The 144,179-nt window shown below is 44.5% G+C and overlaps 3 protein-coding genes and 2 pseudogenes across 3 annotated transcripts; 3 read left to right on the top strand and 2 right to left on the bottom strand.

The window, feature by feature from the left end:
- The first annotated feature begins 42,711 nt into the window (after positions 1 to 42,711).
- On the top strand, positions 42,712 to 128,358 carry LOC147855355 (uncharacterized). Its single transcript, XM_087330453.1, has 6 exons — positions 42,712 to 42,721; positions 118,982 to 119,143; positions 119,385 to 119,619; positions 126,782 to 126,853; positions 126,939 to 126,989; positions 128,148 to 128,358. The coding sequence occupies exons 2-6, from the start codon at positions 119,019 to 119,021 to the stop codon at positions 128,208 to 128,210; spliced, it is 546 nt and encodes a 181-aa protein (XP_087186579.1). The 5' UTR covers positions 42,712 to 42,721; positions 118,982 to 119,018; the 3' UTR covers positions 128,211 to 128,358.
- Positions 54,104 to 56,189, top strand: LOC147855358 (xanthine dehydrogenase 2-like). Its single transcript, XM_087330002.1, has 4 exons — positions 54,104 to 54,611; positions 54,760 to 54,845; positions 54,929 to 55,388; positions 55,466 to 56,189. Exons 1-3 carry the CDS (start codon positions 54,489 to 54,491, stop codon positions 55,185 to 55,187), a joined length of 468 nt encoding a protein of 155 aa, XP_087186128.1. The 5' UTR covers positions 54,104 to 54,488; the 3' UTR covers positions 55,188 to 55,388; positions 55,466 to 56,189.
- Positions 58,100 to 62,327, bottom strand: LOC147855357 (uncharacterized; annotated as a pseudogene).
- LOC147855356 (xanthine dehydrogenase 1-like) lies at positions 70,190 to 74,801 on the top strand. The gene is made up of 10 exons (XM_087329969.1): positions 70,190 to 70,382; positions 70,694 to 70,912; positions 70,992 to 71,138; positions 72,535 to 72,704; positions 72,926 to 72,978; positions 73,074 to 73,150; positions 73,722 to 73,796; positions 73,932 to 74,048; positions 74,284 to 74,318; positions 74,510 to 74,801. The coding sequence occupies exons 2-10, from the start codon at positions 70,775 to 70,777 to the stop codon at positions 74,688 to 74,690; spliced, it is 993 nt and encodes a 330-aa protein (XP_087186095.1). The 5' UTR covers positions 70,190 to 70,382; positions 70,694 to 70,774; the 3' UTR covers positions 74,691 to 74,801.
- A 9,047-nt stretch (positions 128,359 to 137,405) lies between the features above and the next one.
- LOC147855354 (uncharacterized) lies at positions 137,406 to 138,301 on the bottom strand (annotated as a pseudogene).
- Between the last annotated feature and the right edge of the window lie 5,878 nt (positions 138,302 to 144,179).

The following is a 144,179-nucleotide window of genomic DNA, read 5'->3' as shown; positions in this document are numbered from 1 at the left end:
CTCCTCATCCGAACATCCTTTTATCGGAATATCATCCAAGAATGGCATCGTGATACCCGGGATGCAATCCATCAAGACCTTGTTCATAGCATTCACCATATGAGCCACCGAGTTCGTTGCACCTTGAGGTAAGGTACACATCCACACAAGCCTGATCGGAGTCCTCATAGTTGTTATATCACGATTGTCGACTGCCAACTGGAATTGATCGTATCCAAAGTAGAGATCGCCAGTGGAGTAGATAGACCGGCCTGCAAACGCTTCAGCAAATTCATCCACACTCGGACCGATTCCAGCATTCCGAATTGTCACCTTGTTGACGGGTTGAAGATCTTGGATGAATCGCAATGATCCATTCTTCTTCGGCACTGTGAACCACCTATTAGAATAGCGAGCATTCGACGATTCCAAAATTCCCATATCCACTTTCTCCTTTAAGAGCTCGATTTGCTTTGGTAGGTGTGCTCTCGGAACCGGTATCGGTTTCAAATTCCAAGGCACGTACGGCACCGTGAAGATCACCATCGGTTCTATCATCCTTGATCAGCACATCTGATTTCTTGTGGGAAAAATGCGAAAGCCTTCCCATGTCTTTCAAGCATTCCGCGGAACATTCACTCCTCTTCAGGGAGGAGGAAATCCTCCTTCTCAACTCGTAGCTTTCTTTTCGTCTCTTCGGTGAAGACATGACCTATTGCCTTTGGATCCCTTAGGCTTGGATCATTAGCGACTTCCTTCATCTTTTGCTAGCTATCTTTTGGTAGTGGAACCGCAACTGGCTTCATCTTTCTATCCACCGTTTTATATTTTGTGTTGACTCCAGCTTCCTCCATCAAGATGCCTCGATGATATTCATCAATGATAGCGTACATGGTGACGGAGTTAACCGAAATCACGTGTTGATCATGAAGATAGCTCAAGTCCATGACTTCCTCGATTTCGCCAATGGTGTCGTTAAATGAGGCCTCTTCCATAATATGAGTCACAAATTCTTCTTCTTCGATTATGTTTTCTTCTTTCAAAATATTCTCGAAGTCTTGTATCCGACGCTTGTCCTTGTTGGGTAGTACTAGTTTACATGCGCAACTAGGTGTGACACATGTTGCTTCTCCTTGCAATCCACACGCTCTACTTTCTTGTGGCGACTTGTGATTGCTCAGACTATTTGTGTCCCATGCTTCAATAGTCCACTCTAAAAATCCGAGGAGTCGCCTCCAAGGTTATCTCAATTTCTTTTATGATTAGCCCGAACCGTTAGGAATTGAACAGATCTTTGGTTGTCAAGACTCTTGATCCACGCGAAGGCTGCTCCATTATCGAACACCTTGGTCTCCATTCGGGATGATGTGATATACAATTGTTCTAGGATGACAAGATGCGAGGCCGATTCTTGCACGAAGAAGTGTTGATCCATCTCCACATCCCCAATCGTGACTTTAACATTTGGACAAGCTCCGTACAAGTCCTCTATGGTCTTTGTTGCCGCTCGAATCTTCCATCTGTGGTTTGTGTTAATTGGCCATCTTCCTTTTTTGTAGAACTCAGTCGACATCAGGTTGATCTCCGAGCCATGGTCGATCAAGGTTACCACGGTCTCTTTCTTCTCCCCGATCTTCACCGGTGTCTCCGTTGTCACTCATGCCCAATGAGGTCGAGTATAGTGGCTGTCCACCAAATCTTCATCGACCTCGTCCCTTGCCATCGTTATGGCATTTGTTTTTGCTTTTAACGGCTTCTCTTCTTCCTCGTCCGACTGTTGCCTTTTTCTCTTCACAAGGTCCATGATCGTATCATGGAACTCCTTCGTAATGTCGAGCAATTGCCTCAAGGACAAGGTTATGTGGCTATCGAGAACACATTCCTCGAGAATCTTCTTCAAATCTATCGTTTGCTCTATGTCCGACCTTAGCTTATAGGTAGGCATAATTCTTGTCTTCCGAGTGGGGTCTTCGACACCAACCTTCACGAGCCGAACCATTTCTTCAACTTGTTTGCTCGACTCCCTTTTCCAGCTTGAGTCTCCCTCCGTTTGTAAAGCTCGACTCGTTTCTGCATCTTCTTTCTTTTTCGCGCTCCTTGTTTCATGTCTTTTTGATGGGTTATCTTGCCCTTCCATTCTTTTTCTCTTTTCATCCACGAACACATTCTGGTTGTCACACATCACTTCCGCGAGTATGGTGTTGTCATCCACAAGATCCGACCATCCGGTTATCCTTTGCACACTTCGGTCCGCAAGCTTGACCTCGTTTGAAGTGACCTTTCCCTTGTTCTCATACTCAAGAACAGTAGACCAAAACTTTGCTCCTGAAAAGCAGCTTTGTCTTTCCTGACTCTTATTCCGGCCAATGCAACATATTGCATCACATCCACATGAGTCGCCTCGGCATCTTCCATGGTTTTCTTCATTCCCCCTCTCCCGAAATTCACCCGTAGGGGTCTTCTAGTCTCACTTCAGCAGATCATGTTTTCATCCATGTATACAATATTTTGTCGAATGGCATCTCGAAGGCTCGCGCAATCCCTTCTCATGTGGTCCATGCTATCGCACCACACGCATCTAAAGGGTTCTTTTCCTTTGGGGCCCCGACGATTCATGTTGGCTAGCGTGACCATCTCGAACTTCTTCGCCAGTTCTTCGATGATGTCATCATCAATCTTCTTTTCTTCCGGGTTGCTTTGTTTGAGTGGCTCAGCTACTTTCAATTGTCTCATTTTCTCCCCAGTCGATGTTACCAAGTGGGTGTCATCAACCCACTAACGACGCTTGTCAAGCTTGTTGCACGCTCGCTTCACCACAATCCAGTCTGCCACAAACCCGTTTGCTTGGGTATCATCTTCAAGAAGAGTCGCCAATTCTCGTCTATCCTTCATATCCACAACTTTTAAGAACGACAAAGTCTTTTCCTCCTCAAGCAGCACTTGGTCCATGTTGGGGAGACGACTAAACATCTAGTTGAATTCGTCGTACACCCTCGAGGGGCTCATCTTCTTATTTTTCTTTTCTATCCACTTCATCAAGGCATGTCGAGTCATCCTCGACAAATCTTCTGTCGCGAACTCCGCTAATATTGCTCTCTCAAACTCGAACCATGTTGTCTTGCCTTCTTGAAGCTCGATGACGCGTCTTTGGATGTTGTTGGAAACCACTCTCTTGAAACTTGTAATTTGACACGCTTCAAACACGTCCCTTTGATTCATCTCCCTTTTGTATGCATCAAGGAACTTCGTAATGTTCCTTCCATCAAATTGACCCTCGAGCTCTACGACACAGTCGACGGCCTTCTCCACGCTCGCATTGTTGTCCCGAGATCTCATCATTTGTTCGACGATTAGCATCATCCTTTCGAACTCTCCCGCTTGATTGCTTGAGGATGCCATCTCCAAGTATCGGTCAATCCTTGACTTGATCCTTCCTACCGCCTCTTCACGTCGGGTTCACCACTTAATTATGTCGTGAAAATCCGTCACTATGTGCGGATCGTGAGGCGGAACCGTCGGGGTTCTGGACCAGAAGGATTTGAAGTTTGTACTAGCTTTAGTGAGAAAGTATTTAAGATAGATTGAGAGAGACTGATATGGAGAAAGAGCGAGATTGAGATAAAGATTTAAACGCTTAACTTTAGATTTGAGAGACAAGATACATCAACAATCGGATAACAAGTTTCTTATTTTTCCCAAATTTTTCATTAGTTTTTTCTTGCTTGATTCCTCCACTCTTTTATAGATGCCCCCATGCATATGGTGCATGTGAGGGTGTGAGACATGCACGTAATGCATGAAATGCATGCAATGCATGTTTGCCATGTCATCATCTAAGCTCTCATGTATGAGAATTTACATGTAAAATGATCAAAGCAAAACTTTTAAAGATATGACTTGGCTTAGTGGTAAGCCTATTCACTTTTAACTTGGAGGTGCAAGGTTCAAATTCTTACTTGCACCTCTTTGTATACAAATTTTCTTTTTACTAGGCTTTTTAGTCTTGTTTTTACAAATGTGTAAGTGCATATTACACCTTCACTTGACCTCCAAAGAACTAGAAGATTTTGTTCGTTTCACACTGGAAAACTTTAAGACATCGTGTGTCGTGATAAATCCACCCGTCCGGTCCATCCGATTCGCATCCGTCCGGCCCGGTCCGCATGTCATCCAGTTCCGTAGCTATCCGATCGCCATTCGGTTCCGGTTCCGGTTCCGGTTTCATCGTCGTCCGGTCACCATTCGGTTCCAGTCATCGGTTTCGTTGTCGTCCGGTCACCAGTGTCGTCGGGTGTCGTTCGTCGGTCCGGTTCCATCCGGATTTGTCCAAAACTAATGAACTTGGTTGCATCCAATCATCAAGTCATACAACTCAATCTTTCTATGCTCCAAACACATAAATATATTATGAAGAGCTATTGGTTTGCTTATATACTCTAGGATCCTTATTTATCCTATCTATGTGGGATATCTCTTAGTTTTGTTTTTCTCTTCTTCTTCGCAATCTTCATACCCACATAACTTGACACTTAGTTGTCTATTTCTTATGTAGTAAAGTGCATTTGAAAGCTCTTGAAGACCTCCATCTTTTCGTACCAAGATATTAAACTTATTTAGAATAGTGTCTTCACTAATATTGTTTCATATCTTGTGAGAAGAACCACACTCGATTTTGTGTGTTCCTCACAATTTACACATTATCGCCGAAAATCTTCACGACAACATGCACACGACAAAAGCAAGAAAGAACAACACGTTGACGCCTGCAGACAAGGAAAGACTCAACAAAATACTAACGATTATCAGAGAAGAAGAGATTAAAACCGAAGTTGGACGGCAATTGTGCTTCAAATTACGACCACCACAAACACACACAGAATAATGAACCTCTGGTCGGGAGCTCACGGGCATCCTACGCGAGTAGAGGCTTCACTTCCTTCCTCGGATCAGCACAGAACACAAAACAGAGAGAGAGAGAGAGAGAGAGAGAGAGCTCGGCACTCAAACTGACAACACTCCATCCTCCCAATCTTGGATCCCAAAAATCGGCTCAAGCCTTCCCTTTTATAGCACAAATGGAGACCGTTACATCGTGATCAGTGACAGAGACTCGATTTCACTACATCAAATTCCTATATCCTCTCTATGCGTGTGGGACTTAAAGTACCCATTAATTCCTACTACCTAATACTTACTAGCCCTATGTTATCCACATGGTTTTGTACATTTCTGTGTACATCCTTGCACACCCCCGTTCACGTGCATCCGGCCCTTTTTCTCCTTGTAGCCGAAATCCCCCATGACACTGTAAATCATCGATTTGAGTAAGGAGCATTTGATTGCTCTAAAATCCCCAAAGCCAGTTTCTCTTTGAGCAAGTCAATGATTTTCGGGATATGCACCCGTGACACTAGAATTGGCTTCAAGTTCCATGGCACATGTTCAATCGTGAAGATCACCATCGGCTCCACTATCTTCGGATCAATGCACCCTATCTCTCTTGATGTGAATCTGAATGATTTTCTATGCTGCTCCAACATCTCATGAAATCGTTCTTTTTCATTTGATAAGAGGAACCAATCTCCATCGATCCAGAGTTTCTTTCGGGTCTCATCAGTTACAAATGTGTGTCCAATATCCATGGACTTCTGAAGTGTCAGATCTCCCGAGACTTCTATCCTCTTCTATTCACTATTGACGGGTAACAACCCCATAGAAGGTTTCACCTTCTTTTCCAAGGACTTATATTTCGTACATACCATTGCTTCTTTTTTGTGGAGCGCATCCGGCTCCATTTCCGCAATGATCTCGTACATCTCGACCGATTCCATCGAAACTACCCAATCTCCTTGACTATTCTCTTCCGTAAGCTCTTCAAGTCGTTGAAGTGTGCTCCCATAGAACACTTCTTCGACTACTCCCACGATCTCTTCGTCTTCTTTTATGATTGATGCAAGCCGTAGGTAATCCTGCATCTTCCAGAACTCTTTCCTCATTACTCCGGTCACTGCCATTTATATGTAGATGCCGCATCTGAACTAATTCACACTTGTTTCACTCCGACAGTTTTCTTCCTGTGCGGGGTTTCAGGGCTTCTCGGACTATCACTTCCCCACTCCGCAACAGTCTACTTTAAAATTCCATTTTTGTTTGCTCTTGTTCCTTTCATGATTCGATGGAGCAGTCAGGAATTGAACAGTTTTCCCACCGCTTTGGCTCCAAATCCTTGCAAACGCCGGTCTACTATCGAGCACTATTGTTTCCATCCGCGAATCCGTGATGAAGGGTTGCTTGAGGATCTCAAAATGTGAGATCTCATCTTGCACAAACAAACTCACCGATCTTCACCAACACATCCGAAAAAGCTGCAAATAGATCTTTCGTTGCTTTTGTGGCTGCCCGAATCTTTCATCCACGACTAGTGTTTAGAAGCCACTTCCCCTTTCGGTAGAACTCCTTGGACATTGTCATGATGACACTCACATCATGCCTCAAAAGGGTTTGAACCCACGACCTTGTTATACACATGTCAAATCCTTAACCATTGTATTAATATTCTTATATGTATAGTTTTTAGAATATATAATCTAATATCATAAGAGTATTCTATATTACTCTACATTCTAGAATGACCTAGAATATTCTAGAGTGTTCCATACACTAGAACCTTCTAGATCACTTTACATTCTAGGATGACCTAGAATATTGTAGAGTGTTCTCTATTACTTATAAATAGGGATCTATGAATCATCCCAAACCTAAATCGGTTCAACGTCATTTTGTAACACTCTGTTGCCTACTCCTTGTAATCCATTTTACTCTACAATACAATATTTCCCTTTCAATTCTCTCTCTTTCTTACGACATTCATCCTCTTGACTTATGAAGGTGATCCTGAGTGTTATGATGAAGCCATTGTCGACGAGCACAAGGAGAAATGGTAGAGTGTGATGCAAGATGAGATGGACTCCTTGTAGGAAAACTATACTTACGACTTGGTGGAGCTACCAAAAGGTAAGATAGCACTTAGAAACAAATGGATCTACAAGGTGAAGACTGGAGAAGTTGACAGCACACCTAGATATAAAACCCGCATTGTGGTAAAGGGGTTTCAACAGAAAAAGGGTGTTAACTTTGACAAAATATTCGCACCAGTCATAAAGATGACATCCATCTGAACCGTTCTAAGCATTGTTGCGAGCATGGATCTGGAGATCGAACAATTGGATGTCAAAACAACATTCTTGCATGGGGAGCTAGAGGAGGATATTTATATGCAACAACCCAAAGGCTTTGAGGAGAAAGGAAAAGAAAACATGATGTGTCGACTAAAGAAAAGCTTATATGGTTTGAAACAAGCTCCACTCCAATGGTACAAGAAGCTCAAGTCCTTCACGTTGGAACATAGGTTCCAGAAAACACAGGTAGATCACTATGTGTTCGTCAAAAGGTACGATGAAGTGTTAAACACAGTGCTCAGCCACAACCGAGGAATAGGATCAACTCACAGAAAACATGAAATACAAAAAATGCACGAAGACAATAGAGAGAAGAGTACACAGGATATTTTACGTGGAAAACCCTATGTGGGAAAAACCACGGGAGTCCTCAAACTCCAACTATCACTACACACAGAGATGTACAATGGTGAAGCTACAAGGCAACAACCTTGAGCTCACTGTCTTCGCCACAGGCGGCGGTAATACACAGAGGCAACAACCTCTTCGTCTCTCTCTCTCTCTCTCTCTCTCTCTCTCTCTCTCTCTCTCTCGGCTGCTCACTTAGCTCCCTCTAAGTGGAAAACAGAAAAATGAGCAACAACAACAAAACTGTTTGCCCTAAGTCATATTTATACACATATGACTTTCGGGCTATTTACAAGTATAACCTCAAGGGCCCTTGGCAAACATATTCACAAATATGTCCCCGCATCCGGATCTCTCTCCGGGTACATTCGTCATCCGGCTCCGTAACCGGGGTCTTCATCATCCGGCTCCGTAGCCGGGGTCTTCATCATCCGGATCCGGAACCGGGTCTTCATCATCCGGCTCCGATACCGGGTACTCCTCATTCGGGTCTTCATTCCCGATTCCCGGATATCCGACCATCCCATCCGGAGGGACCGTAATCCCAACAAACTCCCCCTTCACTTCGGCATGGGATGTCTTTCCAGTCCGACCCTCTTCCGGCACGCTTCCAGCTTGTCGGGTGTGAGCACTTTGGTCAGCATATCTGACCCGTTCTCGTCTGTGTGGATCTTCGTCAGCACGAACTCCTGGTCTTCTATCCTTTCCCGGATCCAGTGATATCTTCGCTGGATGTGCTTCGTCCGGGAGTGATAGGCCGCGTTCTTCGCAAGGTGGATGGCACTCTGACTGTCGCAGTAGAGTCGGTACTCCTCCTGCCGGATACCGAGCTCTCTAATGAAGTCCTTCATCCATATTATTTCCTTGCCGGCTTCAACAGCCGCCATGTACTCCGCCTCCGTGGTTGACAACGCAACCGTCTTCTGCAGCCTCGACTACCACGAAACAGCTCCCCCTGCATACGTCATCACATACCCTGATGTGGACCGGCTGGTATCTGCATCAGCCGACATATCCGAATCGGTAAAGCCGTCGAGTTCGGGCTTACCGGAGCCGAATCGGAGGCACACGTTTGCCGTGCCCTTCAGGTATCGGAGTATCCACTTGGCCGCGTTCCAGTGCTCTTTGCCGGGATTGCTCATGTACCGGCTCACCACTCCGACTGCATATCCTATGTCCGGTCTTGTACACACCATTGCGTACATCAAGCTTCCGACGGCAGAGGCATATGGTACTTTCATCATGTCCTCCTTCTCAGCCTTTGTCTTGGGGCTTTGCTTGCTGGACAACTTGCAGTTTGCCGGGAGGGTTGACCCAACCGGTCTTGCTTCCGACATGTTGAACCGGTGAAGTACCTTTGTCACGTACTTCTCCTGTGACAGCCACAACTGCTTCTTCTTCCGGTCCCGGATGATGTGCATCCCTAGTATTTGCCTCGCCGGACCCAGGTCCTTCATTGAGAAGGTTCGATGAAACGCTTTCTTCAGCATCCGTATCTTGACCTGGTCCCGTCCGACGATCAACATGTCGTCCACGTACAGGAGGAGTATTAGAAAGTCTCCTCCTTCGAACTTCTTCACAAACACGCAGTGATCAGACTGCGTTTTGTGGTACCCTTCGTCGGTCATGAAAGAGTCGAACTTCCGGTACCATTGCCGGGGAGCCTACTTCAGTCCGTAAAGGCTCTTCTTCAACCGGCATACCAGGTGCTCCTTCCCTTTCTTCTCGAATCCTTCCGGTTGCTGCATGTAGATCTCTTCTTCGAGGTCACCGTGAAGGAATGCCGTCTTCACATCCATCTGTTCTACCTCGAGGTCCATGCTTGCCGCTATGCTCAGCACCGTCCGGATGGAGGTCATCTTCACTACCGGGGCAAATATCTCGTCGAAGTCGACGCCCTTCTTCTGCTGGTACCCCTTCACCACAATCCTGGCTTTGTATCTCGGGGGGTTTCCGGCATCTCCCGGTTTCAGCTTGAACACCCACTTGTTTCGAAGTGCCCGCTTTCCTTTCGGCAACTCCACAAGTTCATATGTGTGGTTCTCATGCAGGGAATCCATCTCCTCCTGCATGGCACTTAACCACCTGCGGCTATGGGTGTCAAGCTTTGCTTCTTCAAAACTCTCCGGCTCCCCCTCGTCGGTTAGCAGCACGTGCTCAGGTTCCGGAAATCTCCGGGGGGCCCTTCTCTCTCTTAGAGGATATCTCCATTCCGGAGCTTCGGTAACCGGCTCCTCCGTTTCCTCTTCATCCGAATCCATTTCGGGATCGGGGCCAGTTCCGGTATCAGTTTCATCTTCCTCGGCCGGTTCTGTTTCTTCACCGTCTTCGGCCGGATCCTCGAGTGCTAACCGGTCCCTTGCCGGTCGGGACTGCTCCTCGTAGAGTTGATCCTCACCGGTCGACTTGGAGCTCTTCATCTTCTTCTCCGACTCCCAGTCGGCGAGTGTCTTGTCCTCCATGAAGATGATATCACGACTCCGGAATATCTTTTTGTCGACCGGGTCCCATACTCGGTAGCCGAACTCGTCATCGCCGTAACCGAGGAATATGCATGGCCGGGTCTTTGGATCTAACTTTCCTCTCCGGTCCTTTGCCACATGCACGTATGCGAGACACCCGAACACCTTCAGATGCCGGTAGGACACTTCCTTACCGGTCCACACTTTCTGTGGCGTGTCTCCGTCCAAAGGTACTGAGGGTGATCTGTTTATCACGTATGTCGCCGTCGACATTGCCTCAGCCCAAAACCCCTTGGGTAATTTCGCATGCGCCAGCATACTCCGGACCCTCTCCATTATGGTCCGGTTCATCCTCTCGGCCAGCCCGTTCAGTTCCGGCGTCTTCGGCACAGTAAACTCGAGCCGGATTCCCATCGAACGGCAATACTCCTCAAATTGCCCTCGGTATTCTCCTCCGTTATCCGCTCGTAGTGCTTTCAGCTTCTTGCCGGATTCTCTTTCCACTCTCGCGTGGAGTTCTTTGAAGACGGACAATACTTGGTCCTTTGTCTTCAACGGTGCCGTCCACAGCTTCCGGCTATGGTCATCTATGAATGTTACGAAGTACTGGGCTCCGCCATGTGACTTCGTTTCTACCTGACACACATCAGTGTGTACCAACTCCAATGGTACACTACGTCTCATCGGTGGTCTTGAGCGGAAGGAGGTCCGGTTTTGCTTACCGGCCAGACAGTCGGCACACTTCCCCAGGTGTACGTGCTTTACCGGTATCAGGTTGTCTTCGGCAAGCCTCTTCATCCCCTTCTCGCTCATGTGGCACAGTCTCTTGTGCCACAGCTCACCGGCAGTGTCAGCTGCCACGTTCAGCTCCTCCGGACATAGCCGGGAATTCATCAGGTACAATGTGTTGACCTTCCGGGCCCGAGCCACTATCAGGCTCCCTCTGCTGAACTTCATGATACCGTTCCGGATGCTACCCGTGTAGCCTTCATCGTCTAGCCTCCCGGCCGAAATCAGGTTCAATCGAACCTCCGGAACGTGTCGGACATCCTTCGGCAGCATCTTGCATCCGGTTGATGTCATCAGCCACACGTCTCCTATGCCGGCAATCCGGCATGTACCTTCATTTCCCATCCGGACACAGCCGTGCTCACCGGCTGTGTAGGATGAGAAGTATTTCTTCTCCGGGGTCAGGTGGAACGACGCTCCGGAATCGACCACCCAGGTCATCTCTTCACCGGCAAGGTTCAGCTCCCTCTCTTCGGTAATGAGCATTATCTCTTCTTCACTTGCCGCGAGTGCCGTCGTTCCTTTCCGGTCCTGCCCTCGCCGATCCGGACCTCTCCGGTCCGTGGCTCCCCGGTATGCACCGTTTCGCTCCGGTGACTTCTTCGAATCGGTACCGTCGGTTCCGTTGTCTTTCCGGAAATGCCGACAGTTCTTCTGGAAGTGCCCCGGCTTCCCACAGTAGAAGCATGTAGGTCTTCCCCTCGACTGCGACCGTGTCCCCGACTTCTCCCGTCTTTGCGGACTCCGGTTCCGTTGTCTTCCCCGTTCCGATTCGGTAAGCAGCGCCTTCGAGTCAGAGGCCGGTTCTTTATCTCTCCGACGCGCTTCTTCATTTAGAATACTTGTCTTTACCGTTAGTAAAGACAAGTTCTCTTCCTTACAGGAGGTGCTGAGAGTAACTACCAAATTCTCCCAGCTCTCCGGAGGGGTACACATCAGCATGATGGCTTGCATTGCGTCATCCAACGGGAACTTGATCGCCGCAAGCTGGTTCACGAATCCCATCAACGTGCTGACGTGTTCGACCATGCTCTCGCCGTCCCGGTACTTAAGATTCACTATCTTCCTCATCAGGGAGGTCCGGGTCAGAGCATTCTTCCTCTCATACAGTCCGGACAGCTTCTGCCACATCTCATAGGCGTTCGTATCGTTTGCCACATGTTGCAGAACACTTACATCGACATATTGCCGGATCGTCGCTACGGCTTTCCGGTTCAGGAGCTTCCACTCCGACTCTATTACTCCCTTGGGTATCTCGGCATTGTCGATCGGTTCGTACAGGTCTCGGACGATGAGAAGGTCTTCCATCTTTATCTTCCAGTCGGCGTAGTTCTGTGAGTTCAACACCATCATGCCCGGGGGCCCACTACCGCCGCCTTCCATTTTCTGTGTTACCATCGCTCTGATACCAGTTTGTTAAACACAGTGCTCGGCCACAACCGAGGAATAGGATCAACTCACAGAAAACATGAAATACAAAAAATGCACGAAGACAATAGAGAGAAGAGTACACAGGATATTTTACGTGGAAAACCCTAAGTGGGAAAAACCACGGGAGTCCTCAAACTCCAACTATCACTACACACAGAGATGTACAATGGTGAAGCTACAAGGCAACAACCTTGAGCTCACTGTCTTCGCCACAGGCGGCGGTAATACACAGAGGCAACGACCTCTTCGTCTCTCTCTCTCTCTCTCTCTCTCTCTCTCTCTCTCTCTCTCGGCTGCTCACTTAGCTCCCTCTAAGTGGAAAACAGAAAAATGAGCAACAACAACAAAACTGTTTGCCCTAAGTCATATTTATACACATATGACTTTCGGGCTATTTACAAGTATAACCTCAAGGGCCCTTGGCAAACATATTCACAAATATGTCCCCGCATCCGGATCTCTCTCCGGGTACATTCGTCATCCGGCTCCGTAACCGGGGTCTTCATCATCCGGCTCCGTAGCCGGGGTCTTCATCATCCGGATCCGGAACCGGGTCTTCATCATCCGGCTCCGATACCGGGTACTCCTCATTCGGGTCTTCATTCCCGATTCCCGGACATCCGACCATCCCATCCGGAGGGACCGTAATCCCAACATGAAGGTGGCTTCTTAATTCTCTTATTATATGTGGATGACATGTTAAATGGATACTCAAGTACTTGAAAGACACCTCAAAGGTATGGTGTCAGAAAACCCATGCTCGAAAGGTTTACCGACTCGAACATGTCGGGGGATATAGACTCAAGTCGATCCACTTCTAGGTACGTGATGACATATGCAAGGGGAGCGGTGTCGTGGCAGTCACGACTTCAAAAATCTGTGGCCTTGTCGACCACAGAGGCGGAGTATATGGCAGCGGTAGAGGCCGGCAAAGAGCTGATTTGGATGAGAAACTTTCTCAATGAGTTGGGAATGAAGCAAAGGGAGTTCTTGCTTCATTGTGACAGCCAAAACGCCATACATCTAGCCAAGAATGTTGCATACCACTCCCGGACCAAGCACATACAGAGAAGGTATCACTGATTGCGGGAGAAAGTGGAAGAAGGAGAGTTTACCCTTGTGAAGATCCATACTAACGACAATGGATCCGACATGCTGATGAAGAACCTACCGACGGACAGACTCAGAGTCTGTCGACAAAGGACAAGATTAACGACTCCACCCATAGGAGTGAAGAGGGAGTTTGTTTGGAATATGTCCCTCCTATGGGAGCAACCGATAGTCGAAGACAAGGGGGAGTCGACATGGAGAGTCGACAATATACAAAGTAATTCAGGTCGAAGACACGACCGACTAGTTGGGCCGACCGGATGGTCGAAGACAAGGTCAACTAGTCTGGCCGACCGGACAGTCGACACAAGAGTCAGCTAGTCGAATCGACTAGTCTACCAATCAGTTGATTAACTATTACTATTATTAGTATAGTAATAGGAAGATAGTAGTAGAGGCTACATTTGTAAATAGCCCATAGAGTGTACAAGTATAAATACACTTAGGGAAAACATTTATAACCCGTTTGCTCATCTGAGTAGCTGACCAATATACACTTCTCAGCTTTCGCGTCTAGCTTCGTTCGCTTTTCCTTTGGCACATGCACATATGCAATGCTACCGAATACCCTCAAGTATGCCAAGTTCGGCTTCTTCCCGAAATGCAACTCATGTGGTGACACTCCTCCATTTGTAGATGTCAGGAACAATACTAAGACAGAGAAGGAATTAGTACTAAAAGAAGTATTAGTACTAAGAGAGGTGAAGAACTCTCGACAGAAGGAAAGAGTGAGTGAAAGGGAGGGAGAGAGAGAGAGAGTGTGTGTGTGTGTGTGTGTGTGATGATAAGAGAAGATATATATTATGTGAAGAGAATGTACAATAATAGCTAGGAGGCTTAAGACTGGCGTTGAACCGATTTGGTTCGAAATAATGCCTTGTGCCTCCTTTTATAGTGTTCTAAGGAATACTCCTAAAGTTTCTAGAATGTTCCAGAGAAATCTGGAATATACATCAATTTTCTATAATAAAACATAAATGAAAATAATATTCTATGTATTACAATGTATGGTCTAATGGTCAAGAGCTTGACCCATGTAGCATAAGGTCATGGGTTCGAGTCTTGCCATATCATGACACTATCCCCCCTTTAAAACGACGAGTGTAACGAGCCGTTTTGGATTGAGGACCCAGTTTGTCTGGATATTGACGATGGAAGTCTTCAAGAAGAGCACGAGCATTGGTCACATTCTCTATAGGTTCCCAAGTACACTCGCTGGGACTATATCCTAGCCAATCGACTAGATAGTAGAGCTTGTTGCGAACAATCTTGGAATCAAGGATGGCGGCAACCTCATACTCAGGTCCATCTTCAAGCTCGATCGGGGGTGGAGGTTGTGTAATACGTCTTGGGATGGTGCTCTCTTGATAGGGTTCGAGGAGAGAACTCTGAAACACTAGATGTATCCGAAGGTGCGGAGGTAGATCAAGACGAAAAGCGACATCATTAATCTTTCTTATAATATGGAAAGGACCTAATCGCCGATAATCCGACTTCTCGCATGGGCAAGTAGTCTTGATGTGTCGTCATAGTAGCCATACCCGATCTCCAATGTTAAAACTGGATGGGAGTCGATGACGATCCGCATAAACCTTGTATGTTTGTTGAGCTTGTTGGAGATGAGTAGATAAATACGCTTGTATCTTGCGTAACCGCTCCAAACGATCCTCCACGCAAGGATTTGTGGACAGCTCAGGGGTTTCAAGTATACACCACCGGGGGTGACATCCCATTGTCGTGAAGAAAACCGTCCACGAGCGGAATCAGTGCACTGGAGCGTAGAAACCGACTCTTCATGCACGTGTGCCTTAAGTTGTACATAGGAGATCCTAGGTAGATTCGGTAGGTAGGGAGTAAAGGGGAAACGGCTCCTTCCTTCCTATAAAAGGAGGGAGACGAGGAGGGTAGAAGGATCGCGGAGAGTCGAGGACGAAGTGTTGTCGGTTTGCGTGCGAAGGCTTCTCTCTCTCTCTCTCTTTCCGGTTGCAAACGCCATAGCTTCCTTCTGTGCAGGTTTCGGGAGGCTCGCGCTGCTCTGAGGAATGCCCGAGTGCTTCCGGCAGCACCTCCAACCTACTCTTTCCCCTCTGTGCGTTTACGAGCAGGTATCGGCATCTGTTCGCCGGCCTGTTCGGTTGTAACCGACTTCGTGTTTGTTGTCTTCGTGTTCTTGTTGTTTGTCTTGTCAATACATACATACTTTTCGTGTCTTCTGTGTCGCTGTCCCATTCGCGTCTTTGCGTCGAAGGGCCGTGTCCCTGTGAATCTACGCTCGCACGTAGTGGATCTCTCCTCTTTCTCTCTTACTCTTCGGTACAGGACCCCCGAGGTCCCGCCTCATTCCACGCATCCGCGAGGAATACCTCGACATATTTGGTGAACCCGACGTGAAGGAGGCGGCAGAAGAGCAGAAGATGAGGGGGTCGGATCTTGCAGAGGCCATGGCTTCGGCCGTGGATCGGATATTGAGCACACGCGAGGGCACTGGTGCCCTCGACAGAGCCATTGAGGCGGTCGTCGGTACGATCGGCCGTTTCAGCGGAAAGGATGCTACGAAGTATTTGGCGTCCTACGGGACGGAAATGCTGATGCGGGACATTCCGGAAAAGAGGCGTCTTTCCGAGTTCCCTCGAGTGGCGATGCCGAGCATCCATGCGGAGGTGCTCGAGGTACGGGCGGAGAGCCGTACCTGGGAGGAGTTCGAAGGCCGACTCCTAGAGAAATATGGGCTGGACGACGCGCTCCGGCTTTCGAAACGGGACTTCATGGAATGGGTGAAGTCCCCCGGCAAAGGAAGAAACGCGTCGGCACTCCTCCGGGAGTTCGAAGAACGCTTTGCGCGCCTTTCGGCGCTTGACCGAACCATTCTGGATACGAGCCGGGTCCTACTGTTCGTCAAGTCGGTGGACGAGCGGGACCGGGATCAAGTCGGCTCCTTGCTGGAAACCGAAGACGGGCTGACAACCGACTGGGCTGCGGTTAAGAGAGTCTGTGGCCGTTTCGACAAATGGCGAGAATGGGCTGACAACGGGGCGGCCGGTGCGGGCTCTGTTACAGCAAGGAGGCTTGAACCGGCACCGCAAGTGCGAAGGGAAGAAACTCGGGAATGGCTCGAAACCGGTCCGGCTTCAACCAACATGGCCAATGGCTCGTCCGCAGGAGCAACGCTAGAGGAGTTGACGCGGGCGATAAAGGATCTCCAGATCGCCCAGACTCGAAGGGAAGGCGGCGAACCAGCTCGTGACCGACGGCCGGCAGCGGGGAACAGGTGCATGTGGTGCGACGAGGTCGGCCACATTCGGAAGGACTGCGGCGATTTCGCAGAGGCGTTGAGAAACCGGGTGGTGTACCTGTGGGAAGGCCGGGTGCACGTTGGCGACACCAGGAGGGCCCTGAGCCGAAACGACGGGCGAGGAGGTATGAAGAGACTGATGGAAGAGTCAGCGGCCCGACACGTGGAGGCCATCCACTACTCGGCGTCAGCCGGTATTCAGGTCGGGGGCAGTGAGGCCCGAAAGGAGAGTAAAGACGGTTTCTGGCCGGCGATGCTGGAAGGCCTCGCCGGCGCGCGGCTGAGGAAAGATGAAACGGACCGCGCTGAGAGACGGGTCCGGGAAATAACCGGGTGGAGCGATCCGGTCGAGGAGAAGACGGGCTTCGTAGAAGCCGCTTGCCGGAACTACGAGGCTCTGGTAGAAGAAAAACGAGTGGGGAAAGCCAGAGCGGCCGGGCCCTCACAACGGTACGAGACCCGATTCGGGCAACGACGGAACGATGCCGGTGGGCCCGGCCCGCAAGATAACCCCAGGAAGGGCGGGTACCGACTGGGGACAGAAATAGAAAGGACTACGGACCTACGAAAGGTCCTAGAAGAACGGATCCTCGACAGCAAAGTGGAGCTGTCATTACGGGAGGTGCTAGGGATCGCCAAGAAGGAGTTCCACGACTCCATTGTAGACTTGGTGAAACGGAAGAGACTGTCGACGGAGACGGAACCAGAAAGACCGGTGGAGGTGCGGACGACGCACATCGACGACTCAGCGCTGGAAGATGAGTGGGCGGAGAGCCACTATTCGAGGCCACACTGGGCCCGAGCGACCACGGAGACCCCGGTAAAGATCGGAGATGTTCAGGAACCGGTGGTGGCGTTGGTGGACCACGGTTCGGAAATAAACCTAATGTCCATGGACTTCTATAAGAAGGGAAAGTGGCCGATCAACACCTGGCATGGGTGGAAGATACGGGCGGTGACGCGCGCCACCGAGGAACTGCACGGGGCCTGCCCGAATGTGCGAGTAAAGATCGGCGACGTCGAGATTGACCAACACTTCTTCGTACAGGAGACGTCCTCGCATCCGGTCATATTAGGGGAACCATACATCACGGCGGCGAGAATGGAGACCAAGGTGCTGGACAACGGTTCGGCCTACGCGAGGGTCAAAAGCCAGGACGGGCGCCATTCGGTGCAATTTTTGACGGTGCGGCCGAACCACGAGAGAAACCGCGAATCCCTCGGTGGCGAGAGCCGGGAGGATTTTTAGAGAGGGCTGCCAAGGCGTGGGGCCGAGACAGCCCGGACACTCGGAAAAGACCCCACGACTGTACGATAGGTAGGGGATTTTGCTTCTCCTACAACGGAGGGTGTATGATGGTCGGCATCGTTGGCCAAGAAAAGACAAGGGCGGAAGAGCGACTTCGAGCGTGCGGAGTTCTCGGCCCGGACGAGGAAATCAGCGGAGCCGTGGAGGCGGTCTCCTTCGATGACACCTTAGGGATGCTGAGGAAGGTTGCCGGAGAAGACCTTAACGAGGACCGGACGATACCGGTATGTTCCGAAGAGATGTACGAAGTCATCGCGAACTTCAGTCAGGGGCTCGGGCCGGATCGGACGGCCCGAGTTAGCACAAAGTACAAGACTGTTGACCGGAAGGTAAGGCCAGTCGCGGCACCCTTACCGGAGGGCAGCGAGTCCCGGATCAGAGGGGTTGCGTCGGACCCCAGTTTACGAGATCCGGCCTGCATAGGACACACTTTCACCGACGGAACGCTCCGGGAGCTCAAAATCGGTGGGGGCGGGTTCCTACTGCCGGCAGAGGAAGACCGGTTTCGGAGAATGCTCGGAAGGCACGGGAAAGCCTTTGCATTCTCACCGGAAGAGATCGGGTGCGTAGACCCGACGATCGTGGAACCGATGGTGATATTCACGGTACCGCATGTACCGTGGAATCTCAAGCCGATTCCAGTACCGAGAGCTCACATCCCGAAGTTGATGGAGCTATTGAGGCAGAAAGTCGACATGGGTATTCTCGAACCGTCGAGCGCGCCATACTCGAACCGATGGTTTACCGTACCAAAGAAAAACGGAACGTTGCGCTTCATTCAAGACCATTCGAAACGCAGGAATCGGACCGACCATAGACGAGTTCGCGGAGGCCTTTGCCAGAAGGTCGATTTACTCGGTCGGTGATCTGTACTCAGGGTACGACCAGTTCCAGCTAGCCGTGGAGAGCAGAGACATTACGACGATGCGAACTCCCCTCGGCCTAGTGCGAATGTGTACCCTGCCACAAGGAGGGACTAACTCAGTGGCCCACATGGTGAATGCAATGAAAAAAGTACTGAGGGATTGCATCCCGGACATCACCATGCCGTTTCTAGACGACATCCCCATAAAGGGGTGCCTGCTGGAAGAGAAGGACGAGACACTCGGGCCGGACGGATGCCGGCGATTCGTAGCAACGCACATCGACGACTGCGAGAAGGTGCTACAAAGGCTAGAGGATGCGAGGCTCACCTTCTCCGGGGAGAAATCTGTTGGGATTTCGGTCCCTCCGGATGGGATGTCCGGAGATGAATGACGGCAAGCCCGGTTGCGGTTACGGAACCGGATGATGAAGAGTACCCGGCATGAAGCCGGATAAAGAGTACCCGGATACGGAGCCGGATGATGAAGACCCCGGTTACGGAGCCGGATGATGAAGACCCCGGTTACGGAGCCGGATGCTGAAGACCCCGGTTACGGAGCCGGATGACGAATGTACCCGGATACGGAGCCGGATGATGAAGACCCCGGTTACGGAGCCGGATGATGAAGACCCCGGTTACGGAGCCGGATGCTGAAGACCCCGGTTACGGAGCCGGATGACGAATGTACCCGGAGAGAGATCCGGATGCGGGGACATATTTGTGAATATGTTTGCCAAGAGCCCTTGAGGCTATATTTGTAAATAGCCCAAAAGTCATATGTGTATAAATATGACTTAGGGCAAACAGTTTTATGTTGTTGTTGCTCATTTTCTGTTTTCCACGAAGAGGGAGCGAAGTGAGAGCAGCCGAGAGAGTGTGAGAGACGAAGAGGTCGTTGCCTCAGTGTATTACCGCCGCCTGTGGCGAAGACTGTGAGCTCAAGGTTGTTGCCTTGTAGCTTCATCATTGTACATCTCTGCATATAGTGATAGTTGGAGTTTGAGGACTCCCGTGGTTTTTCCCACTTAGGGTTTTCCACGTAAAATATCCTGTGTACTCTTCTCCCCATTATCTTCGTGTATTTTGTAATTCCTGTTTTCTGAAAGTTAATCCTATTTCTCGGTTGTGGCCGAGCACTGCGTATAACAAATTGGTATCAGAGCGACGGTAACACAGAAAATGGAAGGCGGCGGTAGTGGGCCTCCTGGCATGATGGTGTTGAACTCACAGAACTACGCCGACTGGAAGATAAAGATGGAAGACCTTCTCATCGTCCGAGACCTATACGAACCGATCGACAATGCCGAGATACCCAAGGGGGTAATAGAGTCGGAGTGGAAGCTCCTGAACCGGAAAGCCGTAGCGACGATCCGGCAATATGTCGATGTAAGTGTCCTGCAACATGTGGCGAACGATACGAACGCCTATGAGATGTGGAAGAAGCTGTCGGGCCTCTATGAGAGGAAGAATGCGTTGAACCGGACCTCCCTGATGAGGAAGATAGTGAACCTCAAGTACCGGGACGGCGAGAGTATGGTGGAACACGTAAGCACGTTCATGGGATTCGTGAACCAGCTTGCGGCGATCAAGTTCCCGTTGGAGGATGCAATGCAAGCCATCATCCTGATGTGTACATTGCCGGACAGCTGGGAGAACTTGGTGGTGACTCTCAGCACCTCCTGCACCGAAGATAACTTGTCCCTACAAACGGTAAAGACAAGTATTTTGAACGAAGAAGCGCGTCGGAGAGATAAAGAACCGGTTTCTGATCAGAAGATGCTGCTTACCGAATCGGATCGGGGAAGACAATGGAACCGGAGTCCGCAAAGACGGGAGAAGTCGGGGACCCGGTCGCAGTCAAGAGGAAGGCCAACATGCTTCCACTGTGGGAAGCCGGGGCACTTCCGGAAGAATTGTCGGCACTACCGAAAGGACAACGGAGCCGACGACACCGATTCGAAGAAGTCACCGGAGAGAAACGGTGCATACCGGGGAGCCACGGACCGGAGAGGTCCGGATCGGCGAGGGCAGGACCGGAAAGGAACGACGGCACTTGCGGCAAGTGAAGAAGAGATAATGCTTATTACCGAAGAGAAGGAGCTGAACCTTGCCGGTGTAGAGATGACCTGGGTGGTCGATTCCGGAGCGTCGTTCCACCTGACCCCGGAGAAGAAATACTTCTCATCCTACACAGCCGGTGAGCACGGCTGTGTCCGGATGGGAAATGAAGGCACATGCCGGATTGCCGGCATAGGAGACGTGTGGCTGTTGACATCAACCGGATGCAAGATGCTGTTGAAGGATGTGCGACACGTTCCGGAGGTCCGATTGAACCTGATCTCGGCCGGGAGGCTAGATGATGAAGGCTACACGGGTAGCATCCGGAACGGTGTCATGAAGTTCAGCAAGGGGAGCCTGATAGTGGCTCGGGCCCGGAAGGTCAACACCCTGTACCTGATGAATTCCCGGCTATGTCCGGAGGAGCTGAACGTGGCAGCCGACACTGCCGGTGAGCTGTGGCACAAGAGACTGTGCCACATGAGTGAGAAGGGGATGAAGAGGCATGCAGAAGACAACCTCATTCCAGTGAAGCATGTGCATCTGGAGAAGTGCACCGATTGCCTGGCCGGTAAGCAGAACCGAACCTCCTTCCACTCAAGGCCACCGACGAGACGTAGCGCACCATTGGAGTTGGTGCACACTGATGTGTGTCAGGTAGAAACGAAGTCACATGGCGGAGCCCAGTACTTCGTGACTTTCATTGATGATCACAGCCGGAAGCTGTGGACGGCGCCGTTGAAGACAAAGGACCAAGTGTTGTCCGTCTTCAAAGAACTCCACGCGAGAGTGGAAAGAGAATCCGGCAAGAAGCTGAAAGCGATACGAGCGGATAACGGAGGGGAATACCGGGGGCAGTTCCAGGAGTACTGTCGCTCGAAGGGAATCCGGCTCGAGTTTACTGTGCCGAAGACGCCGGAACTAAACGGGCTGGCCGAGAGGATGAACCGGACCATAATGGAGAGGGTCCGGAGTATGCTGGCACATGCGAAATTACCCAAGGGGTTTTGGGCTGAGGCAATGTCGACGGCGACATACGTGATAAACAGATCACCCTCAGTACCTTTGGATGGAGACACGCCGCAGAAAGTGTGGACCGGTAAGGAAGTGTCCTACCGGCATCTGAAGGTGTTCGGGTGTCTCGCATACGTGCATGTGGCAAAGGACCGGAGAGGAAAGCTAGATCCAAAGACCCGGCCATGCATATTCCTCGGTTACGGCGACGACGAGTTCGGCTACCGAGTATGGGACCCGGTCGACAAGAAGATATTCAGGAGTCGAGACATCATCTTCATGGAGGACAAGACACTCGCCGACTGGGAGTCGGAGAAGAAGATGAAGAGCTCCAAGTCGATCGGTGAGGATCAACTCTACGAGGAGCAGTCCCGACCGGCAAGGGACCGGTTAACACTCGAGGAACCGGCCGAAGAAGATGAAAATGATACCGGAACCGGCCCCGATCCCGAAATGGATTCGGATGAAGAAGAATCGGAAGAACCGGTTACCGAAGCTCCGGAACGGAGATATCCTCTAAGAGAGAGAAGGGCCCCCCGGAGATTTCCGGAACCAGAGCACGTGCTGCTAACCGACGAAGGGGAGCCGGAGAGCTTTGAAGAAGCAAAGCATGACACCCAGAGCCGCAGGTGGTTGAGTGCCATGCAGGACGAGATGGATTCCCTGCATGAGAACCACACATATGAACTTGTGGAGTTGCCGAAAGGAAAGCGGGCACTTCGAAACAAGTGGGTGTTCAAGCTGAAACCGGGAGATGCCGGAAACCCCCCGAGATACAAAGCCAGGATCGTGGTGAAGGGGTTTCAGCAGAAGAAGGGCGTCGACTTCGACGAGATATTCGCCCCGGTAGTGAAGATGACCTCCATCCGGATGGTGCTGAGCATAGCGGCAAGCATGGACCTCGAGGTAGAACAGATGGACGTGAAGACGGCATTCCTTCACGGTGACCTCGAAGAAGAGATCTACATGCAGCAACCGGAAGGATTCGAGAAGAAAGGGAAGGAGCACCTGGTATGCCGATTGAAGAAAAGCCTGTACGGATTGAAGCAGGCTCCCCGGCAATGGTACCGGAAGTTCGACTCCTTCATGACCGACGAAGGGTACCACAAAACGCAGTCCGATCACTGCGTGTTTGTGAAGAAGTTCGAAGGAGGAGACTCTCTAATACTCCTCCTATACGTGGACGACATGTTGATCGTCGGACGGGACCAGGTCAAGATACGGACGCTGAAGAAAGCGCTTCACCGAACCTTCTCAATGAAGGACCTGGGTCCGGCGAGGCAAATATTAGGGATGCACATCATCCGGGACCGGAAGAAGAAGCAGTTGTGGCTGTCACAGGAGAAGTACGTGACAAAGGTGCTTCACCGGTTCAACATGTCGGAAGCAAGACCGGTCGGGTCAACCCTCCCGGGAAACTGCAAGTTGTCCAGCAAGCAAAGCCCCAAGACAAAGGCTGAGAAGGAGGACATGATGAAAGTACCATATGCCTCTGCCGTCGGAAGCTTAATGTACGCAATGGTGTGTACAAGACCGGACATAGCATATGCAGTTGGAGTGGTGAGCCGGTACATGAGCAATCCCGGCAAAGAGCACTGGAACGCGGTCAAGTGGATACTCCGATACCTGAAGGGCACGGCAAACGTGTGCCTCCGATTCGGCTCCGGTAAGCCCGAACTTGAAGGCTTTACTGATTCTGATATGTCGGCTGATGCAGATACCAGCCGGTCCACATCAGGGTATGTGATGACGTATGCAGGGGGAGCTGTTTCGTGGCAGTCGAGGCTGCAGAAGACGGTTGCGTTGTCAACCACGGAGGCGGAGTACATGGCGGCTGTTGAAGCCGGCAAAGAAATAATATGGATGAAGGACTTCATTAGAGAGCTCGGTATCCAGCAGGAGGAGTACCGACTCTACTGCGACAGTCAGAGTGCCATCCACCTTGCGAAGAACGCGGCCTATCACTCCCGGACGAAGCACATCCAGCGAAGATATCACTGGATCCGGGAAAGGATAGAAGACAAGGAGTTCGTGCTGACGAAGGTCCACACGGACGAGAACGGGTCGGATATGCTGACCAAAGTGCTCACACCCGACAAGCTGGGAGCGTGCCGGAAGAGAGTCGGATTGGAGAGACATCCCATGCCGAAGTGAAGGGGGAGTTTGTTGGGATTTCGGTCCCTCCGGATGGGATGTCCGGAGATGAATGACGGCAAGCCCGGTTGCGGTTACGGAACCGGATGATGAAGAGTACCCGGCATGAAGCCGGATAAAGAGTACCCGGATACGGAGCCGGATGATGAAGACCCCGGTTACGGAGCCGGATGATGAAGACCCCGGTTACGGAGCCGGATGCTGAAGACCCCGGTTACGGAGCCGGATGACGAATGTACCCGGATACGGAGCCGGATGATGAAGACCCCGGTTACGGAGCCGGATGATGAAGACCCCGGTTACGGAGCCGGATGCTGAAGACCCCGGTTACGGAGCCGGATGACGAATGTACCCGGAGAGAGATCCGGATGCGGGGACATATTTGTGAATATGTTTGCCAAGAGCCCTTGAGGCTATATTTGTAAATAGCCCAAAAGTCATATGTGTATAAATATGACTTAGGGCAAACAGTTTTATGTTGTTGTTGCTCATTTTCTGTTTTCCACGAAGAGGGAGCGAAGTGAGAGCAGCCGAGAGAGTGTGAGAGACGAAGAGGTCGTTGCCTCAGTGTATTACCGCCGCCTGTGGCGAAGACTGTGAGCTCAAGGTTGTTGCCTTGTAGCTTCATCATTGTACATCTCTGCATATAGTGATAGTTGGAGTTTGAGGACTCCCGTGGTTTTTCCCACTTAGGGTTTTCCACGTAAAATATCCTGTGTACTCTTCTCCCCATTATCTTCGTGTATTTTGTAATTCCTGTTTTCTGAAAGTTAATCCTATTTCTCGGTTGTGGCCGAGCACTGCGTATAACAAAATCGGCCTTCGGGCAATCAGAAATCCTGGTGGTCGGGCATCTATGTGCACCATATGGCCGGAAGCCGTCTCCGGCAAAGGTAGAAGCCATCTCCGCGATGAAGACCGACTGTAGCTCGGTTACGGAAGTTCGGAGGTTCCTGGGGGCATGCGCGTTCTACCACATATGGATCCCGCATTACGCCCACGTTGCGGAGCCACTATACGGGTTGCTGAAGAAGGGGCAAAGATTCGAGTGGCGAGACGAGCACACGGGGTCGGTCCGGAAGCTGAAGGAAGCTCTTGCGGCAGCACCGGCGCTCCGGAAGGCTGTCTACGAGAAGGGTACCCCGGTATACATAACGGTGGATACGAGCCCGACCGGGATCGGATGGGTCGTCAACCAAGAAGACGAGGACGGCACCCGGTTCCCGATCCGATTCGGCGCTAAGGTCCTCAGTGAGCGACAGCGAGGGTACGCCTAGGTTAAACGCGAACTCTGGGGTATCGTTTCGGCGGTAAAGGCGGACAAAGACTACCTGATCAGGACAGAAGTGATTATCGAGATGGATTGCCTGCCGATTCTTGGCATGGTTTCCGGATGCGCGACACCGGACCTGGCGATGCTCAGGTGGATAGCGTACATCAAGTCCCTGGACCCGGAGATACGACACATTTCCGGAAAGGACAACGCCATGGCCGACATGCTTTCAAGGGCGAGGTTTGATGACGAGGGCGGCATGGTTTCGGAGGACGAAGAAGTCGGCGTGGACTTCTTCGAGGCGGCGTACGTGACGACCGATGGGACGAGCACTCCGGCACTTAACGACTTCGATGAGAGCAAGTACGACGGCGAGTGGCTCCAGATCGGTGGATTCTTGAGGACAATGACGCCGGATGCGTCATGGACGAAGGACGAGGCCAACCGGATCCGGAAGAAAGCTTACCGATTCTTTCTCCGGGACGGATACTTATGGAAGCACCCGAGGAAGAGGGACGGCGCTCCGCTCCGGGTGGTAGCGATGAAGGAAGAACAGGAGGAGCTGCTGACGGCCTACCACGACAGCCCTTGGGCCGGACACCGTGGAACCTGGGCCACGTTCGAGAAGATAAAGGGGAAGTACTGGTGGCCGGGACTATACCGGGACGTGCATCGATTCGTGACAACTTGCGAGAGCTGTCAGATGCACTCCATAGTCCGACACCGGGACGAACTTCACCCTACGTACCCTCCAACCATCCACTTCAAATGGATGGTAGACCTGGTAACGATGCCGATAGGAGTAGGACAGATGCGGTATCTAGTCCTGGCTCGGGAAGATCTAACGAACCAGGTGGAAGGCCGGGCCCTTCAGAACAAAACGACTGCAGCCGTATGTCGGTTCCTGCTCGAGGACGTAATATGCCGGTACGGGTGCGTCGGGAAGATCGTGGCTGATCGCGGGGAGTTGGACGCCGAAGAGGCCGAGGAGCTGTTCGATCGGTTAGGGGTCAAGCTCTCGCTTACCACTGCGTACAATCCAGAGGCAAATGGGAAGGTGGAGCACGGACACGGACCGATCGTCAAGGCGTTAGTTCGGGCATGCGGAGGTCAAGTCGGGAACTGGCCGCGGCTACTGCCTTACGCGTTGTGGGCTGACCGGACTACGCACAGTTCGGTAACCGGATTCATGCCGGAAGAGCTCATGTTTGGGCAGAACCCGATCATGCCGATCGAACGTACGGTCTCCTCATGGGCAACCGTGGACTGGAGAGACGAGATGAGCCGGGAGGAACTGTTGACGGCGCGCATACGACAGCTCGAGCGAAGACCGGAGGACATGGAGCAGGGTGCGGAAAAGCTTCGGGAAGCAAGGATGAGGAACAAAGCCCGGTTCGACCGAACACACCGGCTCCGACCGAAGAAGATCGAGGAAGGCGACTAGGTGCTAGTCTACGACAGCAACCTCAACAACCAGCACCGAGCAACGCGGAAGTTCGCAAGAAGGTGGTTCGGGCCTTACGTGGTACAAAGCGCCAACGACAACGGGACGTACCATCTGGCGGAACTCGACGGCACAAGAGTGGCGATACCGGTAGCTGGGAAACGGATCAAAGCGTTCAAGAAGCGTCACGACGACGAGCCGGATCCGGTTAACCTGGACCGGGACGACGAACGATCCGAAACCGAGGAAGAACCGACGGGCGGGGAATGAAGGCTAGACCGGTTTTCTCCGTCCCAACACAATTTGGCGCATGCCGGTGGATGCGCGGTTAGGTGGGGGCGGATGTCGTGAAGAAAACCGTCCACGAGCGGAATCGGTGCACCGGAGCGTAGAAACCGACTCTTCATGCACGTGCGCCTTAAGTTGTACATAGGAGATCCTAGGTAGATTCGGTAGGTAGGGAGTAAAGGGGAAACGGCTCCTTCCTTGCCTATAAAAGGAGGGAGACGAGGAGGGTAGAAGGATCGCGGAGAGTCGAGGACGAAGTGTTGTCGGTTTGCATGCGAAGGCTTCTCTCTCTCTCTCTCTTTCCGGTTGCAAACGCCATAGCTTCCTTCTGTGCAGGTTTCGGGAGGCTCGCGCTGCTCTGAGGAATGCCCGAGTGCTTCCGGCAGCACCTCCAACCTACTCTTTCCCCTCTGTGCGTTTACGAGCAGGTATCGGCATCTGTTCGCCGGCCTGTTCGGTTGTAACCGACTTCGTGTTTGTTGTCTTCGTGTTCTTGTTGTTTGTCTTGTCAATACATACATACTTTTCGTGTCTTCTGTGTCGCTGTCCCATTCGCGTCTTTGTGTCGAAGGGCCGTGTCCCTGTGAATCTACGCTCGCACGTAGTGGGTCTCTTCTCTTTCTCTCTTACTCTTCGGTACAGGACCCCCGAGGTCCCGCCTCATTCCACGCATCCGCGAGGAATACCTCGACACCGTATAAGCATAAAATGGCGTAACTTTAGTCGATGCGTGGATAGAGTTATTATAGGCAAATTCGGCGAAGTGGAGAATATTTGCCCAGTCATCCTGATGATAGCTGAGAAAGCACCGCAGATACTGCTCCAGCGTTTGATTGGTTCGTTCGGCTTGGCCATCGGTTTGTGGGTGGTAACCGGAGGAGAGGTTACAAGTGACCTTGAGCATTTTGAAAAGGTGCTTCCAGAATTTTGACACGAACTGGGGTCCACGGTCGCTGATGATACTATCGGGAAGTCCATGATGCCGACATACTTCACGCATGACAATTTCGGCGGTGTCTTCACTAGAGATTTCCGTAGTACATGGCAAGAAATGAGCCATCTTCGTATATCGATCTACAACTGTTAGAATCGCATTGAACCCCTTAGAGACTGGAAGATCTGTGATGAAGTCTAGAGCAATGGATGTTGGGATCACGGTCCCTTCGGATGGGATGGTCGGATGTCGGAGATGAATGCCGACAAGCCCGGTTTCGGTTTCGGATCCGGATGACGAAGACCCCGGCTTCGGTGCCGGATGACGAATGTACCCGGAGAGCGATCCGGATGCAGGGACATATCCGTGAATATGTTCGCTATGGGCCCCTGAGGCCACAATTGTAAATAGCCCCAAAGTCATATGTGTATAAATATGACTTAGGGCAAACTGTTTTGTTGTTGCTACCCATTTTTCTGTTTTTCCACTCAAGAGGAGTGAAGAGGGAGCAGCCGTGAGAGAGAGAGAGAGATAGAGCGCGAGAGAGGAAGAGGTAGACGCCTCTGTGTATTTCCGCCGCCTGTGGCGAGGACAGCGAGCTCAAGGTCGTCGCCTTGGAGCTCGCCATTGTATACTTCTCTGTATAGTGTTGGTTTGGAGTCTTGTACTCCCGTGGTTTTTCCCGTCTAGGGTTTTCCACGTTAATCCCTGTGTGCGCGCGTTTTTTTTTGTTTCTCTGTGTGGTTCCTATTTTCTGCTGCATTGATCCGCGATTAATCGGTTGTGGCCGAGCGGTGAAGGTGAATCCAAGCGTTGATTCCCAACAATGGATTGCCACGGCTTGCTTGGAATTGGTAATAGTTCTAATAAACCATATGGATGATGCCTTGGCATTTCCACTCTGCAGCATATATCACAAGTCTGAACAAAATCTTCAACAAATTGTCGCATACGGGGCCACCAGAATGATCGTTGTACTAAATCTAATGTTTTAGTACTACCAAAATGCCCAGTTGTATATGTGTCATGACAGTTTTGTACTATTCAAAGGTGGCAAGAACCATTAGGAACATACAAAAGTTCTTTAAAGAAGAGTAATCCATCATGGTATTTGAATTGTCGATAGTCCGTACCTGATGGTTGCAACTATGAACACGACGCTCGAGAGGGATCAATTTGTGCTAGTATAGCTTGTGCTAGTATAACGTGGGAATCCATGGGCATGCCAAAGACCTGTGTTGCTTGCAGTCGTGCCGGTCCCAAGATTACTTGCTTTTGGTTATCGAAAGTTGGCTCGTCGGGACACAATGCTAGGTACGAACGCCGTGATAATGCATCTGCTTTCCCTTGATGCTTCCCAGGTCGATATGTAATCTTGAAGTCGAAACGTGTGAGAAAATGGGCCCACCGAGCTTGACATCGATTTAACAGACGAGCGTCTTGAAAATAGGCGAGGTTTTTGTGGTCACTGAATACAGTGACTTGATGAGAAGATCCCTCTAGAAATGCCTCCATTGCATAAAAGAGTCCACTATAGCCAATAGCTCATTATCATGAATTTCGTAGTTGATTTCGGCTGCGTCAAACTTGCGTGAGTGAAAAGCCACAGGATGTAGCTTTTCATCATTACCTCGTTGTGATAGAAATCTCCCCAATGCAAAATCCGATGCGTCCGCTTCGATGATGAATGATTTTTCTGGATCAACGTGAGCTAGAATCGGAGCCGATGTAAATGCCTGTTTAAGATTCTCAAAAGCCATGTCCGCTTCTTCAGACCAAACGAACGATTGTCCCTTCCTGGTAAGTTGTGTAAGAGGCAAAACGAGCTTTGAGTAATCCTTTATAAACTTCCGGTAAAAATTGGCAAAGCCTAGAAAGCATTGCACATTCTGCACCGAACGCGGAGTCTGCCATTCTACCACCGTTTTGACCTTAGCTGGGTCCATGGAGATGCCTTCTGAGGAAATGACATAGCCGAGAAATTCCACCTGGTTGCACCCGAAACTACATTTTTCCAGCTTTGCATAAAGACCATGTTCTCGAAGCCATTTTACTACTAACAGTACATGAGAATCATGCTCTTCTTGGATCTTTGAGTAAACCAGTAGATCATCCAAATAGATGATTGGACAAACATCCAAGAGATCTCGAAAAATATCATTTTCCATGTGTTGGAAGACTGTTGGCGCATTAGTGAGGCCGAACGGCATGACCGTATACTCGAAGTGCCCATATCTTGTGCAGAACGCGGTCTTCCATTCATCTCCTGGTCGGATCCTTACGAGGTTATAGGCTCCCCGTAAGTCGATCTTCATGAAGAACCTGGCACCATTGATCCGTTCTAAAAGACTTGACATAAGGGGGAGTGCATACCTATTTCAGATTGTAACCTTATTCAAGCCACGGTAATCTACAACAAGACGAAGTGAGCTGTTATGGGCATGACCATATAATATCCCGTGGTAAGAATTTATCATAGTATTCTATACACGTGGATAAGTGTGAGGGTTAAACGAGAGTGTAAAGAAGGGGAGGATTACTTTTAATCCTCGGGATTGAGACAACCCATTAGGTCAAGTGTGAACTTACCTGGGGGCCTTGGGTATCGCTATAAATAAGAGGCCTAGCTACCCTCATTTGATCATCTTTTGACTACATCGAGACTCTGCTCGTGTGGTGGGTCAACTCTTGTAGCGAGCGCGCCAGCACCAGGTACGACTCGACGCCACGGCGGTGGTATGGGACGCCGATCGAGGCTCGAGTCCGTCTTGATCCCTTCGCTTGGGGGTGGTCGAGTGGATCGGCACCCTTCTTTCTCTTTCTCCTTTCTATCTTTCATTTCTTTATCCTTATCTTAAGCTTACTTTAGTACCTAGATCTATAATATTTGGTATCAGATTTTTATACTAATGTTTCTTTGTTTTTCATTTGTCTTTTGATTGATGCTGATCGATCGTTGTGCGGTTGGCCTTGATCCAGACAACGATCAACAAAGAACTTCGGTAACTCTTTCCATAATTTTTCTTTCTATTCTCTCTTCTCCCATCTAATCATGTGTTTAGTTTATATGTAATTTTTTTCATTAAGTCAATGATGTTGTAGTGGTCTTTAATTGATTATCTAAAACGTTTACATATGTGCACGAGGTCAATACCTCGTTTGACATATTAATAATATGTGATGAGTGTCGTATGCATACGAGGTTAATACCTCAATTACGTATTACGTTCACGAACATATGTTACGTTTGCGTATGAGTTTAATACCTTGATTTGTTGTAAACGATATGTGTTTGGTCTCGTATGCGTAAGAGGTCAATACCTCCATTGCGTATTACGATGATCTCTTATTTGTGGATGTTTCGTGTGCGTAGAGGTATATACCTCGATTACGTATCTCGATCACATCATTTGTGGCTATTTACTATAACGATATGTTTAATATAGGCATATGTGGTCACATATATACGTATTTGATCGTATATATGTGATAAGTAAACATATGTGTATATTCGTTATTACGTGATTATATCGAAAGTTGTCATGGTTGGGAAAAGGATGTTGGTGGCCGTCCTCACATTTTTGTGAGAATGGCGTTGTCACCATCCCTTTTTCAACATTTTTTTATTGTTGATAACCCCGTTGACGACCTCGATTTCGTTACGTAAAGAAACGCCAATAGCCAAAATGATGTTGAGTACGTAGGGCTTGACCCACTTCAAGTGAGGTCGCTCCTGTTGGCCGGTCAGAAAAGGCAAATGGGAAAGCAAGGTCGGATCGGATAAATATAGAAATAGGAATAGAATTATTAGGAGGGACGGATCCGGTAGTTGTAACCGATCCGGATCCGAACCGATTCGGTTTCGGTTAACGGTTGCCTACCGAGCACCGATTGTAATCTGGCCGGATGCCTATAAAAGGATCCGATGTTTTGTAATGAAGGGGCGAAGAATTAATATAGTTTTGCTTATGCTGATTAATCTTGTCTTCGTCTGTGCTTAAGTGTAATTATCATACGCGTGTATTAACATTCTATCCCTACCACCCCTTTGGAGAAGTGTCGGATAGACACCTGTGTTGAGGCTAGTCCAGCCATACATACAACAGCTCCAATGACGCACGTATCCAACATCCCTCCCTCGTTACATGGATACGATGCCACCATGAGCTCGTTCTTACGAGAGGCATTCGTAATGACGTGACCATGTGATGGCCCACGTGAGCCTACTAAGAAACGAGGGCTCATTTGGCTTGACCATTAGGTTGCACTTTGGCATATGCCATCGTAATTACGAGACTTGAGGTTAGGTAACGTACCAACATAGTTTTGGTAAATGAGGGCGAAATAAGGACCCTTGACATATATGTTCTTTTAAAAAAACATATATGATCAATTGCCTCGCATATCTCTTATACGCATCAAACATTAAGCATTCGAGAAGAGCAACTTACTTGGTTGGCTCAAGTGTTTAATGTATTTGTTCTCGTGGTCTCGAGTTCAAATATGACCAAGACCATACAACATCCTTGATACATATGACTATAGCACATGTTTAGACTTAAGGTCTAAGTGCACCTCGGGGTCCTCGTAATAGGACTTAAAGAGCCGAAACCACTTATGTGAGCACCGAAACATAGTTTATTGTTAACATTTTTTTTCGTGTATAAACTATTCATGACGCGAATATACATGGTTGAGCCTCGGGGAGCCACCATGAAAAAATCGATATAGAGATCAGGGAAAGACATTTATTTGTCACCCCCATGGTTTTTAAAACACCTTTGTGTTACCATAGTAACCTGATCTTGAACCTCATCTCATACGTCTAGAGGGGTATTGACGTGAGATAATGATATCGATTAATGCTCGCCCATGATATGTTTACATCACGACATGATGTTATGACTATCTCTCTGACCTTATCCTATTTCTTTTCCAGAAATAATTTTTAATGGCTCAAATTAACAACCCGATGTCATCCGCTCAAGCGGAAGGAACTCAAGGGAATCCTCCTGGACAAATGTCCACTGAGATGTATTTGGCACAAATAACCCAATACCTTAGTTTCACCGCTCAACAGATGACCGAACTTTGGCAATCTCAGAGTGCTCTTGAGGCACGTGTCATTAGTCTACAACGTGAGACTAATAGACCTGATGAGCGACAAGGTGAACCATCATTTGTCGTTAAGCCATTTACGGGAGACAAAAAGGAAAGAACCGAAGAAGCAATCTGCACATGGCTGGGACGATGGGAGTCTCATTTTGAGCTCTATCCCACGCCAGATAGTACGAAGATTGCATATGTCGGCCGAGAACTCGGGGGTAAGGCCGCCGCCTGGTGGCGTGGGCTCCGTACTATGGGGAAATTGCCCGATACCTGGACAGATTTTGTCACGGTTTTTAAGGGCCAATTTCTGCAACCTCCCTCTCGAACCGAGGCAGCACAAGCTTTAATGAACCTCTCTAGCAGGAAATTTTCCTCGCTAGAAGACTATGTTCACCATGCTAGAACCCAAATCCAAAAATCGGGTCTAGAAGGGGACAATTGGTTGATAGCTTGTTTTGTCAATGGCATCCCCAATTCGGACTATCACTGGATAGTGCACGATAAGGATCCAAAATCCTTCGAAGAGGCCGTTGAAATAGTTCTTCGCTATCAACGCACTTCGAAGAAGGACCATAACAAACCCAACGAAGCGCCCGGGACTAAGCAGTCGCAATTTGTTGGGAAACGCAAGACACCCAACGAATTCATGGATCGCGATTGTAAGCGACAACATCCTTTTTGCGTATTCTGCAAAAAGAAGGGTCATACAAAAGATCAATGTCGAAAGCTCCAACGGAAAGAGCACGACAACAAAGCTAAAGCTGCAGACCATAAAGGTCAGATTCCTAATGTCCTTCAGGTCTATACACACCATTTAAGTAATTGTCAATGTTCTTTCCCTCACTATGTATTGGGTCCCAATGATTTACTACGTGCAAACGGGTATATCAATGGATCTCCCGTACAATTTTTATTTGATTCGGGAAGCTCACACAATTTTGTGAATGATCGTTTGGTTCAGATATGGGGAATCCAACCCACCGTAAGTGATCACACCTACACGGTGCACTTGGCTGATGGAAGAGTACAATACATCAACGGGGCGATTCATTCATTAAGAATTTCTATTGATACTTATATAGAGGAAGTAGACTTCCATGTAATGAATCTTTGTACCATCGATGTAATACTGGGTTATCCCTGGTTTTATAATAAAAACTCTTCTTTATTTATTGATTGGATTCGTCATTCCATTTCTTTTGTACTGAACGATTGTACGCATTTTATTCAATGTGTAAAAAAACAATCCCTCTCGATTGTTTCCTCGTGTCCATCAATATCCGAGTTGTCTTGTTCTACGTTATATTATTGTGTACTTGATCCGGACATTCACGTTTACAATATCGATAATGTCCCGATTCAATTAACATATTTTGAACAACAACAACTTGATGAAATCTTAAATGATTTTCATGATGTTTTTCCAAGTGAACTACCTGATGGGTTACCTCCTAAACGTAATATAGACCATCGTATAGATATTGTACCTGGTGTTGCACCAATAAGTATACCTCCGTATCGCTTAAGTCGATCCGAAGAAGATGAGGTATCTAAGCAACTCAAGGACTATTTACGAATGGGTTATATACGTTATAGTAAATCTCCATGGGGTGCACCAGTTCTCTTGGTTAAAAAGAAAGAGGGCACATGGCGTATTTGTATTAATTACCGACGCTTGAATAAAGTGACGATCAAGAATTCGTACCCATTGCCCCGGGCTGACGATCTAATTGACCGTCTCCAAGGAGCTCGGTATTTTACGAAACTTGATCTCCGTACTGGCTACCATCAAATACGAATAAGTGAGGACGATGTTCCTAAAACGGCATTTTGTACGCGTTATGGCCATTACAAGTTTTTGGTTATGCCTTTTGGTTTGACCAATGCTCCGGCTACTTTTCAACAAGAAATGAATGACATTTTCCGAGTACAACTTGGAAAATTTGTCGTTATTTTCTTGGATGATATTTTAGTTTATAGCCGTACATTACAAGAACATGCTAGGCATGTCCGCTTTGTTTTACAAACATTGCGTGACAAACAGTTTTATGCGAAGATCTCAAAATGTGAGTTCTTCAAGAAATCAATTACTTATCTAGGACATCTCATAACCGAACGAGGAGTTGAAATTGATCCTTCTCGCATTGAGAAAATCAAGCTTTGGCCCACTCTTCGGAATATTCGAGAAGTTCGATCATTCCTTGGTTTTGTGGGGTTTTTGCGAAAGTCTCTTCGTAATTACTCCCAATTGACGACGCCGTTTACTAATCTTTTAAAAGGTCAAACGCGTAAGTCTACAAAACCTATTGTGTGGAATGCTACACTAGACCTCACCTTTAAGGAACTCAAGGACCTAGTTTGCAAGGCTCCTTCACTTCTTTTACCTGATCCTTCAAAACCTTTTGAGGTTGAAACCGATGCGAGCGATTATGCTATAGGTGTTGTCTTGTATCAAGATGGTAAACCAATAGCATTCGAGAGTAAGAAACTTGATTCTGCTCAATGTCGGTATACCGTTCAAGAAAAGGAATTATTTGCAGTTATACATGCGCTCAAAACATGGCGCCATTATCTTTATGGAAATCACTTTGTGGTAACTACGGACCACGAATCCTTGAAATATTTTTGTGACCAACAAGACCTGAAAGGTCGTAAGGAACAATGGGCTGATCTCATCCAGGACTTTGATTTTTCCATACGATATCGTAAAGGTTCCATGAACATTGTCGCTGATGCACTAAGTCGCATCCATGAAGTTAACACGCTTAGCTTCACTGAAATATCATCAGATCTTTATGATCACCTTCGAGGAAAGTATCCTGATGACAGTTATTTCGCAAAATACTGGGCAAGAGTTGAGTCTGGAACAGACACCACCACATCCTCGAAGGAATACTTCCACATTGCTAACGGTTTGCTCTATCGTAATGGGAAGGTTTGTGTTCCAGATTTACCCGAGGTCAAAAAGAGGATTCTTTTTTAATGCCATGATGCACCCTAAGCAGGGCACCCTGGAATACATCGTACACTCGTTCTCATCTCCACTCAATTTTATTGGCCTAAGATGCGTCCAGACATACATAGCTATGTGACTAAATGTCACCAGTGTCAGGTTAACAAAGCCGAGCGACTTAAAGCTGCAGGACTTTTACATCCCTTGGACATTCCCAATAATAAGTGGGAAAGTATATCCATGGATTTTATTGTTAGCCTTCCTCGCACCCAAAAAGGTCATGATGCCATCTGGGTTGTCGTTGATCGACTAACTAAAATGGCCAGATTTATTGCTACTAAAACCACGGTAACAGCTCCTGAATTGGCTTACCAATTCGTTGACGAATTGTTTCGTTTTTATGGGTTACCGATGGATATCGTGAGTGATCGAGATCCAAAGTTTACTAGTGACTTCTGGACACAAGTCTTTAAGAAGTTAGAAACTACGTTGAGCATGAGCTCCACGGATCATCCTCAATCCGATGGACAGACAGAACGAGTAAATCAAATTATTGAGGACATGCTTCGAGCATACGTTGGTGCGAAACCAACAAAATGGGAACGTTATCTCCCAATTTTGGAGTTTGCTTATAACAGCTCCAAGCATACGTCGACGGGATATAGTCCTTTTATGTTGATGTATGGTTTTCAGCCACGAGCCCCGATTGATGTTAATATACATCATGATGAGTTGCGAAGTACGCAAAACTTTCTTCGGGATATGCAAGATATGTTGCATATTGCACGAGATAATATAAAAACAGCTCAAGATAGAGCGCGTTTTTATGCCGATCATCATAGGCAACCTCGTGTATTCAACCCTGGACAGAAGGTATTTTTACGTGTACCTCACAATTCTAAGACATTGTCTACGGGTAAGTGCGCTAAGTTAACCCCACGGTTTTGTGGACCTTTTACAGTCCTCAAACGCATTGGGTCATCAGCCTATCGTCTCAATCTTCCCGATGGTGTCGGAATTCATCCAGTCTTTCATGTGAGTCGTCTAAAAGAACTTCTAGGTTTTGGCGACAATACAGTTACGACAGAAACTCTGGTTACTTCTGAAGAATTATCTTCTAAACCACATGTACCAGAAAGAATTCTCGATGTTAAAACAAAAAAATTACGTACTAAAGAAATCCGAGAATTTAAAATAAAATGGATGGATAAATCAATAAAAGATGCCACATGGGAACGTGAAAATACTCTTAGAACTAACTTCCCTAACTTTCCATTGCAAGAGTGCAATGTTTTAAAGAGGGGGAGTATGTTACGGGCATGACCATATAATATCCCGTGGTAAGAATTTATAGTAGTATTCTATACACGTGGATAAGTGTGAGGGTTAAACGAGAGTGTAAAGAAGGGGAGGATTACTTTTAATCCTCGGGATTGAGACAACCCATTAGGTCAAGTGTGAACTTACCTGGGGGCCTTGGGTATCGCTATAAATAAGAGGCCTAGCTACCCTCATTTGATCATCTTTTGACTACATCGAGACTCTGCTCGTGTGGTGGGTCAACTCTTGTAGCGAGCGCGCCAGCACCAGGTACGACTTGACGCCACGGCGGTGGTATGGGACGCCGATCGAGGCTCGAGTCTGTCTTGATCCCTTCGCTCGGGGGTGGTCGGGTGGATCGGCACCCTTCTTTCTCTTTCTCCTTTCTATCTTTCATTTCTTTATCCTTATCTTAAGCTTACTTTAGTACCTAGATCTATAATATGAGCCATCTTTTTTCTTGACGAAGAAAATGGGTGCGCCGGCTGGAGATTTCGAATGCCGTATGAAACCATTCTCCAAATTCTCCTCTATATAGGCTCAAAGGACTTCCAGTTCGGTTGGTGACAGATTGTAGATTGGTCCCCATGGTGGCTCTTTCCCCAGTTGTAAATCGATGGGGCAATCATATGGTCGATGGTGAGGAAGCGTATTGGCTTGTACTTTATCAAACACATAGGCATAATGACGATACTTCTCTGAAAGTTGAACGATGGATTCCTCTTTATTGGTGCTAGATGGTTTTACTGATATTGCGAAGAGGAACATTTCTTCCTTGCGTCCTTCCTCATGCAACTAATGTAGTGAAATCGTTGCAATCTCATGAGTAGACCCTCAGGCTTTTCGATGCCGGATTTCTCTTGTCCGCCAATCTATGTCTGGGTTATGTATTTTGAACCATGGTAATCCTAAGACAATGGGGTGTTCTGGGATGCTAATTATATTAGATAATACGACACATGCTAGATTATCTAGGACAATATTAACGGGCTCTAACTCTTCTATGATATTTCCAGAAGCAATGGGACGACCATCAATGACTACTACAGAGGCAGGACACGGGAGTTTTCTGAGAGATATTTGATGAGCTTGGGCAAATTTCATATCCATGAAGCAAGAATTAGCTCCGGAATCTAGAAGTGCTAAGACATGTACTGGAGGAGTACTTTTAGTACTAACTATTACTTGGGCTACGAACACATTGCTAACTTGCTTAGAGGGAATGGAACCACTAATGGGCTGCATAGATCTAGGGCTGTCCAACCAAACGGCTCCTATTTTGGCTGAACTCAATCGTTTAACTCTTCCTCTAACTGACTAAGGACATCAAATTTGTTCGCTAGATTTGGGCTATTAGTACTATTAGGACTATGAGATATCCCTACTAAAATAGACTCGGGTTTAGTACAATCAGAACTAGCAACTATTTGGTTTACCTACCTTCTTGGCCTATGGGGACAGTTTACCGCGATATGCCCTGGTCCACCGCAATAAAGACATAGTCGGTTTGCTCGGCGTCATTGCTTTTCTTCTTCCGATAGCGGTCCACGACGACATGTGGTGTCAATTTCCATCAGAGTTGGAGAACTTACTAGAGGCGCATTATATGACTCCTTCGGAAAAGGTTTCGCTACCACTAAGGTGTAGGTAGGCTCTGATCTTGCCCTTAGAATCTGGAATTGTTGTTTCGAACATCGTTCGAAGAGGCGGTTGTCACATCTCACCGCGCGACTAATTGCTTCTGTTAATGATTTTGGCTCTTCGGGGAAGGTCAAGAGTAAATCCTTGACATCGTTGCGTAAGCCATAACGGAATTGCTCCATCAATGCATGATCATCCCAAGGGATATCGGCAGCGAGTAGGCGGAAATCTGCAGCGTATGTGGAGGCTGGACGATCACCTTGGTGTAATCGCCGGATTTTGTTGATTACAGTCCTTATGGTGTCAGTATCTCCAAAACAGGCCTTAAACTCACTTATAAATTCTTCAAAACTATTTAGTAATGGAGATTCTTTTTCTAACAATGGAGCAAACCATGCTAACGTTGAGCCACTAAGGAGAGTGCCTACTAGTCCCACTCGTGAGGCATCGGTGGGATATCGAGAAGGATGCATTTGTATCACTAAACGTACTTGATTCAAAAACCCTCTAAACTGTGATCGAGTTCCATCAAATTTTGCAAGAAGACCGATCTTGGGTTCTTTGTGAATCCCTTGAGTGCTTGATCCTTGTTGTTGTAATGATATGATAGTCGCTTCGAGTTGTTGTACACGTAACGTCAGCTCCCCATGTTGTTGTTGTTTTTCCAGCGCTATTTGTTGAAGGTCCCCCAACAAACGATGATTTTCTTGTTCTAGTGCTACAAATTTCTCTTTTAAGCACTGGAGCTCCGAGAAAACAGATTGGTATTCCTGAGCGCTAACAATTTCCATTTTACTAGGGAGGATAAGAGGATTAATAAGAAGATAAAAGGAAGAGGAGGAAAGGAAGAGGAGGAAGGAAGATCGACCAAAATCGGTTCAAACTGTCAAGAACAGTACTAAGACAGAGAAGGAATTAGTACTAAAAGAAGTATTAGTACTAAGAGAGGTGAAGAACTCTCGAGAGAAGTAAAGAGTGAGTGAAAGGGAGGGAGGGAGGGAGAGAGTGAGTGAGTGATGATAAGAGAAGATATATATTATGTGAAGAGAATGTACAATAATAGCTAGGAGGCTTAAGACTGGCATTGAACCGATTTGGTTTGAAATAATGCCTTGTGCCTCCTTTTATAGTGTTCTAAGGAATACTCCTGAAGTTTCTAGAATGTTCCAGAGAAATCTGGAATATACATCAATTTTCTATAATAAAACATAAATGAAAATAATATTTTACGTATTACAATGTATGGTCTAATGGTCAAGAGCTCGACCCATGTAGCATAAGGTCATGGGTTCGAGTCTTGCCATATCATGACAATAGAAGTCCAATTTTGCAGGTATATGGCTGTTCAGACCGTTTTGGCCCAATAAAACTACAGCATATGCTTCTCCTCAAGCATTGCCCTAGCCGCTTCCTCTATCGTCCAATTCTTACTTTTGGCCACATCATTTTGCTCCGGAGTGTATTTGCAAGAGAATTCACATCGAGTTCCCTCCTCCTGCAGATAACTAGAGAACTGGTCGGAAAAGACTCTTTTCCGCCATCGGACCTTAGGCACTTGATCTTTCGACTGGTCTCCTGTTCAGCAAGGCTTTTCACCTTCAAGAAACAAGAGAAGAATTCGGTTTTCTTCTCGATCAAGCACGCCCAAGTGTGTCGAATACATGTGTATAATGGACGTATTCACACTATCTCGTCTTGGCCATTTATGTAATTAGCATAAAGGGTAGTTGCCCTAAGTCGGTCCCTATATATAGTGACCTTGTAACCTCTTTGTAAGGTTGGATGTTGTATTATTGCTTTATGGAATAAGAAAGTCTTTTGTGTGTCTCTCTCTCTCTCTCTCTCTCTGTGCACGACCTACAATCTGTCATACGCAGGTACTCAACAGCAATCGAATGCTTCTTGATCTTCCGCATAGACGACCTCGTCTACAACATCTGGTATCAGAGCAGAGGTTCGGCCGTCATCACCGCCTGCACAGCATTCGGTTCTTCACTTCATCACGGCCTGCACAGTATTCGCGTCATTCGAAGAAAGAGAGAAGAAGAACAAAAACGAGGTTTGCACCTCATCGCGTTAGATCCCCTTGCTTGGAGTAAGCCAGCAGGTTGTACTCTGTTCCTTGTGATCGTAACCGCTCGAGGTGAAATCCCCTTGTGCAACTTTGACAACAACCCAAATTCGTGCTTCATCTGGCTGATCGACATTCGGGAGGATCAGTCGGATCCGTCTCTCTCGTCGCTGCAGTCACCTGAAGCCGAATCGGTCCAGATAATCGGTTTCAATAATCGGTATTCGGCATATATATCCGAAGCGAACCGGGCTCACTCCGACTCGGCGACATTCGGGAAGACCAGTCGGTTCTGTCCCTCAAGTTACCGGAGTCAACTCGAGCAAGTTCAACAATATATATATCCGAAGCCGAACCGACTCGGGTTCAAATCCGACTAGAACGATATCGGGTGAGCCAACCGGCTGCACTCCAACAAGGTTCGTAGTCAACTTCGAACCGAGCTTCGTCAACCGAAACCGAATTTGATGGCATCAACATCCGGCTCGTCAGAAATGAGTCTACGAAAGTTCGATGGATCGAACTTCAACTTCTGGAAGGAGCAAATGCAGGACTATCTCATAGTCAAGGGGCAAATCGATCCCATCGAAAATGAAGAACCTCCAGAAGGATACAAACCAATTGAGTGGTAGAAGCTGGACAGAATCGTCCGCGCCACGATTCGGATGCACCTATCGGAATCGGTATACTTTACGGTGCAATCGTGTACGACAGCATTCGAACTGTGGAAAACACTGTCGGACACTTACGAAAAGAAGGTCGCCGCAACAAAGATGTTTCTGATCCGGCGCCTCTACAACTTGCGGATGAAAGAATCCGACTCGGTTCAAGCACACCTCAATGAGTACGAAAGCATAAGCTCCCAAATCTCATCACAGGGGACGGCAATCGAGGATGAACTCAGAGCAATGATACTCATGAGCAGTCTTCCCCCATCATGGGAAACTTTCGTCACAACTGTGTGCAACGCGTCAACCACGGCTGTTAAATACTCCGAAGTCACGAGCGCAATCCTGACCGAAGCAGCTCGGAGAAAGTCTTTCGCCAAAGACTCAACAGACGACGCTTACGTAGTACAAGGTTCGACAGACCGATCGAACATACGAGGAAGAGATTCCTCACGGCCGCCAAACAATCAACGAAGACGGAGCCAGTCACGGGATAACCGAATCTGCAACTATTGCAAGAAACCCGGACACATCAAAGCCGACTGCCGCGCACTCAAGAACAAGAACAACAAGAAGAGTGGCCGGCATGAGGAGATCAATTACGTCAGCTTCTCAGCTGATGTACTACCGGACGACCCGAATATACTATCAATCGAAAATCCAGTCGGATCAGAAGTTCTACTCACGACTGAAGAATCGAGCACATGGCTCTTGGATTCGGGCGCGTCATTTCACGTGACTCCTCATCGATCCCAATTTCGGCAATATACGATCCGTCACTCCGACTCAGTTCGAGTCGGCAACTCACAACACTGTGACATCATCGGAATCGGCACAGTAGAGCTCAACCTTGCAGGTGGCTCTACACTTGTACTCCACAATGTCCGACATGTACCCGAGCTCTCAAGGCCATTGATCTCAGTCGGACAACTAGATGAAGACGGCATTCGTGCCGGTTTTTCTTCGGGAGGGTGGACACTCCACAGGGGGAACCTCCTGCTGGCTAGAGGACCCAAGATACACTCACTGTATCCGTTACATGTTACGCTCAGAGAGGGTAACCTGTTTTTGGTGGATATTCCTGTGTCATCACTATGGCACAGAAGATTAGGACACCTCAGCAAGGCCGGCATCACGCACCTATCTAGAGCCGGATACATCCCCAAACTCTCCTTCTCCGACCATCAATTCTGCGAGCATTGCCAGTATGGCAAACAAGCAGCCGCATCACACCCGACATCAGCACCAAGAGAAACGAGACCTCTCGATTTGGTCCACTCGGACGTCTGTGGCCCAATGCCGCATCAGTCTCTCGGCGGTGCCTCTTACTTCGTCACTTTTATTGACGATTCGACTCGAAAGGTGTGGGCTTATCCGATTCGCACCAAAGATCAGGTCTTCTCGATCTTCACCGATTGGCTCGCTATGGTAGAAAATCAAACCGACCGAAAGCTGAAATGCTTTCGGACAGACAATGGGGGAGAGTTCAAATCCGAAGAATTCGTCAAATTCTGCCGACAACGCGGCATCCGACGTGAATTTACGGCACCACACAGCCCGGAGCAAAACGGGATTGCAGAACGAATGAATCGGACAATCCAAGAAAGGATAGTTTCCATGCTCCAACACTCCGGACTGTCGGATGGCTTCTGGGCAGAGGCTCTACTCACGGCAGTACACATAATCAATATGTCGCCAAGTAGACCTCTAGGACTTCAAATTCCTCAGGAACTATGGATCGGCAGTAAGCCGAATTACGACAAGCTGAGGATCTTCGGATGCGAGGCGTACGCCCTTATTCCGAAAGATGATCGCCGAAAACTTGCACCTCGGTCCAGGAAATGCATTTTCCTTGGATATGGATCCGACGGCGAAATGGGATACCGACTCTGGGACCCCGAACGCAGGCAAATCGTTCGAAGTTCGGACGTTGTGTTCAACGAGTCGGCTATGAATCCATCCGCCGAAAAACCGATCGAAGTCCGAAGGGTAACGTTTTCCGATGTGCCGACCCTTCAAGAAGGCCCCGCTCTCAACACACGGTCAGCTTCACGGGTAGCTGAACCTTACACTACCGACTCGGACAACTCCGACTCGGCACCGCAGAACAATCCGCTTTCGGACCATCCGACCTCGATACCCGATGCGACCAGTCCAATCATACCTCGACGATCCGAGAGACTGTCGCAACCTCCGGAGAGGTATTCTCCTGGAATCTTCTTCACCGACGCCGGCGAACCGACGTCTTACGAAGAAGCATCGACATCTGTCGATTCCGCCACCTGGCATCTGGCGATGGAGTCGGAAATGCACTCCATTCGGGCAAACAAGACTTGGGATCTGGTCCAATTACCTAGGAACCGACGTGCTCTTCCTTGCAAGTGGGTTTATCGACTAAAAGAGACGTCTGATTCGACCACCCCAAAGTACAAGGCCAGATTAGTTGCGAAGGGCTTCCGACAAGAATATGGCGTCGACTTCGACGAGATTTTTTCACCAGTGGTGAAAATGACAACCCTTCGTTTTCTGCTCGGCGTAGTGGCAGCCGACAACTTGGAGCTGATTCAGCTAGATGTCAAAACAGCCTTCCTCCATGGTGATCTCGAGGAGGAAATTTATATGGAGCAGCCAAAAGGCTTCGTGGCAACTGGCCAAGAACATCTAGTCTGCCGACTCAGGAAGAGTCTATACGGCCTCAAACAGGCACCGCGACAATGGTACAAGAAGTTCGACGACTTCATCCAATCGATCGGCTTCTCCAAAAGCGATGAGGACCATTGTCTCTTCACCAACACAGCTCAAGATGGATCACCCATCTTCCTCATCATTTACGTGGACGACATGCTACTTTCTGGACGCCACGCGGGCGAATTTGCCGATCTCGTTCGGCAACTGCGGTTGAAGTTTGCCATGAAGGACCTCGGTCCGGCACGACACATCCTTGGCATGAAAATTAGTCGGCATCGCGATAAACGACATCTCTTTTTGTCTCAGACCGACTATATCGGACGTGTCTTGGAACGCTTCAACATGCAATCAGCCAAATCTGCTTCAACCCCGCTCCCAATGAATCTTCGGCTCTCTCAGCGAGACTGCCCGACATCCGGCCCGGAGGGGGAAGATATGAAGTCGGTACCGTATGCACCGGCAGTCGGCTCCCTTATGTACCTGATGGTCGCGACACGGCCTGATATTTCTCACGCCGTAGGAGTCGTTAGCAGATTTATGCACAATCCTGGCCGATCGCATTGGAACGCAGTCAAGCATGTGTTCAGATATCTGGCTGGCACAAAAGACCATGGCATTCTTTTCGGTCCGAACCGAACCTCAGGCGTAGTCGGTTACACCGACTCGGACTTCGCCGGCTGTATAGACAGTCGGAAATCAACAACCGGATACTGCTTCAAATTCGGCAATGGAGCAATTTCGTGGAAGTCGAAACTTCAGGAGTGCACAGCGACCTCAACGACCGAAGCAGAATATGTAGCTGCGTCCGACGCAGCAAAAGAAGCTTTGTGGCTCGGTCGGCTGGCGCACACATTTCGACAAGTCGACCATGACTCAGCTCCAGTTGTCTACAGCGACAGTCAAGGTGCTGTTGCCCTGTCGAAAAATCCGGTTCACCACAACGCCTCCAAGCATATCGACGTTCGATATCACTTCGTTCGGGACTGCGTCATTTCAGGGAAAATCGGTCTAGAGAAAATATCCACAACCGACAATGTCGCAGATGGAATGACCAAGTGTCTCTCGGCAGACCGCTTTCGGTCTCTTCGGCATCAGATGGGCGTAACGACAAACCAGTCCGGTTAGAGCTGGACACAGAGCAGGATGGTTCCCGACAACCGACATCAGTTCCTTAATGATCGGCTTCAACTGTTCCGACCCGACCAGTTCGGTCTTCTGCCTTCGGACCCTGCCGACTCGAACAAAAACTGATATGTCCGAGAACCTAAGTCTATACCTGTAATCTTAGATAACCCATGTATACGCCCATTACGGGGGAGTGTCGAATACATGTGTATAATGGACGTATTCACACTATCTCGTCTTGGCCATTTATGTAATTAGCATAAAGGGTAGTTGCCCTAAGTCGGTCCCTATATATAGTGACCTTGTAACCTCTTTGTAAGGTTGGATGTTGTATTATTGCTTTATGGAATAAGAAAGTCTTTTGTGTCTCTCTCTCTCTCTCTCTCTCTCTGTGCACGACCTACAATCTGTCATACGCAGGTACTCAACAGCAATCGAATGCTTCTTGATCTTCCGCATAGACGACCTCGTCTACAACAAAGTGTGCCGAGTGTAGTCATCGTTGAAGGTTACAAAGTAACGACCTCTACCAATACTCACTTTTTGCACCAATCCCCATACATCCGAATGGATTAAATCGAACTTGTTTCGGCGCCGATTTCTTTCATTTGGGAATGGAAGTCAGTGATGCTTCCCTAATTGGCAGGCTTCACAGACTTGACCCTTTGGGCCACTAAATTTCGGCAAGCCGAAAACGATGTTCTTTGTCTGCATTTCCCGAAGCCGCAGGAAGTTTACATGGCTGAACCACTTGTGCCACAAGTCAATATCCGATTCGACTTTTTGTCCCTTGGCAAACATAGTGGTGCCTACGCCCTTCATTTCGAGCATAAACATCCTCCCATCTCTACACCCTTGCGCGATGATCTTGCCTTCTTCCTCTATGAAACAACTGAGGTGAGTAAAGCAAACTTGCATGACTTGGTTGACAATTTGTCCGACCGACACCACGTTCTTGGTGTTTGTCGGCACATGCAAGACATTTCTCATTATTCCTCTCTGACCAACATGGCTCATAGGGACATATCTGATGTGTTCAATGGGGTGAGGTGTGTCATTGCCAGTTTCGACAACCCCCGACAGCTCCAGAGTCGAGAACCACTCCTTGTGATTTGTCATGTGGTTCGATGCGCCTGAATCCACATACCACACCTCGTTTGACCTTGAGGTGTTCACCGCCATTGAGTTGGCCTTGCGCTTCATTACAAAAAGGTTGGGCCCGTCTCGGCTCGCCCTAAGCCTTCAACGTAGTGCGATCTTTGACACCTATCTGCATCCCCTCAGCTTGATCCGAATCGGCTTGCTTATTCCAGCACTCGCTCTATCTGTGGCCCTTTTGGCCATAGTACTAGTAGTCGATTGCGACTTTCCCTTGCCAACGTCCGACACCGCCTTGACTCCCTCTACTCGTGGAGGGTTCAGTACCGTCGTTAACATTTAGATTATGCCTCGAGTTTTGCTCATGTTGGTCGGCTCCATTGCGTGCCGACCCGCCTCATCCACCATGATCATGGGGCCGATTCATCTCCGTGTACAACATCTTGTTATCGATGTGCGTAGTCATCGACACAACCGAGTGGTTCTTGTGATATGACAAGACTCGAACCCATGACCTTTTGTTACATGGGTCAAGCTCTTGACCATTAGACTATTTGCTATAATACAAAAGATATTATTTTCATTTAAGTTTTACTACAGAAAATTGATGTATATTCTAGATTACTCTATAACATTCTAGAAACTTCAGGAATACTCCTGAGAACACTATAAAAGGAGGCACAAGGCATTATTTCGAACCAAATCGGTTCAACGCCAGTCTTAAGCCTCCTAGCTACTATTGTATATTCTCTTAACATAATATATATCTTTTGTTATCATCATTCTCTCTCTCTCTCTCTCTCACACACACACACTCTTTCCTTCTCTCGAGAGTTCTACACCTCCCTTAGTACTAATCCTCATCTTTTAGTACTAATTCCTTATCTGTCTTAGTATTGTTCTTGACAATACTTCTCTGTCTTAGTACTGCTCCTGACTATTTGAACCGATTTTGGTCTCCTTCCTTCTCTTCCTTTATCTTCTTACTTCTCCCTCCCTTCATACTAATCTCTTATTCCTCTTTTCTCTTATACTATGGCCATTGTTAGCGTTCAAGAATATCAATCTGTTTTTTTCGGAGTTTCAATGCTTGAAAGAGAGGTTTCTCGCATTGGAACAAGAAAATCAACGATTATTGGGGGAGCTTCAACAAATCTCCTTAGAGAAGCAGCAGACGCAACAACAACACGGGGAACTAGCGTTACGCATGCAACAACTCGAAGCAACCATAGTAGCAATGCAACAACAAGGACCCAGTACGCAAGGGGTTCATAAAGAACCCAAGATCGGCCTTCCCATGAAATTCAATGGAACGCGATCGCAGTTTAGAGGATTCCTTAATCAGGTACGATTAGTCATTCAAATGCATCCTTCTCGATATCCCACCGATGCATCATGAGTGGGTTTAGTAGGCATGTTGTTAAGTGGCTCAGCTTTGGCATGGTTCGCTCCGTTGTTAGAAAAGGAATCTCCTTTACTAAACAATTTTGAAGAGTTTTTAAGTGAGTTTAAAGCCTGTTTTGGAGATAGTAACAGCATAAGGAACACAATCAACAAAATCCGACGATTACGTCTAGGTGATCGTCCAGCCTCCACATACGTTGCAGATTTCCGCCTACTCACCTCCAATATCCCCTAGGATGACCAAGCACTTATGGATCAATTTCGTTATGGTCTACGTAACGATGTCAAGGATTTACTCTTGACCTTCCCCGAAGAACCAAAGTCATTGACAGAAGCAATCAGTCGCGCGGTGAGATGCGACAACCATCTTTTCGAATGACATTCGGAACGTCAGTTCCAGAAGCCAAGGGCAAGATCAGAGCCCACCTATGCCTCAGTGGTAGCAAAACCTTTTCCAAGGGAGTCATATAATGCGCCTCTAGTTAATACTCCAACTCCGATGGAAATTGACACTATACGTCGTCGCGGACCATTATTGGAAGAAGAAAAGTAGCGACGTCAAGAAAATCGACTATGTCTTTATTGTGGTGGACCAGAGCATATTGCAATGAACTGTCCCCATAGGCCAAGAAGACAGATGAACCAAATAGTTGCTAGTCCTAATTGTACTAAACCCGTCTATTTCGATAGGAATATCTGATAGTCCTAATAGTACTAATAGCCCAAATCTATCGAACAAATTTGATGTCCTTTGTCAGTTAGAAGAAGAGTTAAACGACTAAGTCTAGCCAAAATAGGAGTCATTTGGTTGGACAACCCTAGATCTATGCATCCGATTAGTGGTTCCATTCCCTCTAAGCAAGTTAGCAATGTGTTCTTAACCCAAGTAACCGTTAGTACTAAAAGTGCCTCTCCAGTACATGTCTCAGCACTCCTAGATCCCAGACTTAATTCTTGCTTCATGGATAGGAAATTTTCCCAAGCTCATCAGATATCCCTAAGAAAACTCTCGTGTCTAGCCTTTGTAGTAGTCATTGATGGTCGTCCCATTGCTTCCAGAAATATCATAGAAGAGTTAGAGCCCGTGAATATTGTCCTAAATAATTTAGCGTGTGTAGTATCATTTAATATAATTAGTATCCTAGAAATCAACTACGAAATTCATGATAATGAGCTATTAGCAATAGTGGACTCTTTTACGGAATGGAGGCATTTTCTAGAGGGATCTTCTCATCAAGTCACCGTATTCAGTGATCACAAAAACCTTACCTACTTTCAGAATGCTCGTGTGTTAAATCGACATCAAGCTCGATGGGACCAATTCCTCACTCATTTTGACTTCAAAATTACATATCGTTCGGAGAAGCAACAAGGGAAGGCAGATGCATTATCATGACGCTCATATCTAGGACCGCGTCTTGGCATGCCAGCTTTCGATAACCAAAAGCAAGTAATCCTGGGACCAGCATGACTGCAAGCAACACAGGTCTTCGGAATGCCCTTTGATTCCCACGTTATCGATATCATACGTGAGGACTTGAAGACAAATGCTTTCACCCAAGCCATTCTAGCACAAATTGATCCCTCTCGAGCATCTTGTTCATAGTCGCAACAACCAGGTACGGACTATCGACAATTCGAATGTCATGATGGATTACTATTCTTTAAGAAATTGTTGTATGTTCCTAATGGTTCTTGTTGCCTTCGAGTAGTCCAAAACTATCATGACACATATACAGCTGGGCATTTTGGTAGTATTAAAACATTAGATTTAGTACAACGATCATTCTGGTGGCCCCATATGTGACAATTTGTCGAAGATTTTGTTTGGACTTTTGATACATGTTGCAAAGCAAAAATGCCAAGGCATCATCCATATGGTTTATTAGAACCATTACCAATTCCAAGCAAGCCGTGGCAATCCATTGCTCTAGATTTCAATTTTCATCATAGATCTTCCGGTCTCTAAGGTATTCGATGCGATCTTAACAGTAGTAGATCGATATACAAAGATGTACTAAGGAAATCTCCAGTGAGGAAACCGCCGAAACTGTCATGCATGAAGTATGTCGACATCATGGCCTTCCCAATAGTATCATTAGCGACCGTGGACCCTAGTTCATCTCGAAATTCTGGAAGCACCTCTTTAAAATGCTCAAGGTCACTTGTAACCTCTCCTCCGGCTACCACCCGCAAACAGACGGCCAAGTAGAACGAACAAATCAAATGCTGGAGCAACATCTTCGGTGCTTTCTAAGCTATCATCAAGATCGACAAAGGTTACACCATTTTATGCTTATACGGGTTGTCACCCCCGGTGGTGTGTATTTGAAACCCCAAAGTTACCCACAAATCCTTGTGTAGAGGATCGTTTGGAGCGGTTACGCAAGATACAAGTGGATTTATCTACTCATCTACAGCAAGCTCAACAAACACACAATGTTTATGCAGATCGTCATCGGCTTCCATCTAGTTTTAACATTGGAGATCGAGTATGGCTACTTCGACGACCCATCAAGACTACTCGCCCCTGCGAGAAGTTGGATTATCAACGATTATGTCCTTTCTATATTATCGGAAAAATTAATGATGCCACTTTTCTTCTTGATCTACCTCCACAACTTCGGATACATCTGGTGTTTCATAGTTCTCTCCTCGAACCCTATCAAGATAGCACCATCCCAGGTCGTATTAAACAACCTCCACCCTTGATCGAACTTGAAGATGGACCTAAGTATGAGGTTGCCGCCATCCTCGATTCCAAGATTGTTCGCAACAAGCTCTACTATTTAGTCGATTGGCTAGGATATAGTCCTAGCGAGAGTACTTGGGAACCAATAAAGAATGTGACCAATGCTCATGCTCTTCTTGAAGACTTCCATCGTCAATATCCAGACAAACCGGGTCCTCAATCCAAAACGACTCGTGACACTCATTGTTTTAAAGGAGGGATAGTGTCATGATATGGAAAGACTTGAACCCATGACCTTATGTTACATGGGTCGAGCTCTTGACCATTAGACTATTTGCTGTAATACGAAGGATATTATTTTCATTTAAGTTTTACTACAGAAAATTGATGTATATTCCAAATTTCTCTATAACATTCTAGAAACTTCAGGAGTACTCCTGAGAACACTATAAAAGGAGGCACAAGGCATTATTTTGAACCAAATCGGTTCAATGCCAGTCTTAAGCCTCCTAGCTACTATTGTATATTCTCTTAACATAATATATATATCTTTTGTTATCATCATTCTCTCTCTCTCTCTCTCTCTCTCTCTCTCACTCACTCACTCTTTCCTTCTCTCGAGAGTTCTACACCTCCCTTAGTATTAATCCTCATCTTTTAGTACTAATTCCTTATCTGTCTTAGTACTGTTCATGACAATACTTCTCTGTCTTAGTACTGCTCCTGATAGTTCTCTTCTACGAGCAACATTGATTAAAGCTCGAAAAACGAAGGCGTATTCTCCCTCGTGCAGATTGTCATTCGGAATGCTTCGAACTTTGACACCAAGCCTCTGAGACAGACTTGTACCATCTCGTCCTCTTCCATGGTTACATTGACGGGAGCAAGAGAGTCGCATATCTCCTTTGTCTTGGAGGTATAGTCAGCCACCGACATATCTCTCTGTCGAACGTTGCTCAGCTCTTGTGTGAGCTATAACTTTTCGGTTGTGGTGCTTGTGGCAAAAATGTTCTTCAGATTTCCCCAAGCATCCTTTAGCATTTTGGCGTCCCTGATATAGGTCGAAAGTTGGTCATTCACACAGGATGCAAAGTAGTACAAAACTTTGTTTGGCGCCTGTCCCCAAGCTGGGAAATCTATGTGTGTCGACTTGGGTGTTGCATCATTAGTTCATTCGACATAACTCCAGTAACCATGGCCGAGTAGGTACTGGTGCATCTTGTATGGCCAAGATGCGTAGTTGCTCCTATCAAGCTTCTCTTTCGGAAGTGAGCTTCCCATTCCTCTATCCATGTTCCTGTCTTCTCTTTTTCCGAAAAACGAAGAAAGCTTGTCTCTGTCTGATGGTTGTTTACGTACCCATATTTAACGTTTAAATACGTATAGTACCTCATAATTTGTGTAGTACGTACTATACCTCAATGTTGTTCAGTTAAATATTAGAAAGAAGAACAGAAACATGTCCTAACTCTGACTGTGATAATCATAGAAGATAGAAGATGAAGATGAAGAAGAGAGAAAAGAAGAGAGAAACTTATCCTGAGTGTGATAATCGTAGCCGATTCCTCAATTTATGAGGGCATAATCGTAAATAATTAGAATTTGAAATAGAACATCATGATACACGCTTACATTGATTTATAGAATAAGTGAATGTCGACATCCATATTATAAGTATTTTAAGATGTAGAACTATAATGTACATCACAAAATTGTGTAAATATAGATGCTTTTTACAATATTACAAATATATTTTAGAAAGGTAAATAATTTTCAAATTCTAAAAGTATTTAACATACTATACGTAAAATAAGTATTTTATAAGTATTTAACATACTAAAAGACATATTTAACGTATTTTTTAATTGGGAGGTACTATACGCGTATTAATACGTCATATACGTATGGTATTTGTACCGTATCTAACGTGCCTAACAACCTTGCTCTATCTTGATCGCTTGCTTTCTTGTCGGCTATAGAGGAGTCTCAACCCTCGCGCTCTAATACCATGAAAAAGAATGCGTGTGCGGAAGTGTGTGTGAAAGACACCCAGTACACAATCGATTGTTCGAAACTTGACAATTAGGAAAACGCAAAGAATAGATACACAGTGAGTGAGAGAGAGACAGAGAGAGCAGACAACAAACTCGTATTCAACAATAATCGACACTTTGTACATCCAACGTGCTCAATGAGCACTTTTTACATACAAGCCCCGATGAGTGGGCTAACACAAGTACTTACAAGTACTTGAATGCTCATTAATTGAGTCAGACACTAACAGCCTATAATATTCCTACTCACTATAATAGGAATATAGGCCCCTAATGGCCATTTGGATTTCATCCGACTTGAACTCTATTCGATTCGGCTCTTGGCTTCTAGATGTCCTATACCTGTTTGAACGACATCTGTCAAACTTGTCTCTTCTTGAGAATTAGTGATATGACTGTGATAGAAATCCTCATCGGAGAAACCCAAAACATCTGTTGCGGTCGTGTCTTCATCCATGGGAATCCAAGTGTCGTGATCAATTAGAAGTTCAATTCTTTCGATGCTATTCATTCGAAGATGATAGTCACACTGATCACAAATACTCTTATTGGTTTTTGCTTTGCCTGATACTGAGTAATATTAGTAATGAGCGCAATAACTCTCGCATTCGTAAGAATATTATTCTTATTGCTTCGATTCATGTACCAGCACGTGTCTACCAGTTTCACCAGCTTCTTCAGCTGATTCAGCCTATGTTGAGCTTGTCTCTCAACAACTCTCGCATTCGTAAGAATATTATTCTTATTGCTTCGATTCATGTACCAGCACGTGTCTTCCAGTTTCACCAGCTTCTTCAGCTGATTCAGCCTATGTTGAGCTTGTCTCTCAACAATATGTAATGAGGAACAAGGAAATGCACATGCATGCTGACACACGTGATGCCCGTGGTCTGAAATCGGTTCATCTAAAATTTTTTAATGTCTTAAAACGTATACCATGTTTGCAATACAAATCAGCCATATATCTCCAATTCTAACCATCCTTTGGTAGAGTTCCTAAACCCTTAAACCCTAATTCAGTGTATACATACATATGTATGTATATTCAGTACCTATTAGAAAACCCTAAACTGTAAATCTGTATGTATCATCCTATTCATATAATATTGCAAAGTCAATGATTAGTAAAAAAAAACCAATCATAAGGTTCAGTCACCAGTGTATATATATATATATATATATATATGTATATGTCTCTTTTCAGTGCAAGGATTTGTTTGATGGAAATCCGAAAATCTACACCAGTAGGATGCAAAGCAATCTCTGGAAGAGTTCCTGAATCCTAAAATTCAAACCCTAAACCTATACTCATATATATGTCTCCAACGCATAGCACTGCTCGGTAGAAATCCTGAACAATAAACAGTTTGTTCTTCTCTATGGAGAATCCTAAGCATGATCAGTCAGTTACAATAAGCTTCTATGTCAATGGAGAGCTTGTTGTTGTACACAATCCCAAGCCGCATCTCAGTTTGGCAGACTACCTGCGAGATCATTTGTCATTAAAAGGACTTAAACTTCCATGCAAACAGGGAGGATGCGGAGCTTGTACTGTTATTCTCACTACTCCATCTTCATCATCATCTTCTTTCCAAAGAATTAGAAATTTTGTACAAAAATTTGATCCAGATAGTTTTAGTTCACCTCTGCCAATCAATTCTTCGGCCTTTGATTTTGATGGATGGGCTTTCTGTCACTACGGTTGAGGGATTGGGATCGGAGAAGATCGGATTGTCGCCACTGCAAGAAGCTCTTGTTCGACACCATGGCACTCAATGCGGTTTCTGCAGTCCTGGATTTGTATGACTACAGTCTCTTTTGGCGTCTATGGATTCTAGAGAGACAATTACAGCAAGCGGTGTTGAATTTCTATTCAATTTCAGCAAGGAGTGTACATATCTGGACTTGTATTAGAAGCACTTGGCTGACTTCTTTCACTCATGTGTAGGTTATGAGCATGAGTGGCTTAATGATATCTTCACCAAATCCAACTCAACAAGAAGTCGAAGATCAGCTTGATGGCAATCTATGCAGGTATAGCATTTCGTTTATTTCCTCATTTGTGTCAGCATTACTGTGATGAAGAGCATTTATTGATCTTTGCCCACCCTATACAGATGCACTGGCTATAGGCCAATTCTTGATGCTTTTCAAACGTTTTCATGCAAAGTGAATCATCATGATGGTTGTAAGATAACCTGTCAGATTCCAAGTAGAGACATTGAGGATATCGGGTACACTCCCAGCATTGTGAGAGGCCCAATAATAAAGTCGTCTAAGCAGGGGATTACTTGGCAACGAGTTCATTCCTTGTTAGAACTGTTCTCTGAAATTGAGAGACAAAGGGAAAGTCAGAGAGAATCAGATTGGTTGTAGGTAATACACTGGAGTATATCCCACTAAGGACTACGACTTTGTCATAGATATATCACGGGTCCCTGAACTACTGACGTCGCAAGTTTGTGATGACGGTGTAACTATTGGTGGAGCATTGCCTATCACAGATTTTATGAATCTTATTTGGGAAAACAAGGATTTTCATCTACTTATCCTCCAATCTTTAGACACTTGAAAAGAGTAAGAATAAGCATAGTTTGCTATCCCTGACATTGATTGATCTTGTATGTCAATAAAATACAGGTATTTGATGGCAGGTTGCAACGCCTCAGATCAGAAACGTGGGGTCTGTTGCGGGAAATTTGATGATGGCCCATGATCATGCAGACTTCATTTCTGATATTTCTACCATCTTGATGGCTGCAGATGCAAGGTTATATATTGCTTCAGGAAATTCCCTACAACTAATGGATTTGATAACTCTTGATCAGTTTTTCCAATTATCCAAACAAATTATGGTTATACTTGAAGTGCGCCTTCCAGCTTTTGGTCTGCATGTATCGTTCTTTACATATAAGGTTGCTTTACGGAATGTAAATGCTCATGCTCTTGTCAATGCCGCTTTCAAGTTCGAAATAGATGAGGCCACTGGTAATTTTACGTATGCTAGTCTATCTCATCTTGCCTGGTTTTATTCCAAACATTGCCTTTGGTGTTTCTGCCAAATGCATTGCTAGTATATAAGAAGCAATATCTCTACTTTCATAGTTTGTGCAAGACATCGTGCAGTAAGAAACCATTGTAATTTATTTGATGTCCCAAAAATGGCATTCCCATAAAAAGTAGTCAACACAAAGACTCTCTCACAAAACCTCAATAGTGACAGACCTGGTAGAGGACCTATACAGGTCAGTAATCCCTTAAATCCAATAACCATGAAAACCTATAAATTTCATAGTTCCCTTGAGGAGACTCCAATTCACCTGATCATAAGTCTTCTCAAAGTTCAATGCAAGAATCTTACATGTACCAATAACAAGATTCTTTGCCTTTTTTTATCTTATCATGAAATCTTATATTAATATCTTATCAAAGGCCAAAGTAGGCTACGTGACCCGATGGTTAATCCAAGTAAATCTTATGGAAGTGTGCTAAAATAAAACAAAAATAAAATTGTATGTGAACTATGGTAACTTCCATCTGTAATAGTCTGTGGTCAATTACAAGGTATAGGAACCATGGATACAGGTAATGCAGATGACGGAAGGATGAAATACATAAATACATATCTAGGAGAGGTACAACGTGAGTGGATCAGCCCGTATATCCTCTTTAATGCATAACTGAGAGGATATTCCCCATTAGACATTTTGAGGAACTCCCAAATGTGGCAACGAGTGAATTGATCTTGCTCTTGGGACTGCATTGAAAGCTTTGTGGAAATCTATAAAGGAACACTGAATCCTTCGAATGTGGGCTCTACCCTCCTCTATGACAGCACTTATTGCAAATTCATAATCTAGAGTATGGATGCATTCAATTTGGCCAGTGAGTAACTTATCATAATAGTGTCAAGGCAGCTTCTCCCAACTTGAGGGAAGGCACAATCATTTTCAGGAAAGCCCTCATACATTTCTCTATTGAAAATTAAGGCCAATAGCTAGTCACTTCTTAGGAATGTAGGAAATGTTCTGCAACTAGACCATCATGATTTTGCACACTTCCTGTGCAACCTATCAATAGACTCCTTGTCAATACTTTATGTAAATATGTGTGAGAGCAGGGGATGAATGGATGTGGTACATGTGGATGCTCTGGTACATTATATAATGTAGTTTAATACTCCTCTAATATATCTGGGGAAGTGATAGGTTAAGATGGAGAGATTCCCCTCACAAGTTGTCATTCCTCTGTAGGACCTTGGCAAGTAAATAACTGGTAAATGGATTTTGCCTGCTGAATTAGAAAGATCCTAGTTTCTAACCAACGACAAGACGAAAACAATGCATTACTGCCATGGGTAGTGAGGCCTAGGCAGTTTGATCATGTATTCTACATGTGGTGATGCATTTGTAGGAAAGTAATATTTGTAGGTCGTAAGTAATATTTGTAGGTCGTAACAAAACGATGGCCCTGTCTCTTTTCTTTTTCTTATTTTTATTAGTAACCTTCAGGTGACAGGAGATGCTGAGTACCTTAATGATCTTGAAGCTGGAAGTGAGTTATACGCTGCATTTGTTTTGTCCACTGTGGCTAGCGCAAAATTAAAAAGCATAGATGAAAAGAAGGCATTAGCTAAGAGAGGTGTAGTAGCATTCATATCTGCAGATACTATTGGTGCAGAAGGTTACTGCAATATAGTCAGGTGTGTATAAGTATACCACTGAAAGTCTTATAAGTTTTCAATACTCTATGGGAGTTGATTTTTTATTGATCCATATTGAGATTTCTGCAATTTGAGGAGTGTTCCGGAATATCTTTGTCAGATGCGGATGTGAGTTTTGAAGAGTATTCAGGGATAATGGGGTATTTAACTCAAGTTTTTCAATGCTCTTACATGGAAGTTGCATCCCTGCACGTTCTACCCTGCGGAAACTATCTGTAGGGACACTTTTCCTTTTCTTAGGCACATCCATATTATCTCTATGGTGATCCCTACTTGCTGAAATTTCATATCAGCTATAAATCTGGGGGTTTATGTTGATTTCACATAATTAAACTGTGATCCAATTCGCTTCCATAATGGAACGCAGTAGCAGATATGAACAAGAGATAATGTGGCATGATATTTAAGGGTTTCAGGGCTCAGGGCTACAAGGAATAATTTATGATGCAATGGAAACTTTGAAGCTAACGTTTCTATTCTCCAGACTTGAGGATCCATTTTGCATTATATTTACTGCGAAATTCCTCATAGAAGCAGTTGGTTATCAAGCATGTCATAGGAAAATTTAATTACGACGAGGGAAGGCAAGAGAAATGTGACTCAAAACACAGGCTGATGATATTTGCAGCAAATGCAAGCTCACAAACAGCATGGCTGGAATACAGCATAATTTAGACAGCTAATCAGCATAAGATAGACATATAACATACTAGAGAAAACTAGTTGTAACCTTCCCTCAGGGCATAGGTATGATTAGTAACTAACCCAAATAAAAGGCATATGCATGGAGCATACTAGTAACATTTCATGAGTGCCCTAGGTGTAAAGGCCTGAACAAAGATCTGCTTGTCAGAGATGAAAATCTCAAGAAAGAAAGAAAGATATATTAACGTCTTTTAAGAGGCCAAAATGGCCTATAAGACCAAATAAGAGATTACATCTTGAGTGTTGTTTTGTCTTTGAGAACAAATCAAAATAAAATAAATACTAAACAGTAAATATAAAAGTAAATAAGATGAAAAGAGAAGAAACGAGGGAATCTGGTTTTTGGCACATGTGAGATTCTCAAGTTAGGTATATTGTAGCTTTTATCTTCGAAAGATCTCTAGCATAGGTCGATCCAGAATGGAAATGTCTCCGAAGCAAGGGAAGCACCTGAGATGGCAGGAGATAATGGCTTTTATCTGTCGATGACAAGGGTGTCGAGGTCGTGGTCCATGGGGGCAGGGCCTACGTGCATGGCAAATTGCTATTGCCCAATCAATTGTAACACCTTTGTTATGTCCTGATCTGGAGCCCATTTGTGTATCCCATGATGGACTTATAGGATTAGTAGGAGTGATGGGGCTAAAGAAAGTTGTGATTGTTCTTTGTGGATGAGCTTGTGTGGCTGTATTCTTCAACAACTTTTCCCGATGTCTCTTGAGGTCTAGCAAGAAAAGTCCCAGGCATCGTTGGTCCTCATATTCCATTACCTTGCGTAGTGGGCCAAAGCCTTGTTTAAAGAGGCAATGGTATCTCCCTCTGATTTCATAAAAGACACTATAGTGACAAACATAGTGTTGTTTAGATTCCACTCCTTGACGACACAATTGGCAAATTCTCTCTTCTAGAGGTAGTCGTGTGTATCTGCCTACCTCAATCTGTAGCTGATGTGATGAAGTTCTTAGCTGCCCTATCACACTACGCAGCGCATAGGATAGATGTATGTCCATATAAGGTGGCCTGATGACGAATCCATCCTTCGATGTATGTAAGAACTGTGTCTTATAGTGGGCCGTCTTTGTACGAAGTGGTATTTTGGGGCTGATCCATTTTATCTTGTTTTCCAAGTTAATAATATCAGTCCGGATCACTCTATTCTTTTCCACTTTGGTCATATTTAGGTGGGGACAGTCCAAGCTCTATTGGAACGGGAGTAGTGCATTTATACTCATGCCATGTGACTCGAACCATTGCTGCATTTCAGCATACCAACAATGAGTGTCTCCATTTTCAGCCAGTTGTCTTGATGACATAAGTGCCAACCTTGGGTACCTTCGTTTAGGTAGCTCCCAAAGACGTTGGATAAATGTCACCGATTGGAACAACGCCTCGGTTATTATAGGTGCTGCTCCCATCTCTGCCCGGATTATATTGGGGGGCACCGATGATTTGCTCATCATGCAAGCAATCATTGATACTAAAGGTCTTTCTAAATTTTTCCAATGATTTGCCTTGTTAAGACTCGGTCCCCATGTTTCTACTCCATAGAGAAGAGTTGGTGTGACAAGTGTATCAAATAACCATAGCTTAGTCTGTGGCTCTTGGAACTGCAAATGTGCACATTGTCTCTCGAGAGCACCAATGGCTGCATATCCATGAGAAAGTCGGGCACAAGCAGCCTCTTGTAAGGAGAACTTAGGTCCTGTAAATGTTACTCCTAGGTATGTGTAGGAGCGTGTGTATTCCACCTTTTCCTCTCCCAAGAAGAATTCTGGTTCTGATCTTGTTACCCATGCTTGAGTGGTGTTAAACACCATCACTTTAGTTTTATTCATGTTGATTGACAAACCTTTGTCCGTACAAAATAGTTTTAAGGCATTTAGATATCTTTGTAGTTGCTCCGGAGAGTCAGAAATCAGCCCAATATCGTCAACATACAGTAATATTTGTATAGCTATACCTGCTAGGTGTGCTCTGGAACCCCCAAATCTCTCTATGTACTGTGATACCTCATCTTTATAGCGACCGAAGAGTGTGGGGGATAGTGGGCATCCTTGCTTCACGCCAATTGTGCTAGCCACCTCCTCTGACAAGCCCTTAGAAGACCGCACTTTTCCTGACACAGATTCATAGAGTGCATAGATTTCCCATTGCATATCTATAGGAACACCAAGGGCTTCTAGCCGCTCCATAAGCTGAGCACGTGGCACCGTGTCAAAGGCTTTTCGGAAATCCACAAAGCAGCAATAAATCGTCTTATTGTGGGCTCTGCCCTCCTCAATAAGGGCCCGGGGGGTGAATATGTGATCCAAAGTTGTGAACCCTTTCCGAAAGCCTGCTTGTCCAATTGAACGGCAACCATTTTGCTCTGCCCATATATTCAATTCTGATTCTAGAATCGAGCCATATAGTTTAGCCAAGTAATGGCCAATCATGATTGTCTTATAGTTGCTTAGCATCATTGGGTCTCCACTCTTTAGGATTGGCACAATGGTATGTTGAGTCCATCTCGTAGGAAAACCTTCACACATGGCTCTATTAAAGATGTGTGCTAGCAATGGGAGGAAGGTGTCACGGGCATAGATAAAGTGCTCACCGACCAATCCATCATGATCTTGGGCGTTCCCAAATTGTAGCCGATGGATGGCATTTCTTACATTTTGTGGTGTAAAGAAGGTTGATTCATGTGGGTGTGAGGCATTCGGGTGGGGAAGAGGAGGTTGCGCCGGGATATCATATAGAACCTTTGCATATTCCTACCACACCTGTGGTGAGGCTAGTTGTGTGGTGGGTTGCCTCTCATTAAACATTTTCCATGCTCTTTTACTCTCTTGTCCTAGAAACAAGCGATACAAATGATCTTCAAATTTAGCCAAATGCAATCTCTTCTTCTTCCTCACGAGGCGTTGGAAGGTTGCTCTCGCTTGGTTGTGTGTATAAATGCCCCGAGTTACATCACGCTACAAGCATCTCCTTGTATCATGGCATTCCTCATCATACTAACTATTTTGTATTACTGTACCGAGTTTGGGGGGATTGGCCGTTGTGTGAGGGAAAACATTTATGGCTGCTTTATGCAATGACTTGGATAAACCTTGGGTAAGTTCTTCAAGGGGTGCGAATGGATCCAAATCTAGCATGCCATTGTATACATTGCAACTATACACATCAATTGTCTTGCCAGTGAATAGATACTTAGCCAGCTCACTCTCCTTAGCATATACATCCTTTGTGCATGAATCCTTTACCTCTAAGCGTAGATATGCATGATCAGCTGCCAAGCCAAGAGGTCTTCCCGATATAGTGAATACTTTTATTTCAGGTATTAGAGATGGAGATCCCATTAGATAATCTACTGTGCTTGCACCCCCTTTTGTGTTCCAACATTTCAAAGCATCTGATCCAGTCCATTGTGACAAGCCATTATATATCACAAATTGATGCCTGCTTCCCAAGGCTAGAAAGTGTTTTCCGTATTCAGTTATAGCTCTCATATCTTGAGCTTGTCGCTTTGGACCAACCTTTTCCACCATAACTTCTCCATAAACAGCCTCGTTGGTGTTAAACATAGTTGTTTGTTCATCCTTGGTTCGTGCATTAAAATCTCCTAATTATGTCCCCCATAGTAGCAAATCTTATGATATCATCATATAGTGGTAGATATGGTGATTCACCTAGAGGTGCAAACCTTGAGTAAGCAGGTGGAAAGTAGCAAATTGCAATATATAAGTCCTTAAGATCCCCTCTTTTTATTCGTATCCACATGTAGCGTGCATCTACATCCTTATGGACAACATGCACTCTACCATGGAGCTCCTCTTTGTATAGCACAACCACTCCTCCCGAACCTCTAGTGCTTCCTCGTGTCCGAGGTTGGGGGCGACATATTGACTCCCATCTATATCCTTGTACTTCGGGGAGTTTGCTAGCCATGCATTGGTGAGTTTCCGTATACGAAGCAATATCTGTGTTTTTCAATGTATCTTCAAAATATCCGACATCTGTCCGTAGAGAGCCGTTGCAATTCCATATGGTCATGCGTAGGGTCTCATAGGCCATATATCGTCAAGCGGTTCTCTTCTCTATAATAATGACCTTGCCGTCTCTATATACGGCCCATTTATTTCAATGTATCTTCAAAATATCCGACATCTGTCCGTAGAGAGCCGTTGCAATTCCATATGGTCATGCGTAGGGTCTCATAGGCCATATATCGTCAAGCGGTTCTCTTCTCTATAATAATGACCTTGCCGTCTCTATATACGGCCCATTTACCTTCCTTCCTTGCATCAAGCACTCGTGGCATGTTTTCTTTGCGGTGTGCCACTTGGGCTGGAGTGAGATCGTTGTCTAAGTATATTTTTTCACCCTTGAGTGCCTTTCTTTTAGAGAGGAAAGCTTTTTTCGTGTCAATATCCATGAAGCGGATGATAAGGGCTTTAGCTCTAGACTCATCTCTTCCCACCCTCCACGCTGAAGCAAATGGAATATTTGATGCTCCAATATTTGTTCCGAGATTCTTGGCATCTTCTTGTGGACTTCCCTTTTCGGCCCAACCAACCACTTGTACATGCAACGCACGAGCTTTCCTCTTGGCTTCTTCTTCTAATGTAGCATTCATCATTGCCATCTTATCCATGGATGTTCCTTTTTGTTTTTTTACTACCTCTATCCAAGGAGCATTTGCTTTAATTTCGTTTTGGGCGTGCTCAGCTTGAGCTTTGGCATCTTTGGCCATGTCTGCCCATGTTTGCATTTCCTTAGTGACATTGGCTTTCACTGTAGAGATGCATCTTTCCACAACTTCTTGTCCTTTTTCTAAATCGACTTTTATAGCTCCTAACTCAACCTTACTTGAGGATATTTCATCCTTAAGGTATTATGTCATGTCATCCTTGAGCTCTAAGTGTGATTTCTCCACATGGCTTATTATGTCTTTCCGCATCTCTTCTAATAACTCAACCTTGAGAGAGGCATGCAATTTTGTTTTCTGTTTCTCTATCTCCTTTTTCATTTCTTGTTTTAGTGCTATTTCTATATCTTCTCTAATAAGATTGATCTCTTGTGCAATCAAATGGTGTAATAAATCATGTTTCCCATTTTCAACATCAAATGGAATGTTGGATGGGGCTTGCATTCTAGGTGCCTTGTGCGCCCTTCTAATGCTATTCGGGGTGCTTCCATCCCTACCTTTTCGTCTATGATATCTTCTTGGGGTCTTCCATGGATCTAGACCTTCGTCATTCGTGTTAAGATCCATCTTTTCATTTTCGGTCCATTCAGACTCCATGGTGTCTTAGGACAGCAGGTATAGGAGATGTTGAGGGCAGAAAGAACAATATAGATTCTAGAAATTTCTACTGGGTAGAAAGGATAGAGGAATAGATTTGGCAGAAGATACAGGGAATCAGGTTTGGCAGAAAACGCACAGGGTCAGGCATTGCAGAAAACACAGAGGACAGACATTGCACAAAACGCAAACAGACATTCACATTGCAGAAAAGGCAGAGGAGAGGACAGACATTGCAGAAAATGTAGAGACAGACAGAGCCTAAACCCTAACTGTAGAGAGAAAGAAAGAAAGAAAGATATATTAACGTCTTTTAAAAGGCCAAAATGGCCTATAAGACCAAATAAGAGATTACATTTCTCGTCTTTGAGAACAAATCAAAATAAAGTAAATATTACACAGTAAATATAAAAGTAAATAAGATGAAAAGAAAAGAGACGAGGGAATCTGGTTTTTGGCACATGTGAGATTCTCAAGTTAGGTATATTGTAGCTTTTGTCTTCGAAAGATCTCTATCATAGGTCGATCCAAAATGGAAATGTCTCCGAAGCGAGAGAAGCACCTACGATAGTGGGAGATAATGGCTTTTATCTGTCGATGACAAGGGTGTCGAGGTCGTGGTCCATGGGGAAAGAAAGAAAGAAAGATATATTAACGTCTGTTAAGAGGCCAAAATGGCCTATAAGACCAAATAAGAGATTACATCTTAAGTGTTGTCTTGTCTTTGAGAACAAATCAAAATAAAATAAATATTACACAGTAAATAACATGAAAAGAAAAGAGTCGAGGGAATCTGGTTTTTGGCACATGTGAGATTCTCAAGTTAGGTATATTGTAGCTTTTGTCTTCGAAAGATCTCTAGCATAGGTCAATCCAGAATGGAAATGTCTTCGAAGCGAGGGAAGCACCTACGATGGTGGGAGATAATGGCTTTTATCTGTTGATGACAAGGGCGTCGAGGTCGTGGTCCATGGGGCCGAGGCCTACTTGCACTGCAAATTGCCATGACGATATATGGCCTATGAGACCCTACGCATGACTATATGGAATTGCAACAGCTGTCTACGGACAGATGTCAGATATTTTGAAGATACCTTGAAAAACACAGATATTGCTATGTATACAGAGACCCACCAATGCATGGCTAGCAAACTCCCTGAAGTACAATGATATAGATGGGAGTTAATATTTCACCCCCAACCTCGGACACCAGGAAACACTAGAGGTTCGGGAGGAGTGGCTGTGCTATATGAAAAGGAGGTCCATGATAGAGTGCATGTTGTCCATAAGGATGTAGATGCACGCTACATGTGGGTACGAATCAAAATAGGGGATCTTAGGGAGCTATATATTGCAATTTGCTACTTTCCACTTGCCTACTCAAGGTTTGCACCTCTAGGTGAAACCAAGAATGAACAAACAACTATGTTTAACACCCACAAGGCTGTTTATGGAGAAGTTATGGCAGAAGAGGTTGGTCCAAAGAGACAAGCTCAAGATATGAGTGTTATAATTGAATATGGAAAACACTTTCTAGCCTTGGGAAGTGCACATGGATTTGTGATTTATAATGGCTTGTCACAATGGCCTAGATCAAATGCTTTGACATGTTGGAACCCAAACGGAGGTGCAAGCACAATCGATTATCTAATGGGATCTCCATCTCTTATACCTGAAATAAAAGAGTTCACTATATTGGGTAGACCTATTTGCTTGGCAGCAGATCATGCATATCTACGCTTCGATGTAAAGGATGCATGCACGGGGCATTCATACACACAAACAAACGAGAGCAACCTTCCAACACCTCGTAAGGAAGAAGAAGAGATTGTATTTGGCTAAATTTGAAGATCATTTGTATCTCTTGTTTCGACAAGAAAGTAAAAGGGCATGGAAAATGTTTAATAAGAGGCAACCTACCACACAACTGAACTCACCTTAGGTGTGGCATGAATATGCAAAGGTTCTATATGATATCCTGGGGCAACCTCCTCTTCCCCACCCACATGGCTCTTGCCCAAAAGAATCAACCTTTTTTACTTCACAAAATGTAAGAAATGCCAGTGATCAACTACAATTTTGGAAGGCCCAAGATCATGATGGATTGGTGGGTGAGCACTTTATTTATGCCCGTGACACCTTGTTCCCATTGCTAGCACACATCTTTAATAAAGCCATGTGTGAAGGTTTGCCTACTAGCTGGACTCAACATACCATTGTGCCAATCCTCAAGAGTGGAAACCCCATGATGCCAAGCAACTACAGGACAATCATGATTGGCCATTACTTGGCTAAACTATATGGCTCGATTCTAGAATCAGAATTGAGTATATGGGCAGAGCGGAATGGCTGCTGTTCAGTTGGACAAGCAGGTTTTGGGAAGCGGTTCACAACTTTGGATCACATATTCCCCCTCCGGGCCCTTATTGAGGAAGGCAGAGCCCATAATAAGAGGATTTATTGCTGTTTTGTGGATTTCCGATAAGCCTTTGACACTATCACGTGCTCGGCTTATGTAGCGGCTAGAAGCCCTTGAGGGTTCCTACAGATATGCAATGGGGAATCTATGCACTCTGTGAATCCGTTTCAGAAAAAGTGCGGTCTTCCAAGGGCTTGTAGGAGGTGGTGGCTAACACAATCGGTGTGAAGCAAGGATGCCCACTAACACCCACTCTTTTCGGTCTCTCCATAGATGAGGTATCACATTACATAGAGAGATTCAGGGGTTCGAGAGCATGTCTAGCAGGTATAGCTATACAAATATTACTATATGCTGATGATATTGTGCTGGTTTCTGACTCTCCGGAGGGACTACAAAGACATCTAAATGCCTTAAAACTATTTTGTATGGACAAAGGTTTGTCAATCAATATGGATAAAACTAAAGTGATGGTGTTTAACACCAGTCAAGCATGGGTAACAAGATCAGAACCAGAATTCTTGGGAGAGGAAAAGGTGGAATACACATGCTCCTCCACATACCTAGGAGTAACATTTATAGGGCCTAGGTTCTCCTTACAGGAGGCTTCTTGTGATCGATTTTCTCGTGGATACGCAACCCTTGATGCTCTTGAGACAATGTGCACATTTGCCGTTCCAAGAGCCATGAACTAAGATGTGGTTATTTGATACACTTGTCACACCAACTCTTCTCTATGGAGTAGAAACATGGGGACTGAGTATTAACAAGGAAAATCATTGGAAAGATTTAGAGAGACCTTTAGTGTCAATGATTGCTCACATGATAAGGAGCAAAGCGTCGGTGCTCTAGGATATAATCCGGGCAGAGATGGGAGTAGCACCTATAATAACCGAGGTGTTGTTCCGATCAGTGACATTTATCCAACATCTTTGGGAGCTCCCTAAACGAAGGTACCCAAGGTTGGCACTTATGTCATCAAAACAATTGGCTGAAAATGGAGACACTCATTGTTGGTATGCTGAAATGCAGCAATGGTTCGAGTCACATGGCATGAGTATAAATGCACTACCCCCGTTCCAATATAGCTTGGACTGTCCCCATCTAAATATGACCAAAGTGGAAAAGGATAGAGTGATCTGAACTGATATTATTAACTTGGAAAACAAGATAACATGGATTAGCCCCAAAATACCACTTCATACAAAGACGGCCCACTATAAGACGCAGTTCTTACATACATCGGAGGATGGATTCGTCATTAGGCCACCTTATGTGGACATACATCTATCCTATGCGTTGCATAGTGTGATAGGGCAGCTGAGAACTTCATCACATCAGCTACAGATTGAGGTGGGCAGATTACACGACTACCTCTAGAAGAGAGAATTTGCCAATTGTGTCATCAAGGAGTGGAATTTGAAGAACACTATGTTTGTCATTGTAGTGTCTTTTATGAAATTAGAGGGAGATACCATTGCCGCTTTAAACAAGGCTTTGGCCCACTACGCAAGGTAATGGAATATGAGGACCAACGATGCCTAGGACTTTTCTTGCTAGAGCTCCACAGACATTGCGAAAAGTTATTGAAGAATACAACCGCACAAGCTCATCCACAAAGAACAATCACAACTTTCTTTAGTCCCATCACTCCTACTGCTAGAAGTCAACCCCAGGATACACAAATGGGCTTCAGACCAGGACATAACAAAGGGGTTACAATTGATCGGGCAATGGCAATTTGCAGTGCAAGTAGGCCTCGGCCCCATGGTCCACGACCTCGACACCGTTGTCATCGATTGTTAAAAGCTATAATCTCCCGCCATCGTAGGTGCTTCCCTCGCTTCGGAGACATTTCCATTCTGGATAGACCTATGCTAGAGATCTTTCGAAGACAAAAGCTACAATATACCTAACTTGAGGATCTCACATGTGCCAAAAACCAGATTCCCTCATTTCTTTTCTTTTCATGTTATTAACTTTTATATTTACTGTGTAATATTTATTTTATTTTGATTTGTTCTCAAAGACGAGACAACACTTAAGATGCAATCTCTTATTTGGTCTTATAGGCCATTTTGGCCTCTTAAAAGACGTTAATTTTCTTTCTTTCTTTCTTTCTCCCTTTGTCTCTCACTTAGACACTCTCCCTCTCGGGTTGATCTAAACCCTAATCCTCGTGCTGCCCCTCACATGTATCGATATTGATGATGTCAATAAGGGAATAAAGAAGGTGGCGAGTAGGAAAGCAACAGATGCAACCTACGTCTCAAGTGAGTTTTTAAAATGGACAATGCTACATAGTCGTCATTGTATAATGACAATTATAGAGCAAGCTATAAAACAAGGATTTCCAAATGATTGGCTTATGAATTGAATTAAACCAATATTGAAAGCCGTAGATAAGAATCAAGTATCAAATTATCGTATAATAATGGTGAGCTCAACTATTGCTAAATTATATAGCACTATTATGGAGCAAAAGATAAGCACATGGGCTAAAAGTACAAGCAAAAGAGCACTTGGGCAAGCAGGATTTAGACCAAAACACTCCACTGTGGATCATTTGGTCACATTGACAGTAATCATGGAAGAGAGTCAACTACAAGGAAAAACACCTTATTGTTGTTTTGTTGATTTTAAGAAAGTTTTTGATACGGTACCAGGAAGTGAGCTTTGGAATAGAATGGTAGAGATTGACATGCCATTAGAGTATCGAGTTGTTGTTGCACGGCTATATGAACAAGTTAAATGCCAATTAAAAATGGATAGTGGATTCTCAAAGTACTTTTTAAGTAACATGGGGGTCAAGCAAGGATGTCCACTATCACCGACACTCTTTGGCTTATGTATTGATAAATTAGAAGAAGTGATGAATAAGGTTGCAAGAGAAGAAGGATTCAATGCCCCCAAATTGATGCAACATGTTATCTTATTGCTTCTATATGCAGATGATGTGGTACTCTTCTCATATGATGTTGATAGTATGCAAAATTTACTTGGGGTATTAGAAGAATTTTGACATAGTAGTGGACTAGGAGTTAATGTGGAGAAAACAAAAATGATGGTAGTGCAAACCATCCAAATTGCTTTATGGAGTAGAAGTATGGGGTGGCACCATCTCTCTTAATGCATGGAATGAGATTGAGAAAATTCAAAAGATGTTTTTAAGGAGGCCCATAGAACTATTGGCACTCCAAAAAGTATATAAATACATTACAAAAGTCAAGAATATGCCGAATCATCGATTACCACATCTTGCTTGGAATGTTGGATGTAAGCTACAAAAGAATCATAAAAGTAAGATTCTCTCATCCGGTTGGGTTGTTGACATAAGGAAATGGTTTAGAAGATGGGGTTTGGATGATCTTTTAGAACTTTCGAGCAATGCAATGCACTATGTAATGATTGAGGAAAGGTTGGTGGAATCATTAAGGATGAAGTGGGAAGATGTTAAGAGGACAAAGCTAGAATACTACATTGCAAATGTCAACCCTCAATGTTGGTCTCAATATAAAGCAAGAATGCCTATTGATCGTATCCAACCTTATCTCATTACCAATATGAGTAGTAATGCTCGTAGAGCCCTTACACTACTTCGCACTTGATCTCACAAGTTGAAGACATGCAAAGTATGCAATGAAGGCATGGTAGAGGATGAAGGTCACTTGCTCTTCACATGCTTGACATATAGTGCAATTCGTTCAAGATATGCTGACATACTAAGAGGGAGTGCTAACTTAAGTGCCATACTTAAGATACCACCGAGAAGGTTGAGGCTCAGATATTAATAAAGCCTTTAAGATTCCACAATATTAGTGACGATATTCATACCTTCACAAAATCGTTGAGCTGCGTACATCATCAGACATGAAACCAAAACCTCAGATGCATTTAATATGTTTTCTCCCAAAAAATAAGTTTTCTATTCAGGTCATATATATTTCAGTGTTTCAAATTCATATTCAAACTTAACAGTGAACCCTAAACTATAAACTCATTTTTTCTTGATCATGTATGACCATAATATGAGACCCTAAACTCATTCCTGTTCAATTCCAAGTTGGATTGGGATACTAAACTAATAGAAAAAATTAGCACAGGATTCTGCCGGTTACCCTGGGGGTTGACATGAATGGGGAGCCCTAGTGTGATCACACTATTCTTGTACCCTATTGTTTAATTATTTATAATTGGTTTGAGTGATATAGAAATACAATACCTTATATTTAATTCCAAATTTACAATGTACTGTCTTCAGTTTTTGTGGAAGCAACTTTCTTGCTTGAAACTGCCATGGAACATGTTTCAACCTTACTTGGCTTGCATCCCGAAGTGGTCCGTGAAGTTAATATGTACAGCGATGGGGATTATACTATAGCTAGCCAACATTTTATTTCCTGCAATGCAAGGTCAATTTTCAAGTCACTACAAGTAAGAATTTGCTGTTATTTCTTAAAATATATGCTAGAATTTCTAAATTTATGAGCTATTAATATGATTTAGATACTCATTTTTGCTAACTAATTGAACCTACTACTTTTTTTACTCTTCTGCCATAAATGGTGATGTGGCTGATTTTAACATTTGTTTCTTAAGCCAATGTTTTTTTCACTTAAATAATTATATAGTACTAGAATAAAAAGATGCATATTTATATTGCAAGAATAAAGTGATGTTCTTCTTAATTTTGTGGAGGTCAGCTGCATTATGTTTGTTTCCACTTTGTGTGCATGGTGGGACAGGCATCAAGTGACTATGAGAAACGACTTTAAAAGATAGAGGAATTCAACCTGAACAACCAATGGGTGAAGCGAGGTTTATCGATGGTTCCTGTGAAATTCCCTGCACAATGGGAGGGATTCCAAGTGCTCTGTTTAGTCAACATCCATACTGATGGAAGTATTGGTATATATCATTCTGGATGTGAAATTGGACAGGGATTAGATGTGAAGGTCGCTCAGGTATTCTTTATAGCATATTTTTTCTGTTCGTATTATATTTGCCAGTTCACTTTTACTTCCTCTTTGTGAGATTCTCTAGGTAGCTGCAATGACATTGGGTTTGGTTGCTGGATTGGGAATAAAGTTTGACAGCATTTATGTTCACACAACAACATCAATCGTTGCAAACAATGGAGCTGAGACTGGAGGCTCTGTGACTTCAGATCTCTGTGGAAAGGCTGTGAAAGTACGTACATAAGATGCCATGAATTATATGTCATGTTGAATGATTTGTGCAACTCTGGATATGTGTTTTCCGTACAACTGAAGTGAAACATTTCGCCTCCATTGTAACCATGAACCACATCATAAAAAATATTATGAAAGTTTAAATGCCTCAAAGGGATAAGCTATCCACGTGAAAGATACACTCAAGGAATGTTTCTGTATAGCAACACTAAGTAGAAGACTTGAATTTATTGAAACCAGATGTATATGTTGGGAAAACCGGTCCCTCCGGTTGGGAAGAGCACGAGGTGAACTAGTTTACCTGGACTCAGCCGAGGCCGAAAAATCGACTAACCAAAAATCGGATAATAATCGATTTCGGCTAATAGCCAAATCGGTCGAATCCGGCTAGGCTATATTTGTAAATAGCCTAGATGTGCCCATTAAGGCTATATTTGTAAATAGTCTGTTAAGTATATGAGTAGTTAGAAAGTGTGAGAATCATCATTATTCTTGTTGAACAAGTTGTAGTTGGTTGTTGCCACTGTAACTAGAGTGTGAGAGAGTAAGCAAGGGTGTGTGTATCTTTGTAACCGTCTGTGATGAAGAAGAGCTTCAAGGTCGTTGCCTTGAAGCTTCTTGTTGTACTCCTCCCATCATAGTGATTCTGTTCGGAGTTTGTGGACTCCCCGTGGTTTTTCCCTTTTCAGGTTTTCCATGTTAAATCGGGTGTCTCTGTATTTTGTGTCTTTTGTCTTGTCTGTTTTTGTCATTCTCGATCTTTGCACCCGCATAAGTATACGTGCTAACCGGTTGTGCCGGAGTCGATTCTCTACAGTATCTTAGCCTAAACATGTGTCACCAAGTGACTACCACAAAATGTGTATATTACTCGTCCATACGTGCATTGCTAATGCATGTTACATAATCCTAGTATTGAAAGAAAACATTTCAGCTACGAGGACTCTAGACCTTGTGGTTATTGTTTGGATAATTATAGAGATGCTGCTGCTAAGATTAGCAAAACTTGCTTTGTGCAATTTCTTATTCAACTATTTGCTGATGGAGTTTTACAACAATATCAGGAGCTATTATGAAAACAGGAACTAAGAATAGTCATCATTGTGTCCATTTATTTACCCCCAGTTTTCTGACAATTTAGATGATGTTCAGTGGTGTAGCTTTGATCCTGTTGCCATGACGCTCTTACAATTGCATAAAATTTTTGTTTAACAGTTGTATTTAACAGTGGAGTAACATCTACTTTTGCTCGAGTATTCTCGTTTACTAATATGTTATATATTGGAATCCAGCAGCTATTATAAATCCTTTTTGCTAGTATTTTCATAATTCCTCTGCAAGTTAGGCTGAGTATATCTTTGTCTTCCATGTTATGTTGATCACTTTCATGACAGGCAGCATGTATGGAGATTGTTGAACGCTTGAAAACATTGAGTAAAGTGTTGACAGTCTCTGATGAAAAACCAGATTGGCAAGAATTAATATCTTCTGCTTTAGATGCTGGCATTGATCTTCAGGCACGAGGTCGTGTATATCCAGACTCTGGTCCTAATGGACCCTTCCAGTGAGTGATATATGGAACTATTAGGATATATATGCAACTATTGGGATAAATATGTTGGTATTCTTATTATTATTGTTATAATAATAACAATACCAACTATTATTATTATTTTCACATGTTGCGAGAGCATTTAAATCCTTTCACTCTCACGTAATATCTAAAGTCCTTGATAGTGCTGTCAATAGACACTTTCATACAATTTAAACATGAGGCTTCTGCAGGTATTTGTCATTCGGAGCAGGTTTAACAGAAGTTGAAGTTGACCTATTGACAGGTTCAAGTTTTATTAATCATTCTTTAGAGTATCTACACTAATGGTTTGGATTTACAAGTTGTATTTCTTTTTTATGCTCATGATTTTACTTACAGTTGAGACACGTATTCTTAGGGCTGATCTTCTGTTAGATTGTGGAAAGAGCCTCAATCCCGCTGTTGACATCGGTCAGGTATTGTTGCTATAATCAAGTCCTTGCCTCTATGGTTAAATTAGGTCTATATTTAATCTTAGTAAATGCTAGAATCTCTTATTTGTACAGTTTATGATTAAATTAGATGCATATTTGATGCCTAAGAAATATTCAGACTCCACTTATTAAGGTGAGGTGCAATACTCAAACACCAAACATGGTCTAGAATGATGATTTCCCACTTCGTATCAATGTACATCCTCCATCCACTGGAAATACATTCTATCAATTAAACTGGCTTACAGCTTTCAAGGGAACATATATATCTTAGAAATGACACCCATGCGGCGCTACTTTGGAAGTGTCTATGTGATTATGTATATTCTTTTCCATCCAGTAATCACACACATTTCTAATTAACCTCTTAAAGGCCTTCTCAATGGAAATATATTGTGTACATCTCTCAGTTATTGTATACAATATTATATCATGTCTCTATGCGGGATTGTTGTGTATGTAATCAGCCATCAGTCTTGTTTGTATAGGCATGCTTTCTTTTGCATTTAGTTAGAATGTACTTGTCATTTGGTTTTGCATTGAGTTTATACAGATACAGGGAGCGTATGTTCAAGGTCTGGGATATCATCTCTGTGAAGAATACAATTATGACACAGCGACCGGAAAGGTAATCATGTATTATATCAGTGACATTTAGACTTCATGCGAGGATGTTCCACTTTGTCTACTGCAGTTTCTGGCTCGATGGTCCATTGGACAAGTATCATGGTATATATGTCTTGTGCTTAATTTGTTTATGCAGCTGTTGTCTGATGGAACATGGACGTATAAACCTCCAACCGCAAAAGATATACCAATTATCTTCAATGCATCTCTTGTTCTGAATAGTACAAATGAGGAAGGGTTTTTACGCTCCAAGGTTGGTTAGTCTTCATGCATTGAAATATACTCATACCAATCAGAGCATAGGGTGGCTCTTATATAGATATACCAGTAATGGACAGGCATTATATTAAGCTGTAAGCAATTAATCTAGTGCATGTAATATATATATATATATATGTTGCATCTGTTTAGATTTTAGGGTGTCTCTATTTTTGCATTATTGAAAGAGCCAATTGTGTTCACTGATCAATTGGCTGTTATTGATTCAGTTTTCAGGTGAACCACCATACGGCATGTCCTGCGGGTAATTTGAATTTTCTCCTCCTGCATACTAGTTATGCACTTCATGCTTGTAATACTAATTGAACTTTCTTCTCATGCACCCTTTCGGTATGCACTTCATGCCTGTAAAACTGTATCAAGGATCATTTACCAATTGCTGTGAAGCCAGGGCTGTTATTGTATGTGTAAGGAGCTGAGTTGTTTTCTTTTCAGTGTTGTATTTGCGCTGAAGAGAGCCATTGCATCTGCAAGAAAAGAGCAAGGGATAAGCGAGTGGTGCCAACTGAACTCTCCAGCCACCGTCGAAAAAGTTGTGGTGGCAACAGGGTTCCCATATTCTATGCTTAACTTCAATGAAATTTCTGGATGTAAACTATCTAAAGCCCCAGTATAAGGAACCGAAGCTCATGATCGTTGTGTGCTGGTACTTTTCAAAGGGGAAGTTGGGGCCTATTCATAGCTAGGAGCATAGATTGACACATACGTGATATTCACCGTGCGTGATATTCGTAATATTCGAGAATAAGAAATGGCCCCAAGAATAATATAAAACCATTCATTTTGCAAAATAAATTTACTCATAGGATGTCGGGGGAGGTTTCTTTGTTGTTTGCTTGCTTGCTTGTAAGTTCAAAAATATAAAACGAATACTTTTACATCTATTTGTATTTGTATTCGTATTTGTATTTGTATGCATTCGTGGGGGAGGCCCTATAAATGCGAATATGCCAATCTATGCCTAGGAGATGTCATTTGTTGGCATAGTAGTGTCTAATTATTGATATGGATTACTATGGGAGTATGGGATATGAGGTGGTTTGATGGCATGCCAACATGTGATTGGTTTTTTTCTTTTATAAAGGTGCTATTCAATTGGGTTTTTTACTAACCGTATGTCAAAATAAAAAGTGAGAAATTAATGAGCCTTTATTTTATTTTATTTATTTATTAACAATAAAATGAATACTTATAACTTATAAGTTATACATTTATTATAAAAATTCAGTAGTCTCAAATCCCCAAGTCCGTCTTTTATTATCCCTATTTATTGTCAAGTTCCTTTTATTTTATCCTAGGAAATTAAAAAAGATAGTTTTTTTATTTTGTTTTAGTTAAACGAATACTTGACCACCCATTCATATTCGTATTCATTTGCATTCGAATGGGAACCCCAACGAATGTGAATATGCCAATCTATGCTCATAACCATGGCGAGGTTGGATTTCAATTGGATGAAGACAATGCATTGGTCACAAGTGATGATGAGGATGAGACCTCAAAAAGCGTATCTAGTTCACCAAATGGGTCAAAAGATGATGGCATAGACTTGGAAAGTCGCCATATATTGATGTGATATAGCACCTAACTCCCAATACTTTTGTACAATAGAATTTATGCAATGCTGTTGCATCAAAAAACGTCTCCCATATGCCACGGAATATTTGAAAAGGGGAAGAATCCTACTCTCTTGTTCATTTGTCGAGGAACAGCCAACCAATCGCCATGCATAATCAGCCAAGTGAAAGTCCTCACTAGCGAGGATCAAGCAATATTTATCGCCATTTGTTACTTTCCCCCGAAAGGATTCTATTATAATATGGCTAGAGAAGCGAGTTTAGTTGATGAAGGAGCGCCACATGGGCTTTCTCCATACAAACCTTTATCGGATGACATAATCCAATCTTCTTCTCAAGGGGAAGTTTTCCTTGTAGGAGATTTCAATGTGAGAACCCAATCCCAACAATGCACAAATTTCAGATTGATAAAAACCTAGAAATGGTGAATGTCGACCCTTTAGCCATAGGCATCACACGTAGATCAAAAGACCAAGGTGCAGATGCCACAAGCTTTGGCCATCACCTACTCAAACTTGGAAGTCGACACCAAATGATCATGTATATAATGGTTTAGTCAAGTGGTCGGGCTCGGAAGAGCTTACATGTTTCTCACATGGAGAAGGGGAAAGCATTGTTGATTACCTAATATGACGCCCTGAAGCTATCCACATGATTAACCCCTTCCGGGTGGCCCCATGCCCTATTGGTGCAAGCCATAGCCTCCTATACTTTGAGCTAAAATGCGACATCTCCAACGCCACCAACTCTAGTCAACCAAACCATCACACCACAATACATTTCACACATGAGCTCTCTGACATCTACTCATGACATGTTCAAGCCCATCGCTCCTCTCTTTGTTCTTCCCTGCGTTTAGAGAACCTTACTACATAACTCACACACATCCTTCACTCTACAGCAATCAGTAGTTTCCCATACAGGAAACACTCCAATCAAAGTATAATAGGGTCTATGCCACAAAATAGATGGTATGATGAGGATTGTATAGACTTGTATAGACAACTTAAGGTATCGCGACTTACGGGTACTATTTCCTCAGTACAGGCTCACAAAAAGATGCACAAGATGACACATTGTAAAAGAAGACCATGGGAAGCATCTCAATATTGGGAACTCTACCACATGCTCATTAGTAGGGATTGTGCCCTTGCATGGAAGAAACTACGAGAACCAAGACCACAAACACCCATCGAGGATCCCAACACTTGGCACACATATATAGAGAGAATCTACCATGTCCCGAACCAACCACCATTCCCATGCCTTCCACACCTTGACCTACCATGCGGACACTTTTCACGACCTCTAGGGTCACGAAGGTCATAAAGAAATTACAATATAGGAAGTCCATGAACCACACAGGGTTGTGAGCCGAACACATCATATACGGTTGAGAGTGCCTAGATCCTTTTCTCACTCTAATCTTCAATTGTTCCCTCACCGAGGGTTTTCCACCATAGTGAACCATGAACACAATGGCCTCTATACATAAAGGAGGGGACCCCATGGTCCCAAATACATATAGGACCATTATGATAGGTCATATGCTCGCTAAATTATATGGTGTTGTAATGGAAGCAGAGTTTAGCGATTATATGGAAACCTTAAGTCTCTGAGCATCCGAGCAGGGTGGCTTTAGACTAATAATCGGCAACAATTCAGTTTGGTTCCAGAGGGTAAAAAATGAACTGGTTTGAAACAGAACCATTCAAAAATTTTGAAATCTTAACCGAACTAAACTGAACCACAAAACCGTTAAACCGAACCATTAAAAAAAATTCAAACCATAAAGCCATTAAACCGGTAAAACTGCAATTTCGTGGTTCGGTTTCGATTTTTAGCTTAGGTCCAATTTTAACATTTTTAAAATTTAAAATATTTCATTATTTAAATTCTCAAAATTTTAAAGATTTTCTTGAAATGTGAGAATAAGGCATGAAAATGAAAAGATTTTTTAAAAACAATTTTTGAATTATTTTTTAAAATTTTGTTAATTTTTTTTAAAATTAATTAAAAACCCGTTTAACCGTTTAAATCATAGTTTCTAATTGTTGAAACTGAATCGAACCATTTAAATCATAGTTTCTAATTGTTGAAACTGAATCGAACCGTTTAAACCGTTAAGACGCAGTTTCGTGGTTCGGTTCCATTGTCGATTGTTACTTGAGAAGATTCTTCTCCACTATTGACCATATCTTCACACTTAGATGCTTAATTGACCAGACGAAGGTTTGCAAGTAGAAACTATATTGTTGTTTAGTGGACTTCCGCAAAGCCTTTGACATAGTCCCAAGAGAGCGGTTGTTTGATAGGATTAAAAGTGGAGATGCCATTTAACATTATTTGGGCCATCTATGCTTTATATGAGCAAGTCTCTAGGTGCGTAAGATGCCCAGGTGGCCTATCTGATTGCTTCACTAGCACCATTGGTGTAAAACAAAGCTTCCCCCTATCACCGACTCTTTTTGGGATCTACATTGATGATATCACTAATTTTATTGCTCGTAAGGGAGGCAACTAAGTAGTTATTGGGGGTACGCAAGTTAGTCTCTGACTCTATGCAAACGACATAGTCTTGCTCTCAGAGTCTGAACACGACATACAAAAGCACCTTAATGCCTTAGATGCCTTTTGCACATAAAAAGGATTGGTAATGAATCTAGGGAAAACTAAAGTCCTTATCTTTCACACATATGCTCGAGTTAGGACTAAATGTCACCAAACCCTCTCTCATAGACCAGCTGAGGTAGTTGGATCATATGTATATCTTGGAGTCACTTTTAGTGCTTGTTCGAGTAAAATTTCGATGACCATGCAACCAAAGATAGACTAACGAGAGGATATGCATCCCTCTCACTCTTAGAGAGAAGATGCCACCAAGCATACTTTCAAGAGCCACAAACCTAAGGGGTGGCTCTCCCACTCATTAGTGACCCCTTCCCTCATGTATGCATCAGTAGTTTGGCCTCCAGGGCTACCATCTTTCATGTGGACGCAATTAGAGAGACCATTGGTGATATTGTTATCAAGTCAACTCCGAAGTAAATCGACAATAGCACATGACATTATTAGAGCAGAGTTCACTTTGCCCCCGATGTTAGTAGAAGCTCTTTTCCAACTTGTAGTTTTTATTCATAGGATACATAGCCAACCACAAGATAGGATTTCTCGTCAAGCTTTTGAGGCATCTTGATCCCTCTATGAGTGCAGAGATACTAGCTCTTGGTATAGCATTGTAGTGAGTTGGCTACTTGCAAACGGCCTAAACATTAATAACCTACCTCCCCTTAAGTAAAACCATGAGATTGATAAAACTTAAATCTCTCATGAGGACTGCAATAAAGTAATATGCCAAGGAATATGGCAAATTTACACTCGATATAAATGGATCACCCCACGAGAGCTACTCCCATCGAAAACGTTGTGCTATAAGGAACACTTCATGCACTTCTCTAAGTTAGGTTTTATTACATGACCAAAATATCTAGATACATTCTTACCAAATGCATTAAGGGTTTCCATTGGATAACTTAGGATATCATCTCACCAACTTGAGATTGAGAATGGTGTTGACTAGACAAGCTCAACCAGTTCCGGATCGGCTGAATAAGCCAACGCCATATCGGTATTCGGAACGGAGAACTAGATCGGTGTCCGGATGGTATCCAGAACCATGAGCCAGATCGGATAGTAATCGGTAGGCCGTTAGAGGCCTACGAATCTAGCCTAGTACGTAGGCATATTTTTGGGAGTCTGTGTCAGTCGCTCATATGAGCATTGAAGTACTTATTAGTACTTCTGTCAATCCTCTTTAAGGACTTGTATAAAAGTGCTCACTGAGCACATTGTATCTACAGAGCGTTATTATTTTGAATAGACTTTATGCTTTTTACTCTCTCTGGCTCTCCTGTGTATTCTCTGTTCTTAAGCTTCCATTAAACCTTCTTTCTCTGTTTTATTGTTGTAACCTGGCTGAGCCGGTTTGTTTGCAAGCTTCCGCACGCTATTCTTCACATGGTATCAAAGCGTGAGGGTTGAGATCCTCTGCTCCCAACAACTGCTCAAAATAGACAAAGCCTAACTTCTGGAAAAGGACAAACCGAAGAGAAAAGAAATGAACAGAACCAAGGTGAGCTCGCTTCCTACAGAAAAACTCAACCGGAGCAACTATGTGTCCCAGTCGTATAAAATGCACTAGTACTTGTTGGGGCATGGATATTGGAGCTATGTGGAAGGAGCAAATGAAGGCGTGCTGGATTCAACACACAAGGACTTCCCAGTATGGGAGCAAGGAGCAAGCAGGGTGTTCTACTGCCTCGCGTCCTGTGTGCACGACCAAATTCTTGGCTACATCAGAGATGCAAAATCACCAAAGGAGGCTTGGGAAAATCTCCGGAAGATTTTCGCCGCAAGTACCACGACTCAGAAGTTGCAACACCGGCAAGAGCTCAATAGTATCTGCCACTGGGACATGCCGGTTACTAACTACACCACCAAGATCACAGAGATCTGTGACGTACTCGGTTCCATCAACGTGATGGTGGACGAGGAAGAGATAGTCTAGATCTATCTCGGTAGTCTAACACATCGGTATGGGCCAATCCAGACGACAATTTGCACCCGGGAGAAGCCATCTTCCTTCTTCAACCTGCAGTCGATGCTCATGGTCAAAGAAAACCACGCAAGTGGGTCAAGGACCACTCAATCGGATAGCCGGATGTTGTACATGGAGGCGGATCAGCCCCGTGGGCGTGGAGGACGTGGTGAGTCGGCACGCAATAGCGGCGACCGGCAAGAGCAAAACCGGAGGCACAGAGAGAGTCCTTACAACAGTTCTAGACCCTCCACAAGCAAGGGGAGTCGAGGCAACGCCGGAAACCGGCAATCCAAGTCTGACTCGAAATGCTGGTACTGTGGCTGGAAGCGCCACACAAAGAGCGAGTATTAGAAGAAGCGCACGGTTCGGATAAATTTGGATCCAGCAAGACTAAACAAGGGAACCGACAAAGCTCGCACTACATTGAAGGATCGGAAGGATCCGGGACCAGAAAGACTGGTAAAGGGCCAACCTTTGTGATGAAGCACAAGGAAAACTCGATGAAGAAGACCACTTCCGGATCGGAGGAAGTGTGGTACATTGACTCCGGAGCATTTAACCACATGACGAGCCACGAAGAGTGGTTCTCGTTTCTGGAAAAGCCGGAGCAACCGGGAGTTGTCGAAACCGGAGACGACACTCCTCACCTGATTCTGCATGTCAAAGAAGTCCCTTTAAGCCGTGTCGGATAGAAGGGGAAGTTGATGAACGTACTACATGTTCCGACAATCACAAAGAACCTGGTGTCCGTCGGGCAAATCGTCAATTAGGGGATGCAGGTGCGATTTACACACCTCAGGTGCTTCATTGAAGAATGTTGAGAAGCAAGCTCAACAAAGTTATGTGATGCTTATTCAGAAATAAGCTATAGTAGCTATTAGCTAATTAGCTACTAGTGGACATAAAGGTGAAACAACTATTTAGCTATGCACAGTTATTTAGCTATTGACATCTATTTAGCTATAGACAACTAATTAGCTACTGGCAGCTAATTAGCTGCATATATAAGTCACTGAAAACGATTACTTGCGGAAGCGTTAGAAAATAGAGAACGTAGGGAATATACAGAGTACACGGGAGACATATAGAGAGCAAAACGTAAAAACTATGTTCAAAAACGATATATTCACTCTCCGTGTCTTACAACTGTGCTCAGTAGCACTATTTATACAAGTCCTCGTGGGACTGACAAAAGTACCGCGTACTTCAATGCTCACACGAGCATCTGACACTCACTACGAGACAATAACTGCCTAGTAGTCTAAACTAATACTAGGCCTCCGGTTACCGTCTGGATCCAGCTAACCGGCTCCCCAGCTCACCGGCTCTGTTGCTCACCGGGTTACCGATTCGTCTCGCTTGCCGGCTCAGGCTTACCTAGCCGATCTGGCTCTAGTTGAGCTTGCCGCTCAACACTCCCCCTCAAGCTCAACTTGAGGTTGGATCCTAGTGTCAACCTCTGTGGCAGTCGGTTCTTCCAACCGACTTCTCCTGGCATCGTTGTGCCTTGCTCGCGCTCCTCGTCCGGTCCGGTTCTATTTACCGCGACCCCTCTTGTTCTGCGCACCTCGATCTCCTCGATCAGTATGTCTGCTCATAGGTCCCTCTCAGCTCCTTCGCTGCTATGACTCCGGTGCTTATCGATCCGTCGGTTCCTCTGCGATGGCATTGACTTTCGCTGCGTCCGTGTCTGCTTGGCCTCCAGTTGATTCGGTTCATCCGGATCCGTCTGTTGGTCCGAATCGACTGTCTCCGATTCGTTCCAGCTCTTATCCGAATCGGTTGCTCCCAATTCTTCTTCTGGTTCCAAGCCCTTCACAACATTCGACCATGTCCGGGTCTTGGCCTTCTTCCTTCGGTTGGCTCTGTCTTTCTTGACTCTGCCGCCTTCTGTTCTTCCCTCACCGGCGCAATCGGCAGTCTCTTTGCCTTTGCCCATTCCAGTGTCTTTGCCCGTTCTCCCCCTCAAGTGTGGCACGTCGAGATGTTGAACACCAAGCATTTCGGTGAAGTGCTCCAACTTGTCTGATCTTAGTGGTTTGGTGAAGATGTCAACAACTTGTCGATCTGTGTGAACATACCGAAGTTCAACCTCACCGCTCAGGACACTCTCACGCACGAAGTGATAGTGCACTTCTATGTGTTTTGTGCGAGCATGGAATACAGGGTTCTTGGCGAGTTGCATGCTTCTTATGTTGTCGTAGTAGACCAGAATCGGGGTTGGTACCTCGATCCGTAGGTCTTGCAACAATCGCCGAAGCCAAATGGCTTCACAGGTGGCAATGGTAGCACCACGATACTCAGCCTCAGTGCTCGATAGAGCAACTGTTGGCTACTTTTTGCTGCTCCATGCAATAGCCGCGCTACCTAGGGAGAACATGTAACCGGAGTTTGATCGACGATCTGATGCATCATCAGCCCAGTCGGCATCTGTGTAACCGACGAGCTCTTCGGGTATCCCGCGCCGGTATAACAGTCCCCGGTCCTTCGTGTCGCTTACATATCGCAGTATCTGTTGCGCGCACTGAAGGTGCTCCACGGTCGGCTTCTGCATGAACTGACTTATCATTCCGACCGGATAGTTGACATCGGGTCGCGTGATAGTCAAGTAAATAAGGCCTCTGACAATTTGTCGGAACCGTTGCTTGCTGCAGGCCGGTCCGGATTTGGGACGAAACTTCTGGTTCCGGTCCAAGGGTGTGGAGACAGGTCAGCATTCTGTCATGCTGAGCTTGTACAACATATTGAAGATGTAATGTCGTTGTGAGAGTAATATGCCGTCGGGGGTTCTGATCACCTCGATCCCAAGAAAATAATGAAGGTCCCCCAGATTCTTCATCTCAAATCCGTCCGACAACTAGGACTTGACGCGGTTGACTTCTAGAAGACCCGGTCCGGTAATGACTAAATCATCAACATACAGCATGATACATACCGGACCGGCTGAGCCTTGCCGGATGAACAACGAAGAGTTGGACTTGGAGGCCGCAAACCCCATCTTACGCAACCGGTGCATGATCTTCGCATTCCAAGCTCGAGGGGCTTGCTTTAGGCCGTACAACGACTTCTTGAGCCGACATACCACCGACTTGTTCACCTCCGATTGAAAATCGAGAGGCTGAGTCATAAAGACTTCTTCTTCAAGATCACCTTGAAGAAATGCATTCTTCACATCCATCTGATGAAGATGTCACCCCCTTGCCGCAACAACCGCCAGCACCACTCGAACCGTCGTCATCTTCGCTATAGGAGCAAAGGTCTCGTCGTAGTTGATTCCGTGGGTTTGCGTGTATCCCTTCGCCACTAACTGGGCTTTATACCGTGTTGAGAGACAAGCTCAACATCGGCCAGATCGGCTGAAGAAGCCGAGGACCGGATCGGTTGGGACCGATCGATTAGGCCGAGTGCGTAAACCGAGAGGCCGTTAGGAAAGATATTCCGTGAGGAATATATTTGGGAGTTAGTGTAGGAGCTCTTAATGAGCATTGAAGTACGGTCAGTACTTCGGTCAGTCCTTCGAGGACTTGTATAAAAGTGTTCATGGAACACACATATGTATAGAGTAGTGAATCAAGATCTTTTGTTGTTGAATATAGTTCTTCTTTCTCTCTTTGTCTCTCCCGAGTATACTGCGTAAGCTCAAGCTCTCCATTAAACCTGCGTTTTCTGTCTTCTGTTCGGTCTTCATACTTTCTTCCGCACGCTACTTTCTACATGGTATCAGAGCGTGAGGGTTGAGAACCTCTCTGCAGCCGACACAGTGACGAAGAAGAACAAGAAGAACGATGGATAGAGGCATGGCGAGCTCGCTTCCAACAGAGAAGCTCGACAGAACGAACTACACATCTTGGTCCTACAAGATGCACCAATACCTGCTCGGGCATGGCTACTGGAGTTATGTCGAAGGAGCTAATGACGCGGCACCCGAATCGACACACTGAGACTTCCCGTCGTGGGAGCAATCGGCGAGCAGGGTATTATACTGCTTCGCGTCATGTGTGGGCGAACAGCTATTGAGCTATGTCCGGGATGCAAAGACGCCGAAGGATGCGTGGGAAAATCTGAAGAAGATTTTCACCGTGAGCACCACAGCCAGGAAGCTTCAGCTCCGACAGGAGTTGAGCAACCTACGACAACGCGACTTGTCGGTGGCGGACTATACCTCGAAGATCAAGGATATCTGCGACTCCCTCGCCTCCATAGAGGTGAACATCGAGGAGAGCGAGATGGTCCAGATCTGTCTCGGAGGTTTGGCGTCAAAGTTTGGAGTGTTCCGAACGGCTGTGTGTACCTGGGAGAATACGCCGTCCTTTTTTGACTTACAGTCAATGCTCCTGGTAGAGGAGAACCACGTGGGTGCGTCGATGAGCATGCACACCGACATCAAGATGTTGTACACTGAGGGAGAAAGGCCCCGTGGTCATGGCGGACGAGGCGAGTTGGTACGCAATGGAAGCGGCCGACGAGATCAAGGAAGAAGGCCGTGTGATTGCGCAAGGGCGCAGAGACGGGAGGATGTTCATCCTCGACTCCACTGATGGCGGCACCGCAATGTTCGCGAAGGGAAGAAAAACCGAGTCGGACATCGACTTGTGGCACAAGCGGATAGGCCACGTCAACTACAGCGGCTTCAAGATCTGCAATCGAAACAGGTAGTGTTCGGATTGCCCAAATTTAGTGACCGAAAGGCACAAATTTGTGAAGCCTGCCAGCTCGGGAAACAACACCGACTTCCTTTCCCCAACGAGCGAAACCGGAGTCGGAACAAGCTCGACCTTATACACTCGGATGTATGGGGGCCGGCACAAAACGTTAGTCTTGGCGGGAGCCTCAAAGGGTTCGTGGAAACGGAAACGGGACGAAAGATCAAGTGCTTGCGGTCGGATGGCGGAAAAGAGTACTTTTCCGGTCAATTCAACGGTTATCTACAACAAATGGGAATTCGGCGCGAATTCAGTTGTAGATACACGCCGGAGCAGAACGGTGTGGCCGAGAGGAAGAATCGGTCAGTTGTGGAAGCGGCACGGGCAATGTTGGAGGAGAAGAGCTTGCCCAAGTTCTACTAGGCCGAGGCGGTAAGGACCGCGGTATACATCCAGAACCGGATCGGAGACAAAGTGTCGGCGCACGAGCTATATTTCGGAACGAAGCCGAACTTGCGACACTTGAGGGTGTTCGGTAGCATTGCGTATGTGCATGTACCAAAGGAGAAAAGGAGGAAGCTGGACGCAAAGGCTGAGAAATGCATCTTGGTCAGTTACTCGGACGAGCAGAAGGGTTATAAGTGCTATAACCCTCGCACCAAACAAGCGCGTGTTAGCCGCGACGTTGTGGTTGACGAGTCCGCGTCCTGGTACCAGCCCCCGACTCCGAACCCCGACTCCAATCCAAGTTCTAACGATGAGGTCAGCGAGGCCGAGATGCCTCCGGGTGAGCCCAAAATCGAGACCCGCGAAGAGAGTCCGATTTCACTCCATTTAAGTGGACCGATTGGACGACTGAGTCGGTACGACCAGTCCGATGAAGAGCCGGCGAGTAGTGGAGACTCGGCCGTGCATTCCCCGTGTAGGAAGCCAAGGAGACGGCTTACGCGCAAAGAGAAAGGGAAGAAGAAGGTGTCGGATTCCGGCACGGATAGGAACGAGTCAGACCAACGCGAGTCCGACTCTGAGGGAACCGGTGACGGGTCTTTAAAGGTGAAGACCGAGTCGACCGAGAAGGCCTCGACATCGGCTAATGTGAGATTACGCCGGTCTACCCGCCAGAAGAATCCTGTTTTGCAGTTCGGATACAACGAGTACATGGCGCATCATTATGCGTACATGACCCGTGTAGCGGAAGTGCATGAGACGGAGAGCTACATAGAAGCGGCTAAAGACGCGAATTGGCGTGCCGCGATGGAGGAAGAGATGCACGCATTGGCGGAGAACGAGACCTAGGACCTGGTTGACGCACCAAGAGGGGTAAAACCGATCGGGTGTAGGTGGGTGTACAAGGTCAAGTATAACACCGATGGCTCGGTCAACCGGTACAAGGCTCGGCTAGTGGCAAAGGGCTATGTGCAGAAACACAGGATCGACTACGATGAAACGTTTGCGCCAGTCGCGAAAATGACGACCGTCCGTGTTTTGCTCGCAGTAGCCGTGGCCAAGGGGTGGCACCTACATCAGATGGATGTAAAGAATGCGTTCCTGCAAGGTGACCTTGAGGAACAGGTGTACATGGTACAACCTCCCGAATTTCACTATGGAACGAACTCCTCGGCAGTATGCCGACTGAAGAAGTCCCTTTACGGACTGAAGCAAGCCTCGCGTGCCTGGAACGCGAAGATCATGCAACAACTGTGTCGGATGGGCTTCGTCACGTCAAAATCGGACTCTTCCTTGTTCATCCGGAAAGGTCGACTCGGACCGGTTAGTATTTTACTATATGTTGATGACTTGGTCATCACCGGCATCGACCTACGTGAAATCGACCGCGTGAAGCTCCAGCTTGCGGCATCGTTCGACATGAAGGATCTGGGGGACCTTCATTACTTCCTCGGGATCGAAGTTATCCGTACCCCCAAAGGCATATTGATAAGCCAACGTCATTACGTGCTGAGTATGCTCTTCAAATTCGGGATGGCCGACTATAAGTCTGTCTCGACTCCTCTGGACAGAACCTTCAAGCTTCCTCCTGATACGGGAAAGGTATGCGACCCGACGAGGTTTCGACAAATTTTCGGAAGCCTCATATACTTGACCATCACCCGACCCGACCTCAATTATCCGGTCGGAGTGATCAGTCAGTTCATGGCGCGACCTACCGAGGAGCACCTTCAGTGTGCGCAATGCATACTTCTGTATGTCAACGGCACTAAGGATCGGGGACTGCTATATCGGACCGGTGCAGCTGCGCAGTTAGTCAGCTACACCGATGCTGATTGGGCTGGTAACGCCACCGATCGCCGATCCACGTTTGGATACGCGTTCTCCCTCGGGAGTGCCACGATCGCGTGGAGTAGTAAGAAGCAGCCAACAGTTGCACTATCGAGCACCGAAGCTGAGTACCGAGGAGCAGCTATCGCGACATGCGAAGCCATATGGTTGAAGCGGCTACTTAAGGACCTGCAAGAGGAGGTGTCAGATCCGACGACGATCTACTGCGACAACCTCAACAACATCCAGCTCGCGAAAAACTCCGTTTTCCACGCACGGACCAAGCACATTGAGGTGCACTACCATTTCGTCTGTGAGCGTGTCCTTTCCAGTGAAGTCGAACTTCAGTACGTTCCGACGGATCGGCAGACTGCCGACATCTTCACTAAGCCCCTTGGTTTGGACAAGTTGCGGCAATTCTCCGGTGCGCTCGGATTGAGTCACCTCGACGTGCCAAACTTGAGGGGGAGAACAGTCCCGAACGACCAAGCAAAGCAGGAGGAAAGGAGCGGAGGCTGCGACACCGAGTCGGTTGACTCGGTTGTCCTGAACGACCAAGCAAAGCAGCAGGAAAGGAGCGGAAGCCGCGACACTGAGTCGGTTGACTCGGTTGTTGACTCGGTTGTTGACTCGGTTGTCGAGTTCGACTTCGGATCGGCTGAAGAAGCCGAGGGCGGACCCGCTGAAAAGTCCGAAAGCGGACATAAGGGGAGCAACCGAAGGAGAGAGCCGAAGCCAACCACGCATGGGGAAGATGACGCCACCAAGGGCGAGAAGACCGAAGACGAGTTGGAGACAGCCAACTCGGACAAGAGCGAAAACCGATCGGAGGTAGCCGAGTCGGTTCGGATGTTTGATTCAGACACGCTGAATCAACCGAGGCCCAAGCGGAAGAAAAGGCAGCAGGAGAAGCGTCAACACCGCAACAGCAGAAGAGCTGATAAGGGCCGCATGAGCAGACAAGCCGACCGGAAGAGTCGAAGCGCGCGGAGTCGAACAGGTTGAGGAGCGCGAGCGAGGCGTGAAGCCAGGAGGAACCGGAGCTGTGAGCCCGAGGATCCCGAAGAGCCTCGAGTTGAGCTTGAAGGGGAGTGTTGAGAGACAAGCTCAACATCGGCCGGATCGGCTGAAGAAGCCGAGGACCGGATCGGTTGGGACCGATCGGTTAGGCCGAGTGCGTAAACCGAGAGGCCGTTAGGAAAGATATTCCGTGAGGAATATATTTGGGAGTTAGTGTAGGAGCTCTTAATGAGCATTGAAGTACGGTCAGTACTTCGGTCAGTCCTTCGAGGACTTGTATAAAAGTGTTCATGGAACACACATATGTATAGAGTAGTGAATCGAGATCTTTTGTTGTTGAATATAGTTCTTCTTTCTCTCTTTGTCTCTCCCGAGTATATTGCGTAAGCTCAAGCTCTCCATTAAACCTGAGTTTTCTGTCTTCTATTCGGTCTTCATACTTGCTTCCGCACGCTACTTTCTACATACCGGTTAATAGAACCGTCGGCGTTGTACTTTACCCTGTATATCCACTTGCATCTGATCGGTTTACAGTGACGAGGAGGGTCAACCAGATCCCATGTCTTGTTGACATCAAGTGCCTGCATTTCTTCCTCCAGAACGGTGTCGTGAAGATCCGTCACTACGCGCGGATCGTGAGGTGTAACCGTCGGGGTTCTGGACCAGAAGGATTTAGAGTCGATACAAGCTTTGGCGAGAAAGTACTTAAGATAGATTGGGAAAGAGAGAAGTTGAGATTAAACGATTGAGAAAGATTGATTGAAGTTTTATCTTTGGATTTAAGAAACAAGTTACACCATTAATTTGATAACGAATTTCTTCCTCTTAATTTTCATAAAAAAAAACCATGTTTTTTCTCCTCCCCCTTCCCTCTTTTATAGATGCTCTCATGCATATGATGCATGTGAGGGTACAAGACATGCATAAATTGCATGTTTGCCATTTGACGCTTATGTATTACATGTGGTGCATGATAACCATGTCACTCATTTTAGCTCTCATGTATGAGAATTTACATGTAAAAGTATAATGATAGAAATATAATTTCAACTAAATAGCATGGCTTAATGGTAAGCCAATTGACCCCTAACTTGGAGGTGCAAGGTTTGAATCCTTACTTGCCCTCCTTGTAGATGTAAATATGTATATATATTTATTTATCTAGTCGTCGGACGCCGGTTCGCCGGATACCGTCGATTACCGGTGCCTCGCCGGATGCCGAATCACCGGCTCCATCGCCGGTCCGGTTTTGGTTGGCCAAAACCCTTTACAAGTAGCTAGCCCACCTCCACTCTTAGTTCAAGTTACCTTGAACTCTCTATGCTCCACACATAGACACAAAGATAATACCTATTGCTCCACCTTATATATGATGAGAGTTGTATTTGTCGTGCCTATGTGGGATATCTCACAATTTTCTCTTTTCCTTTCACAAACTTTATACCCTCATATCTTGACATTTAGTTGTCCGTTTCTCGTGTAATAAAGTGCATTCGAAACCTCCATCATTTTGTACTTAGATATTAAATCTATTTAAAATGTTATCTTTACAATTATTGTACTATGTGATTCATACTCGATTTCGTACGTTTTATGGGATTTTCACACAATTGCCGAAAATCTTCACGACAACGGCCCCCACCAAACCGCACGTCCTCCGGTACGTGCCAAGAAGAGAAGAAATGAGATTTCGGCTACGATGATCAATTAGATTCCTCCATGTCTTCATTTTCATCCGGCCTATTATGTTCATCGATGAGGTAATCGAGGTCAGGATCCTTGTCTTGTCTTTTCTTGAAAATCTTTACTCTTTTTCCCGCAATGGGTACGGCCAACCTTGATCCGTCTAGTTCCGCAAGGTGGTATGTGACATTATCGTTGGCACTTGTCACCACATACGGCCCGAACCATCTTCTTGCGAAATTCCTTGTTGTACTGTGTTGATTGTCAAGGGTGCTGTCATAAACCAAAACCTAATCCCCTTCTTCAATCTTCTTGGGACGAAGTCGATGCGTGTTGTCGAACCGAACTTTGTTCTTTACTCGGCCGCCTTCATCATCTTTCGCGCTTTTTCTAAATCTTCAGGTCTTCTTTCAAGTTTCCTTATCCGCGCCGCTAATAACTCTTCTCGGCTCATCTCGATCTCCCACGGTATCGCTACCCATGAGGCGATCGTCCTTTCGATGGGCATAATCGGCTTTTATCCATACATAAGCTCTGTCGGCATATACCTTGTCACCGAGCTAGGTGTCATTCTATCGGCCCACAAGGCATAGGGTAATAGTCGTGGCCAATTCCCGACTCGACCGTTGCATGCTCGTACGATGGTTTTAACGATAGGTCCATGCCCTCGCTCGATCTTCCCATTTGATTCCGGATTGTAGGCAGTCGTGAGGGAGAGCTTCACGCCTAGTCTTTCAAAGAGCTCCGTCGCTTCGTGCGCGTCCAACTCCCCTCGGTCGGCCACTATCTTCCCTACACATCCATATCGGCAAACAACATCTTCAAGTAGAAATTTGCAAACAGCTGAAGTCATCTTATTTGTCAAGGCTCGTCCTTCCACTTGATTTGTCAAGTCTTCCCTTGCCAGCGCTAAGTACTTCATTTGTCCCACTCCCATTGGCATCGAGACCAGATCCACCATCCATTTGAAGTGTATGGTGAGTGGGTATGTCGGCTTTAACTCATCACGATGACGTATATTTGAATATACTTGGCAAGTTTCGCATGTGGACACGAAATGGAGTACATCTTTGTACATGCTTGGCCACCAGTACTTCTTCAACTTTTCAAACGTCACCCATGTTCCTCTATGACCTGCCCAAGCACTCTCGTGGAATTCGGTCATCAGCGTCTCTTGCTCTTCTTTCTTTACCAACACTCGACGTGGTATTCCTGTCCTTCTTTTTGGATGTCGCCAAAGGAATCCTCCCTTCAAGAAGTATCGGTAAGCTTTCTTTCGGATTCGTAGGGCCTCCTCCTTTGTCAACGAAGCATCTGTCGTCAATGTTCTTAGGAATCTACCGATGAGTAACCATTCTCCTTCGTACTCGTTCTCGTTGAAGGCGTGGAGGGTTTGCGTGTCTTGGTCTTCCGCCGACAATCGAGCCATCTTGAAGAAGTCGAGGGCGACATCTTCATCTTCCGAAACCATGTTACTTTCATTTGAAAATCTTGCCCTTGACAGCATGTCAACCATGGTGTTCTTCTTCCCTGCAATGTGATGGATCTCTGGGTTTAAAGACTTGATGTAGGCGATCCACCTTAGCATAGCAAGATCTGGGGTCGCACATCCCGAGACCATTCTGAGAATTGGGAGACAATCTGTCTCTATTATCACTTCTGACCCGATCAGGTAATCTTTGTCCGTCTTGACTGCCGACACAATACCCCAAAGTTCCCGCTTGACTTGGGCATATCTTTGTTGCCGTTCGCTGAGAAGCTTTGCTCCGAACCGGACGACATATCGCGCATTATCTTCACCTTCTTGATTGATGACCCACCCGATTCCGGTTGGGCTCGTATCTACAGTCACATAAATTGGTTTCCCTTCGGCATAGTCGGCCTTCCTTAGTGCCGGAGCTTCAAGAAGCAGTTTCTTTAATCTTCGCATCGCCTCTGTGTGCTCGTCTCGCCATTCGAACTTTATTCTTTTCTTTAGTAGCCCATATAACGGTTCAGCGACATGAGCGTAGTGAGGAATCCATATATGATAAAACGCGCACGCTCCAAGGAACCTTCGAACCTCTGTTTGGTTTTCGCATTCTTCTTTCATGTCTTGGATTGTGTTCACTTTGGATGGCGAGGGCTTCCGGCCGTATGCTCGACACAAGTGACCTACCACCAAGATCTCCGGTTGCCCGAATGCAGATTTTTCTCCCGAAAATGTCAAATTCGCATCTTCGAGCCTTTGAAGCACCTTCTCGCAATCTTTCATATGATCCGCAACGAACTTTCTACAACCTTCCTTATCTTTCGATTCATCTTTCTCCTCATCCGAACATCCTTTTATCGGAATATCATCCAAGAATGGCATCGTGATGTCCGGAATGCAATCCTTCAAGACTTTATTCATGGCATTCACCATATGAGCCACCGAGTTCGTTGCGCCTTGGGGTAAGGTACACATCCGCACAAGCCTGATCGGAGTCCTCATGGTTGTAATGTCCCGACTGTCGATCGCCAATTGGAATTGGTCATATCCGGAGTAGAGATCGCCAATGCAGTAGATGGACCGACCCGCAAACGCTTCGGCAAATTCGTCCACGCTCGGACCGATTCCGGCATTTCGAATTGTCACCTTGTTGACGGGTTGAAGATCTTGGATGAATCGCAATGATCCATTCTTCTTCGGCACCGTGAACCACCTATTGGCATAAGGAGCATTCGATGGTTCTAGAATTCCCATACTCACCTTCTCCTTTAAGAGCTCGATCAGCTTCGGAAGGTGTGCTCTCGGAACCGGTAGCGGTTTCAAATTCCAAGGCACATGAGGCACCATGAAGATCACCATCGGCTCTATAACCTTTGGGTCGGCGCATCCGATTTCTCGTGGGAAGAATGCGAAAGCCTTCCCATGTCTCTCAAGCATATCGCGAAACATTCACTCCTCTTCAGGGAGAAGGAAATCCTCCTTTCCAACTCGTAGCTTCCCCTTCGTCTCTTTGGTGGAGACATGACCTATCTTCTTCGGATCTCTTAAGCTTGGATCATTAGCGACTTCCTTCATCTTTTGCCAACTATCTTCCGGTAGCGGAACCGCAACTGGCTTGATCTTCTTATCCACCGTTTTATATTTCGTGTTGATGTTAGCTTCCTTCATCAAGATGCCACGATGGTATTCATCGATGATAGCGTACATGATGACAGAGTTAACCGAAATCACGCGTTGGTTGTGAAGATAGCTCAAGTCCACGACGTCCTCAATTTCGCCAATGGTGTCGTTAAATGAGGCTTCTTCCATAATATGAGTCACAAACTCTCCTTCTTCTATTATGTTCTCTTCTTTCAGCATCTTCTCGAATTCTTGTATCCGGCGCTTGTGCTTCTTGTCGGGTAGTACTAGTTTACATGCGCCACTAGGTGTGACACATGTTGCTTCTCCTTGCAATCCACACACTCTTCTTTCTTGTGGGGTCTTGTGATTGCTCGGACTATTTGTGCCCCATGCTTCAATAGTCCGCTCTAAAAATCCGAGGATTTGCCTCCGAGACTATCTCAATTCCTTTCATGATAGGCTCGCACCGTTAGGAATTGGACCGATCTTTGGTTGTCAAGACTCTTTATTCGTGCGAAGGCTGCTCCATTATCGAACACTTTGGTCTCCATCCGAGATGATGTGATATAAGGTTGCCCTAGGATGACAGGATGTGACGCCGATTCTTGTACGAAGAAGTGTTGATCCATCTCCACATCCCCGATCGTGACTTTGACATTGGGACAAGCTCCATACAAATCCTCCGTAGACTTTGTCGCCGCGCGAATCTTCCATCCGTGGTTTGTATTGATTGGCCATCTTCCTTTTTTGTAGAAGTCGGTTGACATGAGGTTAATCTCCGAGCCGTGGTCGATCAAGGCTACCACGGTCTCTTTCTTCTCCCCGATCTTCACCAGCGTCTCCGTTGTCGCTCGTGCCCAATGAGGTCAAGTATAGTGGCTATCCACCATATCTTCATCAACTTCGTCTCTTGCCATCGTTATGGCATTCGTTTTTGCTTTTTGCGGCTTCTCTTCTTCCTCGTCTGATTGTTGTCTCTTTCTCTTTACAAGGTCCACGATCGTGTCATGGAACTCCTTCTTCGTAATGCCAAGCAATTCCCTCAAGGACAAAGTTACGTGGCTATCAAGAACTCGTTCTTCGAGAATCTTCTTTAGGTCCGTCGTCTGCTCTATGTCCGACCTTAGCTTATAGGTAGGAATAGTCCTTGTCCTCCGAGCAGGGTCTTCGACACCAACCTTCACGGGCCGAACCGTTTCTTCAACTCGTATGCTCGGCTCCCCTTTTCGGCTTGATTCTCGTTCCTCCGTTTGTAATGGTTGACTCGTCTCCGCATCGTCCTTCTTTTTCGCATTCCTTGTTTCATGTCTTTTTAATGGCCCTTGCTCTTCTATTCTCTTTCTCTTTTCTTCGACGAACACCTCGTGGTTGTCGCACATCACCTCTGCGATTATGGTGTTGTCGTCCACCGGATCCGACCACCCGGTTATGCTTTGCACGCTTCGGTCTGCAAGCTCTACCTCGTTCGATGTGACTTTTCCCTTCTTCTCATATTCGAGAACGGAAGTCCAAAACTTTGCTCCCGCTCTAGCAGCTTCAGTCTTGTCTTTCCCGACTCTTATTCCGGTCGACGCAGCATAGTGCATCGCATCCACATGAGTCGCATCGGCATCCTCCATAGATTTCTTCATTCCTCCTCTTCCGAAATTCACCCGTAGGGGTCTTCTAGTCTCGCTTGAGCATGTTGTCCTCTATGTATACGATATTTTGTCGAATCGCCTCTCGAAGGCTCGCACAATCCCTTCTCATGCAGTCCATGCTATCGCACCACACGCATCTAAAGGGTTCTTTTCCTTTAGGGCCCCGACGATTCATGTTGGCTAGAGTGACCTTCTCGAACTTCTTCGCTAGCTCTTCAATGATGTCGTCATCAATCTTCTTTTCTTCCACGTTACTTTGACTTGGCGGCTCAGCTACTTTCGGCGGTCTTGCTTTCTCTGTGTTAGTCGGTCCCGTCAAGTCGGTGTCATCAACCCATTGGCGACGCTTGTCGAGCCTATTGCATGCCCGCTTCACCGCGATCCAGTCCGCTATGAGCCCATTTGCTTGGGTATCATCTTCGAGAAGAGTCCCCAACTCCCGTCTATCCTTTATGTCCACGGCCTTCAAGAAGTACAAAGTCTTGTCCTCTTCAAGCAACACTTGGTCCGTATTGGGGAGACGACTAAACATCTGGTTGAATTCGTCGTACACCCTCGAGACGCTCATCTTCTTATTCTTCTTCTCTATCCACTTCATCAGGGCATGTCGAGTCATCCTCGTTGAGTCTTCAGTCACGAACTCCGCTAGTATCGTTTTCTCGAACTCGGACCATGTTGTCTTACCTTCTTGAAGCTCGATGACGCGTCTTTGGATGTTGTTGGCGACAACTCTCTTGAAGCTTGCGATTTGGCGTGCCTCGGACACGTCCCTTTGATTCATCTCCCTTTTATATGCATCAAGGAACTTCGTAACGTTCCTTCCATCGAATTGGCCCTCGAGCTCTATGACACGATCGACAGCCTTCTCCACGCTCGCATCGTTGTCCCGAGATCTCATCATTTGCTCGACGATTAGCATCATCCTTTCGAGCTCTCCCGCTTAGTTGCTTGAGGACGCCATCTCCAAGTATTAATCTCGACTTGATCCTTCCTACGGCCTCGTTCACGTCGGGTTCACCACTTAATTATGTCGTGAAGATCCGTCACTACGCGCGGATTGTGAGCCGTAACCGTCGGGGTTCTGGACCAGAAGGATTTAGAGTCGATACAAGCTTTGGGGAGAAAGTACTTAAGATAGATTGGGAAAGAGAGAAGTTGAGATTAAACAATTGAGAAAGATTGATTGAAGTTTTATCTTTGGATTTAAGAAACAAGTTACACCATTAATTTGATAACGAATTTCTTCCTCTTAATTTTCATAAAAAAAAACCATGTTTTTTCTCCTCCCCCTTCCCTCTTTTATAGATGCTCTCATGCATATGATGCATGTGAGGGTACAAGACATGCATAAATTGCATGTTTGCCATTTGACGCTTATGTATTACATGTGGTGCATGATAACCATGTCACTCATTTTAGCTCTCATGTATGAGAATTTACATGTAAAAGTATAATGATAGAAATATAATTTCAACTAAATAGCATGGCTTAATGGTAAGCCAATTGACCCCTAACTTGGAGGTACAAGGTTTGAATCCTTACTTGCCCTCCTTGTATATGTAAATATGTATATATATTTATTTATCTAGTCGCCGGACACCAGTTCGCCGGATACCGTCGATTACCGGTGTCTCGCCGGATGCCGGATCACCGGCTCCATCGCCGGTCCGGTTTTGGTTGGCCAAAATCCTTTACGAGTAGCTAGCCCACCTCCACTCTTAGTTCAAGTTACCTTGAACTCTCTATGCTCCACACATAGACACAAAGATAATATCTTTTGCTCCACCTTATATATGATGAGAGTTGTATTTGTCGTGCCTATGTGGGATATCTCACAATTTTCTCTTTTCCTTTCACAAACTTTATACCCTCATATCTTGACATTTAGTTGTCCGTTTCTCGTGTAATAAAGTGCATTCGAAACCTCCATCATTTTGTACTTAGATATTAAATCTATTTAAAATGTTATCTTTACAATTATTGTACTATGTGATTCATACTCGATTTCGTACGTTTTATGGGATTTTCACACAATTGCCGAAAATCTTCACGACAACGACACGCCAATTTCCGTCCTTGACTCATCGTTTCCGGTTTCAAATTCCGGCATCTTCTTCTTCTCCCTCTCTTTGCGTGTGAACCGTCTCCTCGGTTCCTTGCGCGGGGAGTGCACGGCAAAGTCTCCACTACTCGTTGGTTCCTCATCGGACTGGTCAGAGTGACTCGGTCTCTCGTTCGGCCCGCTCAACCGGAATGATTCCGAACTCTCATCCTGAGTCCACACTTCATCATCCTCTACCTGGGCCGGTTCAGGCTCACTAGCCTCATCCTCCGGCATCGGGTCAAATTCGGAAGTCGGAGTTGGTAAGGAGTACCACGATGCCGATTCATCAAACTCGACATCTCGACTAACTCGGACTTGCCTTGTCCGGGGGTTATAACACTTATAACCCTTTTGCTCTTGAGCATAGCCGACTAGGATGCATTTTTCCGATTTTGCATCCAGCTTCCTCCGCTTCTCATCCGGTACATGCACATATGCAATGCTACCGAAGATCTTAAGGTGTCTCAAATTCGGCTTCCACCTTGTCACCGATCCAGTTCTGGATGTAGACAGCCGTTCGGACTGCCTCCGCCCAGTAGAATTTGGGCATGCTCTTCTCCTCCAACATTGCCCTTGCTGCATCAATAAGTGACCGGTTCTTCCTCTCGGCAACACCGTTCTGTTGTGGTGTGTATCTGCAGCTGAACTCTCGCCGAATTCCCGTTTGCTGCAGATAACTGTTGAATTGGCCGGAAAAGTATTCTTTCTCGCCATCCGACCGTAGGCATTTGATCTTCCTCTCCGATTCCCGTTCCACCATGCTTTGGAGACTCCGCAAACACTCGAAGACTTCACTCTTCCGCTCAATGAGGTAGATCCATGTATGCCGCGTATAGTCGTCGATGAAGGAGACGAAATATCAACTCCCACCAAGACTAACATTCTATGCCAGTCCCCACACATCCGAATGGATAAGGTCGAACTTGTTACGGCTCCGGTTACGTTCGGTAGGGAATGGAAGCCGGTGTTGCTTCCCGAGTTGGCAGGCTTCACATACTTGGGCCTTTTGGCCGCTGAACTTCGGCAAACCGAAAACAACTTGTTTCGCTTGCAGGTCTTGAAGCCTCCGGTAATTGACGTGGCCTATCCGATTCGACCTTCTATCCTTTTGCAAACAGAGCGGTGCTGACGTCATTGGTGTCGAGGATAAACATCCTCCCGTCTCTGCGCCCTTGCACAATAATCTGGCCCTCTTCCTCGATGAAGCACCCGAGGTGCGTAAACCGCACTTGCATCCCTTGGTCGACGATCTGTCCAACCGACACCAAGTTCTTCGTGATTGTCGGAACGTGTAATACGTTCATCAGCTTCCCCTTCTGTCTAACGTGGCTCAAAGGAACTTCTCTGACGTGCACAATTGGGTGAGGAGTGTCGTCTCCGGTTTCGACTACTCCTGGTTGATCCGGTTTCTCCAAAAAAGAGAACCACTCTTTGTGGCTCGTCATGTGGTTCGACGCACCAGAATCAACATACCACACTTCCTCCGATTTGGAAGTGATCTTCTTCATCGAGTTCGCCTCGTGCTTCATCAGCAAGGCTAGCCCGTTACCGTTCTTGGATCCTCCCGATCCCTTCGCGTAGTGCGAGCTTTGTCGGCCATCCTTGCCGGCCTTGCCGAATCCGGATTTGTCCGAATCAGCGCATTTTCTCCAGCACTCGCTCTCTCTGTGGCCCTTTTTGCCACAGTATTAGCATTCCGTTGCAGATTTGTCTTGCCGGCCTCCGGCACCGCCTTGACTCCCCCTACCTGTGGAAGTCCCGAAACTGCTGTCGACATGTTCTCTGTGCCTTCGTTCTTGCTCTTGCCGGCCGCCTCCATTGCGTGCCGACCCGCCTCGTCCACCACGCCCACGGGACCGATCCACCTCCGTGTACAGCATCCGGTTGTCCGTGGGTGCGCTAGTTGACGCACCGGCATGGTTCTCCTCTACAAGGAGCATCGACTGTAAGTCGAAAAATGACGGCATATTCTCCCTTGTACATACCGCCGCTCGGAACGCTCTGAACTTAGACGCCAGGCCCCCAAGACAGACCTGTACCTTCTCGTCTTCCTCTACGGTAACATTGATAGAGGCAAGCGAGTCACAGATCTCTTTGATCCGGGCCGTGTAATCCGCCACCGACATGTCCTTCTGTTGGACATTGCTCAACTCCTATCGGAGTTGAAGCTTCAGGGCTGTAGTGCTCGCGGTGAAAACCTTCTTCAGGTTCCCCCAAGCCTCCTTCGGCGTCTTGGCGTCTCGGATGTGGCTCAGCAGCTGGTCTCCGACACTGGACGCGAAGCTGTACATCACTCTGCTTGCCGATTGTTCCCACACTGGGAAGTCCTTATGTGCCGCATCAGGTGTTGTTTCGTTGGCTCCTTCGACAAAACTCCAATAGCCATGCCCAAGCAGGTATTGGTGCATCTTATACGACCAAGATGCATAGTTGGATCTGTCGAGTTTCTCCACAGGGAGCGAGCTAGCCATCCCTCTATCCATCACTTCTCTGTCTGCTATTTTACGACCTGTTAGGGTTTGCTTTCAAGCGTTTGTCGGCTGTAGAGGAGGTTCTCAACCCTCGCGCTTTGATACCATGAAAACGATTACTTGCGGAAGCGTTAGAAAACAGAGAACGTAGGAATATACAGAGTACACGGGAGACACAAAGAGAGCAGAACGTAAAAACTATATTCAAAAACGATATATTCACTCTCTGTGTCTTACAACTGTGCTCAGTAGCACTATTTATACAAGTCCTCGTGGGACTGACAGAAGTACCGCGTACCTCAATGCTCACACAAGCATCTGACACTCACTACGAAACAATAACTGCCTAGTAGTCTAAACTAATATTAGGCCTCCGGTTACCATCTGGATCCGGCTAACCGGTTCCCCAGCTCACCGGCTCTGTTTCTCACCGGCTTACCGATCCGCCTCGCTTGCCGGCTCAGGCTTACCCAGCCGATCCGGCTCCAGTTGAGCTTGCCTCTCAACAGTCACTTATAACTTAGGTAGTAAGTAGAGAAGTAGAAGTGTAGAAGAGTGAGTGTAGTGCAGAGAGTTGTAAGAACAAAAAACAGAAAACTGACGAGAGCGAGTTGAGCTTTGCGTGTAATGAAGTAGAAGCTTTTTGGACTGTGCAGAGGTAAGCCTCCTTCCCCTTCCCCCTTTCTGTCTTGAGCACTAAACGATCCAGCACATCACGATCTGTTGTGCACATAGAAGAGCCATAGCGCCTTCATAACATGGTATCAAAGTAGAGTTGCTCGTAAAGCATATTAGAATAGTACAGAGATCTGAGAAGTTTGTTTCTAGTTGCTGATATGAATCAGAGAGAGTTGTCTGTGAAGTTAACCCTAATTGAAAGAGAAAATGGCTGTAGAGAATGCAAGCCAAATAGTTACAGAAAAACTGGATAAAAACAATTTCTCGGCGTGGAAATTCAAAATGACAAACTTCCTTATGGGGAAAGGATATTGGGATTATATTGAAGGAGACCTAGAAGAGGCTCCAGAGATCCTTAAAGAAAATGCATCTGCTGCACAGATAAAAGCATTTAAGGAATGGAACCAAGGGGCAAGAAAGGTATTGCATTGGGTCTCACTTAGCATCTCAGATTCGATGCTTGGACACATACAGGATGTTATGCTTCCAAAAGAAGCTTGAGACAATTTGGTAAAACTGTTTGCAGTGAACACAAAGGCTAGAAAGCTTCAGGTGAAGACTGAGCTAAATACCTTGGAAAAAGGTAAGATGTCAGTGAATGAGTATGCTCTGAAAATAAAGAGCATATGTGAATCACTTGCTTCTATCAATGTGAAGGTAGAAGATGATGATAAGGTGGAAATATGCTTAAGAGGCTTAGGACCTCAATATAAAAGCTTCAAAACATCTATTCTTACGAGGGATGGCATCCCAAGTTTTCTAGATCTGGTTTCAATGCTTGTAGTAGAAGAAAGAAATCAAATGGATGATGTAAACAAAGGAAACTCGGAGAATGAGGGGCAAGCCCTCTACAATAGTGTTGGAAGAGGCCGAGGAAGAGGCCATGGAAGATTTGGTTCAACTAGAACCAACAACAACAGTTATCAAGGAAGAGGACAACAGGTTACAAGTGGAAGAAACAACATCAGAGGCAGGGGGAGCAATCGAGGAAGAGGTAAACAAACCTATTTGAATGATGATGGCTATTGGTATTGTGGAAAACCAGGCCACATACAAGTTGAATGCTATAAAAAGCAAAATGATGAGAAAAGAGGGAAGAGACAACAAAATAATTATGCCTCAACTTGTGTAGACTGTGATAAAGATGGTGCATTTGTGATGCAACATGAAACAGCAGCAGTGGCTGAATGTTCACAAATATGTAATGAAGAATTTATGTGGTATGTAGATTTTGGGGCATCTAATCATATGACAGGACATAAAAACTGGTTTGAAAGTCTAAGAGAACCAGAGGTTCTTGGTTATGTACAGACAGGTGATAATACTACTCACCAAATAGAGCATGCTGGAGATATCCCATTGTGGGAAGAAAAAAGGAAAAACAAAGTATATGTTGAATGTTATGCATGTTCCAAACCTTGCAAAAAATCTGATTTTTGTTGGACAGATAGTAGAGCAAGGAATGCAAGTGAAGTTTAAGCAAAGTGGATGCTTCATAGAGAAAAATGGAAAGCTCATTGCAAAAGGAAAACAAGAAGGAAGGATGTTTGTGTTAGATGTGGATGTTTACAACCATGTTTACAGAAGGTATGAGTGTAATCTCAGAAGTGGAAATGTGGCATAAAAGAATCGGTCACATAAGTATGCAAACATTGAAAAATATGTTGAGGAAAGATGTAGTGGATGGACTGCCTAAGTTGAAAGACTGTGAGATGGGAAAAATATGTGAAGCATGTCAATATGGAAAGGAAAACAAGTTGTCTTTCCCTCATGAAAGACATGTAAGCAAAACTTAGTTGGATTTGGTACATATAGATGTATGGGAACCAACAAAAAATGCATCAATTAGTGGATGTAAGTTTTATGTAACTTTCATTGATGATTGCTCAAGGAAAACATGGGTTTACTTCATGAAAGAAAAAAGTGAAGTATTTGATTGCTTTCATAAGTTTAAATGTATGGTGGAAAAGCAAGCTGGAACCAGAATAAAATGCCTAAGATCTTATGGAGGAGGAGAATACTTCTCAAATGAGTTTTCTGAGTTTCTATGTAATCAAGGGATAAGGATAAGGAGACAGTTTACATGTAGATATACTCCACAACAAAATGGAGTTGCTGAGAGAAAAAACAGAACTTTGGTGAACATAGCAAGAGTCATGATGACAGAAAAAAATATGTCATTGTATTACTGGGCAGAAGCTGTAAACACAACAAACTACATTCTAAATAGGTGTATAACATCTAGAGTACATGAGGTAACTCCTAAAGAATGCTTCTATGGAAGGAAACCTAGCTTAGGACACTTGAAAGTGTTTGGATGCCTTGCCTATGTCCATGTACCTGCTGAAGTGAGAAGTAAGCTTGATCCAAAAGCTGAAAAATGTATTTTTGTTGGATATTCAGAGGAGCAAAAAGGGTATAGATGCTATAACCCTTTGACAAAAAAGATTGTGGTAAGTCGGGATGTAATATTTGATGAGTTGAGCAGCTGGTACATCCCAAAAGAGAATGTAGAAACTGATGAAGACTGTGAAAATGAAGACAGAGAAAAATCTGAAAATGGAAGAGATTGCCATGGAAATGGAGGCAATGTTGGACAACAAAGTTCAACATCAATGGAATGTACTGGACCATCTGGAAGCTCATGTAGTAAGTCTGAATCTAATGCAAAAAAGCATTTTTTACATCCATATGATGCAGAACCTATCTTTTGGCTGCACCTATAGCAAGTATTGTTCTCAATGTTGCCATCTTTGCAATCGGTGCAAATGTTTCATCATAATCAATTCCATGCATCTGGGCATATCCCTTTGCCACAAGTCTTGCTTTATGTCTACTAACATTTCCATTTGAATCATGCTTTGTCTTGTAGACCCATTTGCAACCTACCACATTTTTTCCTTTTGGTAACTTTACCAAATCCCATGTCCTGTTTTCAGCCAATGCATCTATTTCTTCTTGCATTGCATTCACCCATTTTTTCTCAGCTTTTGCTTCATCAAAGTTGTTTGGATCAGGGATTTGTACCACTTTAGACATGTATGCATAATGCATAGCCGTATATGTGTCATAGCCAAATCTTTCAACAAACTTTTTTTGTCTATCTGATCTTCTTAGTTTCTGATTTGCATCCGTCATTGCCCTTTCCATACCAAGGATTTTCAAGGATCCTATACCAAGCTCATCATCCAATGATGTATCTGAATCTACATCTTCCATGTTTCTAGATCCATCATCAAGCATTTCATACTCTGGCATCTTCTGTTTTCCCTTTCTATCATCATATTTTTTTGTGTCTTGCATGTTTTCCACTTGTTTTGAAGACAAGAAGCATCCAGAATATGTATGTAGGCTGAAAAAGGCTCTCCATGGACTGAAACAAGCACCGAGAACATGGCACAGGGAACTTTCAGAATCTCTGAAAAAAAAAATCTTTCAAAATGTCAAAGGTTGATCCATCATTATATATAAAGAAGATAAATGATTGCATTGATTTGATCTTGATATATATTGATGATCTAATCATTGGAGGTGATTCTATGGAAGAGATAAGTAAGTTGAAGGAAAATCTGGAAATGCAATTTTAGATGAAGGATTTGGGAGAGTTGAGATACTTTCTTGGCATTGAGATGATAAGATCTGAGAGTGGTATATATATGTTGCAAAAACAGTATGCAACAACTATGTTGAAGAAGTATGGTACACTTGGATGCAAACCTATTGGTATACCACTAGATAAGAACTGCAAATTGAGGGTTGATTTGGGAGCCAAAATAGAATATGTAAACATGTACAGGTCTATGGTGGGCAACCTCATATATTTGACCATAACAAGACCTGATTTGAGTTATGTTGTTGGATTAGTCAGCCAATTTATGCAACAGCCAACAAAGCCACATTTGGACTACATAAGAAGAATTTTGAGGTACGTAAAAGCTACTCAAAACTATGGATTGTTTTACAGGGCTGATCTGGACATAAAGCTGGAAGGATATATAGATGTTGATTGGGCTGGAAGCCAAACTGACAGAAGATCCACAAGTGGATATATGTTTACATTGGGAAGTGCAACCATTTCATGGAGTAGCAAGAAACAAGCTATTGTTGCACTATCAAGTACTGAAGCTTAATATAGAGGAACTGCAATAGCTACCTGTAAAGAGGTAAGGATCAGAAGATTGCTTTTTGATTTGGGAGAGTATATAGATGCTGCTGTCACAATTTGGTGTGACAATATGAGCAGCATTCAGTTGGCAAAAAATCCAGTGTTCCATGCAAGAACAAAGCACATTGAAGTGCATTATCACTTTGTTAGAGAAAAAGTGATTGATGGAGAAGTGGATCTGTTGTATGTAAGTACAAATCAGCAAGTGGCTGATATTCTTATGAGGGATTGAGCATGGAAAAACATATACATTTTACAGACATGATGGGAGTTATAACCATCGGCATGGTAGCTGAAAAGCATGAAGAAAAGAAGATTCAACATGATCCAAAGAAAGGATAAGTTGAGCTTGAGGGGGAGTGTTGAGAAGCAAGCTCAACAAAGCTATGTGATGCTTATTCAGAAATAAGCTATAGTAGCTATTAGCTAATTAGCTACTAGTGGACATAAAGGTGAAACAACTATTTAGCTATGCACAGTTATTTAGCTACTGACATCTATTTACCTATAGACAACTAATTAATTACTGGCATCTAATTAGTTGCATATATGTCACTTATAACTTAGGTAGTAAGTAGAAAAGTAGAAGTGTAGAAGAGTGAGAGTAGTGCAGAGAGTTGTAAGAACAGAAAACAGAAAACTAACGAGAGCGAGTTGAGCTCTGCGTGTAAATGAAGTAGAAGCTTTTTGTATTGTGCAGAGGTAAGCCTCCTTCCCCTTCCCCCTTTCTGTCTTGAGCACTAAACGATCCAGCACATCACGATCCGTTGAGCACACAAAAGAGCCGTAGTGCCTTCGTAACAAGGAAGAGGGCCGAATCATCACGCAAGGGTGTCGGGATGGGAGGGTGTTCATCCTCGACACCAATGGCGTTGGCACCGCTTTGTTCGCAAAAGAACAGAAAGTCGAGTTGGATATCGACTTGTGGCACAAGCAGATCAACCACGTCAACTACCCGAGCCTTCAAGACCTGCAATCGAAACAAGTTGTTTTCAGATTACCAAAATTCAGTGGCCGGAAGGCCCAAATTTATGAAGCTAGCCAACTCGGGAAGCAGCACCGGCATCCATTCCCCACCAAAAGAAACCGGAGCCGTAACAAGCTCGATCTAATACATTAAGATGTATGGGGACCGACACAGAATGTTAGTCTTGGCGGGAGCCGATATTTCGTCTCCTTCATCGATGACTACATCCGGCGCACATGGATCTACCTAATCTAAAGGAAAAACGAACTTTCCGACTGTTTCCGGAACCAGCAAAGTCTTGTAGAACAAGAAACGGAGAGGAAGATCAAGTGCCTGCGGTCGGATGGTGGAAACGAATATTTTTCCAGCCAATTCAATAGTTATCTACAACAGAAAGGAATTCAGCGGGAATTCAGATGCTGATACACATCGAAACAAAACGGTGTGGCCAAAAGGAAGAAGTGGTCGATTGTTGAGGCGGCACGGGCAATGCTGGAAGTGAAGAGCATGCCCAAGTTCTATTGGGCCAAAGTGGTCCGGACAACCGTCTACATCCAAAACTGGATCAGGGATAAGGTGTCAGTGCATGAATTGTATTTATTTCGGGCGGAAGTCGAATTTAAGGCACCTTAAGATATTCGGTAGCATTGCATATGTGCATGTGCCAGATGAGAAGCGGAGAAAGCTCGACCCGGAGTCAGAGAAGTGCATCCTTGTAGGCTACTCACATGAGCAAAAGGGTTATAAGTGCTATAACCCCCGAACAAAACAAGTTCGAGTGAGCCGAGATGTCGAATTTGATGAGTCGGCATCATGGTACTCTCTATCGGCTCCGATGTCTGACTCTGACCCGATTCCAGAGGATGAGGCTAGTGAGCCCAAAACGATCCGGGCAGAAGAGGAAGAAGGATTCGGTACTCTAGATGAGAGTTCGATCTCATTCCGGCTAAGTGGGCCGAATGAGCTACTGAGTCGGAATGACTAGTTAGATGAAGAGCCGACGAGTAGTGGAGACTTAGTTGTGCTCTCCCCGTGCAAGTGTTGAGCAAGCAAGCTCAACCGGATCCGGATGGGCCGAATAAGCCAGAGCCGGATCGGCATCCGGAAACAATCGCTCAGATCGGGGAGACAGATCGGAGAGCCGGATTCAAGTGTGAATCGGAAGCCTAGTAGTAGCCTAGACTACTAGGTAATCCTTGTCTCATAGTTAGGGTCAGTCGCTCGTATGAGCATTGAAGTACATAATACTTCTGTCAGTCCTTTTGAGAACTTGTATAAATAGTGTTGTTTAGCACATTGTATGTACAGAGTTTACAGAGTGTTATTTTGAATTGAGTTTATATTCTGCTCTCTCTCTCTCTCTCTCTCTCTCTCTCTCTCGTGCGTACGCGTACTCTCTGTGTGTGTTGATTTTTCTTTTCATCTTCTGTTGTTATTCGGCTGAGCTAGTTTGTCAAATGCTTCCGCACGCTAACTTTCACATGGTATCAAAGCGCGAGGGTTGAGAACCTTTGCAGTCGACAGATGCTTTTGAAGAAAAACCCTAATATCCGGTAAGGACAGACAGAGAAAGGTATGGATAGAGGTATGGCGAGTTCACTTCCCACAGAGAAGCTCGATCAGAGCAACTACGCGTCTTGGTCCTTTAAAATGCACCAGTACCTGTTGGGACATGGATATTGGAGCTACGTGGAAGGAACCAACGAGGTGGCACTGGAGCCGACACACAAGGACTTCCCGGCATGGGAGCAAGGAGCAAGCCGAGTATTGTACTGCCTCACGGCATGTGTGCACGATCAAATGCTCGGCTACATCAAGGATGCAAAGACGCCGAAGGAGGCTTGGGAAAATCTTCGGAAGATTTTCGCCGTGAGTACCACAACCTGTAAGTTGCAGCTCCGGCAAGAGCAAAACAACATCTGGCAAAGAGATATGTCGGTTATGGACTACACCACCAAGATAAAGGAGATTTGCAACCCGCTATCGTGACGATTTTCGGCTACGGTGTGAAACCGAGTGAGACGAATAAACCAAGGATGTGCAACATTGCACATACACTTAGAAAATAAGCCTAAGTCCTACTGGCACTTGAGTTCATACAGAGGGTTGCAAGCAAGGTTTGAACCTTGCACCTCTACTATACAAGATGTCTGCCTTACCACTAGGACAACTATCATATCGTGTAGATTTTATGTATTTCCTTTTCATATACGAATTATAGACGAAACAACCATAGAAAACCATGTGCACAAAACCATGGTTCTAAACCCATGGTTTGTGTGACATAAGCAAAACCGTGTGCACAAAACCATGGTTTTAGCCCATCGTTTTGTGCATGTCACAATCATGGAAAGACCTATAAAAGCCTCTACTTGAGCTTGTGTAAGGGGGGCTTAATATGTGATATCACCAACACCACTATCATCAATATAATTATATTTGTCTTTATCTTCTTCATATTTTTCTAGTTCTCAACTGTACAATCTTTCTTCTTCTCAAGTGAACAAATTTCCTCTAATCTTACATTGATCGTCATCTCTTCGATAATCCTGCAAACATCCTCCCTAGTCCAAGACCCCGGTGGTCGCTCGAGTAGCACACGCACGCGTGAATCTTTGCGACATCATTTGGTGAACCCGACGTGAAGAGCAGCAGGGGAGGACGAAGATGGATGGCGAATATCTCATGGAGGCAATGTCAAATGGTGTGGACAAAGCTTTGAGGCTAGAGTACTTTTGTCGGGTGGTGTCTCAACTGATCTTCAAAGATGTAAAAGAGCTTCTAGAAGCTCATAATTTGTGGGCGACTTTCGAGAAGGCTCTATTGGAGGAATATGGCTATGAGAGACTGAAGGGACGAGATCTACACAACTTCGACCAATGGGTGACATCGGCGAAGACCCACCAAGGCACGACACAAGCATTCGTAGACTTCGAGCGTATTTTTTCTCAACTCTCGGAGCAGGAACAAAGATTGGTGGGGGTCGATAAGTTCCTTATGTTCGTGAAGTCAATCGATCGAATGGAAAGGATGGCCATCAGCCTCAAACTCGAAGAAGATGATGGTGCAAATAGCCTCATCGAGGATTGAAGCAAAATGGAAAGTGTATGCCGACTACATGATAAGGGGCGAGCCAGAATATCAACGACAACAAGACGGCCCATGAGGGATGATCGAAGAGGGGCGAGATGCAGCAACGCGCCACCAACAAAAGAAATAAAGCTTAAAAGGGAGACAAAACCGAGGCGAATGGTGATCGAGGAAGAAGAGACCTCCCAACAAATGCGGGTTAATGAAGTGGCAGATACAAAGGCTCAGGTTCGGTATGACGATACCGAGAGAGAAGGTGCGAAACAAGTCACCTTCTTGTCTTACGAAGAAACGACGGCCAAGGAGGAGGCCGATGACTCGAGGACGGCAAACGCCACTTCGAGGGAGGATAAATGTTTCGGAACACGCATTGTGTACGAAACATCAGGTGATGAAGGTGCAAGCATGAGAAAAGCTTGCATGATCGAGGGAGATAAAGTGTTTGAGTCCGATGTGATTGAGGAGGTAGCCATGACAAACAACATTGAGTCAGAGGTGGCTATGGACGAGTCGACGACGGATAGCCATGTCGACACTTTCTCCACGCTTGTTCCAGAGACTTCGGCGGTTGCGCCCGTGTGCCAACATGAGACCGGAGAGACGGAAGGTGGTGACGGGAAGACGAAGACCCAACACAAGGAGGAAGAAGATCGAGGAAGAAAGGATATCCCCACACCTATTCTAGAGACTTCGGCAGTTGTGCACATGCGCCAACATGAGACCGGAGAGACGGAATGTGTCCACGGAAAAGTGGACGACCGGAAGGGCGATGAGGAAGACAAGGTAAATGTGCATGAACGAAGGGATTCCTTCACACTAGTTCAAGAGACTTCGACAGTCGAGACTGTGTGTTGACATAAGACCGAAGATAAAGGAGGTGGCGGAGAGGAGACAATATGGCTCGAGGCGAGCATACACAGAGGGAAGGATATGGCCGACGAGGAGGCCAAGGATGAAGCCGCGGTTGAGTTCGATGGAGAGGCAGCATGCGGGAAGGAAGGAAGAGTCGAGAACCGGTCGAACCGGAAGACGATGCGGCCGGGATTCCGGCCCGGACGAAGGAAGATCCACATGGGAGCCGATCGACCGGGGCCGACCTGGCCGAAACCTGATTCGGCGGAAATCGATCAGACAATCCCGATCCAAAAGGGGGTCGACCCGACAGGAATCAATCGGTCAAGCCCGACTCAGCGAAATGCGAATGCAGACGAAGGCCAACCGAGCCAAGAAGCGATCAGTGGAGATCGATCCGGACAAGGGCAAACCCGGCCTAATCAGAGATCGATATGAACGATCCACAATACCCAATTGAAGACAGTGAGCGCAAGGAGTGGCCAGGAGTCCAATTGAAGGACACGCGCGGTGGACGAAGGAAGAGCGGTCGGATCAACGACATCGTTCAGTAGATCTACTACAACCAACCAGGGAAGAAGGTGTGAGCGGTGGATATGGTGGATCAGGTGGCTACGATGGTTCGGTTGGAAAGATTGGGCATACTTGAAGTGGAAGACGAAGTCAGACGAGGTCGACAAGCGTGCGGAGGAACTCGGTTGATCATCGTTGCCAAAGATCTCACCTCTTCACCTTTCTCGACACATACTGGAGGATGTGCGGGTTTGGTGGGGGTGGATGTCGTGACGATTTTTGGCTACAGTGTGAAACTGAGTGAGACGAATAAACCAAGGATATGCAACATTGCACATACACTTAGAAAATAATCCTAAGGCCTACTGGCACTTGAGTTCATACAGAGGGGTGCAAGCAAGGTTTGAACCTTGCACCTCTAAGATACAAGATGTCTACCTTACCACTAGGACAACTATCATATAGTGTAAATTTTATGTATTTCCTTTTCATATACGAATTATAGACGAAACAACCATAGAAAACCATGTGCACAAAACCATGGTTCTAAACCCATGGTTTGTGTGACATAAGCAAAACCGTGTGCACAAAACCATGGTTTTAGCCCATCATTTTGTGCATGTCACAAGCATGGAAAGACCTATAAAAGCCTTTACTTGAGCTTGTGTAAGGGGGGCTCAATATGTGATATCACCAACACCACTATCATCAATATAATTATATTTTTCTTTATCTTCTTCATATTTTTCTAGTTCTCAACTGTACAATCTTTCTTCTTCTCAAGTGAACAAATTTCCTCTAATCTTACATTGATTGTCATTTCTTCGATAATTCTACGAACATCCTCCCCAGTCCAAGACCTCGGTGGTCGCTCGAGTAGCACACGCACATGAGAATCTTCGCGACACCGCTCGGGTCCATCAACATGACGGTGGACGAAGACGAGATGGTCCAAATCTACCTCGGTGGTCTAGCACAATAGTACGGGCCAATCCGAACAGCGATCAATGTTGATGGTCGAAGAAAACCACACGAGTGGGTCGAGGACCACTCAATCCGACAATCGGATGTTGTACACCGAGTCGGATCGGCCTCATGGACGTGGAGGATGAGGTGGGTCAGCACACAACGGAGGCGGCCGGCAAGAGCAGGACCAAAGGCACAAGCACAGTGCCGACAGCAGTTCTGAACCCTCCATAAGCAGGGGGAGTCAAAGCGGCGCTGGGAACCGGCAAGGAAAGGCCGACACATATTGCTGGTATTCTGGCAAGAAAGGCCACAGGGAAAGCGAGTGCTAGAAGAAGTGTGCCGATTCAAACAAATCTGGATCCAGCAAAGCCGGTCGGGAAAACAGGCAAAGCTCGCACTATGCGGAAGGATCGGAAGGATCCGAAACCGGGAAGATCAGTAAAGGGCCGGCCTTCGTGATGAAGCACAAGGCTAACTCGATGAAGAAGACCACTTCCAAATCAGAGGAAGTATGGTACATTGATTCCAGAGCGTCCAACCACATGACAAGCCATGAATAATGGTTCTCTTTTTTGGAGAAGCCGGAACAACCGGGGATTGTCGAAACCGGAGACGACACCCCTCACCCGATTGTGCATGTCGGAGAAGTCCCTTTAAGCCATGTTGGACCAAAGGGAACGTTGATGAACGTATTAGAAGTTCCGACTATCACAAAGAACCGGGTATCGGTCGGACAAATCGTCAACCAAGGAATGCAGGTGCGGTTTACGCACCTCAGGTGCTTCATTGAGGGAGAAGGCCGGATAATTGCGCAAGGGCGCAGAGAAGGGAGGGTGTTCATCCTCGATGCTAATGATGTTGGCACCGCCATGTTTGCCAAAGGATAGAAGATTGAATTGGACATCAATCTCTGGCACAAGCGGATCGGCCACGTCAATTACCGGAGGCTTCAGGACCTGCAATCGAAATAGGTCGTGTTTGGTTTGCTGAAATTCAATGGTCGGAAGGTCCAAGTTTGTGAAGCCTGCCAACTCGGGAAGCAGCACCGGCTTCCATTCCCCACCGAATGAAACCGAACCTGTAACAAGCTCGATCTAATCCATTCGGATGTATGGGGACCGGCACAAAATGTTAGTCTTGGCGGGAGTCGGTATTTCGTCTCTATCATCGATGACTATATCCAGAACACGTGGATCTACCTCATCGAGAAGAAAAGCGAAGTCTTTGACTGTTTTCGGAACCTTCAAAGTTTAGTTGAAAGGGAAATAGAGAGGAAGATCAAGTGCTTGCAGTCGGATGGCGGAAAAGAATACTTTTCCGGCCAATTCAACAGTTATCTGCAACAGAATGGAATTCAGAGTGAATTTAGCTGCCGATACACACCGAAACAAAATGGTGTGGCCGAGAGAAAGAACCGATTGATTGTCGACGCAGCAAGGGAAATGCTAGAGGAGAAGAGCATGCCCCAATTCTATTGGGCTGAGGCAATCTGGACGGTCGTCTACATCCAAAACCAGATCGGAGACAAGGTGTCAGCACATGAGCTATATTTTGGGTGGAAGCCGAATTTGAGGCACCTTCCGATATTTGGTAGCATAGCATATGTGCATGTATGGGATGAGAAGCAGAAGAAGCTAGATCCGAAGTCGGAGAAGTGCATCCTAGACGTTTACTCGCATGAGCAAAAGGGGTATAACTACTATAACCCCCATGCTAAACAGGTACGAGTAAGTCGAGATGTCGAGTTTGATGAGTCGGCATGATGGTACACCCTACCGACTCCAACTCCCGACCAAGACCCGATTCCAGAAGATGAGGCTAGTGAGCCCGAGGAGGTATAGGAAGAAGATGAAGACTTCGGCACTCTAGAAGAGAGTTTGATCGCATTCCGGCTAAGTGGGTCGAATGAGCGGCTGAGTCTGGATGACCACTCAGATAAAGAACCGGCAAGTAGTGGAGACTCTGTCGTGCTCTACCCGCGCAAGGAATCGAGGAGATGGTTCACGCGCAAAGAGAAAGGGAAGAAGAAGATGTTGGAATACGAAACCGGCAACGATGAGTCGGATCAGAGCGAATCCAACTCTGGAAAGGAAGAAGGCGGATCTTCAGAAGGGAAGTCCGAACCGTCCAAGAACGGCCTCAAACCGGGTAACGAAAAGTTATGCCGGTTAACCCGTGAAAAGAAAACCTTCATGAGGTACAGATACAATGAGTACAAAATTGGCGTGCTGCTATGGAGGAAGAAATGCAGGCACTTGATGCCAACAACACATGGACCTGGTTGACCCTCCCCGACAGTGCAAACCGATCGGTTGCAAATGGGTGTACAAGGTAAAGTACGAGCTGACGGTTTCGTCAATCGGTACAAGGCCCGGTTAGTGGCGAAGGGATACTCACAAACCCACGAAATCGACTACGACGAGACCTTCGCTCCCGTAGAGAAGATGAAGACGTGTGGTACTAGCGATTGCTGCGGCAAGGGGATGGCATCTTCACCAAATGGACGTGAAGAATGCATTTCTTCAAGGTGATCTTGAAGAACGGGTCTATATGATCCAACCCCCCGGTTTCCAATCAGAGATGAACGAGTCAACAGTGTGCCGACTCAAGAAGTCGCTTTACGGTTTGAAACAAGCCCCCTGAGCTTGGAATGCGAAGATCACACACTGGTTGTGTAAGATGGGGTTTGCGGCCTCAAAGCTCGACTCTTCACTATTCATCCGGAACGATCCAGTTTCCATTCTGCTTTATGTAGATGATTTAGTCATCACCGAACCCGGACTCGTTGAAATTGGCCGCGTGAAGTCCCAGCTATCAGACGCATTTGAAATGAAGGACCTGGCAGGGCTTCATTATTATCTTGGGATCGAGGTGATCCGGACCCCCGACGGCATATTGCTCTCACAACGCCATTATTTGTTGAATATGTTGTACAAGTTCAACATGACGGAATGTCGACCGATCTCTACACCCTTGGACCGGAACCTGAAGCTACGTTGTCGAGGAAATCCTCGCATGTTCGTGAAATGAAGCAGGACCACCGAGGTCCTGGACCGGAAGGATTCAATGTTTTTAACAGCGTAAGCGAGAAAGTATTGAAGATAGATAGATGGATGAAGAGAGAGAGAGAGAGAGAGAGATTGAGATAGAGATTGAACCCTTGACTTTAGTTTTACGAGACAAGATACATCACCATTAGGATAACTCAGATCTTTGATTAAAAGTTTCTTTTTTACTTACATCCCTTCCCTCCCTACACAAGCCCCACTATAGGCTTTTATAGGTCTCTCCATGCAAAAACCATGGGCTAAAACCACGAGTTGAAACCATGGTTTTGTGCCCACGGTTTCTATATGTTTGCTTCCTACAAAAGACTGAGTATGAAAAGAAAATATGCAAATTCTACAGCACTCAGTAGTGGATTTAGTGGTAAGTTAATTTGTCTCCTATCTTGGAGGTGCAAGGTTCAAGCCTTGTTTCCACCCCTATGTATGCACTTAAATGTTACTAGGCTTTAGTCTTATTTTTATATTTACAATTGAGCGCACATCACACGTGCACATGTTTAACTTTACATCTAGCGTTTCTTTTACAATTCTCATTTCAGTCCTATTTACAACATGCTAACATATGTGTGTGGCCTTCACCCCTTTCACGCATGCACATTGCACCTTCTCGATTTCGTTCGTTGCACACAAATTTCACACCGTTGTCGAAAATCTTCACGACAACGTCCCGACTCCGGCCCGGCCTGTGATGAGAAACGGTTCCCACAAATTGTCAGAAGCCTCATATACTTGACAATCACTCGACCCGACATCAGTTACCCAGTCGGAGTGATCAACCAGTTCATGCAGAAGTCGACCGTCGAGCACCTTCAGTGCGCACACCAACTACTCTGGTATGTTAGCGGCACGAAGGACCGAGGATTGTTATACCGACATGGTATACCAGGGAAGCTAGTCGAATATACCGATGTTGACTAGGCTAGTGATGCATCGGATCACCGATCCACCTCCGGTTACATGTTTTCTCTTGGAGCAGCAAAAAGCAGCCAACAATGGCTCTGTCAAGCACTGAGGCTGAATATCGGGGCGCTACCATTGCCACCTGTGAAGCCATCTAGCTTTAGCAACTGTTGCGTGACCTCTGGATTGAGGTGCCGACCCCGATCCCGATCCATTGTGACAACATGAGCAACATACAGCTCGCCAAGAACCCAGTGTTCCATACTGGGACAAAGCACATAGAAGTGCATAACCCTAAACCCTAAACCTGAGCGGTGAAGTTGAACTTCGGTATGTTCACACGGATCGACATGTTGCCCACATCTTCACCAAGCCGCTGTCACGAAGTTTCATGCACTTGTGTTACTTGGGCGGGACCAAGGGGGTCTCGGACAAGGGAGTACTCAAGGGATAGAGAAGACCCAAGGTTTGCTTTACGACAATACTACTTCCCGACCCCTTCCCGAGCAAGGTCTCATTGCCCTTTGTTTTGTGAGGCCGGTGGCTCTCATTGATCATGACTCGTTGATCACGACTCGTCGACCTTCCGAGATCACCGTACGAGCCAAGTGACCAAACGGGTACAAGCAAGATGAGCACGCAACATGAACGCACAAGGGGACGATAACACAAACACGAATGTCCGTACGTCTTTATGAGGAGGAGAGGTGCATGGGCGCGCCCGAACGCTCCCTCGTCACAAGACGTCGAACGTACGAGGAAGACACAAAACACATGCACAAAATGCTCGTACGCCTTTATGAGGAGGAGAGGTGCATGGGCAAGCCCGAACGGTCCCCTCGTCACAAGACGACCGAATGTACGAGGAAGACACAAACACACACACAAATGCTCGTACGCCTTTATGAGGAGGAGAGGTGCATGGGCAAGCCCGAACGGTCCCCTCATCACAAGACGGCCAAACGTACAAGGAAGACACAAACACATGCACAAAATGCTCGTACACCTTTATGAGGAGGAGAGGTGCATGGGCAAGCCCGAACGGTCCCCTCTTCACAAGACGGCCGAACGTACAAGAAAGACACGAATAAAGAAAGAAGGAGAGAAAGAAACACGAATGATATTGACCAAAGAGATAAATACGTGCTCGATTCCAACGCAAGAGGACCCTTTATAAAATAGGGTTTTGTTTACAATGGCAACTTATAGTTAACCACAAGCTCAATCAAAACATAAATATTAAATGCCCTTAGAGACAAGGCAAAACCGAACACGGCGAAGATGAACACACGAGCACCACAAAAATGCCAATCCCAACGAACCACGACCACCCGAACGGCGAGCACACGGGCTCGCAACGACGAACGGGGTGGAGCAACGTCAAACCAACGAAGCTTGGGCTCACGAGCACTTCGAGTGCCGACGCGAATAAGACGAGCACGTGGCGATGGGGGGATGAAGGGGTATGAGATGAAGAGAAGTGGTGAATAAGGAGATGAGCTTCGAAGGAAAATTGGCGATAGTCTCCTCCTCCCAAAACGTCCTCCTCAATGAGCCCCCCTCGACCTCCTTTTATAGGAAAAAAAGAAGGGGGGGTCGCCAAATTTGTCTTCAATGAAAAAAGAATAAAATTCCTTAAATCACGCTACACTATAAGACTAGATTTGAACTGTGCACCTCTAGCTAGTAATCAATGTGACTATCCACTAGCCCACTAACTCTCTCTTATACAATATATAATTCTATCTCTATAAATCTATAACATGTCTCCCCTCTACCTTTTATCTCTCCTCTCTCTTACTTTTTGCACGAGCTTCTATACCTCCTCTTCACCCTTTCTTTTCCTTTTTATTTTGCATATGCACAATTAATCGCTTTTGTGTGCACACACATTGCACATGCACATTTTTGACCCCCCTTTCGCCAGTTTTTCCCACCCTCAAGCACGCCACATCACGACACTGCTCGGGTCGGACAACTTGCAGCACTTTTCGGAGATGCTCGGCCTACAACATCTCGATGTGCCGCACTTGAGGGGGAGAATAGGAACGGGAACGGATGGCACTGGACAAGGAGCTAGAGAGGAAGAAAGAACCAAAGGAGGAGATAATCAGAAAAAGAAAGTCGAGCCGATTGAAGGAGTCGGCACATCCGAACAAGTCGGAGCAACTAGCAGCGGCGGCAGAGTCAAGAAGGACAGAGCCGTCCGGAAGAAGGCCAAGACCCGGACGTGGTCCGATGTGGTGAAGGGCCTAAAAATGGAAGACGAGTTGGAGACTATTGACTCAGACAAGAGCTGTAACAAATCGGATGAGACGATTCAGTTCAAGATTCGGAGAAGCCGGATCAACTAAAGGCCAAGCAAACGAGAAGGCAGCGGAAGTCGACACCGACACGAAGGAACCGATGGATCGACAAGTGCTAGAGTCGTAGCAACGAGGGAGCTGAAATGGGCCTGTTGAGCAGACAAGCCAATTGAGGAGATCAAGGTGCGCAGAACCAGAAGGGTCACGACAAACAAGACCGGACCGGACGAGGAGCACGAGCAAGGCAGAACTACGCCAGAAGGAGCCGGGTAGACACTAACACCTCGATCCGACCTCAAGTTGAGCTTGAGGGGGAGTGTTGAGCGAGCAAGCTCAAACGGATCCAGATCGACTGAATAAGCCAAAGCCCGATTGGCATCCAGAAGGATGAGCCGGATCGGTATATGGAAACAACCAGTCGGATCGAGGACACAGATTGGAGAGCCGGATTCGACTGTGAACAGGAAGCCTAGTAGTAGCCTCGACTACTAGGCAATCATTGTCTCGTAGTTAGTGTCAGTCGCTCGTATGAGCATTGAAGTACATAGTACTTCTATCAGTCCTTTTGAGGACTTGTATAAATAGTGTTGTTTAGCACATTGTATGTACAAACTTTACATAGTGTTATTTTGAATTGAGTTTATGTTCTGCTCTCTCTATTTGTCTCTCGTGCATACTATTAGGATCTCGGTTCCTTCGGATGGGATACGCAGACCCGGCATCGGAAGACTCGGTGAGAACCGGATGACGAGTACCCGGCAAGGAAGACCCAGTGAGAACCGGATGTTGCAGGCCCGGTGAGAACCTCTCACCGGATGAAGGGACATATATGTAGATATGTTTCTGAGAGCCCATTGGGGCTATATCTATAAATAGTCCTAATGTCATATTAGTATAAATGTGACCTAGGGCAAACAGTGTTTAGACTATTGTTGTTATTATCTTCGTATAGTGTAATTTTGGTGGAACGATTGTAGAGAGAGAGAGAGAGAGAGAGCGATACAGAGCATGTCTCTATTGTAACCGCCGAGTCGACTAAAGAAGTCGGCACATCCGATAAAGTCAGAACAAGTGGTGACGACGGCAGAGTCAATAAGGACTGAGCCGACCCGGACATGGTCTGATGTGGTAAAGGGCCTGAAGATTGATGACGAATTGGAGACAACCAATTCGGACAAGAGCTGGAATGGATCGGAGGCACCCAGTTCAGACAAGATCTGGAATGGATCGGAGGCACCCAGTTCAAAAGAGGAATTTGATTCGGAGGAGCCAAATTAACAGAAGGCCAAACGGTAGAGGAGGCAACGGAAGTCGACACCGACATAGAGGGATCGACAGGTCGAGAAGCGCCGAAGTTGCAACAACAAGGGAGATGAGAAGGTTTCATAAACATATGCCACAGAGGAAGGTAGGTATTGAACCCAGTCTCTATTGGGCAACCCTACCAATTGAGCTACATATGCATCCTTGTATCAAATCCAACTTCACATAGTGTAGATTGAACAGTGGAAGTTCCTAGCTTGCATGCATCCTCATTTCTAGCTTGCACACATTCTCATTTCTAGCTTGCACACATTCTCATGCATTCTCTATTGCATAATAACATAGAGATAATAAGCTACAAAGTGCTAACCATAACTATTCTAAAATTCACCAACATGTAACTAATGAAACTTTTCAGGGATAGGGGGAGATGATGAATGTGGACACACCTACACCACTTCGCCTCTCCCTTGCAGAAGCAGGAAAGCAAAGAACAACCAAATGCCCTCGGATGTCAGGCTTCAAAGCAACCCGACGTGGTATAGAAACAATTAAGAAAATAAGGGAACGTGAGCTACATCACCTAGAAGCTATGGTTGGGGTATCTTTTTTACATTGGGACCACGGGCCACAACATCTACATCAAAACCCTTTGACCTCCCCTCGGCTTCTTTTCGAGAGACTTGGATGGAAATGAAACTAGGCCTAGTATATGTAAAGCCATTTCCTTTATAGAACATGTTACATCATAACATGTTTTTTTTTGTACAATTAGCTTTAAGTTCTATTTTATTTTTGCTTTCGCTGAATTGGGTAAATATATATATACCCCAAATTTTGTTGTAAACCAATAGGGCTAATTTTGGTCTTAGAAGACGTTATAATACATATATATCTTTCTTTCTTTCTCTCTTCCAAACCAAAAAGCAGTGAAGTACATATACATACATAACTCACAATTTCTTCTCTTGCTCTTCCTGTTCTCTCTGGCCCTTGCTTGGCCTTTGCCCCCTGCAGAAGAGAAGAGAAGAGAAGAGAAGAGAAGAGAAGAAGCAGTAGTAGCTATGAGCGCCAATGGCGGCGGGCTTGCCACCGATCCAAGCGCAGCCTTAGCGGAGAAGCTGTTGCAGGGATGGGCTCTCCTCCAAGACCACTGTCCACAGTGCCTCACACCTCTCGTTCGGAACAGGTATATGCAATCTCTTCTTCTTCTTCTTCTACTGTTCCTTTTCTTTCTTTCAACGGGTTTTCTGCGTTCATTCTCTACCCTTTTCTTCCTCCCTTTCTGTTTTTTTCCCACACCATCCCCTCATTTCTTGCAGCTGCTTTTCCTTCACTTTGTGTACCTTTCTAGTCTTTCACATGCCTCTCTTCTACCGCCATTGTCCTATATTACTTTCTCTGATTTCCGCTTGATCTCTTGCTCATAGGCAGAGGAAGATGTACTGTGTGGCTTGTGATCAATGGATCCTCACTCAGGCTGAAGCAGCTCAGAAAATTCTGCAAGAAAGAGTTGGAGAGGAAGAAGAAGATCGGAGAAGTAGTGACCTGACGGCTCATGGGGCTCCTCATCCTTCTCCTGCTGTGAACTCTAACCACGTTGAAAATGGCCAATCAGAACAGATTCTACCATCAGATAGAAGAGAGAGTTCACCGGTCCGTGAGGTTAGCTTCTATTTTCAATCCGTTCTTTGTGGTCAGTTTTGTTGTATGGTTTTTGTCTCAGAGTCACTGTTTAAGTTTTACGTATAATATGGAAGGACGAAAATAGTTTCTTGGATTAAGAGATTGTTTTGAGCAGTTTCATTGGACATTTGTAGAATGTTAGCGTAGCAGAAATTAAGATCATGAAATGTTTGCATAGCAAATTTAAGTTAATGTAGCCTCTCAAACGATGCTATTAGAGACTGGTAGATAATGCTTTTATGGATTGACTTCAGTCTCCATGTTTCTTTATGTTCTGACTTAAGAGTTTTGCAGAATACGGAAGAATGAAAGTAGCAAATCGTGCCTCATGAGTTAAAAGTTTCTGGGGTAGTATTGTCCACTTATATGATTTGTTGTTGCACTAAACATTAAGTTGTTGAAGTAGAGTGGCGCTTCAAAAATTGGTGATAGATATTGAATACATTTATCATGGCGAAGGGTTAGTATCACAATTCATTGATCAAGAGATTATTGAGTGGTATCATCAATTATGTAATCCAGCTAAAACCAAAAGACAGCCCTTAACTCAAGTTCTTGGAAACACAAACTGATAGGAGTGTTCCAACTGACTAATCATGTTGTTGAAAACACCACTACAAATGATAAAGATTTCTCAAGACTTTGAAAAACCCAAAATTGTGGAATCGGCAATCCTTCAAGAGATTATGAGAACAAAGTGTTTCAGCCCTCAACTCATTTCCGTGGAAAAACAAACTGATAGGAGTGTTCCAACTATCCAGTCATGTTGTTGAAAACACCACTACAAATGATAAAGATTTCTCAAGACTTTGAAAAACCCAAAATTGTGGAATCAGCAATCCTTCAAGAGATTATGAGAACAAAGTGTTTCAGCCCTCAACTCATTTCCGTGGAAAAACAAACTGATAGGAGTGTTCCAACTATCTAGTCATGTTGTTGAAAACACCACTACAAATGATAAAGATTTCTCAAGACTTTGAAAAACCCAAAATTGTGGAATAGACAATCTTTCAAAAGATTACAAGAACAAAGTGTTTCGGCCCTTAACTCAAGTCCTTGCAAACGCGAACTGATAGGAATGTTCCAACTGGACAATCATGTTGTTGAAAACACCACTAAAACAAATGATAAAGATCTCTCAAGGTTTTGAAAAACCCAACATTGTGGAATTGGCAGTCCTCCACACTCAACATTATTAGAAATATTGAGAATCGAGTAGATAGGTATATAGAGTTACAACTGCAGAGATGGATATATGAAAACAGAATTTCTATTACATATGAGAGTAGTTCAAAATGGTAGTTTTCCCATGCGCTCACACCTTAGAGCTTAGATAGGATATGGACCGGCTCACTACAAAATTAGTGGGGACGAATGATCAATCTCACCACTGTGTGAGAAAAGTGACATATAATCTATGTTTGGTCTTAGTATAAATGTGCAAGTCAGTTGACAGTAGTGGAGATATTCCTTTTCTGTCAACTGACTTGTCATTTAATATGACCCAACTCCCTAGGTACAGGCTAGTGCTAGATAATACTTATCTTGAAGTCAATGACGCATACTTCAAGACTAAGTACATCGTAACTTGCCCACAAAATATTCTAGCTGACTTGATTAGCCAATCCTTTTATCTATTTCTCTCTTTCCTAAATATTTTGTGTCCTACGCATCTACGGTTTCCTAGATTAACACCTTATCGACCCATATGGTCGAGTTGCACACTAGCCGCTCCTCATTTGGGGCGCTATCACAAAATGTGCACTCTAAGAGCACATATGGGGATAGATTTACAACTTGGGGCTGATCATTGATTATATCTAACAAACATTCCCCAAAATTGCTATTTTTATAGTACGGGCTAGCATGTATAACATGGGATGTCAAAATGTTGTCATCCTTCAAACACCTTATAACTATTAATGTGAACATTATTGATATAAATGTCCAATTAAAAATTTTCACTACTTCTTTCATGAAACTCTTTCAAAATCTTACCTTGTCATTGCTCTCAACATTTGTCCAAATAAACAAGTATATTGGACCTTGGCCCTAGGTCCAATATTTGCAACTAGAATCAGATTGGATGGTTCTTGTTTACATACTACAATAGAAGTTTCATAGGGACAATTTTCTACTCAAGGTTGGCACTTATGTAAGAAAAAAGAAGGAAAGAAAAATATATTAATGTCTTTTAAGAGGCCAAAATGGCCTCTAAGACCAAACAAGACATTACATCTTAAGTGTTGTCTCGTCTTTGAGAACAACAAATCAAAATAAAATAAATATTACTCAATAAATATAAAAGTAAATAAAAAAAAAGAGACTGAAGAATTGGATTTTCACCACTTGTGAGATTCTCAAGTTAGATATATTATAACTTTTGTCTACAATGGCGGGAGATAATGGCCTTTATCGGTCAATGACAAGGGTGTTGCAGTTGTGGTCCGTGGGGCCGGCACCTATGTTCACGACAAATTGCTATTGCTTGATCCATTCATTGTAACCCCTTTGTTATTTCCTAGTCGGGAGCCTAGTTGTGTATTCCTTGATTGACTTGTAGCATTAGAGTGATGGGGCTAAAGAAAGTGGTGATTGTTCTTTGTGGATGAGCTTGTGTGGCTGTATTATTGTCCTTCAACAACTTTTCCCTATGCTGCTTGAGTTCTAGCAAGAAAAGTCCTAGGCACCATTGGTCGTTGTATTCCATTACCTTGCTGATTGGGCCAAAGCCTTGTTTAAAGAGGCAATGGTATCTGCCTCTAATTTCATAAAAGACACTACAGTGACAAACATAGTGTTCTTTTGATTCCACTCCTTGATGACACAATTGGCAAATTCTTTCTTCTAGAGGTATTTGTGTTTATCTACCTACCTCAATCTCTAACTGATGTGATGAAGTTTGCAACTACTCTATCACATTGTGCATCGCATAAGATAGATGTATGTCCATATAAGGTGGCCTGATGATGAATCCATCCTCTGATGTGTGTAAAAAGTGTCTTGTAGTGACCCATCTTCGTACCAAGTGATGTGGGGGCTGATCCATGTTATCTTGGTTTCCAAGTTAAAAATATCAATTTGGATCATTCCATTCTTTTCCACTTTGGTCATATTTAGATCGGGACAGTCCAAGCTATATTGGAATGGGGTAGTGCATTTATGCTTATGTCATGTGACTCCATTGCTACATTTTAGCATACCAACAATGAATGTCTCCATTTTCAGCCAGTTGTCTTGATGACATAAGTGCCAACCTTGGGTACCTTCGTCTAGGGAGCTCCCAAAAACGTTGGATACATGTCACCACTCGGAACAATGCTGTGGTGATTGTAGGGGTTGCTCCCATCTCTGCCCGGATTATATCATGGGGAACCGATACTTTGCTCCTTATCATTCGGGCAATCATTGACACTAAAGGTCTCTCTAAAACTTTCTCGGTCCCCACGTTTCTACTTCATAGAGAAGAGTTGGTGTTACAAGTGTATCAAATAACAAGTTAGTTCATGGCTCTTGTAAGTGCAAATGTCCTCATTGTCTGTCAAGAGCACCAAGGGCTGCATATCCTAGAGAAAGTCGGGTACAAGCAGCCTCCCGTAAGGAGAAACCTAGGCCTTGTAAATGTTACTCCTAGGTATGTGTAGCAACGTGTGTATTCCACCTTTTCCTCTCCCAAGAAGAATTCCGGTTCTGATCTTGTTACCCATGCTTGAGTGGTGTTAAATACCATCACTTTAGTTTTATCCATGTTCAGCGACAAATCTTTGTCCGTACGAAATAGTTTTAAGGCATTTAGATGTCTTTGTAGTCTTGCCAGAGAGTCAGAAATCAGCACAATATCATTAGCATATAGTAATATTTGTATAATAAACATACCTCTTAGGCATGCTCCCGAACCCCCGAATCTCTCTATGTAATGTGATACCTCATCTATGTAGAGACCGAAGAGAGTGGGCGATAGTGGGCATCCTTGCTTCACTTCGATTGTGCTAGCCACTGTCTCGGACAAACCCTTGGAAGACCACACTTTTCTTGACGCAGATTCATAAGAGTGCATAGATTCCCCATTGCATATTTGTAGGAACACCAAGGGCTTCTAGCCAAAGGCAGTGTGAAAGGCTTTTTGGAAATCCTCAAAGCAGCAATAAATCCTCTTATTATGGGCTCTGCCCTCTTTGATAAGGGCTCGGAGTGTCAATATGTGCTCCATAGTTGTGAACCCCTTCCGAAAGCCTGCCTGTCGAGCTGAACGGCAGCCATTCTGCTTTGCCCATATAATCAATTCTGATACTAGAATCAAGCCATATAGTTTGCCCAAGTAATGGCCAATCATGATTGTCCTATAGTTGCTTGGCATCATGGGGTCTGTAGTCTTGAGAATTGGTACGATGGTATGCTGAGTCCATCTAGTATGGAAACCTTCACACATGACTTTATTAAAGATGTGTGCCTGCAATGGCAACAAGATGTCACGAGCATATATAAAAAGTGCTCACCAACCAATCCATCATGATCCTGGGCCTTCCGAAATTGTAATTGATCAATGGCATTTCTTACATTTTGTGGAGTTAAAAAGGTTGATTAATGTGGGCGTGGAAGAGGAGGTTGCCCTAGGATATCATATAGAACCTTTGCATATTCATGCCACACTTGAGGTGAGGTCACTTGTGTGGTAGGTTGCCTCTCATTAAACATTTTCCATGCTCTTTTACTTTCTTGTCGTAGAAACAAGCGATACAAATGATCTTCAAATACTAGCCAAATACAATCTCTTCTTCTTCCTTACGAGGTGTTAGAAAGTTGCTCTCGCTTGTTTGTGTATAAATGCCCCGAGTTACTTCACGCTGCAAGCATCTCCTTGTATCACGACGTTCCTCATCATACCAACTATTTTGTATTACTCTACCAAGTTTGGGGGGATTGGGAGTTGTGAGGAAAGGCATTTGTGGCTGCTTTATGCAATGTTTTTGACAATCCTTGGGTAAGTTCATCAAGGGGCGAGAAAGGATCCAAATCTATCATGCCATTGTATACTCCACAACTATACACAGCAATTGTCTCTTGAGTAAATAGATACTTAGCTAGCCCACTCTCCTTATCATATACATCCCGTGTTAATCCATCCTTTACCTCGAAGCGTAGATATGCATGATCTGCTGCCAAGCTAATAGGTCTACCCGATATAGTGAACTCTTTTATTTCAGGTATAAGAGATGGAGATCCCATTAGATAATTGATTGTGCTTGCACCTCCTTTTGGGTTCCAACATGCCAAAGCATCTGGTCTAGGCCATAATGACAATCCATTCTATATCACAAATCAATGCGCACTTCCAAAGGCAAGAAAGTGTTTGCCATATTCAATTATAGCAGTCATATATCAAGCTTGTAGCTTTAGACTAACCTCTTCTGCCATAACTTCTACATAAACAGCCTCTTTGGTGTCAAAAATAGTTGTTTGTTCATCCTTAGTTCGTGCATTGAAGTCTCCTAATAGTATTATGTCCCCTATAGTAGCAAATCTTATGATATCATCATATAATGGTAGATATGGTGATTCACCAAGATGTGCAAACCTTGAGTATGTACGCGGAAAGTAGCAAATTGCATTGTATAGTTCCCTAAGATCCCCCCATTTGATTTGTATCGACATGTAACATGCATATTCGTCCTTATGGACAACATGCACTCTATCATGAAGCTCCTCCCGAATCTCTAGTGCTTCTTGGTGTCTGAGGTTGGGGATGACATATTGACTCCTATCTATATCCTTGTACATTGAGGAGTTTGTTAGCCATATATTGGTGGGTCTTTATATACATAACAATATCTGTGTTTTTGATGGTATCTTCAAAATACATGACCTTTGTCCGTATAGAGCCATTGCAATTCCATATAATCATGCATAGGATCTCATAGGCCATACATCATCATGCAATTCTCTTCTCTATAATAATGACAACACCATCTCTATATACAACCCATTTTCCTTCCTCTCTTGCATCAAGCACTCGTGGCATGTTTTCTTTGCAGTGTGCCACTTGAGTTGGAGTGAGATTGTCATCTAAGTATATTTTCTCACCCTTAAGTGCCCTTTTTTAGATAGAAAAGCTTTTTTCTTGTTGATATCCATAATAAGGGCTTTAGCTCTAGACTCATCTCGTCCCACCCTCCATGCTGAAGCAAATGGAATATCTAATGTCCCAATCTTTGTTCCAAGATTCTTGGCATCTTCTTGTGGGCTTCCTTTTTCAACCCAACCAACCTCTCATACATGCAGTGCACGAGCTTTTCTCTTGTCTTCTTCTTCGAATGTAGTGTGATGACATCCTTGAGCTCTAAGTTTGGTTTCTTGACATGGCTTGTGATGTCTTTTCACATCTCTTCTAATGACTCAATCTTGAGAGAGGCATACAACTCTGTTTTCTGTTTTTCTATCTCCTATTTCATTTCTTCTTGTAATTCTCTTTCTATATCCTCTTTGATAAGATTGATCTCTTGCATAATCAAATGGCATAATAGATCATGTTTTCCCTCTTCAACATCAAATGGAAGGTTGAATGTAGCCTGCATTTTGGGTGCCTTGTGTGCCCTTCTAATGCCTTGGGGGTACTTCCATCCCTTCCTTTTCTTCTATGGTATCTTTTTGGGGTCTTCCATGGATCTGAACCCTCTTCATGAGCGTTGAGTTCCATACCTTCATTTTCCGTCCATTCAGGCTCCATGGTGTCTTAGGACAGCAGGTACAAGGTCTGATCAGAGAAATGTGGTGGGAAGAGGAACAATATAGAAATCAGGAATGCCTGCTTCGTAGAAAACGCATAGGATCAGACTTGGCAGAAAATGCAGAGGATCAGATTTGGCAGAAAATGCAGAGGATCAGACGTTGCAGAAAATGCAGAGGATCAAATATTGCAGAAAACGCAAAGTGAAGGAAAAAAACAGCAACGACAAGAGCGGAGAGCATTTTTTTAACTCATGTTATTTCTAAAGGGTGAGCAGGCTAAATGAGAGAGAGAAAGAAAGAAAAATATATTAATGTCTTTTAAGAGGCCACATCTTAGTGTTGTCTCGTCTTTGAGAACAACAAATAGAGAGAGAGAGAGAGAGAGAGAGAGAGAGAGAGCATTATATTTATACAGGCTGGTTACTCCTCCGAGACTCTGAACCTAGCACTCTCGAAAATCTCAATTATCTTAGTGAAGAAATTAGAGGTTATAAAAGAGGATGAATTTCCTTTTATTGCTAAATTATTATTATTGTGTTTATGTATTGATAATTTTTTGAGTTGCAATTCAGGAACTTGGTGACAATTTACTAAGATCTCATGATGTGGAAACGACACGATCGGTATGGATCTGCAACGTGAATTATATGGTCATTCAAACTAATTTTTGGCTTTATAAGTTTATGTGGATAGTAAAAAACTATTGGCATCCACAAATTTCTCTAATATATCAATTTGAAAACTATACATAAACTATAAACTCATACGTAACGAAAGAGTAAATTTCAGAAGTAGCCCTTTACATTTTATTTTATTAAAGTTATTTATTAAAATAAACATCCTAAAAATATTAAATTGATTATACTTTGATCAGTTTGTTAAATATAACAAATTAACAGATCGTTTGTAACTGTTTCGAGTATTAGCAAATTTACAAGATTGATTGAATCTATGAGCAAGTTACAAATTTAATTTGTAGGACTAACTTTCGCTTCTTAGTATTTGTTAGAAATGGATTCATAATGATGGTATTGCACTTTTTAGTTTCATTAGTAGTATATTTCTTGTTAGCTTGGTGGCCATAGGGTTAAGCGTAAGCTATATTGTGGTATTTTTGTGTGAAGAGAAATGACCATAGAGATGAACAAAGATGGAAATGATACAATTATAGCAGATTATTTTAATCAAATAAATTTATTTACATCAGCACTTAACATTCAGGACTAATATTCAATTGCCATATGGCTTAAACTTATAGTGATTTCCATTTCAATCTTTTTGAGGTCATCTTAGTCAATGTTTGGTATTCCTGAAGCATTTTGGTAGTACTCTAGTTGAGCCTTTTATGGTTCTATCTCCTGATTCTCTGCTGACATCAAATGATTGGATATTTATTTAACTTCCACTTTAGTATGAAACACTAGGTTCTCAATAAACATGATCCTATGATAAAGAGATATGGGTTTATCACATCATGGACTGTAAATCGATCAACAGGATGTCTCTTCCAATGTTTGAAACGTATTGCTGGCTACACGTATCGTCGTGGCATACACCATTGAGCTTTTTAGTCACCATGTTTATCAAATTGGCCTTCAGAGTGTGAATATTTGAACTTTATTGGTATTATAGGCCATCAACATTATGTGCTTTAATAGAAGATAGTATATCTTCTTTCTACTCTATGTTGTGCTGTTTGATCCCAGAATGAGTTCAGTTACAATCTTGACACATTAATTCTGAAAGAATGCTCTCTTAAAGAATTTGTTGCTTATGGCCAGGCAATGATTGCAGTTCGAGAATGCCTACAAACTATATCTGATGTTAAGCAACTTCAAACATAGAGGCTGCTAGTAGGTTTAAAAGGTGCAATTCAGTTTTGTTCTATGCATTTTGAGATGTGATCGTGATGGACTCACATTTCGTTCTTTTCAACACAAGGTTTTTGTAAATATTTAATGGGTACTAAAATCTACTGATTAAGAAAGTGGAGCTTCTTACGAAAACCGGTAAGGATATCATGAATCATTTGGAACCACATCCAGCAGAAATTTCCAAGTTTGCATAGTAGCTTTTGTCATAAATAGTTCTCATGAATTCATAAAGTTGCATAAAATGCTAATTTAATGAAAGTTATTGAGTTTTCCTGGTCTTAACAATGGTTATAAATAATGCAATTGATGATTTCTAGATATTTACTGTGCAATGCACAATTTTGGATAGCTGATACAATATATATTGTGGAGTCTGGAAAGAGCTTGGTCTGTTAGGTGTTACTGATAAATGTTTAGCTGTTGCTCTAGAATAAAAGGGCCATGAGGTCATTCATTTGTATCAAGATATGTCAAATTTAACACAGTAGATGTTACCGATAAATGTTGAGCTGTTCCTCGACTATAAAAGGGCCCCGAGGTCATTCATTTGTATCAAGATATGTCAAACATAACACATTAGAAGAACAACAATGGACCTTTGTTACCCAGATTTATACTCATGCAGAAATTTGCTGATAGGAGTGTGTTGGTAAGTTCCTATGCAAAGTTTTGGGATAGGGCCATGTCTAAAGGGGACAATCACCTCTTTCTAATAACATTACAAGATAAGATTTCAATTGTCTTGTCTATGTAAGAAGAATTCCCTGAATAACATCATCATAAATTCTCATCCCTGAGCATCAGATTTATTTAATAACAATTTCAATTGGGGTGAAGTCTAGACTCATAGCAAATGTTCCACCTATTTGTTGATAGGACATTAATAGCGAGATTTGAAGCTATACATCACTTGTATTGGTTCTCCCTTGTATGTTTACATGGGGTACTAGCTTGGTTTTATTGCCATCATTTTTGTTTTGTTCAAGTTAACCATTGGCTAGTTCATTTGACAAAATGTTTCCTATACACAGTGTCACATATCATACAAAGTATATGAGGATAACACATTGTCGACATATAGGTTTTGTTGTCTACTTAACTTAGTTGACCAAAGCGCGAGGGTTAGAAGAATCCTTTGCAGTCGACAAAATGTTTTGGCACAGACAAAGCTTTTGGCTTCTAGACAAGAAAAAGGATAGGACCATGGATAGAGGTATGGGAAGTTCTCTATTGACTAAAAAATTTGATAGGAACAACTATGCATAACTTGGGAATGCAATATGCACCAGTACCTAGTTAGGCACAACTACTAGAGTTACGTGGATGGAGCAAATAATGGAGCACCAGACCCAACACATATAGATTTTCTGACTTGGAAGCAAGTAACAAGCTGAGTCTTGTACTACTTTGCATCCTCTATGAGCGACCAGAGGCTCAGCTACATCAAGGACACAAAGACAACAAAGGAAGCTTGGGGGAATATGAAGAAGATCTTTGCCGCAAGCAAGATGGACAAGAAGTTGCAGCTTAGACAAGAGCTAAACAACATCCGACAGAGAGACATGTTGGTGGCTGATTACACCTCCAAGATCAAGGAGATTTGCGACGTGTTGGGGCCAATCAATGTCACGATTGATGAGGATGAAATGGTGCAGGTTTGCCTCGAGGATTGGCTCAAAGGTTTGGATCATTCTGAACAACGATCTGTACGAGAGAGAAGCCACCTTCATTCTTCGACTTATTGTTGTGACTTGAGAGTAGGAGAGAGAGAAAGATGAAAAAAGATGATGATAGAATGTAGAGAGAGAGAGAGAGAGAGAGAGAGAGAGAGGAGTTTATATTATAAGAGAACAAGGGTTACAAAGAGTAGGCTAAGGGGTTAAAGATTGGTGTTGAACCGAATGAGTTGTGATGAATGAATAAACACCTATTTATAGGTCCTTATGGAGTATTCTAGAATGTTTTAGAATATTTATGATATTTAAGATAATCATGAAATATTTTAGAATACTCTAAATATCTTGTAATGACTAATAGTATAATTATTATGACATATACATCATATATAGGTCCCACAACTACGTTCGTTGGGGTCGGGCCTGACTTGAGCCACCTTCTCGTTTCTTCCGTTCGAGTTGGTGTCAGCTTGGCCTTCGTTTCGACAGTCGGTCCGACTGTCGAGGACCCCTTTTCTTTCAAGTCTCTGCACTTGTCAATCCGGCCACATACTCCTTTGACCACGGCCAAATCAACCGTGAGTCCGTCGTTCGTCTCTAAAAGAAGACCCACATTATCGCGGTTGAGCAAGTTGAACGACTTAACAAAGAGCAGGACCTTGCTCGTGTCAAGTACGATCCGGTCCAGTGTGGAGAACCGCACGAACCGCAACTCAAACTATTGAAGGAGTGTCGATGTGTTCCGAACTTTGCCAGGGCTATCAACCTAATCCATGAAAGCCTTCGACAACCGGAGCGAGTCATCGAAGTTGTACTGTTCGAGAATCTGCTCCGCGAAGTTCGCCCAATCGTGGCAGCTCGCTTGTACTTCGAGCACTTCTGCATGGATGCTTGGCGTTACGACCCGATGAAACCCGGTCAGCTCTCTATCCTCCGAAATGTTCCTCATTTGCATCTCGGACTTGTAGGCCTCTAGGTAACTCGTGGCATCTTTCCCACCGAACCAGCCTATCTTGTCGACCGTTGCCTCTATGGCCCTCTCATGAGCACTAACTAGGCGGGCTACAACCATCGCCATCGCTTCGATGAGTTCACTCCCTCTCATCTTCAGATTCCTTTGTCGCCCTTGCTTCTTGTCGGGTTCACCAAATATGTCGCGTTATTCCACACGGATGCGTAGAAATGGGGCAAAACCACGGGGATCTTCCAAGGAATCGAGAAAGGAGGAAGAGGCCCGTGGGTCGTGTACACACAAACATCGTGAATCAAACAAAGAGGAATAGGAAGGAGATGGTCGTAGGTTTCAGACTCAATGCAATACGAGAGAATAACACGAGAACAACACAAGGGAAAAAAAAACAACATAAAGCAACGGAATAGATTGTCAATAGTAGTTAGGACGCACGCTTGAAGCGCAGGGAATACTATCGGTCAGAGCCGGGAACAGAGCTTCGAGCTCTAGAGCAAACACACGGGAAAAGGGGACCTCTAGCCGGGAGCACGCGGGCATTTGACGCGAGCCGAGGGTTCCTCCCAAGGTTTGGTCGTAGAGGTTTGGAAGAGAACGAGTGAGCGAGCTACTTCTTCTTGTTCGATAGCGTCCACTGCATCTGAAAGAAAAGAACGATCCCTCCAACAATCGAAGGTCGCCCTTTTTATAGCACAAGGAGTAGTCGTTACATCAGGTTTAATGACTCCTTTATATTCTCTCCTAGATTCTCTTCTTGATGTGCTCTCGCTATCTCACCTTTGTTTCCGCGCCCCTACCCACGCGATATTAAATCCTCTAATAGTGCCTAACTTCCTAATAATCCACAAAACCTACGACACCTAGTACTTACATAAACTAGTACAAAAGGGGGGTGCACTTGTGCACACCTGTGTTCCCATGCATCGGGCAATGTTTCCCCCGATGGCCTAGAATCTTCACGACAACGAGCAAAAATTGACTTCACAAATAGATTTTGCCAAAAAAGTAATCCATCATGCCAATTGAACTGGTTGTAGTCTTGACGAGGATTTTGAGATTATGAACAAGAAGCATGGTCTGGGATAATATGGTTCAAAATGTCTTGGGTGAATTCATTAGTCTCAATATCCTCCTGAATGGAATCAAGACTTGAATCTTCGAGTCTGTCTATAACATGAAATGCCATTAGTCATAGACGGTCAGGACCCAAGAGGATTTACTTCTGACTTTCAAATGCAGCCTCTCCTGGTTGAAGTTCCATATACAAACGTTGAGATAAAGCATCTTCTTTTCCTTGTTCCATCTCAAGTAAACTATGATGAAAATATCGACGAAATCTCGAAAAATGTCATTCACCATATGTTGAAAAACTGTTGGTGCATTCGTGAGACCAAATGGCATTACTGTATACTCAAAATGACCATAGTGAGTATGAAATGCAGTCTTCCATTCATCCCCATGAAGAATTTAGGAAGAATTCGAACAAGGTTATAAGCACCTCGAAGATCTAACTTCGTGAAATATTTAGCTCCGATTAGGCGTTCCAGAAGGCTTGAGATCAATGGTAGAGCATATTGGTTTCGAATAGTTACTTTAGTCAATCCCCAATAATCCACGACTAGATGAAGCGAACCATTGTCATGAATCCGTGAACATTATGCTTCACCTAGACTTGAACCCAAGACTTCATATTACGAAATTCGAAGTCTAACCATTAAGGTAACGTATCAAGACGTGAAATGATAAAGGCCACTTTATCATAGTGATTATTATATCAGAGAAACTTCTGGAAGTTTTTAGAACATTCTAGAAATCTTCTGGAACATCCTAGAATATTCTTGGTCTAGAACATTCTAGAACATTTTAGAAATCTCTAAGCTATTCTATAGAAACCTATAAATAGAGACGAATAGATCATATCAAATAATTCGAATCAACACTAGTCTTCAGCTCCAAGCCTACCTTGTATCCAACTCATCCTTGTACTCATTGTATTCTAATAAACCCACTCTTCTCTTATCAATCCATTCTCCTCTCTTCTTCTATTTTCTTATACCTTCCTTCAATCGTCCAATCTCTTGCTTTGTTCTAATAGTTTGATTCGAACTAATTTGATATGATCTATTTGTCTCTATTTATAGGTTTCAATTTTCGTCTCATTGAAGTGATATTCCTTGGGACGAACAAGCCCTAATGGAGCAGTTTCATTTGGGCCTCCGTGGAGATGTCAAAAATTTACTTCTTACCTTCCCTGAGGATCTAAAATCCCTTATAGAAGCTATTAGCTGAGCAATACGGTGTGATAATCGGCTTTTTGAGCGTTGGTCCGAGCGACAACGACAACAAACAAGATTAAGATTTACGCCAACTTATGCATCAGTGATAGCACAATCTCCAAGGCAACAATATAGCCCCGTCCCAACTCCATGGCAAGCACGTAACCCAACACCAATGGATAGATAGCCCGACATCGATGGAGATTGATATGACTCGGCGACGAGGACCATTATCAGATGAAGAGAAATAACGTCGTTGAGCAAATCGACTATGCTTATATTGTGGAGGTCTAGGACATATTGTCATTCACTACCCGCATAGACCGAGACGTCAGGTACATCACATTAACTATGATAATAGAAATGAGTCTAGCATCGTTGAAACTGTCCCAACTAGTGATTCTAGTAATCCAACTCTATCCAATAAGTTTGAGGTCCTAAGCCAATTAGAAGACGAGTAAAACGAATAAGTCCGCCCAAAATCGGAGCCGTTTGGTTGGACAATCCTAGATGTATACAACCTAGTGTGTGTTCCATCTCTTTCAAGCATGTTAGTAGAGTTTTCTCTGCCCAAGTACAAGTTCAGACACCAAGTTGTCAACTTCATGTCCTAGCTCTCTTAGATACCGGAGCCAATTCTTGTATCATGGATAGAGATTTTGCCCAAAAACATCAAATACCCTTGCATAAACTTCCTTGCCCAGTTTCTATACTAGTGACTGATGGACGTCTCATAGCTTCTGGAAAGATATTCGAGGAGTTTGAGCCGATACACATACTCTTAGGTGATCTAGAATTTGTAGTTTCCTTTAACATAATACGTAGCCCTGAGCATCCAATAGTCTTTGGTTTGCCATGGTTTGAGCTACATAACCCAAGAATTGATTGGAGACGACGAGAAATTAGGTGCCCTTTAAAAGGAAACATAGTGGTCAAGGCTCGAACCCAGGATCCTCCTCTACCAAACACGTTGTTCCTCTTCATCAAATTTCAACCATCACCCTACAACAATTATGCCAAGAAGGAGCAAAAGAAGATTTATTCTTATTTTCCATATCAGTTGCACCTTCTAGTGACACTCAAGGGAAGTCAGAGGTCTACATTCCTAAAAAGTACCAAGAATATGTTGATGTCTTCGACAAAGTCAAAGCTAGTGTGCTTCTAAAGCATCGGCCATACGATTGTCCCATTGATCTATAACCAGGAAAAGAGCCACCATTGGGTTTGATCTACAATCTATCATCAACGGAGCTTGAGGTTCTTCGAGCATACATCGATGAGAATCTTGCAAGTGGGTTTATTTGACATTCAAAGTCTCCAACTAGTGCTCCTATCTTTTTCGTGAAGAAAAAGGATGGCCCACTTGTTTGGTCGTGGATTATTAGGGATTAAATAAAGTCATAATAAGAAATAGGTTTAGAGCGCATTGGTGGGGCAAAGCATTTTACCAAAATTGATCTAAGGGGTGCATATAATCTTGTCCGTATTCGACCTAGAGATGAGTGGAAGATTGCATTTTGCACTCGGTATGGCCATTTCAAGTATACAGTAAGGCCTTTTGGGCTCACAAATGCTCCCGTCGTGTTTTAACATATGGCAAATGACATTTTCCGAGATTTTCTAGATATCTTTCTCATAATCTATTTAGATGATCTATTGATATACTCTTGAACACATGCGGAGCATGATATACATGTGCGGAAGGTACTCCAACGCTTAAGAGAGTATAGTCTTTATGCCAAACTAGAGAAGTGTAGTTTTGATAGCAAAGAAGTTGAGTTCTTGGGTTATACCATTTAATCCAAAGGTATCTTCATGGATCCAGCGAAAATTCAAACAATATTGGAATGACATACTCCAAGTTTTGTCCGCGATGTCTAGTGATTCCTTGGATTTGCCAACTTCTACTGCAAATTCATATGGAATTATTCAAAGATTGTATTGCCGCTCACTCAACTCACCAAGAAAAATCAAGCATTTGTTTGAACCCCTGAAGCAAACAAAGCCTTTAATCAGTTGAAAGAGGCATTCACATCAGCTCTTGTCTTAGCTCATGTTAATCCAGAAAAGTCATTTATCATTGAGGCAAATGCATCTGACTTTGCATTAGGGAGCATCCTATCACAACCAGGTGAAGATGGGCAGTTTCATCTAGTCACGTTTCACTCAAGAAAATTTAATGTTGTAGAGATCAATTACGAGGTGCATGACAAACAATTACTAGTTGTGGTCGACTCTTTTGTGCAATGGCAACATTTCTTGGAAGGTTCGCCTCATCAAATCATCATTTATAGTGAACACACAAATCTTACATATTTTCAGATGCCTTGAATGCTAAATAGGCGACAAGCTCAGTGGGCGCAATTTTTAACTCGTTTTGATTTCAAGATCATTTTCCGCCTAGGGAAACAACAAGGGCAAGCAGATGCTCTATCTCGATGCTCATATTTGGCACTTCGCCCTAGAGATCCAGCTTTTGACAATCAAAAGCAAGTTCTCCTTGGTCCAGCAAAACTACAAGTAACCACGGTTTGTGTCACGCCACTGGATTCAAGTCTTCTTGATACTATTCGACAACAACTTCACTTTGATGATTTTGCTAAGGATGTCTTCGTCCACCTTGGTCCAAATCATGCATTGCCAGGGACATCTCGACGCTATAAGGAGTTCAAGCAACAAGATAACTTACTTTTCTACGAGAATCTCCTTTATGTCCTTGATGGATCACCACGCCTTTGAGTGTTGGAGCACTGTCATGATGCCCGTATGGCTGGACACTTTGGTATTGCCAAGACCATGGAGCTAGTGAAGCGATATTTTGGTGGCCTCATTTACAACAATTTGTTGAAGATTGTGTTCACACATGTGACACATGTTGTCGAGCCAAAATGCCTAAGCATCATCCTTATGGGTTGTTACAACCATTGTCGACTCCGAGCAAGCCATGGCAGTGAATTTCTATGGATTTCATTACAGATATGCCACCTTCACAAGGTTCTGATGTTATTTTAACCGTAGTGGATCGATTTACCAAGATGGCACATTTTTTGCCTTGCGTAAAGAGCATCAGTAGTCAAGAAACAACAGATATCATTATGCGTGAAGTATTTCGCCATCATGGTCTTCTAAACGACATAATTAGTGATCGTAATCCGTAATTTTTCTCTCACTTTTGGAAGCACCTATGTAACAGGCTCCGAATCTTTTGCAAACTCTCTCCAACATATCATCCCGAAACTGATGGCCAAACAGAGCGCACAAATCAAACACTTGAGCAGTATCTTCGATATTTCATCAGTTATCAACAAGATTATTGGAGTCATATATTGCATCTTGTAGAGTTTGCGTACAATAACACCATACACTCTTCTACCAAGGTCACACCTTTCTATGCTTATACTGGCAACCATCCTCGATGGTGTCTCTTGGACATTCCAGTGATGTCACCAAACCCTAGTGCGAAGCAGCAATAGTGGAGCTATTGTAGAAAAGATAGATAGAGAGAGAGAGCAATAGTTGGAGGAGCTCACCTTTTGAAGTGAGATCCAAAAGTTTTTAACTTATGTTTTATATGGCCCATTTAGGGTTTGCCAAGTTCACATTGGACTTGGCCCAAAAATAACAAAAAAGGTGAAGAGTAACTTTTGGCCTTTATAAATAGGCCTATATACATGTACACACTATAAGGGGGTCATTTAGGGCCTTCACCCCAATAACCTCCCACTTAAAGGCATAAATGACACTTTTAAGCTATGTGACTCCCACCATTTGTATACATATTTGATGTTGTGCTTTAGGTAAGCACTTGGTCATTACATCCATAGGGTTCTGTGATGTGTGGATCTTTATCAATGTGATAAGGCCATCCTCAAGCACTTCTTGAATGAAGTGATATCGCACATCAATATGTTTTGTGCGTGCATGAAAACATAGCATTCTTTGCCAAACAGATGGTACTCTAGCTATCACAACTAAGAATGGGTGCCTTTTCAGGCAAACCAAACTCGCTGCATAGACGTGATAACCATATTGCTTCCTTGGAAGCCTCGGTGGTTGAGATATGTTCGTTTCCAAGAATAACAAAGCCCTCAGGTTGTTTCATGTAAAGCTCTTTGTCAATGTCACCATGCAAAGAAGTTGTATGTACATCCATTTGGTCTAATTCCAAATCAAGTGCAGCCACTATAGCAAATAACACTCGCAAAGTGGTCATTTTAACCACAGGAGAAAATACTTCCTGAAAATCTATGCCCTTAGTTTGAGCATATCCTTTTGCAACCAGCCTTGCTTTATACTTGGGTTTGTCATCAACGGTCTTGATTTTATATACCCATTTGTTAGGAATAGCTTTCCTTCCTTTGGGCAGTTCAACCAAGTCCCAAGTATTATTTGAATGCAACGCCTTAATCTCTTCCTACATAGCAAGCTCCCACTTATTGTTGTGCTCACATGCCTTTGTCTCTTTATATGTAAGAGGTTCTCCCTCATTGGTCAACATTATGTAGTGCAACGAGGGGTCAAATCTACTCACATTTCGTCTTATACGAGTAGAACGTCTCACCCAATGATCCATATTGTCAAGTAATGGATCAACATTAGGTGACATGTCTAAATCATCATTGTTAGGTTGTTGTCCATTATTTTCAGCGCCATTTTCAGCATTATTATTTGGTTGCATATTCATTTCAGGATCCTGACCTTGCTGTCCAACATCTTCTAGCTTCAAAACCACTGGATGATCAATATTTTTAGTCCTTTGTGGTGGATCTTGATGGTCAAAACTGGGTCTAACAGGTGGTTGGTCATGCTAAAATCGAACCCTTTTACGGTCATCTTTTGAGGCATAATTGTTTTGAAGCAGCCCTGCCTCATTGAAAACCACATCTCGACTGCGTATAACCTTCTTGAGTTGGGGTATCCAAATCTTATAACCCATTTCGCCTTCTTCACCATATCCCATGAAGAGGCCCTTAATGGACTTGGCATCAAGTTTGTTTCTCAGCTCAGGCCTTATATGTACAAAATCCTTGTAGCCAAAGACATGTAAGTGATCATATGAAGCAGGTTTGCCAAACCAAACCTCTTTAGGGATATCACCCTTTAAAGACGTGTGAGGGGATCTATTGCATACATGTACTGCAGTTTTCAATGCCTCTCCCCAAAATCCATGAGGGACATTAGCAGTGGACATAATGCATCTCACTCTCTCACAAAGTGTCCTATTATATCGTTTAGCCACACCATTAGAAGAGGGGCTGTATGGAACAATAAGCTCCCTCTTAATACCCAAAATTTCACAAAATTTCTTGAATTCAGCACTTGTATATTCATCACCATTGTCCATATGCAAACATTTCAGTTTTTTGCCTGTTTGAGTGGTCACAAATGCATAAAAACGCTTAAATGTAGCTAAGGCTTTGTCCTTAGATTTAAGCAATTGAACCCAAATTTTTCTAGAGAAATCATCAACAAATGAGATAAAATACATTGCACCCCCCATAGATTTGGTGGGCATGCTACACACATCAGAATGAACAAGATCAAGTGCACAAGACTTACGAGACACACCAGAGTAAAAGGAACGCTTCACTTACTTTCTATATTGGCATTCATTACAAAAATCAAGCTTCGTGCCTTTAGCATCAAGCTTCTTTAGATTACAAAACCTAGTGAGACCCTTTAGGCTCATATGGCCAAGTCTCTTATGCCACAACTCCATATGGGAGTGAACTTTAGCCAAAGCAATAAATTTGCTCGATATAACATTTCCATGTAAGCAATAAAGTGTTCCCTTTTTTGTGCCTTTCAAAATCAACCTTGAACCTTTTGTCATTTTCCATGATCCTCTCTCAAAGAGAATGTTATAACCATGCATATCCATTTGCCCCACAGAAAGCAAGCTCTTCTTGATCCCTGGTACATAACGCACATTATGCAAAACCAGCTCATTAGTGCCATTTGTAGAAAAACACACAATGTCAATACCCTCAATGGAACCTGCATGATTGTTTCCATGGTATACATGGCCATGGTTGCCTGTAGTAAAAGTAGAAAAACACTCCTTGATAGGAGTCACATGAAATGAAGCACTAGAGTCAATTATCCATGTTTGGGCTAATGCATCATTGACAGTCAACAAAGCATGAATAAGATCATTCTTAGTGATGCACATGTCCTTTGAAGGAATATTTAGGGAGGCATCATATGCATAAGTATCATCTGCTGAAAAACTAGCACATAAAATGTCCTCAACATTTGACAGCTCCTATGCCTACATTAGAGGCCAAATTGGCCTTCTCTTTGTCAATTTGGTTGTCATGTGCATTAGTCTTATCCTTTCTCTTATCTCCAGAATTCCTTTTTCTTTCAAGTTTTGCTTTGTAATAGTGACAATCAGGTTTATTGTGGCCTTTCCTGCCACACTGATAGCATGTTACGTTATTGCTTTTAACTTTGCTGTTATTTCCCCTTTCTTGGCTTTTACTTTTGTTCTTATGTGCATAGTTACTTCTTTTATTTGTCCTACGTCTAACCATGTTGGCTGAGTTGTCAGCTTCTCCACTTGCTTTTCTCCTAATCTCTTCATTGAGTATGGAGCCCCTAACACCATCAAAGGTCAAGTTGGGGCTATTAGATAATGAGACTACCAATGTCTCCCATGAGTCAGGTAGTGTCATTAACAAGAAAATGGCTTTGAGGTTATCATCAAAAGGAGTCATTCTTGAGTCTTGCAGCTGTGATAAGGTACCTGTAAATAAGGACAAGTGTTCAACTGCACTCTTGGACTCATCCAATTGCATGCCAACAAGCTTTCTAACATTAGGTGTACTTGATTAACAGGTGTATTGTTTTCATATGTAGACTTCAACTTTGCCCATATTTTAGAAGCAGATTCCAACCCTTTGAGATCTACCAAGATCTCATCAGAAACAACCATCTTAATATATATGATAGCCTTTTTGTTTAAATTCTGCCATGCATCTTCTAACATGTTCTCTGGTTTTTCTGCTTCCAACGCCCTCTCACAATCCTTCAAAAAAAAATTCCTTGCATTCTTTCCTTCCACAAGTCGAAACTTGTTCCCTCAAGTCGTTGAATCTCAAAAAGATTCTTCGCTTCTGAGGATGACGCCATAGCTCACAATAAAGAGGTCTAAACACTTGTTCTTTGTTGTACAACAACTGTGCAGAAGTTCAGAAACCCAAAATTCGCTCTGATACCAGTTGTAAGGGTTAGGGCTGATGTCAATAAGGCTAAGGAATACTCAAGATTCACCCTAGTATAGGCCCTTTAGATGCAATAGTGGAGCTATGGTAGAAAAGATAGAGAGAGAGAGAGAGAGAGAGTAATAGTTGGAGGAGCTCACCTTTTGAAGTGAGATCCAAAAGTTTTTAACTTATGTTTTATATGGCCCATTTAGGGTTTGTCAAGTTCACATTGGACTTGGCCCAAAAATAACAAAAAAGGTGATGAGTGACTTTTGGCCTTTATAAATAGGCCTATGGGTGAAAGCATGTGAATGGAAACACTATTATAACTAACATGTAGCAAAAATGACCACAACTAAGTAGTTTTTTTATAGCTAAGTTTTAGTGGGAAAATCTTAAACAGACATATAATTTATCATGGGGATGGAAATATTACCATTTATGGTCCATAGTTTAGTTGGTCTTTATTTGAGATCACATTCTAATAATACCCAAAATTGCCAAAATATGCAAATTACATGTAGCTTTTTGCATAGCTAATTAGTTATGTCAAGGACACAACTAATTGTTCACATTCCCATGCTTTCACCCCTATATACATGTACACACTATAAGGGGGTCATTTAGGGCCTTTACCCCAACAATCACAAAGCGGATTAATGATGCAACATTCCGTCTTGATCTTCCTGCAAATTTGTGGCTTCATCTAGTCTTTCACAGCTCTCTTTTGGAACCTTGCTACACCAGCTCGATTCCCAATCGTGTCGTGTCGCCACTACCTCCTCTCCAACTTGTTGATGGCCCAGAGTACGAGGTAGCCTCCATTTTCGATTCTAAGATTGTGCGCAATAAGTTGTATTATCTAGTTGATTGGCTAGGGTATATACCCTGAGCGATCGCACATGGGAACTTGTCGATAATGTTTGTAATGTTCAAGCTCTTATCGACGACTTCCATCATCACTATCCCAACAAACCCGGCCCTACATTGTTAACAACTCCTTCCACTCGTCATTTTAAACGAAGGGATAATGTCATGAATCCGTGAATATTATGCTTCACCTAGACTTGAACCCAAGACTTCATATTATGAAATCCAAAGCCTAACCAGTAAGGTAACCTATCATGACGTAAAATGATAAAAGCTACTTTATCATAGTGATTATTGTATTAGAGAAACTTCTGGAACTTTCTAGAACATTCTAGAAATCTTCCTGAACATCCTAGAATATTCTAGGTTCAAGAACATTCTAGAACATTTTAGAAATCTCTAAGTTATTCTATAGAAACCTATAAATAGAGACAAATAGATCATATCAAATCAATTCGAATCAACACTAATCTTCAGCTCCAAGCCTACCTTGTATCCAACTCACCCTTGTACTCTTTCTATTGTAATAAACCCACTCTTCTCTTATCAATCCATTCTCCTCTCTTCTTCTATTCTCTTATACCTTCCTTCAATCGTTCAATCTCTAGCTTTGTTCTAACAACCATATTTCTTCTTAACGAAAAATATGGGTTCGCTGGCGGGAGATCTTGAATGCTAGATAATGTCATGGACAAGTAGACGAGGCTAGATACTGAGAGAGAGAGAGACAGAGAGAGCATAGACAAGAGAACAAGCAAGAGAGAGAAAATAAACAAGAGAACAAGAATTGAATTTATGCTCTCGAAACTGGTGGTGTTCACCTTGATTAGAATCAAGGTGTAATTGAGTATTTATACAAGAACGAGGAGGTATGCATGAAAGCTATGAATATTCTAGAAAATGCATGAGGACACATGCAAGCTAGGAAACTTTTGGAGAATGCATGAAGATGCATTGTCTAGAAGTTTCTTGAAAGTTTTAGTGATGAATCTACAATGTAAGAAGTTTAATCATATACAATAATGCACAAATGGATGTAGTTCAATTGGTAAGGTTACCCAATAAGTTCAGGAGGTCATGGGTTCAATCCCTACATTCCATCACGGCATCATATCTATGACAGATATACCCATTTGTCAAGTTCTCATCGATATATTCCCGAAAAACCTCTAGCTCCATGGGTGAAAGGCTATAAATTGGCCTCCATGGAGGCTTTTTTCTGAGCTACAAATCAATTGGGTAATCAATTGCTCTAGTAGTCTATTCTACATAATCATGGAATATTCTACAATGTTCTTAGAGAATACTCTAAATATCTTGTAAGAACTAATGATATAATTATTATGACTATACATCATATATGTTATTATAATGGTTAAAGGTTTAACACATAGACCAAGAAGTTGTCGCCAAAATGTATTGTCTTCATGATACTAATAGTCAATGCTCCTAGTTGACGAGAACCATGTGGGTGCATTGAGAAGCACGCGCGCCGATAACCAAATGTTGTAGACGGAGGTGGATTGGCTCCATAGTCATGGTGGGGAGGTGGATCGACGCGTAAGAGTGGCAACCGACATGAGCAAAATTAGAGGCACATCATGGGTGTCAACAACAGAAATGGACCTTGCACGAGTAGGGTGAGTCGAGGTGGTGCTAGAAGATGGCAAGCAAAGACCATTGACTGTTAGTATTGTGGCAAGAAAGGCCACAAAGAAAGGGAGTGTTGGAAGAAACGTGCCAATTTGGATAAAGTCGGATCAAGTATTGATGATTTCAAGTTTTTGCAATGATTGCACTACACTGAAGGCATGGGGCGTGCCAGAATAGACCCTGCATTTTCTATGAAGCACAAGGCCAATCGAAGGGATGGGGCACCTCGAAGCCGAATGAGGTGTGGTATGTTGACTTCGGCGCGCCGAATCACATGACGAACCATGCGGAATGGTTCTCAACACTTGAGAAGCCAAAGCAACCGGGTGTCATCGAGACCGTCAATGACACTGTCCATTCCATCGAACACATCCAAGATGTCCCTTTGAGCCACGTCGGCTATAGAGGAATAATGAGGAACGTCCTACATGTGTTGACAATCACCAAGAATTTGGTGTCGGTTGGACAAATAGTCAAGTAAGGCATGCATGTTCACTTCACTCATCACATGTGTTTCATCGAAGATGAAGGGTGGATCATTGCGCGAGAGTGCAAAGACGGGAGGATGTTGATCCTCAGTACAAATGACGTCGGCACTACTATGTTCGTGAAAGGGAAAATGTTTGAGTTGAACATTGACCTGTGGCATAAGCAGTTAGCCACATTAACTTCCCGAAGCTTCAAGAAATGCAGGCGAAACAAACAATTTTCGGCTTGCCAAAGTTCAATGGCCAGAACGGCTAGATATGTGAAGCCTAACAACTAGGGAAGTAACATCGGCTTCCATTCCTCAATGAGCACAATCGGAGTCGTAACAAGCTCGATTTAATCTATGAGGACCGACACAAAACGTGAGCATTGGTGGGAGCCAATATTTGGGCCTACTTGGGCCTACTTGATCGAGAAGAAAAGTGAAGTCATCTCATGCTTTTTGAAGCTGAAAAGCATATTGAACAGGAGACAAGAAGAAAGATCAATTGCATGAGGTCTAATGGCGGAAAAAAGTACTTTTCCGGCCAGTTCTCAAGTTATCTGCAAAAGGAAGGAATTCAGTGGGAATTCTCCTGCAAATCATGTTAAAGTAGAATAGTGTGGCTGAAAGGAAGAACCAACGATAGAAAGAAGAAAGAAAGATATATTAACGTCTTCTAAGGCCAAATTTGGCCCATGAGACAATTGGTGTACAACAAAATGGGGTATTTATCCAATCATCAAAACTAAAAAAATAAAATAAAAATAGAGAAAGTGACAAGGGAAATGCTCAAGGAGAAGAATATGCCAAAATT

The sequence above is a fragment of the Azolla caroliniana genome, unplaced genomic scaffold (assembly GCF_043228905.1).
Source record: "Azolla caroliniana isolate FFs.n. ecotype wild unplaced genomic scaffold, voAzoCaro1.0.p SCAF_14, whole genome shotgun sequence".
NCBI classification, from domain to species: domain Eukaryota; kingdom Viridiplantae; phylum Streptophyta; class Polypodiopsida; order Salviniales; family Salviniaceae; genus Azolla; species Azolla caroliniana.
Note: the sequence above shows the minus strand (reverse complement) of the source record. Positions and strands in the feature narration are given on the sequence as shown.

Excerpts from the sequence above, each read along its gene's own strand:
- LOC147855358 (XM_087330002.1), top strand. The coding sequence starts at position 54,489 with ATGGATGGGCTTTCTGTCACTACGGTTGAGGGATTGGGATCGGAGAAG. Across the intron at positions 54,612-54,759 it reads GTTTCTGCAGTCCTGGATTT|GTTATGAGCATGAGTGGCTT; the intron begins GTATGACTACAG and ends ACTCATGTGTAG. Across the intron at positions 54,846-54,928 it reads CTTGATGGCAATCTATGCAG|ATGCACTGGCTATAGGCCAA; the intron begins GTATAGCATTTC and ends CACCCTATACAG.
- LOC147855356 (XM_087329969.1), top strand. The coding sequence starts at position 70,775 with ATGGTTCCTGTGAAATTCCCTGCACAATGGGAGGGATTCCAAGTGCTC. Across the intron at positions 71,139-72,534 it reads TCTGTGGAAAGGCTGTGAAA|GCAGCATGTATGGAGATTGT; the intron begins GTACGTACATAA and ends CTTTCATGACAG. Across the intron at positions 73,151-73,721 it reads CCGCTGTTGACATCGGTCAG|ATACAGGGAGCGTATGTTCA; the intron begins GTATTGTTGCTA and ends GAGTTTATACAG.
- LOC147855355 (XM_087330453.1), top strand. The coding sequence starts at position 119,019 with ATGAGCGCCAATGGCGGCGGGCTTGCCACCGATCCAAGCGCAGCCTTA. Across the intron at positions 119,144-119,384 it reads ACACCTCTCGTTCGGAACAG|GCAGAGGAAGATGTACTGTG; the intron begins GTATATGCAATC and ends TCTTGCTCATAG. Across the intron at positions 119,620-126,781 it reads AGAGTTCACCGGTCCGTGAG|GCTGGTTACTCCTCCGAGAC; the intron begins GTTAGCTTCTAT and ends ATATTTATACAG.